The sequence below is a fragment of the Tinamus guttatus genome, unplaced genomic scaffold (assembly GCF_059628265.1).
Source record: "Tinamus guttatus ecotype Peru unplaced genomic scaffold, ASM5962826v1 Tinamus_guttatus_pri_ptg000076l, whole genome shotgun sequence".
In the NCBI taxonomy this organism is placed as follows: Eukaryota; Metazoa; Chordata; class Aves; order Tinamiformes; family Tinamidae; genus Tinamus; species Tinamus guttatus.
Genome location: NW_028288610.1, coordinates 122135 through 245975, shown reverse-complemented (window position 1 = coordinate 245975; position 123841 = coordinate 122135). Strand labels below are relative to the sequence as shown.

Below are 123841 nucleotides of genomic sequence, written 5' to 3'. Positions count from 1 at the left end.
AACAACAGCAAATGTGTGTATAATTTAATTTCTCAAATATTGTGTAGAGTGGAACACACACACACACACAAAAAAAAAAAAAAAAAAAAAAGCTTTGGAGAAATGTAATCACAATTTGTAATGTAGACCACTGATGGAAGACTTTGCATCTTCCCCTTCTTTTATCATGTTTATCAACCATGACGTAGACCCTGAAATCTGTCTATGCACTAGTAAGGTGCACGTGGGCCCACCATCCAGGCAGATCTTGATTTAACCTCGTCCTCACAGCTCTCTGGATCGCCCTGGTCACAGAATACTAGGCAGAGGATTTAAATCTCCTTGTTTGCATAAATGAAATCAGCCAAAAAAAAAGAGTTGTGTTCATGACCCATCTGTAGTACTGAAAAAGCTCTATGATGATTACAGTCAATTATTCTCTTGCAGAGCTAAGATCAAAATCACAGCTCAGCCAAAATTATACACTCCTGAAAACAGCTACAGAACAGACAGAAAAGCTCCCCTCATGTTTCTGCCACTTTTATACTGTTGCGCTTTGCAGTTCATCAGCTCATGGGTCTCTCCCAACATGTGGATGCTTCTCAGGCCACAGGGAAGTCTCCTGAGGTTTGTCATATGGCACTCTGTCAGCCAAGAATGGCGAACACGGATCCATATGGTCTGTTCAGCAGTGGTCTCTGATGTAAAGCCACAGGTCTTCGACACAGGCTCCACTTCAGTCAGATGAGGAGTGAATGAGCAAGTGCTGATTAACTGAAGTTCAACTTCTATCTTTGATAAATGCAGACATTCATGGTTCATTCACTTCTGTCAGCGCCTCGGCAGTGAAACTGCAGAAACAGGATCAACTTAATTCCCAGAAACTAACAAGAAGTAATTCTTCCTGGAGTATCAAATTCAGTGCTACAATTCAGATGAAAGCATCTTTCTAGAGCATTGAAGAAAAAAAAAAAAAAACCTCATGTGAACATGCAATTATTGTTCTTAGTTCTATACATAACAGCCAGGCAAAAGTTAAAATTGAAAGGCCTAACTAAAACAATCACAGAAAAGTAGGTTTAAAAGACATCACTGATCACTGTCAGGATCAGTTGAACCTATAACATTCTGCTGCATGTCTTTTTTTCCAAATTACTGCTTTAAAAAGTTCTTGTGTATGTAGTTAAATTGGTATTAGATACTGATAGTAAATGCTCCCTAATATCTAGCCAAAGCCTGCCTTACTGAAGTGCCTTGCTGCACTTTTGTTTTCTCCACGTGGATTATGGAACACTATTCCCTCTTGGCAGCTCTTTATTTAGTGATGACTGTCAGATCCTTTGTGCATAACAAATATTCTGAAAAAAAAAAAAAGGAAAAAAAAGAGTGCACTATTCAACAATCTTATTACTTTGTTTTAGTAATCTTATAAAATGATCCCCATGTTAAGGTTTTAATTTCAGGAATTATGTCCTGAATCAAGTCCAGTGAAGAAAAAAATATTACAAGTGGGCTATGAGAAGCATTGGCCCATACCACTACCATTCATAACCATAATCCAAGGCCGTGACATCTGATAGAGATGAGTAAACACCTTTTAAGGGTTATGAGACTGTTTAAACTTTAGCATTTAACTTATCATTCAGGCTGCTGCAACAAGGCCACCTTCAGTGCACTGCTGCCAGAAACCACAGCTACCCACGAACGTGGGTAGATAACGCACCAGCAGCAGAGCCTCAAGTGACTGCAGAGCAGACTTTCTGTCACTCAGTTTTCAGCCACATCTATTACATATTTAGAGGCACTACACAAGCACACTCAGAAGCACAGAATTTAACTGGTCCTGTAGTTTAGAAGTGTTAACAAGGAGACCAGAGGAGTACACTGTAGATGGAGAATGCAGAAGGTTAGGAAGAAAGAAATACAGAGCTCACCCTTACTGGTGACATGCACATTAGCCAGGCTCACCCAAGGCCAGGGGGTTGTTGCAGCCAGGAAGTACTATTGGAATTTGGAAAAGCGCAGAATTCAGGATTTACCTATTCAAAATGTCTCATGTTAAAAGTAACATTCAAAACCTAGAAAACGCAACCTGTAGTGAAATTCTGACAAGTTGCCGATTTTACCAAACGTATTAATTACGCTGTTTTCCTGGCACCCAGAATCCTATTCCCACTCTTCAGCGTAAGTGGGAACCTGCTACAGAAGCCACATGGCTGCAACAGTCCATGCTCCATCATACTTATTTTCAGCAGCCTGACTTATTAACATGCACCAGGGGCCAACACAAAAGAAGCATGCAGAACACCCCAACTGTCCCTCAGCAGTCTCTGCACTACAACAATAATTTCCTGTAAACGCAGCCATGAAGCAGCAGCCACTGCCTAACAACGTCAGAAGCACAGATGTGTTTACATGGAAACAGCCAGTGCTCAGTACACCCAGAGTTCGTAACCCGACTAGGCCCCTGGGGACGTAACCTGGAGCTGACCCAGGGAGCAGTGTATACATTTAACATAACCGTCAGCTTTATTAGTACGTCATGGTAGGCTCCCTCCGCTGAGCAACCTGCACCGGTCAGCCCTGCAGAGCAAAGGCTGCCATCCCAATAGCGTAGAGCAACAGCGCTACCAACGGCCTCAACGGCCTCAACGGCCCCAACGGCCCTACCCCCGCGCACACCGCGACGAGGGGCTCTAGAAACTGCTGGAACCGCCCGCGGCGCTGCTCGCCGCCCCGCCCGCGGCTGCATCTGGCCAATCAGGGCGCCGCCGGGGCTCACGCGGGGCGCCGTTGCCGTGGCAACACCGCGGCACCGCCCCGCACCCATGTTGGGGCTACCGCGCGCGCGCCGCCGCCGCGCCGCTTCCCAACCGTCGCCTCGTGACGCAACGAGGACGGTGCCTCACGTGGATTGGTGGAGAGGCGAGAGGGCGGGGCGGCCGCGGCTGTGCTGCGCGCCATTGGCTAACCCGCCCACCAATGAGCACGACCTTGGCCGATTCAAACGGAGCGGGGCGCGGCGGAGTCGTTAGTCTGCACTGCCGCCCGGGAGTGAGCGAGGGGAGCGTGTGCTCAGCCGTTACTGCGCCCAGCCGTTACTGCGCCGCGACCGCTGCCTCGCACCATGGCTCACAAGCAAATCTACTACTCGGACAAGTACTTCGACGAGCAGTACGAGTACCGGTACGCGGTGGCTCCCGACCGGGAACGCTGGGGGCGGCTGGCGGGGATCGCGGCCGTGGGGCCGTAGGAGCGGATGCCGCTGTCGGCCGCCTCCGAGGGCGACAACGTCAGCTCTGGTCGGGGAGCGCCTAAAGAGGAGAGGGCGGCCAGGGCGAGGCCCGCTGGGCACCGCGGCGGGGTTGTGACTGGGGCGGTGGCCGCGTGGCGGCGGCTCCGGTGGCGGCGCGATCGCTCCTGGGGCCCGGGCGTTCAGAGGCGCCTGTGGAGCTGCATGTAGCACCTTCCAATGCCTCACTACCTGATGCTGTTCAGACTCTGTATCTTGGGATTACTTGAAATTGTTGCTATCAAACAGCTTTTGCTCATCTCAGTGTGTAGAAATGCAGTGTCAGTTAATCAATTGACTTTTAACAGGTTTTGTGTCTCTCCTTAGCAGGCAGATCATGCTTTTAAGTGCAGTTAATGTTCTGTGCTTTCTAACCACCATCACCTTAATCTTCTAGGATGGAAAACACACTAGTGACTGCAAAATACTAACAGGAGCGATCTTATCAATCGCTCTAAAAGTGCAAAGTTCATAAACCTCAAATCACCCTAGCAGCCAAGGGCATGTGTACCTCTGTAAAAGCAGGGCAATTATGGTATGCAAGGGAATGACTTCCACTTCAGGAAGTAGGAAGGTGGAATGTTTTGCAGGCAGTCAATTTCCTGATGCAAGCCGATTAAATTTATTGGTAGTACTTACCAGCACGCAAAGCTAGGGAGGATGCTGATATTCATAACTGAACTTGCTAAACTATCTTTCAGTAGAGTTATGTACAGGCTTTGAGTTATGTAATGTGAGAATAACTACTAAACTTCTACAGACATGTGATGCTGCCAAGAGAACTTTCAAAGCAAGTACCAAAAACCCATCTGATGTCTGAAGAGGAATGGAGACGACTTGGTGTTCAGCAAAGCCTTGGCTGGGTTCACTATATGATACATGAACCAGGTGAGCACAGATGAACAAAGGAGGCTAAAATAGCAACTGCTTGCCTAGAACTGAATGTTGGAGTGTATAACTGCTTTTGCACCAAATCCATTTGAAACTTCCTAGGAGATGTTTACATTCCTCTTTATCTGCTTGCTATTTCAACTGCTTGGGAAAGCAGCAGCTTTTAGACTAAACTTTCCTCTCTCACTCCCAGAACTGGTCAGTAAAAATAGTGGCCATTTCTGGGTACCTATCGTCTCATACAAAATGTGCTAGATATGATTTTCCTACATCTGATTATAAGCATAGCTTGTATTGATTTCCATTAATATCTTGGTGATGGCCTCAAACTTTATACAGCTGCATATTTTTATCACAAAACAGTAGGTTTTCACATCAACAAGACCCTGTTGGATGCTCTCCTAGACGAGTTCCCATGTGAATACTGGGAAAAGTCTCCAGCATAGTTGGAGCTCTACAGGGCAGCTAAAAGCTACACTAAAGTCAGAGTCTTTCAATTAATGGGGTTTGAAACTCTAAAACATAGGGTTACTATAGGGTATTAAAAAGTCATTCAAGATAACATTGAAACAGACAATGTGAGCTGCCTATGTTAACATAACTAAAATAGGTTTTGTAGGTGCTTCATAGCAAGAATGTATCCAATCAGGCCATTATCATTAGCTTGTTATGGCAATAAAGCCCATTAAAGAGTTTAGTATGCAGAGCCAGAATTAGTACACGACCTCTGTGTCTTTCCCGCCCCTTCTGTCTTCCTACTGTAAATACCTCAAATTTAGGGGACTGCCAAGTTGAGTATAAAAGTTTTGTTTAAGATTACTGGAAAGTGGTTCTTGAACATGGGGACCTGTCTTATTTCTTACTCTGTTTTGTGTCTGACTGTAAGCTACAGTTGTTGTTCAAGCTCTTTTGAATGGATGTCCTTGCTATCAGGACTTAGGAACAGACTAATGCTTGCTCAATTTTGTTTCCACAGAGCCACACATTCTTCTTTTCAGAAGACCTCTTCCAAAGGATGAGCAAAAAGAGTGACCTTCTAGAAATCTTCTTCTAAATCTTCTTCTGGAACTTTATGTATATGACTGTATATATGTTGGTAGTATTCAGTGAATACTTGAAAATGTACAAAACATACATCCAATACCTGTGCATGAGCTGTATTATTCACAGCAACAAAGCTCAGTCAAATGCAATTCCAAGTAGGCTGCTATGGTGTTCAAAGATTAATGAAAATTTCTTTACTGTTAATGTATGTGCCTATTTGACTTTTGATTTTTTTTTCCTCAGTTTATTAAAGTTTACCTGTTGCATGTTCTGAATAGATGATCACTTTTTCTGTGTGTTCAGTAACTCTTACACTGAGCTTTTCTGCTAAACAGTGTAGTGTGTTCAGATCAATGAGTCACTCTTTCAGTAATAGGCAGGAAGAAATAAACTATTTTAATGTTGTATCTTACCTGAGTGTCTGAAATTTCATTAACTGGACAAAATGAGTATCATCTCTCATAATGCTGGAGGGGATAGGTGCTCACCTCAGAACTTGGGGGGGGGGTGGGGAGAGGAGTTATCTTGTTTCTTAACAAGAACTGTTTTGCTCCATGCTTCTGGGTTTCTGACCCTCACCTGAACTGAAAGCAGCTTCTACACCTGCTTCCAGCTAATACAACACTTGTGGTAACAATATATTTGAATAAGTGGTGGCATGCTGCTTAGGGGGAGACAATACTCAGATGTAGCCTCTGGGGCTACCCCATAGCCCCAGGGGTGACTACCCTGTACGCACCCCGTAGCCCCAGGGGTGACTACCCTGTACGCACCCCGTAGCCCTCCGGTGCGTCAACCGGCCTGCGCTGGGGCTCGGCGCACGGCGCCGTTACCGGCTGCAGGCGGGTGAAGCCGCCGGCTCCCCGCGGGCCCCGCCCCTTCCCCCGGGGCTCCGTCCGGCCCCGCCTCCCCGCGCGCTGCCCGTGACGTCGCGGCGCTGGGGGCGGCGGCGCGGCCGACATGTCGGAGCGGCGCGCGGCGCGCGGCGGCGGCGGCAGCGAGGTAGGGCCGGCCGCGGCTCCCGCCCTCCGCGCGGGGGGCACCCGCGCCCGCGCGGCCCCCACAGCCCCTCGGCGCCCCCGCGCGCTGCGCCCGGGCCCTCTCCCGCCGCGGCGGTGCCCCGCGCTGCCAGACGGCCTCGAGTGCCCCAAGTGCGGGTCCCAAAATGGGCAAAAACTGCCCTGTAGCGCAGCAGCGCCGCTGAAACGTGGTAAAAATGCTGTAAAATGTAAAAATGGGTCGCTGTGTGTGCTGGGCTTAGCGAATGGTGCAGCCTGTGCATCTTGAGAATCCTTTCGATGGCCCCTCTTAGAAGGCTACTCGTTTCGAGCTGATGGTAGTTCAGAACAAGCGGGAAAGGAGTGTGAATAGATCTGTGGTGCATCAGAAGTGTTACAAGGGGGCCTAATTTAATGTGCGTTTCACGCAGGCTCACAAACTGGTCTGCACAAAGCCTTTCTGAATGCTTCCAGGACTTGGTCTTACAGCACTGTTAGCTGCACGTTTCTGTTTATGCTGTTATGGTATAAAATGACAACTGTTGTTCTGGAGGTCCCTGCCGGCTGCGTCAGGCAGGCTCCTGCAGCTATCGTGACAGGGCTCTGTGGTGTTTCATGTTGAAGGTGGGCAATGAGGAGAACACTTTTCCAGAGCAGTCAAATTTTCCCTTTTCCTCCATATCATTTCTGTGAACTCTGTCTAGTTCTGCATGTTTTGTTAGAAGAACTAACCCTTTCCCAAGCCCGCTAGGGTGAGTATTTTTCACTTACAACGCTGACCTCGAGACACACGTAGCCGAACTGAAGCGCTCGTGTTTCCTAGGGCATGAGGCTGTCGGCAGAGGTCCAGCCGTTTGTGCCCAAGCGCGCCCCGGTGCCGTGGCCAGAGCCCTCCGCCGCCTGCGTCCTTCCCGGCTACCTCACGACGTGCTACCCTTTCGTTCAGGAGCCGCCCGTGGATAAGTATGGGGACCTTCGCGCTCCCGTTTCGGGGGGTGTTTTCATCTTTCCAGTGTCTCACGTTGAATGTGCGGTTGAAGCTGTGATATGTTAATGTTCTGGTGGTAGAAGCGCTCATGCGGGATTTTGGTGTTTTTTGCGTTTCTGCTTTTCGAGCCTCCATCTGGTCCCTGCTGGTCCTCTTGCTTACAGGGGCCTGGGCTGTTACTCAGCATTAAAGCAAGTAAGGGAAAGTGGTATTGTTGTTCAACAGCCGATCTGGCCATTTGGATTTGGGAGGGAGTTAAGTTCCGTCCTTGGATGACAAAACAGTTATGACAACGCTGTGGTAAATACGGCTGTGTTTTTAAAAGGAAGAGTGAGATTCCGCCAAAAAAGTTCCTCTTACTGTAAAGCATTTAAATAACGTGTGGGCTTTTTTTCTACATCTCCTTCCCCTCTTATTCCCAAGCCTCCTCGCCACAACAGGAATTTCATTAACTGTCTTGAGGGGCCTAAATCTTTTTCTTATGAGGTCTAGAAAGAGGCCTTCAGCATAGATTTATAAACATATTGTAAACTCTGCAGCAATCTAGAAATAAAGTATACATAACAGGATAAGCAGTAACTAAGTTTTGTAAGAACCTTGACATGTTCCATAGTTCTGTGGAACACTAAACAATGGATTCATTTTGCAATTACAGCAAAGTTATTGCAGTGTCCTTAGAAATTCAGTTAGAGCCTTAGAGAACATAGTTGTCATAATCTTTCTTAGTACCTCAACCATTTTATGCAACAGGGATTTTCAGTATTTTCAACTCGTTTTGCTTTGTAGTTTAAATTTGTCAGTGAGGCGAGTATGGCCAGATCTACGGTATTCTTTAGCATGGAAAAAATAAAATCCAGCTGACAGCACCAGTATTGCCTTGCTGGGGTTGAACCATGGTTATCATTTTAGCTCAGACGTGTTATATTTCTTTTATAAAAATTAGTTGCGACTTTTTCAAGTTCAGAGGTTTCCTTGTTTGTTAATCAGTTTTGGACCTCAGTGTACGCTTTCTGCAGAAAGCATAGAAGAAATTTGGAAGAGAACTTTTGAGTTTTTACTTTTAAAGAAAAAGGCAGGCTGCAGACATGCTGTATTTTCATAAACTGTGATGGCCAAGTGCAGCTCTGCTTTTGGCAGTTTTATAATTCTGTATGGTATTTCAGCCTTGTACCTTGTAGTGTGCTGTCCTCTTACTTTGATACTGAGGCATTTTAAGGCAGGTTTTATTACTACTTAGTATTTCTGTTTTTTTCCAGTCAAATATGTAATGCATGTACGTCATTGCATGTGCCTTTGGTTTGTTTCGCAAGAAGAAGGCTACCAAAATAAGTAGAATGTCCGTATTCCTGCACAGAAAGGGGGCTTGTCAATGTAATGCAGAAGTGTTTATCTATACAACGACTAATGTATATGAAGGTTTGTCCCGTGGCTTCTCATGTCTTTCCTTGTGTCACTCACATAGCAGAGTCCTGGCAGATCCTAAGCTCAGTGAATACTCCAGCTGCTCTTACACGCCTGATGTTGTTTCAAATGTGTATCCAGCAGCAAGCTCACAATATCATTCCAATAATTCAGCATACTATAACAATTCTGGAAGCATCAGTGAATCTACTGAACAAACATATCCGATCAGGCCAGAAAGTAGAAATGTTTCAAAGGTAAGCAAATATACTATTTCAAAAAAATAAAATTAAGACATTCTTATTTTAAGTCAGTAGTTCTAAATGTTGTGTTCATTTTTGAAGTGAATATTCACTTTCTGTTCTTGCAGTAAAAAAGTAACATTTAACAAGGGTGGTAGTATTAATACGTTCAACTGCAGATCTCAGCAAAGTTTTTGGAATTCTATAATTTGAGCAATTACGGTTTTTCACGCAGGATATTTGGAAAATGAAGAACTGGTATTTTCTTTCTCAGAGTAGAATAGAGATAAAAAAAATGAACATGTATTTGTGACTGCACTTTACCTCATTCAGGGCCTTTTTCAGACCCTGTGCCAACCCCAGTAAGCTGAGTTAGAGAGACCCAATGGCTGTAATCAGCTAAGCATCTGATTAGTGATACAGGTCATCATATGGACAAATACCTGAGGAGAGAATGTAAAGAGGATGGCCAAACTCTTCCCAGGGGTGGCCGGTGACAGGACAAGGGGTAATGGGTACAAATTGAAGCACAGGAAGTTCCATCTCCACATGAGGAAGAACTTCTTTCCTGTGAGGGTGACAGAGCCCTGGAACAGGCTGCCCAGAGAGGTTGTGGAGTCTCCTTCTCTGGAGATCTTCAAACCTGCCTGGATGCCACCCTGTGCCACGTGCTCTGGGTGTCCCTGATGGAGCAGGGGGGTTGGACTAGGTGATCTCCAGAGGTCCCTTCCAACCTCAGCCAGACTGTGATTCTGTGATTCTCTGGTCTGGTGTGATTTTAAGTGTGTGCCCATTTCAGGATAACTAACTGTCTCTTCTGTTTTTCATTAGTTATTGATGGTTGTAGTGTACTGATTGTTTATGGTGTATTAACTTAAAGTTCAAACTCCAGGTGCAGTTAGTTAACTGTAACTCGAGTTATACTAGGGCAATTTTGATGGTTTGACAAAGCACAAATAAAATCAACTAAATATGTCACAAGTATTTGCAGCAGAGGAGGTCTAAAGAGGGTGAGAAAAAATCAGTCAAGAAAAGGCATGATGGAGATGGCTCCTCTGGCAGAATTGTGAACAAGACATCTTTCCAGACCTCTGCATGCAGCAGATATCCCTTGAAACCAGGTACAAATGTGTTGTTTGGTTGCAAATATAGAGAGCAGATGCAAAATTGATTGTGCTATAGCCTCCATTTTGTGACCATGTTCCTCAATATGTAATAGTTAAGGAGAAGTCTCTTTCTGACTGATAACAAAGAATATAATAACCAACACCTGATATTGCAATTTCTGTGGATTCAGTGTTGTTTATGCATCTTATTTGTAATAGCTATGTTTTCTTTTTTGTCTTTTTTCGTAGGAAGGCAGAATAGCCATAGTTCTTATGTTACTGTGGTTATGTAGTGGGGTGCTGTAAGACATGCAATAGAATTGATCACAGACAAGTTGTGTTGCTTTGACTTTCTGTACTTTATTCAGACAGGTTCAGTAGAGCTACAAACAGGAAGATAACACAAACTCCAAAGTCGGAGAGTCTTCCTGAATCTGCCTTTGAAGCTCCTGTTTTGGATTTCTCCAAATCACAGTGTTTGGGAAGCAGTGAAGTGGATGTACAGTGTAGAAATGTGTCAGTTTATTCAGCAGAAAATAACACGATGTGCCTTAGTCAACCACTGAAAATGCAGACGTCTCCTTTGTTCAACACAGAGGTTAGCTGATGTTTTCATGGTATGAAGCTCATAAAGACAAAACTTGTATAAAGTTCAAGAAGTTATTTATGTGTTCTCTGTGGTAATTTAATGCCTGTTTAAGCATCTCATGAGGAAGCTTCCTATCCCAAGGTATTACATTTCTTTCTGCTGATGGTGGTGCCAGTGCTTTCCATTCCTTCTTTTTCTCACTGTTCTGTCCCTGACTACACTGGCGGTAGATAGCAGAAAGCCCTATGCTGTTAAGAGTATAGACAGGTACTGCTGAGGCTTAGACTTCCAGTTTGCCTGTACAGAGCACATATATTCCTCGAGGTTTCTTGAGGGCTTTTTGATGTGTATTCCTTGTGGAAGTAATATGTAAACAGCCATTTATCCAACAATCTTAACAGAATCAAAAAAAAAAAAGATTTTTGTGTCTGTGATATTGATCTTAATTGCTGTTTGCTAGAGGATAAAGGATGAAAGTAAGAAAGTGAGTTTCTGAAAGAGGGGAGGGGATGCAGTTAAGACATACTAAGCCTAGCTTAATTCTTCTTGTTGATTTCCTTGTTTCCCTAGTTGTTACTAAGTACAGTACTAATCCGTTCAGCAGCATGTCAGCTGTATCAGAGCTTTCAAATATGTTTAAAGATAACATATTTTTTCCAGTCTTGCCATTCAGTGGAAATGTTGGTGATGGAAAAAAGTACCTTTTTGCTGACACTGCCATTCTCCTTTTCATTGCTAGTTTGAATTTGATGATGGACTTGTTTTTAATGTTTTCAAAAAGTTAAAGCTTTCTTGTTTGTTCTTAGATTTGTAGTTTGAGTGCTGCTGTGAAATATAAGCAGGCATCATCTCGCTTGTATAGCAGTAAGCAGTCATCTACTTGCATTTTAGAATGTTACAGGGTCCAAATAGTCCCAGTAAGCAGAACAACAACAGCAAAAAGGGTTATAAAATTCCCTACACCTCGGTCTGTATATGGATTTTTTTATGAATATGTATTTCAGTCAACTTAGGGCACTGCTTATATTCCTATTTTTTTATGATATATAACCATCTGTTTTATAGGAAGATATTCCTGTGGAAAGCAAAGCTCCATCAAAAATTTTATATGAAACAGTAGCCAGCTTAGTCCCGTCTTCATTTGATGGTAGAGGTAAGTACAACAGACATAAATTATTTCCCTGTATTTGAACTATTTGTCTGTTATTAATTTGGAAAAATAAAAGTTTTGGGAGAGCTGTTGATGAATAACAAAAGAATTAAGGAATAAGCTCGTTACAGAAAAAAATAAAATAGAAAACAGCCCCAACCCTTATTTGGGGTCCTTTTACCAAATCAAGCTGAGTGTAACTCTTTCTTTGCAATACCAGGGCAATGTGAATAGGTTTTATAATTCAAAACATTTTAAAATTTTTTAATATAACTTTTTTTTTGAAATGCTAACAGATAATGATGAAAAGAATTCAAATGAGCAGTTATATAAATTTAGTCTTCAAGAGCAATGGCAAAATATATTGGAAACAAGTATTGGAATAAATTCAAATTTTCTTGTATTTTCATTAATATGCAAGTTGATCATGTGCTATGCAGTGTGCACCATTTTAATTCGACCAATTTTAAGTAATACAAAGCTTCATCAGTTTCTTTCAAATGAGATAGTCCCTTATGGCTCACTCTTACTTGTAGATTTCATTAACAAATCAGAACTTTGATTGTCCTATTTTTCTCAGTGGTCTAATTGGTGCTCAAGGGCTAATGCTGCTGCAGTTGCCTCCTGCATTGATTATGAGGAGAGAGGGTAATGCCTATTGATTTACTGAAAGTCGGTTGAGTCTTTTTCAGATTTTTTTCAGGAATAAGCAAGGTAAGTATTTGGTCATTCTGGGTAGATTTGCTTTAAATAGCTGAAGGTTTGGTAGGTATGTGTTTTTATTCTGTGGCATGTTATTTTTATCAAGATTGTTAAAAAGAGAAGATTGCAATGGAGTACTGTGATATTCCATGTATGTGCTGAAATGTCCTGCTTGTTTTTGCTTACCTGAGTTGTGGCTGTGAGGATGTAGAGGTGTTTGCTTGTTTTTTTTTTTGTTTTTAATAGCCACAAAAATATCAAGTAGCTAGTTTTGAGTAAATATTTAAATGTAATTGAGTTACCCAAGTCCAAAATTGTGTGAATTGTCAGCAAGACTCATCCTGGAGCCATCAAATGCGTTATGCACTGAAGCTATCTACATGCCAGTCCATGTACTTTTGTGCATGCACCGAACTGCACCAGTCTGGACAGTTCAGTGTTTATCTTCCCTCCGACTGCTATAAGGATTCAAAAATGACAGGCTGATCTGCTTAAGTACATTGAAAAGCCTACTAATTATAAGATTTTTTTTTCCAGAAGTTTTGATGTCATCTGGTATTTTTTCCCCCAAGTGCAGTCCTCCTGAGTTCTTATTTCATAAAATAAAATAGCTGCAGTGTTTGTTTTCTCAGTAAGGTTTCTCTCATTCTTAGGGAACTTAGATTTTGCTCAGTATTTGTTGTGTGCTAAGAATATTTACAAGTATTCATTAAAAATACCAACATGTCTGAATGGTAGTGTGAATAAAGCTCTTGCACACTAAAGCACATATGAAAACATCTAAGCTTATATTCTAAAAAAAAGTCTGGAGAAATTAAACGTGCCAGTAAGCATCTTATTTCACTCCTTGCGAGGAAAGAACATGGCTCTCTACTATCCTTGATGGTACTTTATTCATTTCTTACTGATCCTTTGCTTCTGAATCTCTGAGAAGTATTTTTTTTGACATCTTTGGATATGACTTTTTATGCAACAGCACTTCCTCAAACATCTGCAGATGGTTCTGCTCAGCCGCATGTGTCTTGGGCCATGGTTCTTTCCCAGCCCCCGAAGAAAATTGTATCGTCACCAGCATCTGAAGGTCTTTCCAGAAGCAAAGGGAAGCAGGATAGTCAGGCAAAGGTACTTGAGAATTGTCTACTCTAAACTCATTTCTGCTACTGTGTAATGGTGTCTCTTGACATGATTTATTACCATTTTTGCTAGATTCCATATGCTCTGTACGCAGAGCCCACCTCCATGGTAGCTTTTAAGAACTATCTAAAATTACCTTGTATACATTAGAACTTTGTGTAGTGAAAAAGAGTAACAAGACAATGCAGCTGCAGCAACACTAACTTTCAAAATGGGTGATTCGAATATATTATGTTTAAGCTGGACTTTTTTTTCAAATTTTTTCAAATTTTCAGAACCAGACAGGAAACATGGAAATGTACTCTTATTATGGGAAATCCTAATAGTGTAGATGTGCTCTGATAACTGTGCAGTCTTCTTCAGTTCAAGGGTTCTTGCATTAGCCGTGAATTTATGATAGATCTTGAATTCTCCTTTCTACTTAGTGTCCTAGCATAAGTTAACTAAGATAGGCTTTAGTTGTGTGAGTTGGGTCACTTGTGTTTAGTTTGAATTTGCTTTTACTTTTATTTTCATATTGAAATAAATAAATTTATGCTGTCACTCCTTATGATCTTTTGTCTACAGTCAGAAACCAGAAATGATGCTAGTGAAACTGAGCCTGAAGAAGGATCAGAAAAGAAGAAAAAAAAGAAGAAAAAGAAAAAGAAACCTAAATCATCGCCTGAAGTAGAAAAACCTCAAACTGAAACTGCTGCAGTGCAGGAACCACCAAGGATTGAGGTACAGTAGAAAGGTGGTGGCGATTGTGATTGTATTTATTATTCTTTCAGGCACAGCATATGAAACGGAAGGCCAAATGTTTACCCAACTTTCTGCATATTCAAACTCAATTCTTTTTGTAGAGGGGCTGTTCCAGTTAAGATGTGTTATCAGAACTTTGTCAGAATTTAGAGGTAAAGAAGAGACAATCCTTTTGATTTACCAAGGACTCAGTGAGCAGACAGGAGATCAGTAGGGGCACATGGAAATCAACAGACAGAAAAGACTCGAGAACAAATTTGGAGTGATTTATCTTAAGTGTCTGGATGTTAACAGTTTCTGAAAAAAAGTAATTTTGTGTTCTGGGTACCACACTGATGCCATGGTTTTAAAAAATGTGGTGCTAATAAGCTTTAAATGTGGCAGGAGTTTTATGAAGTGTAGTTGTTACTGATTGTTTTCATCTCTGATTGGAGCATTTTAGTCACTATTTGCAGGGTTTTTTTCTACTCAATTTAGTCACAGTATGTGTACTAGCATTTTGATACTTCTGTGTATCAGTATCCTGAATGCTTTAGAGTCTCCCACACTGGAGAATTGCTGTGTGGTCTGTGGTTAGGTCTCCTGGTCTCTCATAACCTGTGATAACTGGCTGGGTGGACGATGGGGGAGCCGTGGATGTTGTCTGCCTTGATCTCAGCAAGGCTACTGACACCGTCTCCCAAAATATCCTCGTGGGGAAGCTGAGGAAGAGAGGATTGGTAAGCAGACAGCAAGGTGCATTGAGAACTGGCTGAAAGGTTGTGGCCAGTGGTGCAAAGTCTGGTTGGAGGCCTATAGCTAGCAGTGTCTCCTGGGGTTGATGCTTGGTCCAGTTCTGTTCAAGTTACTCATCAGGGGCCTGAGTGGAGGGGCAGGGTGCACCCCCAGCAAGTCTGGTGACGATGCAAAGCTGCATGTGGTGTCTCCTTCCTTGGCAGGATACTCAAAAGATGTCTGGATGCGATCCTGTGCCCAAGGTTGTGTCCTCTGCTATGTGCAGAACTTTACCAGAGCAATAAGTTATATTGCTTGCTAGTTTTTTTAAAAACCTCGATTTATAGAACCTGCTACAGAGCGTGAAGTGATGTATGTGAGGCAGGATAATCCTGACTGTATGTACGCAGTGACAGCTCTGAACTAGATATTTGCCTTCAGGAAAGAGGTTCTGAAGTTGCTATTGATAATTAGGTCAGTATTGATAGCACTGATCAGACGGGCAGACAGTGTTAGGAATTACTAGAAAAGTAGAAAAGAAAGTGGGAGATATTACGACCCGATAAAAATCTGGGACGTGCCTGATCTAACTGAAGTGTGGGTTCTGTTTTCTTGTCTGTTCCCCACTCCTTGAAATTATGTATGTATGGATACACTGAAAAAGACAGAGGGAATGTTCCAGGAATGATCAAAGGTGTGAAACACTTTCAGTATCAGGAAAGGCTGAATAAACCAGGGCTTGGCATTCTGTAAAATAGATGACTAAGAATCAGAAGTGACAAGAAAGTAAAAGTAAGTTATTTTTCTTGTAAACTTGTTTGATGTCCTCTGGTTGTTCCAGGTAATGAGAACAAATAAAAGGAGGTGTTTTATCACACTAAGTGCTAGATAGAATCATAGAATCACAGAATCATAGAATGCTTAGGGTTGGAAGGGACCTCTAGAGATCATCTAGTCCAACCCCCCTGCACACGCAGGGACACCTAGAGCACGTGGCACAGGACTGCGTCCAAGCGGGTTTGGAAGATCTCCAGAGAAGGAGATTCCACAAGCTCTCTGGGCAGCCTGTTCCAGTGCTCCATCTTACTTTTTGTTGCAAATAATGGAAATTTATGTGAATTCGAAAAGTGATTGAGCAAGTTGATTTTTTTTTCCCCTGAGTGCTTTTTACATGTAGGTAGTACCTCTGGTTCAAGAAGTCCCTAAGGTGGAAGGGTATGTTTGTAAATTAATTTTTCCTTTCTTGAATTTTTCTTTTGGTAGACTTAAAAGCTTCTTTCCAAAGCAGGATATTGAGCTAAGATATGACTGCTCTGATGTTGTCTGCTTTTATAGGGGACTTGATTAGTGCAGCGTAATTAAGTGCAGATTTTGGGCTCCACAAGAAGCGTTGGTATGTTCCGTGGTATTGTATCACAGCTAAGAAGCACAGGGAGAAACACTCAAGAACCCTGAGGGCTAAACAGAACTGCTTGCTGAGGTGGCGAGCTGCCACCAGGTGGCCAGTGCGCAGCAAGCTCCTGTGCGTCTGGTTTAGCAAATCCATCATTTGGGCAGTGTCTCCACTGTGAGCAGAATTGACTCATATATCCAAGTGTACAGAGTCGCTTGACTGAGTATATGAAAATACTGTGGAATACAGAGAACTCCATAACTGAGTTACGACCCTTTTGCCTGCTCTTTGGTTCTTCACTGCTCCCATGTTTAAGGCAAGATTGCGCAGCTGGAGACTATTCTGCAGAAACAGGGGAAGTGGTTTACAGGGCTTTTAAATGGTCTGAAAAACACTCCTTTAGGAGCCATATAAGTCTAGTTATTTGCATTAGCTGACAGCAGTAACAAGCTGCTGTTGGAAGCATTTTTCAGTAACTCTTTCACCCCTGAATCAGATGCTGCTGCTGACTCATAGGTGCCTCAATCCCTGTAGACCTGATTACAGTTGATGGCAGACTCAGCTTCATTAATTTTTGTTGTATAAAACAAGATAAGTGTTTGACAAAGAGCAGGGAGCAAAACATTTAAACATAGGAAACCTCAGTTTTAGAGACTTGAACTTGCTAGTGCTTATAGAAAGTATCTTTTGTTTATTTAGGATGCTGAAGAATTTCCTGATCTAGCAGCTGCTTCTGATAGGAAAAACAGAGTGGGATCTCAGATGTCATCATTTTCTCCTGCTGTTAGAAAGCAGTCTGAAGTAAGTAATTTTAGAGTTTTATTTGAATATTCATTGCAAGTTTTAAATGAAACTAAAAAGTGGAATTCATCTGGCTAATGTCGGTGCTGGTGGTGTGGGACTGTGCCCATGCCAGTCACCATAGGTACTCAGTGGACAGTGAGGAGCTAGGCAGGGTGGTCTTTTCCCACCCCATCCCGAAGGAGGTGCTGGTTTGGTCTGTGAGCTGCCTCCTGAGCTCTGAACAGCTGACTCATATGTAGGCTCCTGCGCTGTTGGCACCTGAAGTTAGGTGAAATGAAGTCTTTTTCTGTGGTTTGTCTTCCTACAGGTAATGTTTTGGTTTAATTTTGCATTTCATAATTACATTGTGTATATAATTATGTTTCCACGGTATCTGAACAGTGTAACATTTCAATGTCAAAATGTACAAGACCTTGAATCTGACACTGAATCATTGAATCCATCCCAAATGCAAGCTGTTACATTAAAACTAACCTAAAGCTGTGCATGTTTAAACAGAGGGGAAAAAAAAAACTCCACCGAAGAGTTATCCAAGAGAATCCAAGCTTTTTTCTTTGTTCTTTTTTTTTTTTCTCATATGAATGTTATTTTTCACTGTGAGCATTAGTGGTTTAAAAATAATTAAAAAAAAAAGTGCCCTTGCTTTGTTTGGAGCAATAAATTGCATTGGCGGGGAGGAATGAGCAGGAAAAGATAAACTGATTGCTCAAACCAGCTTTTCTATAAAAGAAAGTGTAGGGCAGACCTGCACTTTTTAGCTTTGTAAGCTTCTTGAAATGTACATCTATCATACAGACCTGCTATCATTAAGACACACCGTTCTGCAATAAATATTTGAAGAGCAAGCTGCTTGCTGTTTGTTTGTTTGTTTGTTTTTTCCACCGCAGTATGAGGAAAGGAAGAAAAACCTGAGTTCACTAATCAGTACAGTGCTCAGTAAGCAGATGTATTTGTAGAAGAATCTTGTTTCTCACTATTTCAGATCTAAATCGTAGCTTTACACCCCCTTTACTGTAAATAGCCTGACTAATTATGTCTGAATTCAGATGTGTCTTTTCTTTCTCGTTTTATGTATGTCTTTAAATATTTTCTCTTCCTTCTTGTCCCTGAATTTCAAAGGGTGATCTTCCTGAAGAGTCCTGTGATAGTCGTTCTTCCAAGCTGGATGGAATACCCAGAGTTGATGGAATATCTGGGAAGCAAACTACATCTGTTGCATTAGAAAAAAAGAAAATGCAGGTAAACTAAATTCGTGTTTAAAAAGAAGTTGGCAACCCAGAATAGCAAAGGACACTAACGTATTTAAATGTAAGACTTAAGTCTGGCTGTATGCCTACTTTGTCACAAAATAGGACAAATTCCTAAAATTCCTCTCCACAAAGTGACAAATTCCTCTTGTTTGTGAGCACTCAGTGGTAGTAACTGTTAGGTCCCAATTTCAGCATTGCTGTTTTCGAGAAAGAATATTAGCTTTCCATTAATATATGCATGTTTCAGGTATCAGGAATTATTGTTTCATCTGTCTTACCTGACCATGATGTAAGTCCCAACTGATTGTCTTTAGAGTTGGCAATCACTTAAGTGGCCACTAGGTTGGCTCTCATTTAGATAAGAAGTTCCGCTTAGCTTGGGGGAAAGGAGGAAGAAATGGAGCAACACTGAGGTTGCTCATAAGGGAGAGGTGAGTATGTAGTTCCATGTGGATGACTAGGTGGTTGCACAGCACTGATGCAAGGTGAGGTCCTGGGCTCAGGAGGAAGTCACATCCCTTAACTGCATTGTGACAGAAGCTGCAAGAAAGCTGCAGGGCTTCTAAGAGTACAACGTCTGTGAGTCATTTCCTTAGCACATTCTGCTGTAGTAGGTTACCCCTTCTTAGTCTTTGTGAGACTGCATTTCTAATAACATGAATGTTCTTGTCTTAACTCCTAGCCTGAAATTTGACACCATTATAATCTGAATCATTGAATGCGATACCAAGCATGAGAAACTTACTTTAACCTTTCCTTCAAAGCAAACAGGGAGGTTACTATTAGTTTTACCAGGAGGTGGTGCTTAAATGAAGATCTAATGACCTCTCTTTTTAAAAAGACACGAAAGCAAATACGTATGTATCACAATCATGTGCCCTGGAAGATTTACAGAGTCCCCAAGATTCTTCTGTAGTTTTAACACAACTCTGCAATTCTATTAAGACTTCTTTACTTTTTCCAAGATAAGTGGCAGCTGGGTCAGAGTAAGAGCCTGACATGAAGCAGCTGTTTTTAAGAAAGACTTGACATTCTTATGCTTTTTCCCAGTAGCCATTTTTTTCCCAAAAGCAATTCAAATAATTTGTTGCTGTTTTTTTTATTATTTGCATTAAATTTAAGTATATATAAATATCAAAATACTTTTATTTTAATTAAGTTGAAAATAGAATAAATTCTTAACAAAGATACTAAGAATATATTATATATCTTGTGAAATAGTCTTTTACATTCTGAAATTGAGGATGTTCCTAATATGTACTGAACTTGTTAGGAAGCAAGCAAGAGCAGTGGTAAGAAGAGTCAAGTTCCTGTGCAGTTGGACTTGGGTGGCATGTTGGCAGTCTTGGAGCAGAAACAGCAAACGGGGAAGTCAAAACAGTCTTCTAAACCTGTGGTGCTTTCAGGTATTGGCTATGTTTAAATCTCCTTTCTTACTAAAAGCATTGCTTTTAAGTGTTCAAACCTTACCTCTAGCCCAGTTTCTTACATGGGATGATCTCTGAATACGCAGCATGAAGCCTGGTTAACATGATAGAGAAGAAAACCAAGTTTAAAAAAGGCATGAAGAACTGAAGGATAGAAAGTTCTTCAGCACAATGACTCCTCTCTTAAATTTGAGAGGTGACTGAAAGTTAACCCACGAGGAAAACATGTATGGTTTTAGAGGTTTTCAACATGTGTTAAATGAATGTGCTTCTGCTGCAGTGTGAACCTGCAAAAAAAGGATCTGTTTTTACCCGGATCATTTCCGTGATTTAGATTGTGCAGTCTAGCGAATAGTTGTGCTAGCAAAACTGAAAATCTCATTTTGCTGTGTCAGTAACAAATATCTTTTTAAGTTCCCGTTTGCTGAAGGCCCCTACAGCTGTAACTTCAGACAAAAAGCACCTTTGCAGACACGGGGGTTACAGGAGACACAGCCCAAACCGGAAGATGAATTCTGTGGTGGCTGAAAGCACTGAAACAACTGCAGTTTGACAAAATTCCAGTTTATTTTTTTGGTGGATTGGATCTGTCAAACTTTGTGCAAATAGCTTGAGCAAATATCTTGAGTAAGTAGCTCGAGTGTCTTTTGTATTAGAATTCAAAACTTAGTCTTGGCTGTGTTGGTAGAATCCATTTTCGAAATGAAACATGATATTTGCTAGATTTTAATAACAAAACTTTACTTCCTATTTTGGTAGTCTGGAAAAAAGCTAATCACAGAAACATTCAATACACAATCTTTAGTTTAATAGTTGTCTGAGTTTTTAAGGAAAAAGCAGAAAATACTGAGCATCAGTGAGACTTGCCTTGGCTGAAGGAATTTGTAAGATGCTTTTTTTCTTATCATTCTTTTTTTTCTGCAAATAAAAAAAAATGCATTTTTTTTTAAATTGGAGTCAGTCAAGTTTAGAGCTGCAGAGGTGCCAGCATCCAGTATTTAAAATTATGCAGTGCATATATTGGCAAAATGACTGGGGAATAGAAGTTTATGGGTCAAAATATCTGGTTTCTAATATTAAGTTGCTCAAATCTGGAAGTGCTGGACAAGAGGAATTGATGTGTCATGTTGACATCCTGGAATTGTAAGGTAGTTGTTATCTCAGCTTTATATTTTATAATATTCAGTGCACACATTAAAATCCATGTATACCTAAATGTAAGTTTGGCTTATGAAATGACATTGTGCTGACCTGCATATTCAGAAAGGTAAAAAAGTGGACTGGAAAGGTAAGGAATGTGACTGCAGATGAAGTTACTTCCTTCCACCTAGCACTTCATTTAGTAAATAATGTATGGATAGAACAGCAGCTTAGAGCACTAGTTATATGAATTGAGATTGAATTTTGGAAAGCATCAGTCATGCATGGTGACATAAACTGTAGAAGCCATCAAGTTCAGGAACACAAGAGCTGTGTGAATTTGAAGTGAACAAGTGATATACATAGTGAGAGAAATGCAGGGTGCTTAAGAGATATATACTTCTGTATGGCTTCAGATCCAGTTCAGTTATGATTCTTCTCTTTAGCAACCTGTGGTCATATCCTTCATGACAGCTGTGGCAGTGCTCTCAATATATTTCTTTCAGTGAACTAAAATAGAACTAAGTTGCACTGTAGCAGTTTTAAGAAGTAGCCTGTTTCTACCACACGTGTTATTGGAGGATCAACATATAAATACTTCAGAAGCACTAAGTGAAGATGGCTTAAGACAAACTGCCAGGGCACTTGCGTGTTTTCTGGGGGGATGAGTCAGTCTTGTTCCTCTCTTACGTCATCCTGTTCAATTAATTGCTGATGTAACTTCACTTACGTTGCAGGTAGCAGACCTTTGACAAAGAGCACCCTCTTGAAAGCTTAATTCTTATAGAGAGTGAGATGAAAATGGATCCTGGTTGTTAGGATGTCAGATAAGGGCTTGGAAGTTCCAAGTTCAGTGTCTTGGCCAGTCATTAAAGCTTCAGTGTCTTAAGCCCTGTGTAAAATGCAAGTAAAATAGATCTAACTTCTAAGAACTTTGTTGATAAGCAAATAAGATTTAGCAAGAGCTTTACACTGCTCATTACTCATCTGCAAATGATGTCACCCAACTTTAAGGAAATGAAACAAATGGTAGGAGTTAATGTTTCAGATTATTTGTAGCAATTAAGTCAAAAATCTCTAGTGCTGGAACTCAGTGTGTATCTCAACACGGAGCAGAATCTGATTGTAGTAGAGGAAATGGCACTAATAGATGCAGTGGAAAATGGAGATTCCTGAATGTTTACCACAGTGCACAAGGCTACTTCTGCCAAGGTACACTACAAAGTGTTTTGCCAGATACTGCTTTTGATATTGAGGGGTAGAGCTCATGATTCCTGTAGTATGCTACTGGTAGAGGCACTAATTCGTCATGAACTTGGAAGGGAACAAAGATTATCTTCAATAAAGAATTCTATTTAATGGTACAGGATTGCTTATGAACACTCTAAGCACAACACAAAACTACGGTGTTTATACTTGTCCTAACTCAGTTATTGAACTTAAACTCCAGTTTTGGTTTAGGTGTGTTACAGTTGTCTCATGCAGATTTTCTTTTGTTTCAGTTGGTGGTGCCATACCACTGCTTTCTAAAGAACCTGCTGCAGCAACAAAAAATCACCGATCAAACCAAGGAAAGATGCCTCATAACCCTTTGGATTCCAGCGCCCCTTTGGTAAAGAAGGGAAAGCAGAGGGAAGTCCCTAAAGCAAAGAGGCCAACCGCTCTTAAAAAGGTGCTCCTGTTTTTACCAGACCTAGCATAAAAAGGCTAATGTAATTTTAGTAATCTTCTCTGAGTCTGTCTGTACCTGTTAGTATCAGGATCTCCATCTTGACTTTCACTTGTCTATAAATTCAACTTCAGCTTGTTTAAAAAAAAATAGAAGGAAGAGGAGGAGTCTTACCCAAAGGCTTAACAATTCTGCTCAGTATGTATTTGCTCACTTAAGTCACTTGGCAGCTCCAGGACAGCCAATACAAAAGTGTGTTCAAATTGTTGGTATAGGGGGACAGCCAAAGAAACCTGCTTAGGTTTGGATGAGATGTGCTTGTTTGCAGGGCTTGGGAGAATGGAAAAAGGGAGGTAGTACGTAATGTATCTGTGCTCTTCCAAGCCAGAACGTCAGCTGATTCTCCAGCAACTAATGTTAGATGAACCTGAAGGTTTCTCTGATCTCTACCTCCTTGCCTATTCATGCTTCTTCCTGTCACGTCTTCTATGCAGAGGATTTTGAGGTACCATTGATTTCATATCTAGCAGTTTTCTTTCCCTAGTGGTAACACTCCATCACTAGATCAGTTTGGGTCTAGAATTACTCTTACAAACCTAGCGAAGGTGATTTAATGGTCATTCTGTGCTGAATTTGAGGATTGAGCAACATAAACTGTAACAAATTCTGAGGGTTTGTGCATTTTGTCTATTCTATCTTCACGCCGTGAATTCTGCAAAGTAAGTTTGAGAAAGGAAAGGTATATAACATCTGTATTCCTCGCAGCTTATGAAGCTTATTTTTGTTTTGTGTTCTTTGGTAAATGCAGATGGGCAAATTTACCTTTGTGGTTATATTCTGTGGTGTGGTGCCTTGCAAGGTTTGGGCAGATGAGCTGAACCAGCAGCTGTGTACGCCGTAAGAGCTTCTTAGCCAGTTAAAAAGGCAGAGAAGGAAGATGGCTTTCGAGAGATTGATAATTACTTTACCTACACTATCATTCTGGTCCAGCAAATGTCCTACTCTCCTTCCTTCTGCTATAAAGATTAACTCTCTTTTGTATTTTTTTTCCTTTTCTTCAATCGATTCAGTGCAGACTGAGGCTGGCTTTTGTACAAGGGAGTAAGTGGGAAAGAGTAAAGCCTTAGTTAAGCAAACTGTAATGTATGTGATAAAGGACTGTGCCTACTTATATATGTACCTATGTGCTTGAGTACTTGGCTGATCTGCTACAAATTGGCAGTCTGAAGAGGAAGGGTAAAGAGAGAAACCCTTTCATCTGCTTCTCTGCACTAAAGCAGTTTTTTGCTTTAACATTATCTTGGCTCCTGTAGTTGAAGGCTAGAAAAGATCTTCTCCCTCTGGGCACTGGTAGTCAGGAAATTTTTTTTTTGATGTATTTCTAGGGAATGTACTGTCTCTGGGATGATATTTTAAGGAACTGTGATTTGTGATTAAATTACAAAAATAAATTGTAAACTTTGAATGACAGTGCAAAAATTTCATTATGTATGGTCTGTATGTAAGTGCCTGGAGAGAGAAATTGCTTTGTTCTCAGTGTGACATTGAATTGATTTTTTTTTTTTTAGATTATTTTAAAAGAAAGGGAACAGCGAAAACAGCAGCACCTGTTAGAACAGACAGCAGTGCCAAAAGATGGAGATAAGATTTGTCAGACTGCAGAAAATACTACTGAAGATGAAACACTTCCACAGGATAGCCAAACAGGTACTTTTTGAAGAGAAAGCTATAATACAGTGGGAGTGAGCAATGAGCTGCCTTCTAAAATGTAGACCAAAATACTGCTAAATGTAAACTGGAACTTTAGAATTTTCCAAGATACAGTGTGGGCTTATTGGGAGTCTAGAACACATCAAAGCCAATATTCTGTGGATTTTCTCAGTATTATTCCCAAGTTTTCTGTCATTTAATTGAGATATCTTTTACTTACCCATGGTAGCTGTTCCTGCCACGCAAGTTGCTGTGGCTCAGAATGACGCTGGAGGGTGTCTGGAGGGTCCAGGAATCAAGGATTCTACAGAAAGCTCTACAGCTTCAAAACAGCTGAACTCCAATCTTCCAAAAATCCACAGTAGGAGATTTAGAGAGTAAGTTTTGATTTTTACTGCTCTCTCTTTTTCTGCAGTGCCACAAGATAACGAAGTTGCCTTCCAACTTAGTTGGATTCTGTGCAACTTAAGCTTCTAAATTCTGGTTCCTGTTTTTCTGTAAATTGGCACATGGAAGTAGAGGTTAAATCTAGTTATGTTGTTGTAATGCTTCCTTACTTACAAATACGAGTTCTTTGAAGACAAGACATTTCTTAGAGGCTATAGAAGGAAAAGGAGCTTCTCTTCATGTGTAAATACCTGGTGTTAAGTAAATGGAAGCTCAGTATAAAATTCAAGACAAAAGACTAGAAAACTGTAATTATCTTAGTGTATTCTTTGGTTCTAACCTGCCAAGCCATATGACAAAATTGCAAAGAATGAGACTAATCAGATGAAATTTTCATGCTACGGCTAGGCAGAGAAATAAAAGGAAGATTTATGAGTTACTTTGTACAAACACTTAAATTTCTAAAAACAGAACTAACGTACACGTATTTTCCTATAAAAAGAAAAACATATTCACTGCTATGTTTGAAGAGGTCAGAGATCCTGCATAGCAGTCCTGACATTTCATAACAGTTATTTGTTTAAGCAATGCTTTAACTTTTTGATTTTCCTCCTGCAAAGACACCACTGACCTTTTCTGCAGTTCATGTTCACAGTAAATGCTTTGATATAGCCATTCTTTTCTCGCTATGTGTTAGCTCTAATTTAACTTTTAATTGCATTAAACATTACTTAATTTGCATCTGTGCAACAGTATTTTGCTAAAGGCCCTGTTTGGATTAAGTAGGTACTGGGGGACTCAACCCTGGCTTTTGTAGATTGTAAAATATTCATCAAAGTTTAGAATATCGCATATCCTTAGATTAGTCTTCAGTAGTTTTCAGTATTTTAGTAGATTTGTCTCTGAGACTTAATGAAACAAATTTCAAATAGTTAATAAGGCACTCCTGAAAGTGAAGTGAAATTCTGAAATATTTGCTTCTCCTTTATATCCTGGGTGGATGTTGGACTTTGTCTTCACAACCTAATGTGAATTTACTACTTTGACACATGTCTGGTGATTTTGTGCAGTTGAGTTACCTTTTAATTTGTACTGAACAACTGATTTGTGTAGAAGATACACTTGGGGAAAAGTTAATTTGGAACCCGAATGTTTCCCAAGAAATGGTAAGATAACGGATCTGTTTTTTATCCTTTCTTTATGAAAACCACGAGGTGTGGTCTCACGCTCGCAGGTAAGTGACATGTAACAGAAGAGAAAAAATACAAATCTGTGAAGGGAGAATTGATTCAGATTTGCCATCTTTATTGCAAGTAGCTGTGTATTTATAGAAACGATGTCTTGGTTTGTTTGCCTTACTTTGATTTGAATAGATCAGGAATGTCCCCAGAAAACTGCTTGAATATTAAAAAAAGGTGGGGGGGAAGTGGAGGGAAGGGTTGTGCATGGGGGGAGATTAGGATGTGGTTATGGGAGGGAGAGGAGAGGGTTAATATGAGCCATGTATTATAAGTAACAAACCTTTCTGCAATTTCTCTGTCACTGAAAAAATTTGAATTTCCATTTTCTTGTACATAGCAAGTATGTTTGGAGTGGGAATAGAGGCAAAATATATATATATATATTTGTAATTTCAGAGTTTTTAACATTTAATTGATTTTTTTTCTCACAGTTATTGCAGCCAGGTACTTAGTAAAGAGGTTGATAGCTGTGTGACGGATCTCTTGAAAGAACTGGTTCGTTTCCAAGATCGCTTGTATCAGAAAGACCCAGTAAAGGCCAAGATAAAACGCCGGCTTGTGATGGGGCTCAGAGAAGTTTTGAAATACTTGCGGCTGAAAAAGCTGAAGTGTGTCATCATCTCTCCTAACTGTGAAAAGATTCAGTCAAAGGGTAATGCTTGCTTAATGTCACCTGGGTTTGCTTAGTAGAAGCAATGTAAACGAGCAGACGGTAACACTGCGGCAGCACCCTTGTTACCGGAGGGCCTTATCCGGAGCAGCCTGTGGAACCCAGCCCTGTGGAGGGCCCTTCCCTCTCGTGTGGGGAGCTGTTGGGAGTGGGGCTCCATGCCCCCTGCCCCGCAGCGCGGCTGCGCAGCCGCCGGTGCTGGCACCGCGGGGAGGACACGGCGGCTGCCAGGGGCATCGCCAGCCGCTTCGGGGAGGACGTAGGTCTGGCAATAGGTGATCGCTGATATTTTGTTTACAGTTGGCTTTAGTAACTCTTGTCAGTGCTTTCTGCTAACTTTTAAGTAATTTCTTAGCATGCAGGACTATTTTATACCAGACTTGTTTCTCTGCCTAGGTTTGCAATGCTCTGACAGTGAACAGTGTTAAAATTTACAACAGTAAATCCTGTTGTCTCTTACGTAGATATGAACAAAATATGGAGTAGTATTCTCTTTTAGAAAAGGAGATTGTCAGATCTTTTTCTGAGCTCCGTGTATTTGTTTTTATAAATCTTAAAAATGGCCTCACAAATCTTTCAGGGCCCTTGTAATCTCATTTTTGTAGTCTTTTGAGAGTACTGCCTTGCAGTTGTGATCAGCTTGATAGTGTGTGTCTGTCTTTTTGCTCATTTTGTGGTCTGCTCCAGGTGGGCTGGATGAGACTCTGCACAACATCATCGACTGTGCCTGTGAACAAAACATCCCCTTTGTCTTCGCGCTGAACCGCAAGGCCCTGGGCCGCTGCGTGAATAAAGCAGTGCCTGTGAGCGTGGTGGGGATTTTCAGCTATGATGGGGCTCAGGTGGGTTGCAGACATGTATGTTCATGTTTTCCTTCAGCTTTACTTTATACTGGTTGAAAAGAATACTGTTTAAATTATGACCTTGCGTTTGGGTTGTTTTGCTTTAGCACACAAGCTGTAGAATGCACATCATGAGCTTGTAAAAAAACTTGGTTCAAAATGTGCAGTTGCTCAGTACTGTTCAAATAAGCAGTTTGGCCTCCTCTTCCTGGCTCAGTCTCCATCTAGAGCTCTTTCCTGAAATTTTCCGTCAAAGAGAAGTGGTGTTTTTGTAAATGCTTAGTTTGTTTTTAATATCTATAAATACTTGCCTCGTGTGGAGTTCTAGCATTCTGGTAGCCCATGGATGCTAAGGCCAAAGTGAATAAGGAAGATAATTTTAAAGATCACCCTCTTCTGGTTAGCTGATTACCTGTTTGAATGAAACTTCAGGATAATGAGCTCATCTTGAAAAGGGATGTACTAATTAGAAAACTGTTTCAAATGTAGCAGCACACACTTGCGTGAACAAAGCTACCTGAGTTGTAAAATTTTCTCATTTTCTCATTTATGATGCTGCAGCAACATATCCCGAGGCACATTTTCCTTTCACTCTTATTTAAAAACATGCTTTGGGTTTCAGTTACATCATTTACCATGAGGCTTTCTCTGTTGCTCACTTGTATCCGTAAATGTAAATGCTCTGCATAAGGAATAGATTTTCATGGTGATGTTAAAACTTACTCTATGATTGGATTTCAACTAGTGTTTTACATCTCTATAGGACCATTTTCACAGAATGGTACAGCTGACCACAGAGGCCAGGAAAGCCTATAAAGATATGGTAGCAGCTTTAGAGGAAGAAGCTGAAGGACTAAGTGAAAAAGCCTCCAGCATCTCAACCACTGAGTATGGAAAAAACGGCTCATCAGAAACCAGTAAAGCATCTCCCAGAGAATCTGATGAGGATGTTCCAAATTATAGTGAGTATTTACTGACTTACTTTTGTTTCAATTTTTATTTCACATCCAAGTTCTCTTCTAATGCACCATTTTCGCTGAAACAAATGGCACTTGGCATGTATGTAGTTAGTAAAGGAAGAACTCTACTTTTCTGTGATTTTGTTTGCTTATTTTCTTCCTAATTTTATACATCTGTGGTCAGCTCTTTGCCAAGAAACTCTTAAGAGAAAATTGTTTTCTCAAATCCCCTGATGGCAAGTGCCACACACTGCTTTTCCTGAGGAGGCTTCAGAGCAACTCCTCATTATTTCCTTAAAAAAAAAAAAAAAAATCTAAGTATTCTTCTAGAACTACACATTTGAGCATTATGTTGGAGTTAAGTTTTGTACTGAAGCTTGTTTGAAATGCATCTTCCTGTCCAAAAGTGTTCATGTTATGTAAGGGCTTTGCACTTTCAGGAGCACATACTTCCAAGTGCTGCTAATGCAGTCACCAAACAGGTATCACCGATACTGGACAACTTAATTTTTTTGGAAGTTTTGGAATATTTTTAGTTTTTGAAAGACAGCTCCTCCATCAAAAAGTTCCTTGAGTAGGAGGCCTTGCTTGACAAGGAAGTTGGACCAAAGGACCTCATTGGTTACCCATTCTCAGTCTAATGTTGCACGTGATTGATAGGTCTTTCTATCTGTGTCAACTTTCCTCAGCACTTACTTTGAGGAGGAAGTAGAGAATCAGTGTGACTTTTCATTTTAAGTTTTTCCTTGGATATTATGTTGTAACTTTTTTTTTTCATTCTAATATTCTGTAGTTAAAATCTGGAAAAAAAAGCTTGAAGAAGAGTATAACCCATACGCCCTGGAATTGGAAAAGAGTGCAACCACTGACGTGCTGGCATTGAATTCAGAAGAGCAGCAGTAAATCCAGATTCAGTTCTGTGTGGATTTAAAATTTTCCAATAGACTTGTAAATACTGAAATATCTAAAATTAAAGATCCAGGTAGGAAGAGGGCATCGCAAATTAAGATAAATTAAGAAATGCCTGAAGCAAGTCAGCTAACAAGTTAACTGTTCTGGCCTTTGAGCAAAACGCACACTGGAGTACGTGAGGCACTGACTTACTCTTTTGGATTTCTGAGTACTTGGCTGATTACAATAGCCAAGCCAGTATACAATTACTATAACAGTAAGCAAACTGTCTTCACCCAGACCCACTTGAACTCGCGTTGTCGCTTGTCATGGTTTAATGGACTTATTTAGCATTGATTTGTTAGTGGTACCAAACGCCAAAAGAACTTGCTAGAAAGATGGTTTTGGAGGGGGAGAGAAAGAGTCTAAGAGCCAGAAGTTTGGGTCGTCTTAGGTGTTGTTTTGTTTTTTATTTTCAAGTCTATTTTTAAGAACTTACTTAAACTAGTATTTTTTTGGGGGGCGTCAAGGCAGGCAGCCTGGCTTCAGTGCCACATTGTCTTCCCGGAGGGAGGAGATGCACTTCGGGCATCTTGGCTGAAGTCTGCAAGGAGACCAGTGAGGGTGTTTCGGCTCTCTGATGCTGTTAGGACAGGTTTACCCTAGGTCTTGCTTTGAAGTTAGAGGGTGTAGAAGGTCAGGGAACGGGCCAGCCGCCTCTCTCTGCCTCTCCTTTGCTCCAGTTTGGGGTTCTGCCACTGTAGAAATGGAAGAGCTTTGAACCAACCTTGATTTGCACCTAAAACAGGAAAAACTGTTATCCTGCGCCGGACAGAAGCTTTGTAGAGCTAACTGAGCACGTAGCGGCGCGCGAGCCTGACGGGGCATTCCCGATGCAAGTGCAGAGAGGAGAGAGCAGAGGATGGGCCTAGAGACTCCCCTTGTGCCATGGAGGGCATGGATGGGGCCGTCGATGCCAGGTGCTACAGGCAGCATCTCTGAGGGGGTTTCTAAGTGCGAGCCTTGCTGCACTTACTTACCAACTGTGCTGCAGAGAGCAGCGGTCCTGCCCAGCTAGAGGTGAGCTATATAAGTATATTATATATATAAAGTATAAATAATTTCAAAGTGCAAACAATTTTGTAGACTGTAAGATGTATAAATAATCTGCTATAATATATTGATTATATAAAGTTTGGTCAAAGTGTGATTCTTTGTGTCTTAAGTAAGTAAGTGAACTCTTCTGTGGGGGTAGTTAATGGAAATATGAAGTGTCAGCTTTGGGGAAGAATATCTTTAAAGAAAGTGAACCGGCATTGGGCTGAAAGGTGCAGTGGTGCACAAGTTGCAATGGTGTTTTGGTGTTAGTTTTACCTAATCTTAAATGAAAATTGAGGGTTAAAGATCTCAGTGATGAAGGATGTTGTTGGATGGCAGGAGATATCCTCAGCCCCAAGGTAGGCTGCTGTTTGTTAACGCTCTTGCCTCTCTCACGGATATTTAAAGTTGCTAAAATACTTTTCCCAGTCCTCGCACGGAACCATGGAGCGGCTGCTGGCGGCATGTGCACATCCTGGTGTTTGCTGTGTTTTCTGTACAGCTTTTGTCCCGTCCTCGAGGAGCATTCAGAGTGACTCCAGACTATGGCTTCCTCAAAATCCTTGCCCCTTTCTAAGGAGAAGGTGAAGAAACTCCCTAAGAAATTCGCCATATGGGGTCACCGCCATGTTGCTATGTTTACTAATTCTGCTAAACATCACTTTTTTTCACAAAGACTTCAGCAGCGTTAGCGTATGATCTCCTACTGAACTTGTCTTGCACAGATTAAGAACGTGTGATGAAGCCCTACTGCCAAAACTGATTGGCCCACACCTGTGTTCAAAGAAATGAGGATTAGAAAAAAAGCCTGTGATCTGTTTAATTACAGGTGTAAAAAGCTTTGCTTTAGCCTTTGCCTTCTTTCCTGTTATGACAGGCTTTTCTCGTAAAAATTACACTGCTCCAGACCCAAGTACTGGAGGGCCTCGGCTGCCTCAGGCAGTAAGAGAAATTGGCCTGTTTGCTGGAAAAGCTAATGGGTATAAAACAGTGTGATCTCGCAAATTTTGCCACCCCAAGTAGTAGCACCACTTTTTTTTTTTCCTTCTTCATAGTGGTTCCCTGCCTCTGCTAGATTAGCACATACAAACTTTTGGCAGTCAATAACCACATATACCTCTGCAAAGTAAAGCTAAAGTCTGGCAACCAACTTCTACACTACTTGCCCTCCTTGCAGTGAGGAGGCAGCCTGGGGCTGTGCTCATTTAAAATCCCAAAATCTCTCATCTCAGCAAATAGGGGTCTTACCTTCTCATTCAGCAGCAAAAATACAAACTTAAATCTGTTCAAAATTAGTTGAATAGTGGAAGAGAGACAGTTAAAAAGACTAAAACTGGCCCTTAGTTATAAAAGATGTCAGAAGCAAAACTAAAATGAAAAATAGCTCCCTTTGGTCCTTCATGTCAGAAGTTCATACCAGCATTTATTTGTGATGGATAAATAAAAAAATAGGGAAATGGTTCTTGTATAAAAATTTTCACCCTGCATGCATGACAACAAGATGGTCTCATTGAAAATAAATGGGTCACTGAGAAAAGTCTCAAAATTAAGGTTTAGGAGGGAGGGAAGTTTTTTTTTTTTTTTTTTTTTTTTTTAAGTGCGAACAACCTAATTTAAATCTTACTAGTTTGGGATTAACCTGGAAATAAGCCTGAAACTTCCCATATTACCCATGGCGCACTCTGTAGTGATTCTTAGGTGGAACACACATCATCTTGCTTACAGGTTTTTGAAGAACACCTGAGAAGATAGAGAAAAACTTGCCTCAAACTTTTATTTATTGGTTGCAGAAAGACAAAGCTGAACAGCATTGCAGTGGATCAAAGTAGGTCCCCACATTTACAGTCTGCAGTTGTTCACTTAAAACTAAGTGAACTTCACACAATTTTAGACTTAAAGTTCATTGAACATACAAGTGTTTAAAGCCACCACCATATCCGAAATTTTGAAGAATAATTTACAATAACTAAACCATCTGCTTTAACTTGAGTACTTTGTAAGCTACCCATATTTTGTGAATTAGTCAGAATTTATTTATTTGGTACAGAAACTTCTGTGACCAAAGGTATTGGAGCAGCTAAGTTAAGTCTTCAGTGAACATGCTGACACCAGAAAGGATTGCGCTTTAAAACATCGAGAACAGGGTGTAAGGGTAAACAAAATAAATGGGACTGTGAAAGTGCCTTTAAATAAATGCAATCCAAGTCTGTCTTACTGGTCTCTAATTTGTATGCCAAGACCATCAAGCCCCAAGAGAACTGCTTTGCTTAATGGACCCAAAACAAGCCGTGGACCATATTGCACTGGTTGAGCGGCACAGGGCCGCTCTGCTCTTCAATCCGCTGCAGGGACAGGTAACCAGGGCCGGCTCCAGCACGGGACGGGCCTCTCCCCTCTAGCAAGTAAGTTATCGAGTGGTTCACTGAGGAAATTGCACCTTGGTTTCTGCACGATTCAGCACATTCTCCTGAATATCAACCCCCGTGCCAGCACTAGCACTCGCAAATACCTCTTCAAATGAAATATTAACTAACATCTTGCATACGGTTCTTATCCCAGCCTGCTCATTCCTTTGTCCATTAAGGGGTGTTTTTCTTGTTGCAGCTCTCCTGAAGGAGAAAAAGTTTAGATCAAAGTGTTAGCACTGGTTTAAAATAAGACAGGTTTTGAAAGTTGTCTATACTATCTGTTCCACCTGCAACAAGTACTTGTTATATCCAAACTACATGGCTATAAAAAGTAGTTTCTGTTTCAGCTGTTGGAAAAAATCACAGAAAGCAACATACAGATTTGTGTTTTAAGAAAGGTCAGTTGTGATGGACAATACCAGCGATGAAGGCTGACAGTCTCTGCAGACCAGTTAAGGTCTTACAGATGCAGTCGAATGAGTCTACTGTGTTCAGCACTGAGGGCCTTGCCCTTTTCGGCAGAGTGACTTCCTTCTAACTGATGGAGCTCTTGGTAATAGGACAGGAGGAGGAGGAAGCTGACAAGGATGCAGCAGTAACACGGAAAATAAATGAAATAGGTCTCACTATTCCATCCAGAATTACAACATGCACAGGAACACACATCACTTCATTTTACAAATGCTTTCAGTTGCAGAAATGCCATAGACTATTACAAAATCAGACTGTAGTCAGCTATGTAGAAAGTAACTAGCCATTAATTCTTACCCATGTCTTCTTCCAGTTTTGCATCATCTTGTCATGTTCACTGATGGCAGTTCTCCAGTTATGAAATTCTTTGGTCCATCCATCCTGGCCCGCACTATCTGAAAACGTTAAGCAGGGTGATTACATAACTAGGTAATAATCCAGTAATTTGATCTACTCAGTTGCAGTAATACAGAGGGTAGGGCTTGAAGGAGCAAAAGCCACCATCTCACCCTCTCTTCCCAAGTTATTTAGAAATAACCTCTGTTCAAACAGTTGTCTCTCTTTTCCCCTCTGCAGAAGGCTTAAAACATCCAGAGCAAACAGCTTTGGTGCTTTTAATCAGTGTGTCAATGCCTAGAAGATACGGGCTGCTATTTAGAAGAGCTAAATCCCCCTAGAAGCACAGGAACGTTGTAGCTGGACCCTACCAGGGCTGGAGAGGGGAATGACTTGATGTTTCTGATCATGTTGACAAAGTTTTAGTTCCAATACAGCTTTTCCAACCAGTTTTTCTTGCAGTGGTGGCATACACAGATTTAATAAATATTTTCTATTTATCCTTCAAGACACTAATGACACTAGTATCATCTTGTCCAATGACATCTTTTGGACCGCACTGAAAGCAGCCCACTGTTTACGTTTGCAATAGTTTGAATTAGATGCTCTTTATTCTGCATCTGAGGCCAATTTTAAAGCGACTGGAATGCTTGCAAGAAACTTGCAAAAGAGCTTCCCTTGTTGCTCTCCATGAAGAAAAGCTGGGATGAGCTGCTCTTGAAAAATTCACATTTGATAACAATTACAATAATCAGTTCTTCCCCGTGCTCCCCTAGAAAATACATTATCACATTAGTCCTTCTCTGCTCTTTTTAAAGACTACATCTACCCTTCTCCAGGTCTAAGTTCTCACACACAAGTTGCAAATAGCACAGAAGTTACTTGGGTCAGTTCTGGATGCCTAAAGATAACTTGACTTCCTGCCCATTACTATCAACATGAAGAGCTAAGAACAGACCCTGCCTGGTAGAGGTTTTCTTTTTTAAAACAGATCAGGAGATTTTTTTTTTTTTTTAAATAGAGGTAAGGATGCAGAGATGTCTCTTTAGTATTTGACTTCCTTGATATTAAAGAAATTTTCTTTGTTACCCGCTAGAGTTCTTGCAGATATTTATTCTTTTATAATCCTCCTCAATACTCGCCTGACTTTCACTGTGTGTCTGTTACTTACTTTGAGGTGGAAAAAAGGCCTTGTGATTTACCTCCGAGGCACTTAGTCCCCTAATTTTCTGCAAGACTTCTGAAACATGGAGTGGATACCATTTAATTTCTAGGTCCTATCTGCTAATTTGCAGGTTAGTTCTTTGGGAAAGGGAAAAAAAAAAAAAGAAAAAAGGGGGCGGAATTTTTGTATTTTTGTGCGTGTGAAAGCTCCACGTTACCATGGCGGGGAGCCGGGGCTGTCCTACCTGCGTCCTGCACCGTGATGAGCACCCGGGACGTGGCGCTGCCCGCGCGGGACACGACGGAGCACTCGTAGGCCGTGCTCTGCGCCACCGAGTCCGTCAGCCAGCCCAGGAGGTGGCGGCGGCCGCCGGGCAGCGCCAGGGCCTGCTCCGCCGCGGCGCCCATGGGCCGGCCGCGCCGGCGCCACTCGAGCCGCGAGTCGCCGGGACCTGCAAGAGCGGGAGTCAGCGCGGGCCCTGCGCCAGGCAGGCCCGGGGAGGGGAGGAAGGGCCCGGGTGGCGCTCGCCTGGGCCGGTGCCTTCCGTTGTGGCTTCCTGAACTAAAAGGAAGGGTGCCCAAAGCGGGGGAGTGTCTGGGCCGGCCCAGGATGGGTCTCAGCCGCAAAGAGGATAGACCAGGTAAGGAGATGAGCCCTCTCCGCCCCTGTGATAACCGGCCTCACCCAGTGCCCGCTCAAGTCAGGGAACAGGTTTGGGACCATCCGAGACAGCAGACTGAGGGACGGGAGGGGAGAAAGGTCAGGAACTCCGTGCATGGAAGATGCTGGAAGCAATGAAAACAGCAAAGCTGGCAAAGGCGCGGGGCCATCAGTCACAGCCGTCGGGCAAGATGGGGCTTGGGCAGAGGTTGGATGAGCAACAAAGAGCAGCGTAATCTTACAGCCTGGCTGCCATTACTCATCGTACCTGGGAGGGCAGAATTTGAGTAAACCAGAGATTGACAGTAGCCCAGAGGACAGAACAGCTGTTCCCAGAAAATGAGCAAGCTCGGCCAAAGTGTATTTGGCAACATCAGAGCCTTCTCATTTAAAAGAAAAGCGCCTGTGCCAAAGCGAGAACCCTGCAGTAACACTGGCTTTTGAAACGTGCCTTTACTCCCTTGGGGCTCATGATCCAGGCTAGACTTAGCAAGAGAAGATGTAAAATTCAGGGGTGAGTGAAAATAAAGGGTTTTTGTGACATGGCCTGAGGGCACAGATAGCTTTCTACAGAAACTAGCTTTAGCTAGGAGTACTTTTCACTGCAAATTGATGTGGCTTTTCTTTTTTTTCTTTTTTTTTTTTTTTTAATCCAAGAAAACCTTTTACTTTATTCTAGGTCTGTATCCTGAAGACTACAGGTGTGCTAGATTATCCTGCAAGCAGGCAAAAATAAAAAAAACAGTAAAAACCCCACATTTTTAGAAATACTGACAGGGCTCTGACAGAAGTGGGGAGGGTGAGTGTATGCTAAACACATCCAGCCTAGCAGGCAGCCACTTTTAAAAATCAATTCGATGGGTGAATGTACTGTTATCGACAGTATGTAGGTCACATGTGGCTAAAAACATGGGAAACCTGGAACCATAAACAAATTATTTCAGGACAGTAAGGCCGAAGCTGGTTTTGGACAAGTGGAATTAACAACAAATAAATATTAGCAAAGTTCCCCCACAGCCTTAAATCTTGAATTAAGAGTTAAATTGAATTTAAAAAATAGGTTTTGAAAAGCTAAAATGTTATGCTTGGGTGTTACCCTGGGCTAGAGCTTTTAAGAGATGCAACATGAGGCACTGTGTTACTGCAGCAGGGAAACCAAGCGATAGGGCCGCCGAGGTCAAGCTGTCATCTAGATGGGAAACAACAACTGACCTGAGCAAGATGAAGATGAGCAAGAGGAGGGGATGATGCGTCAGAGGGCTCAGGATGGGTGTCAAGGAGAATTAGCAGTCTGGTATTGCAAGGCTAAAAGCCAAGCGCCCGGCTAAGGCCAGCAGCTCACAGGATTTATCAGCAGTGCGTCAGGTCCTAACGCATGAGCCTAGAGCTACTTCTTGCCCAAAAAAGCAGGGTCTTGAATAACCTTATTTTTGCACCAGGCAGCAAAAGGCAGGAGACCTCCCCCAAATTACTCCAAGCGTTTCCTGCTCCGCTCCTGCAGCGTTTAGAGCCCCAGGGGCGCCCGAAAGCCCCGTGCCGCGTCCGCAGAAACTGAGGCCCCTTCCGCAGACCTGGCTTCGTCCCAGGTCTGAAGTGGGACAAATGCAAAATGAAACACGCAGAGAAGTATTTTTCAGAGATTAAGAAGAACGTGTTGTGCCCTTGTTGCAGTTGCCGTAGCACAAACGAAATGCATGCCTAATGAAAACCTTCAGATACGAATTTCAAAAACACACGGTCTACTTACTTTGCCATCCTTCTTAAGAATGCTTGGAAAAATTTTTAAAAAGCAAACTCGTTAATACGTAATATTCAAGCAAAGAATTAAACAGCTAGACAGTCTAGATAGGTAATTAGCTACATTTAAACAACCATGGGAGATATCTCAAATGTTATACTTTGAAGCCATCTCTCCAATATTAGTAAATAATTACTAGCAATCTATTTTAACACTTGAACTGCTTTAAAAGGAGGAAAGTTTGGTTTTTTTTTAAACATATGAAATTAAAATCCTTTGCTGCACCTTCAGAACTACCCATTTTCTCAGTGTAAGGCCTTAAGTTCCAGTATTTGTGAAAATGGTTGTTATTTTTGCAGATGTTTACATTTTCTGTACCGCTGGTGTCAGCGCTTGGGAGTCAAATGTTTCTGCCCCTGCAGCTCCGCAGGCCACACAGGCTCTCTCCGAGTCAGCCAGGTTTGCAAAAAATATCCGTTTAAAACCCACATGGATTTTCCCCTCAAGATCTTCCAAAGGAACAAGTCCAGCAGACAGAGGTAGTGGTAAAAACTTAACCACTGCAGCTGCTTGTAAAGCATTTTTTTTTTACCCAGAGTCTAACTTCAGTCACTGAAGTATTGGTGTAAATCTCCAGTTTTAAGGAAGGTGAGGAAAAAGAGAAAAACGGCGCAAATGAGTTGAAACTGCAGCATAAAGCTAGACTCAGAAGAGCAGGCTTCCCAGAAGGCTCTGGAATACTAATTTAAAGGCAAGAGATCATGGATTAAGTAGAGCTGCTCACCGACATAATAAGGCTGGGGGAGGAGGGAAAATGCTGGGCGATCCATTTCCCCCTGCCAAACACCCAAGCGCTGGGAGCCGCCTGCTGCTTTCCGAGCCAGCTCTGGGAGCTGTGGAGGAAACGCTCCGGAGGGGCCGGCGTGCAGGCTGGGCCGTAACCGGGAGCCTTTCCGTGTAGTCAGACAGCTCCCGACGTCAGGGGTAACCTGGAAATGCGGCCGTCCTCACCCTTAGTCAGGGAAGGACCTCGAGGCGGACGGAGGCGAGCTGGGAATAACCCAGCACGAGCTGGAGCAAAGCCAAACCTCCCGGTGCTCCCCCAGCTCAGAAACAAGGCAAAGCCCAGGCAGGGTGACCGACCGAGGGGAATCCCACAGAGAAATTAGAGCAGGGTGACAAACAGCCTTTGCCACCGACTCCCGTAATCTACACACAGCAGTACCACCAGAGATGATCGTAAGTGACAGTTTAAGTTTGGAAATGACTCTCCCTTATTCCACGACAGGCATAAGAAAACCCTCCCAAAGTTGACAGCAAGCAGCAGATTAAAAAAAGAAAAAAGGAACAGAAAACTTAATCTTAAAAAAATGAGTGACATCTGGGTTTAATGCTCAATATTTAGCTTGCAGCTTTGGCTTTCACTGAACGCTGCACTAACCGCCCCAGATTTCAGAATATCAGGATGATACGGGCAGCTCTCATCCACAACAGGGATTAAGTTTTAAAAACACGCTATAATCTGAGCGCGGAAAGATTATTTTGAACCAGCGATCGCAGGGAGCCCCGAGGAGGTTGGGCCCCCGCGGCCGTCGGCGCGGCCGGGCCCCGTCTCCCCGCGAGCTGCTGCCGGCGGCGGCGGCAGGAAGGGGCCCCTGAACCAACATCCTCCTGCACAGGCACCCAGGGGCCTTCCGACACCTCCAAGGGCCTTGCGCTTCTGCCTATGGCCCAGCTAACCGGGTCACCCCTTTCCAATTCAAGTGCACTCGACATGCAAGATGTTGAAGCAGCTCTGGGAAGCTGGTTTTGCTGAAATGGTTTTTTAAAAAAAAAGGGATATCTAATTTCAGCTGCCATCAGAGTGAGGGATTAATTCCTGTAAACCTGCCAAAGGTATGTGGAGAAAAAGAAGGGCGAAGATAGTCGCTGTAGTCCGAGGCCCAACACGCTGGTTTGGGAACAGGGATAGCCAAGTTCTTCTTGAGAAAAGAAGGTGGACACCGACACTCTATTCCAGGAATTTCAACACCAACCCAAATCTATCAGATTCCTTACTAGGTAGGATTGGGAAATCCAACCTCTCCATCATGACAAGGGTTTAGGAGTTAATACCAGCCTTGAGCTGAGATGTTACAGAATCCAAGTTCTGTGTTAGGCAAGGAGAAAAACAGTTTAAATATTAATGATGAATTACGCAAGAATAGCTAAGCAAGGAGGTAAAATAAAACTTTGTCAGCAAACAGCATATAGAGCAAATTGAACCTCTCCTGAAATTCTTCAGAAAAGCTGTGCTGGGAAACCTTTTAGAAACCATATTTGGCCGAATGCGAAGCAAACCTCACATTTTCTTCAGAGCTGGTCATACCTGAGAAGCGGTTTTGCAGAATCCATGGCAGCTTTTCCTTGCACAGGTCTCCCAGTCCCCAACACCCCTTGCCCTGGAAGGGCACTCCAGGGCTGCCAGTCACACACATACATTTAGCTCGTGCATTAAATGCAGGTGGTCCATAAGGTGGGCCTTTCTTTCTTTTTTTTTTTTTTGGAATCAGTCTGTCTCTGCAAAAAGCCTTTGAAGCACCTAGTTCCAGAACTAAACAACTAATCTAAAACTGCTGCTTCTCACGGGTATTCCATTTCTGCCTTTTTAACCAAAAGGGAACGTACCTGTTGTTTTCCTCTCTCTTGGCAGACCTTTTGGATAGATCATTTGGTCAAAAAGGTAAAGGATACTGATTACAAAATCTTAGCATCTTCCAAAAATTTTAGATGTTCGAAGACTATCAATTGCCTTAATTTACACGCAGTCCTCTGCCTCCTCCTCAGAGTGGTTGACATAATTTAACAATACACAAGAACACTTACAAAATTCACTAGTATTTCGGTAATATGGGATAGGTTACAGCATGAAAGTAATTTGAAATGTCTGAAGCTTTAAGCACATTATAATGGTAATAACTATTTCCAGGCTACAATTACTGTTTCTCACCAGACTGATTTCCTCGTTTGGGGGAGAGATTTTAATGACTCTTGCTAATTTAGAAATGCATTAAAAAAGAAGAAAAGTCTCGCAAAAGAAGCTTTCCCAGCTTTCGCACATTATTTTTCATTGCACAAGAAAAAAACACAAAAGTATGAATTCAGGCAGCCTGGCAGTACTGCAGAAGAAAACATTCCCTCAGTTTTTCTCTGCTGATGTGAATCTTTTGAAGTGGAGCTAGTAATACACTCCTGGCTTTACTTCACCCTCTACTTTATGGGCCCATCTTAATCCCGACGGGTCTTGGACTGATGCTATCTTACTTTTTTTTTTTTTTCTCTCTCTCTTTCTTAATACATGTTTTCTTTCCAGGATTAGTACAAACTTACTTTAAAGTAATTGTCCTTACACATTTTTCTTAACTTGACTGTTGCCTTAACACATAAAAGCACGGAGCAAAATGGATCCTTGCAGGATTTTTAGTTTAGTGGCTGTGTGTTTTCTATTTCAGAACTGTCTGAGATATTCAATTGATCTTCCAAGGCTTAAGAGGTGATTTAAGTTCTTTTCTGTTAAGCATTAAGGGAACAATCTCAATTTTTTAAGCTATCATATATATGGACTTTACATAATTTGCAAAGGGGGTGACATCACAGACCGACATGAAGGGAGTGTTTTTATCATACCAAAGTGCCTCCAAGTGCTGCAGCGAGCACAGAATCACCACAGGATGCAGTGCAAAGCCACAGTATGCAAAATGGCAAATTTAACAGTTAGTTATTATCAGATTACTGCAGCCACAGATGCTGAAAGCGAATCGTGGGCAGACAGCGTAAGACGGCCGCGGTTTGGGGACAGGCTAACGCACAAAGCAGGATAGGGAGCTGGTTAACAAGGCACAAATTTAGCATTCCCGCATGAGGATAAGGATAAACCAGGAGCGGATTAATAAGCAACTCTACGGATTAGAGTCAGCAGCACAGCTTCAGAAAAGCATACCATGCTAATCTCAAAATGTGCGACGCAGAAATTAACAAAACAGTTCAGGAAGTTTTGAAGCGTTTATGTAGCGGACTGATCGTTCTTCCCCTGGGAGAGACCAGGCCTCACCTCCCTAGGCTGCCCGCTGTATCCAACTCAGCTGCTGCTCGGGACATTCCGGAGCGGGGAAGGGGCCAAGGTCCCGGCCTGGGAGCCCCTTCCCAAGGGGAAGCCTCCGGGCTCTGGGGTGGATCCCGGGTGCTCGGGAAGGGGAACGTGGCCGTGGGGACCTGCTCTGCGTCGCTGCTCGGCGCCGTCGGGACCGGTGGCGCCTGGGGCGGCCTTGGGCACGGGCTGTGGGGGCATCGCTGCCCAGATGTTTTGTCTCGTTTTCCCACCTGCAGCAGCCCCTCCGGGCGCCACGTCCCGCGTTTCCCCCGCTCCCCTCCATCGTGCCTTGCAGCTGCACTCCAAGCTCTGCTTGACAGAGAAATATCAGCAAATCGCTCGTGATTTTCATGCCAGAGAGCCATGGAACTTTTCCCACGCTGACGTGGGAAGCTTTCTTGCATTATGCCCTGCCTTTAAAACAGCATAACCACAGGGAACAGCCACTGTACATGGACACTATCAAGGACCCATCTCAGTACCTCCAAGAAATAATAACCCCTTTGAAGTATATTGCTGTGTTTGCAGAACGTTTATTTTCATTCCCAGGGTTATTTTAATGGGAATGAAAATTTAAGGAGCCACGATGGAAAACGTCCAGCCTCAGACAAGCTGAAGAGAGAGGTCAGGAGTGCTGAGATCAGGGAACAAACAGAGCCCAAAGCTGCAGGCCAGACTCACAAAAATAAAGCAAAACACTGCTCGCTGTTTCTCGTTACCTATAAACCCATTTATACCGTTGCTCAGCACAATGTCCTAGTACAAAACTTGTCTGTGAAATTAAGGTCAAGGATATACTTGTAATCTGCAGTTGTGTTTGTGGGGGGTCAAAGTGACACATTTGAGCAGAACCCATTCTACTAAAAAAAGCCTGTTTCTGCTGTGTCTATATTGAATGGAGCACAGCAGAGATAAATTACAAAGCAGTTCTGCACATCATCAGCTCCCTGCCTCTCCCCCTGCACCAGATGGTGAAGGAGTCTGTTCCATTTATTTGGAGCCTGCCTCAAATGTCTTTGTAGCGCTTAAAAATTCTGTAACGCAGAAAAAGTCACATTAAAGAAAGCATATAGGAAACTTACGATCTTTGCGGATGTGTGAAAACATAAGACTTTTCAGGGCAACAAGAGAAAAACTGATCGGTTAACAAATTGCTCCTCAGAAATCTTTCTTTTCAGGAAGGGCAGCAAAGGTGATTTTCTGAAAAGCGACCCTCTCTTCTCCAGAAAAACTAACAGAACGTGACGAGTGCCTGCGTCCACTTTGACCTCATGCTGCTGTTGAAATGAGCCATCAGAAGGTTGTGAAGTGTTACCCCTGCTCGGGCGAACGTTCAGGTTAAAACACGTGCACCAAATGAGAGGGCAGTAAGAACCAATTCCTGCCATGCTTCCAAACAGCTTGAAGCAGACTTTCATGATTTAGAAAAAGCAGAAACTCCGTCATCCTCATTATAGTGATTTAGAAACCTGATCAACAAAATACCTTTTTTTTTCTTTTTTTTTTTTTCCAGCAGATCATGCAGCAATCTATATGTTTGCATTAGAGAAGGGGTAACCTTGCTTAAACCACATCCTCCAATCAGAAGGCCAAACATGACACTGAACTGCCATTCTCACTTTATTCTTCTGTCCCTTGCAAACACATTTTGAGCTGTAATCATCACTGCTGGGGGAAATGAAGCTCCATTAGAGCTATGTTTACATAGGGGAATATCAACAATCTGTGAAGGAATGTGAATAAACCCAAATAGAGAGCTTCTTCGTCAAAGAGTCTGCTCATCCTCCAGGAATATATTTAAACCTCTCCACAGACACTCCCAGGATGATGCAGATCCTTCTGTGTGGCATGCCACACTCTATTTTATTCATCAACTGAACAAAAATGGCAATCCTGCGTAAGAGGAATAATGTGATGTATCACATGTCTCATTTCCTAAAGAGAATCCGACAGTCTGGTGATTCACTGATTTTTGACAGAATGTGGAGACCCTTTCCAGCCCCCACACGGGGGGGCACCGGGACCTGCCCGCGTTGCTGCCGCGCTGACCTTCACTCCGGCTCTGGCAACAGCTCCTCGCGCTGCCCTCCCTCCCTCCGCGCAGGGAACCCGCGGGGTCTTCAGAACACACGTGGTTTCCTCTGTCTAAGTTTACTGCCAAGCAACTGCAATTACTGACAATTTTTAAGCAGCAGCAAGTGGGAAAAAAAGTGTTAAAACCAACATAAACAGATATCAAATACAGAGACAATACTGGGTTAAAAGAGAGTAATTTAAAAATAACTTCCTGATCTGTAGCATGATTATCAGACTATTTAAGTATCTTGGGCTCCATGAGTTACATTGTTATTCCCATTTTTCTCATGCTGGAAATACTAAGTTTAAGTGTGCTGTCTATAGGAGCAGTGAAGAAATTCCTGTTAGAAAATGTGATCCCATCATCGTTGTTTTTAGTGATAGGAATATAAATGATACCTTTGTGAGGACACATGCTAATGAAAACTCAAGAAGTTCTATTCCATGTAACATTTTAAGAACCATATACATATTAGTAAAAAGAAATGCTCCTTTCTAAAATAATCTATACTAAACAATTTCAAACTTACCCTCTTATTTCAAGCAATAAAGTTACATCTCAAGACCAGTTAATATCCATTAAAACTCATTCAGTTTAATTAGACAATTACTGTCCAAGCAAAAGTCAAAAGCAGATGTTGAATTTCCATTGAAAAAAGTTAGCTTTGACCTTTGATTATTGTTTGTCTCAGATAATATTTGCTTCAAAAATTAAAGTTATTACTACTGTAAGGATTCCACCTTTTAAAATAATATTAATAATAAAAAGAAACAAATGACTATGTGTAGGAAAATAAACGAAATACAAAGCCGGCAGAAGCCGGATCGGGTAGACGTGCCCCAAGGCACTCTCGATGCAGGCACGGAAAGGAGCCGCTGAAGCCAACGGGTGCCAACGTGCTCCAGCTGCGCAACCCGCAGCACTCCCTGTGGCACCCAGCTGAGGAAAGCTGAAGCGCTGACCACCGCCACCACCACCACGGCGACGTCCCGAACCCGGCCCCAACGGGACGCCTGATACACCCAAGGCGCTCGCAGGCCCCCGGCGCCGCCGCGACGACGTGCGGCCTCACGCGGCCACCTCACCTCGCCTCACGCGCCTCGCCTCGAGCGGCCGCCTCGCCTCGCCTCACCTCGCCTCGCGCGGCCGCCTGGCGCTTACCTGTGGCTTGGCAGAAGAGGTGAAAGGCTCCGTGGACACTAACATGCTGTGCCTGGTCACTTAGGAAAGGTGGCAACAACATGACCTTTAGAGGGTCTGTGCCAGGCCAAACGTCAGGCTGGGCACTGGTGGGTGAAGGAGGAGAGTCACTTCCCACACAGGACAAAAAGGAGGTACCAGTAGGAGGGAAAGGTATAGGAGATGAGGCTGTGTGACAGAAGAGGACAGGAGAGAGAGAAAAAAAAAAGAGGGTACTAAGGAAAAAGGTTGCCAGAAACACATCACACACTGAAGAAATAATGCCAAAACACAAATGAATTTTAGAAGGGTAGCACAAGGAAATGGCCCTAGACTGCCAGAAAAGAACCCCTTCCTCCTTCACCCACACTCCTTTCTCCATCCTTCCAGTCCCTGCCAGGGATACACAACCCATGCAGTTAGAGCTGAAAAGAGAACCTATTTCAAGTGCACTACTAAAAAGAGAATCTATTTCAAACGAAGTACAAAAGTTCCCCCGTCCCCCACAGCACCCCTTAAAGAAAACCCCAAGAAACTTCAGCATTAACAAGATGGAAAGTAGTTCCACCATGTCAAATTTCATAAAAGCCAAGATATAATACAATTTATTTTAATATTTATTCTGTCATTTTATATGTACACAATTAAAAATAGAAAAATAAAACCAAACTGAATCTTATAAAATATAAACTGTTCACACTAAGACAGTCAAAGTTATGGTTGCATGAAAGTTCAACATAAAAAAGCAGCCCAGGCATACTGCTATTTACTGTTAGAACATACTCTACTTCTAGCAATATTTACAGAGAAGACGCAGCGAGAGGAACAATTCTTCAGGACTGTACCGCACAAAATGCTTTTACAGACAAACAGTGCTGCTGTGAACCAGGCTACAACAAATGCACATTTTCACTTCTGCAGGCATGATTCACATGAACAGTTCAAGTGACTGATTGTTTGAGCAGCTCCAGTTTCAGACTCCAGTTGCATAGGAGATCGGTGGGTGCCATCCGGAAAGGGTGACGTTGCAAAGATTTGTCACAAAAAGAAGTTGTGTTATTTCTGAATCTGAAAAAATAAAATCAACTGCAATGTTTTCTTATCAGGCTGTATCCGAACAGTCCATTCTGGCAAGTTGCTAACTGAATTATCACAGCGACTTCTTCTCAATTCCTGCTTTGCTTCCACAGCGCAAAACTCTCTCTGTGTCATGGCAATGTGACAGCTGCTTGCCTGTACCATTTCATTAAAAAACTGAACAGAAAGAAAACCAAAATATCCAGTTCTGTATAGAAGACAGAATGTGATTATGTCCAGCTTGCTGATTATGGAAAAAAAAAATCCTATATCTATATTTTCTTATATCCCCAACTTATTCCAGCCCAAGTATTTTGAACTGGTATTATTGTTGTACCTAAATTTCTAACAAGTATCAGAGAAAAGAGCCTTTAAACAAGATTATCCCTGAGTCTTACATAATCAAGCCAAAACTATCCCCTTTCATTTTAAAATCTAGAAGGTACTTCAAAAGCAGTTAAGAAAAACTTTAGCAACTTTAACTAAAAGAGACCTAGGGTGCCAACCCACAAACTAAAAATAACCACTAAAGAAAAGAAAATAAAATGTCCCAATCTGGACAAAAGTCTATAATTTACCAATCTGATAAACTAAACTTAATTTCCAATTTGGAATTAAAATGAAACTTGATTTCTTTTCTTTTTTTTTTTCTTAATGGCAGCTAAAATACGTGCAGACTGAAGTGCTTTTTAAAACCAACCACGTTAGAAAGTCATTTTCACTCAGTGGAAGAACGGGGTCAAAGAATGAGTAACTACTCGCCAGAGCGAAGCACTCTGGGGAAAAAACATCTTGGGGCCTTTTGGTGGGGGATCTGAAACTGGCCATTTAAAAATAAAATTAAAAAATAAGAGAGAAAAGGAAAGAAAAAAAAAGGCGTACGATACAAGATGCTGTTATCTGCAGACAAAAGCACTGCTGCTCTAATCCGGTGAGATCTGCAAGGAAGTCGGCGTGCTGGGCAGCGCGCGCACCAACACCGCTCCGCGCGTCGGCCGCGCGCGGGGGCCGCGGCCGGCTCTGCCGCGGCGCCCTCAGTCGCCCTCGGCGTCCGAGTCGGCGTACTTCAGCTCGCACTTGACATCGAAGGGCCTGTCCTTGGCTTCCCGCGGGACCGGCGGCTCTCCCGGCTGCACCTGGCCGTTCCCGCAGTCCGGCTCGGTCTCGTAGCCCGTGTCGTGGGCCGGCTTCGGCTGCTCCCCGTTCTGCTGGCTGGCGCTGCCCTGCTCCACCAGGGTTTCTTTCACGCTTTGCTCACAGTCAGAAAAGTCTGACTTGTTTTTTTTCTTACCAAGCAACAAAACAGAGCGGAATTTCAAGCACTGGCCTGGCAAATACCCTTTGTAACAGTTGTAGGACAGGAGACACAAGAAAAGAATGAAAAAGAACAAGAAGAGGAACATTAAAAGGAAGTTATCGTTTGACTTTAGGAACATTGTCTTTTCTGGGACCGCATCAGGAATGGCATTGAAGATCTCTGTGTTGGAGGCTGCACTTGTGAGGACAGGGCCAATTGGCTTTGTTATGATCCTTGCTGTTGTCACTGGCATGATCTGGGTGGTCGAGGTCTGAGCAGTAGACCCTGGGGATGGCACAGCCGACACTTTTGGTACATCGCTATTACCTTTTGTTGTCGCAGCTGCCACAGTTGGGCCTGCTGTAGTATGATGGATTTTTTTCAGTTCCAAAACATGCTTAGCCAGCACTTGAGAAAACTTCTTATTCTTCACTTTTTCTTCTGACAAACACTGATAAACACCACTGTCTCCTTCTGATAAATTGAAGATGAGCAATGCTTTTTCCAGCAGACGGTATTTGGGGCTCTCCACTTTCAGTACGTCATCCTTGAACTTCCAAACTACCTGTGCCAGATTGGACTTTTGAGAACATTTGAGTTCTGCTGTGCTCCCGTGCTTGAATGTATGCTGTAGAGAATTCTCTCTTACTTTATCTGGAACATCAAAATAAATTTGCAGAGTATCAGCAATGATTTTTGCTTGCACTAATCTGTATAGTTTCATGAGACTGCGCTACTCATGACAGAAACATAAAGGTTACAGCATTACAATTACCACACGAGAACAAGAAAACAGCATGCAAGAACCTGAGTGAAATCCTAGACATCATAATGAAATGTCAAAAGAGACTAAGAGACAGGATAGCCCAAAGCTTAAAACAGCTTCTACTTGCAGAGAAATAGGATGAGACCTTGTTGATCCACAACTGAGTTATGCATGAGCTGAGTCACTGTTTGAAACAAGATGCTGAACCTGGAATGAGTTTACACCCAATTAGGGCATTTTAAGTAGATTGGTAACTATAAACTACCCAAATGGAAACTGAATAAAGTGTGGTTACTCAGGACACCACTCTTAACTCAAACTCTCTTCTAAAAATGTCAGCACACCCAGAAAACAGGATGGTAACTCAGAGTAACTAACAAACACAACAAACTCCTACGGTAACATATGCAATGCTCGGATTAACAGTACACAGTAAAGCAAACTCTTAAAATCTTTGTTTACTGCAATACAAACCTCCCGTAACGTTACTACTCTTTTAAGACCTCCTTGATCTGCTAAGCAGTAATATGTGCTACAGAAAAAAAAAAAAAAATGACCTGCAATTACTTGCCTTAAAACACTGGAGAGCACTTCAGCTGCTCTGTATGATGTTCTTAACCCCCCCGCGCCCTCCACTTCATCATAAAAACAGCTCTTCTCAGCATTATTTCATCTGATCCAACAACAACAATCAAGCACTTACCAAGGCTAAGCGCAGAATCCCCAGTGATACATCACAAACACACAGGCCTCTGAACCAGAAATACCTACGGTAAATATCGCTTCCTTTCTCAAGCTGCTATTGCGCTGCCCCAGTTCACTTAGGAAGTTTGTGCACCACACACTTCAATGTACATGAACACAGATGCTATGTGAGCTGGAAAGACGCTCAAACACCAAAAAGCAGGATCTCATACACAGAAAAATATAACACATATCAAGACAAACACAGAAATCCAATCTAATTAAAACAGAACCCTTTTTCACTACTCCACTAAGATATGGGAAATGGCCTTTTAAAGGCTGTATCTTACCAGAACAAGAGGAAGCATCTCCACCTATGTTCTGAATCCAATTCCTGTTTTAAAGAAAAAAAAAGAGCATTACAACTTCAAGGCTTGCTTCCTACATCTCTCCCACTCTCCTACACTAAAGGAGGCTTATATCACCTAAATAGTGCAAACAGACAGTTCTGAAAGATGTTAATTAATGGATAAGAGAAAGTGTGTTTTTGAAAACATTCAGTTAAAAAGATCCTAGTTATAAGTAAGGAACGAGGTTGACACAATATTGCAAAAATAAAATCCTTTTAAGAAGTTCAACAGGAAGTGAACATCTACAGTGCCCATGTGAAGTTTTAAATTCTACTTGTAGGGTAACCAAGTGCTGCCTTTACCTTTCAATGTCTCCTTCTTTAAGGATATCCACACAGGAACCTTCAAGGGGTTTCCAAGCACAGTAGGGATCCCTTGCTAAAACACAGTCCACACAAGTGGTGTATTTATCGCAGAATGCCACAGGAGACTGAACCACACCAGAATTTGAGCCAGCATAGAGGTATCTTTTGCCCTAAAGATTAAAAAAAAAAAAAAAAAAAAAAAAGCTAATCACCTTCTGTAAGTTAAATTCATCAAACAATTAAAATGATTAAAAGTAAATAGATGCAAAAGATACAGCTGTATGTTTGTAAAAGATGGTACTTGAGGGAAATGGTCATTTGCTTTGATAAGACTTTATTTGAGAAGGAAACAGATCTTGAAAATTGTTGGTGATACAAAAAAAGACAAAAAGAAGACAAAATTGAAATAACTATCCTCTACAAGAAAGGAAAATAAACAGCTAAATATGGCTTTCTTATGTTTTTCCAAAAGTACCAAATGCATTGACAATCTCTGTACAAAGTGAGATCTGTGTGTGTTGACACTTCCGGAAAGGGAAGGCTTTCCATATTACAACTGTTCCCCTACTCCCAAAGCTGCCCTACTGCCTTCGGCTCTTCCAGTTGCATCTCCACTGCTCCATCCCTTTCAGCTTGCTGAGATCGGGATGAATCTGCCTGTTTTCTACCAAAGAACACCTAGTACGCTGGCACAATGCTTAGCAAAAGGGGAGGATAAATGGAATGACCTATAGACAACTGGAGATCCATTTACAAACAAATCCAACTCTATGCCCTCTGGAAAAGACCAGACTCTGGTCTGGTCTGAGCATCCTTGCCATCAACAGTAGCCAGCGGCATATTTCATTCATCTGTTTTAGAGTTTGTAGAAACCAACAGCTCAGAGTGAACTCTAAATTTATTCTTTATAATGCAAAGCCTCAGAGAAGACCCCCCACACTACAACCCCAAACGCCACAGACCTAGTCTCCAGCATTTTGAGAGGCTGTGTGTACAAAGCTGAAAAGCATATCCCACTTTGGCAGTGGACTGATTTTATCCTGAGTAGAATACTGAGTGAACATATCAGTATTCTCCAGCAATTGGCACAGCAAGTCTGATCCATCTCTAAGTGGCTTTTCCTGGGCTGCAGCCATACAGATCTCAGCATGTAGAAATATCCACTCTGTGGTTGTCTTGACTCTTTGGCAAGATGAACATGGTCACAAGATGATGGGCAGATATCCCCCTCCCCCGAAAAAAAAAAAAAAAAAAAACTTTGCTAGTAAAAAGCAAAATTCTTAAAACACATCACATTCAAGGTATGGACTTTCAGTCCTGAACATTGAAGAACACTTTCAGGAAAATAACTAACAGTGTTTCAGGACTAAATTTATGTTTTGGAGCTCACTATCAACTTTCCTTGAAGAGATATAGAGATACTGACAACAAGAACTCAGAGCAGTCTTTTTCCTGAATGCTTTGACCACCGGCAAGTCTGCTTAAAAGCAAACTAACCAGCAGAGTGTTCTGAGTCTCAGTAGACTCCTTAAGTCAGTTTACAAGAACAAGCACAAGTCAAGGTGGGTCCCTCAAACCCACTGCAGCATGCAGAAGACTCTCAAGGAACTCCAGAGTACAGCAAGATGCAACTAGATCACAAAAGAAAATGCTGGCACTGCTGGAAGATGTGCTATGAAAGAGAACCAGCTTTCAGCGACATACATTCAAATGCAGTCTTTGATCTCACCATGTAACTTAGGGTACCTTTAACTACCTCAGAAAGCTCAGTCAAAGTTTCCTCTGATGCCCAGTGAGCCCTCCAGCTCTCTAGGCTCTGTCAGCTGACACACGTGCTGACAGGGGGAACGCTGTGCATGACGTTGTGCATGGGTTCCAGCATCTCTGTGTAGGACCAAGCTACTACGTCCAGGAAGTACAGAGAAGACCAGGAGAGCCGAGGAGACAATTTCAAAAACAAATCTCTTGGTCAAACCCAAGTCACCAGTATTGACTACAGGCTCATCTGACTACTGCCTTTGAGACAAGGGCAAGTTACGGGGAGAGTTCAGAGACTACAGAAAGATTCTTCCTCCAGAGGGCTGTTGTGCTGGTGAATAGTTCTGCTATGGGATGACACTAAACATTTACAAACACCAATTTTGTGAAGGACTTCAGTAGTAACTACCTGTTGTTGCTTACTGGATGTCCAAGGAAAGAATGCTTTTACATCCTCTCAAGGCAGGAAGCAGAAATAACCCCAGCTTAGATGGTACCACAATAACATGACATTCATGTTTCTGGCATCCGAGCTCAACCTCCATGTACCTCGTCCCCAAACAGGACTCGAGATTTTTTGAGAGTATACTAGATAGCTTTGCTTCAGTAATAGGTGCCGGTTGCTCCACCAACAAGTTGGTTTTTACTTGCTCAAGACACAACATTACTGGTCCACAGTGCTTTGCAGGGCATACTGTTATGCTTAAACCCTAAGCTTTGAAAGCTCTTTCTCTGTAAAAAGGTGCATGTTCTTTATGTGTCCTTATGCTCTGTTCACATTAGCCTCTTTTAGAGGACTATACTTGATTAAGCTAAAACTTGGCACTTGGTTCAGAGATTAAAAAAAAAAAAAAAATCAGTGCTGTCATTTCTGTGCTAGTCTCAGCTACCAGGTATGGACTGAAATTGTTAGATGTCTGTTTAGTATGAGGCTGTAACACCTATCCCTTCCAAAAAAATAACAGGACCATAATTAAACCAGTATATGAAGAACTACATCTTTTACCCATAATTAAGAGACTGACCCTTAAAAGAACTTATTGGAAGTGTTATCTATTATTATTTTCTATCACAGATGCTGAAACCTCCAGTCAAATCAAATCATTGGAAGCCTTCTTTTCAGATGAAGGAGTACTGAAAGTATTTACAAACATATATAGCCATAATAAGAGATTATCAAGTCAGCATTCACCATCCTTTTCCTTACAGGTAAGAGGGATAAATCCCTTGCCCTTTATGTCCTTGTATGCAAGTTTGAAAATAAGCCAAAGTACTATCATTTAAAAGACAAAATCAGAAAAAGACCCTACGGATGTTGAATGCACAACATATATATCTGCTTAGAGTAGTATCTATGTAATTAAAGGAAATCAAAGTAACTTTGGAGAAAAAGACAGAACCAAGAAATACTGTAAAAGAAGACTAGAAGAAATAACCCAAATAACTTGGTAAGTAAGCAAAGACATCTGCTGTGTGTTGAATTTAAATCATATTTGTGGTAAAGTTACTCCCTTGGGAGAATATTAGTATGTTTGCATTTTTTTTTCATTAAACAAATTCAAATACAACGAAGATAAGAACTATCCTATCTTTCAAGTATAGTAAACTTACCTTCAGAATTTCAGCCATACAGTGCTTGAAAATTGCATTATATATACACCAATGCACACACACACACACACAAATAATACACATTTAACTGAAATGTCTGAACATGGAAGTCTGCACTACCCTGTTGATTCACCTGTCAAAAGCGTATTCCATCTTCACGATATTCTGCTTTATTTTGAACGTGAGTGCTACTGAGATACAAGAGCATAAAGCTCTTTTTGGTAAAGTTGATCACATCAGCAAAGTTTGTTAAACATCACAAAAATAAATGTTGCTTTTGAGATACCTTGGCAGTATTCCTAAATCTTTAACTTCAAAACAATTATTGATCCCTAGGTATTCACTGAAGGTCAGTATCACTACCAGGTACCTCAAAATAAATGCAAAAAATAAAAACAATAAAATCATTTTTTTTCCTCAAGAAGCCAAGAAGTTTCAACAACTGAGGGGAGTGATGCTGAAAACCATTGTTCACGGCAGAATTATCACGAGTATTTAGGAACCTAAAGGTCTGAATAAGTAGGAGCAGAAGGCTAACTAGCACTCAAAGTACACACACTGATTATCTTCCCACTGTCACAAAATCACCCTGGGATTAAACCCAGTAACTGTTTAATAATGCAGAACAACCACTGAGCTTAGAGCCTGCAGCAAAGCAAGTATTTTCCGGTTGGAGCTGCAGTTGGAATTCCAGCTGGAAAGTAGAGTGTAATGAGAAATCCCAGCTGGCACATAATACCACCGTTGACACTAATTTGCCCACTCTCACAATAAAGCTACCCCACAAGAACCCATCATATAAGCAATTGAACTCAATCAATTTTACTATTTGAGACAATAAGTCTTTCTGCTAGATATACAGCTGTCTTCTTAGGTTAATTTCCTCAGAAAAATAGACTCTTCCACTACATTCCTTCAGATTTTTCTTCATGGATATGTAACGACCACAAGGGGTCAGGATTTTTACGCTACCCCATCATGGTACCTTTAAACACATCATGGCTTTTAGCTCCTGTACTAGAGATTGAAGGAAAGCCCAGCACACTGCTTGCCCCATCTTGCCCATATTAAGAGTTCCAGAAGCTTACCACTTACCTACTACATTAAATATAGTTAAATATAAATTCTTAAAGTCTTGCGGAAGTGCAAAAAGAGACACAAGCTTATGGTGCTTACTTTTTTTGAAGAAAGCAAGAGAGTTTGGACTGGCTCAAAGTTTGGGAAAAGCTGTGTTTCTTCTATGATATGCATTCCATTTTCACAGCTGATAGCTTTGTGCAGGGCTCCTTGATCTGAAATTACAAGCCAACACATTTCGCAAAGAGTCTTACAACAGAAAGACAAAAAAAAATTGCACACTTGCTGTAATTTGTCTCAATATTCTCCCTGATGTTTAACAAAAGACTTCACACAGTTCTGTGCCAAAGGCAACCATTACATAAAAAGGAAATGAGCAAAAATACTGTTTCAGGACAGCAAATGATCTATATTCACTTATTTTTTTTCACTGTAGTTTTTGCAGTTCTTTGGTTCTCTTTCTTGAAGTAGTTCTTCAAACATGCCAGATTCTTCACCTACTTGCCTCTCACTTTTAGCTCTCTCACCTCTAAAAACAACATATCAGCTGAGGTAAAATGACTGCAAATACGGGAATTTCTGATTCCTCTCACAGCACACTTTATCCTAAATAATCCATGTATTTTCATTAAAACAAAGCATTTGAAAAACTCACCTGTACCAATGAACATGACATCATATATGGTACCATTGAGTGCTCTGACTCGGTCTACTACAATCTGGGTGTACTTGACATCTCGTTTTACTAGTCGGGGTCTATCTCCTATTGGGGTCACTGAATCATCCATTAGAGGGTGATCTTTAACAAACTGCAGTGTTTTGTCTGGTAAATTCAGAGAACTTGTGTAGCTCGATGCCCCGGCTTTGTTGCTTATACACTGACAAAAAAAAAAAAAAAAAAAAAAAAAAAAAAAAAAAAAAAAAAAAACAGATTATACCCCTTGCTTGTACACAACACAGGTTAACAGCAGGAACAGATATTTTCTTCTGTGCATTGGTTTGCCATTAAGCACACCCTTACATACTCTAATTTTACTCTGTCAGGAACATACTCATTTTTGTAACTTCTTAAGTATTAGTGCAAAGTAATAGTCTCTGAGCTTAGGACTATACTTCTGCTTGGGACCAAAACGTATTTTAGGAAAAATCTCCTTTCCAGACTCCCATGCTTCTTAGCTATCTTTAACTGTCATCTTCCTCAGAAACTGCAACAAAGTGACTGCAGAAAGAGAAGAAAGTTTAAAAAAAACAGAGAAAAAGTTTGGAAATGGTCTAGGATGGTGGACAAAGGAAAGCACTACATTGGATAAACCTGCTGAAACTAAGAAGTTAGCGCGGGAATAGCTGCACTTGTGCTCTGCTGGTCTCTGGTGATACCAAACATGCACAAACATTTATTTCATCACTAGAAAATTAGTAATGACATAATGAGAACATGAAAACCGCACATAAAAAATTCCAAACAAACAAAAAACCTTTAAATAATTCTCAAATAGAAACTTTAGGACAAACCATGTGAAGCAATTTTCTCAGAGTCTTTACAACAGAAGCATCTAGATCAGGGCAAACTAACACTACTAAAGTTACTAACAACCATAATTTGTAAATTATCTGTATTTTTTCCTAGTTTCTTCACTCTTGCATGTAACAAGCCATCAGATCCACGGTTATAGGAACTTACCGCCCCGGGTCGAGGACTAGGGATCTCCCCGTTGTAGCGCACCCACTTTGTATGAGACTGTTCTACTGTGGCACTCTGCATATATTTTCCTTTTGAGAAAACGTCTTCCACAGTAGATAGATTGTATGCACACACTGCTGATAGACCCACGTTATTCCTAAAAACAGAAAAAGAGGAGGAGAGGAGGAGAGAGGAAAAGGCGAGAAAAAAAAAGGAGGAAAAGGCGAGAAAAAAAAAGGAGGAAAAGGCGAGAAAAAAAAAGGAGGAAAAGGCGAGAAAAAAAAAGGAGGAAAAGGCGAGAAAAAAAAAGGAGGAAAAGGCGAGAAAAAAAAAGGAGGAAAAGGCGAGAAAAAAAAAGGAGGAAAAAGAAGAAAAGAGAAAGGAAAAAGGAATATCAATACCAGAGTATTTTTTTTCTTGTTGCGGCAACCAAGATGAAAGCACTCATCCTGGAAAGACTGTGTCGCACTTACAGTTGTGGGGTAAAAACTCCATAAATCACTGGTTCCTTCAGACTTGGGGACTTCAGAATAAAAACATCATTGATAATATTGAAGATTAAATTTTTATCAGGTATGGTACAAATCAATCTGGCCTTGAGAAAGGAAGTCCATTTTTTCTGCAAAGTCCTTAATCCACCTTGGTCCCTCTTTCGAGGAAAAAAAAGAAAAAGAAAAAGAAAAAGGATGCATTGTGGGAACAGAGGGATTAGAATTTTTTTTTTTCATTCAAGAACCACCGGTACTCAGCACAGAACTATGGAAACTCTGATATTCTCTCATGAGTAATCTATGGCAACATTCAAGAAATATTAACATATTCATAGGCATAAAAGTATAAGGAAAACAAAGGAAAAGTGCTTTAAAAAAATTACATTGTGGTTTGTCTCAACACACGGGGATAGGATGAGACATAAGGCTTACACAGCAACTGCACCTTCAAAATGCCTGGTTAATTGAACATTCATCAAAAAGCATGTTGGTTACAGCAGTTAAAATAAGCATGGAGGCACTTGTCCCTGAAAGGGGCAAGCCACACTGTATGCAATTAGCTTGCACCGTTTCATCAGAAGAAACACATGACTGCCTACTCCCTTAACCAGTTACCCTCTTTATTAAGAATTTGCCAGGTCAAGGCTTAAAAAAAAAAAAAAAAAAAAAAAAAAAGACAGACTTATTGACTAAAAGCTGTTTCAAAGTATTTGATTGTCAAGCGACAACTTCGTTACTTCTTTTCAAAAGCATACATTTCAACAACAACAATAAAAAATCTGTTTCCTGTTTGTTATTGGATAGCAATCCAAAACCCAAAATATTTAGGAAAATCTGCAAAATTTCAAGAGAGAACTACATATAAATGCCTCTAGTCTTGCAATCTGCCATTACCTTCTGTTTTAAATGGGCAGTAGCAATGAAACACTTTCATATTCTACAATATTCCCATTTTAAAGCATGGGCAAGCTGCTGGCGGGCAGAAGGCCATATTAATAAGCTGCATGTAAACCTGCCTACAGCTGCTTACTTAATGGAAATCTCAAGGGCACTAACTTGTTATTGATGTTTTGACTTTCATGTTTAAATACAAAACAGCTAAATCAAAATAAAACATTTCAACCTCATCAAAATGAAATAACTAGATAGGCTTCCTGATGAAAAAAATGAGGAAATTGATTCATTCCAGGTCAAAGGTTTTTGCTAAATCAGTGTTTTCTACTAGAAAAAGACCTTTCGTATGAAGATTTTTAACCAGTGCTGCTGAGTGTGTACTTGACTTGGCCTTATATATTGAGGTTTAAGCATTAAGCGCAACAGAGTCGTGGAAGTCCCATCTGCTACACTGTGGTCAAGAACTAGTTGTGTCTACAGTGGAATGCAGGTTTGTTTGTCTGCAGCTACCTCGAAATGGTTTATCCTATCTCCAGTGAAAATCTTTTTTTTCTTCTTTTCCCAGGGGTTTGTACTTAAACTTAGAATAGCAAAATAATAAAATATAAAAAGAGATACATTTCTTTATTTTTACATTATTATTTCTAATTTTTACTTTACTAATGAGATTTACTGAAAACACAGCACTTAACAAGCACTGAAACAAGTGTTGGTCCCACATTGCAAACTAGACTTTGAGTTATGAAGAACTAATTAAAACTCCTGATTTGCTAAAAATAAGTTTGATCATTTCCACTTAAATTGCACAAAAAAAGTCCACAGTAATTAGAGTTTTTTACTCTTAAAAATCTATTTAAGTTAGTACAGGAAAAAGAACTATGTCCCACCTTACACACTCTAGCTATTCTTGGAATCATCAGTTTTCCAACAAACTCATACTCCACAGACACCTCAGTGAAGAAGAAATATATCTTGTCATCTTCTCCATCTGTGCCATTCTGATCAGCTCTAATCACATCAGCAAACACAAAATTGGGCTCTGCAGATACAAATTGAGAGAAGAATTTTCTGTTAAATATGACCCTTCAAATCTAATTCCCTCTGAGATTGTTTAGGAGCCCTCTTTGCCCCATATCTCTTCTTACACTTAACAGCTCTCCATTTGGTGACCTGCCTACAGTTTGTTGTTAGGCCCACCAGCATCCCTTCTAAAAACCAGAAATACTGGAGAGAAAAAACTATGTAAAACATTTGCATTGAAACACTAACTGACTTAGGCATCTGAGAGATCTCTAAGATTTGATATCTCGTTACTTCATACTTTTCAGCCCACACTCAAGAGTGATTTTCTGACAGGTATTAATAGTTATCCTCCCTTGCCTGCCTCTTCCCTCCCTAGCCAAAAAACAAGACGTTCCCTAGACAAAACAGAAGCTTAGAGAGGGGAAACAGCATACTCTGGTTCATCATCTTTGATGACAGAATTAGCTGAGACCTGTAAGCAACAACTCACCAGGCTTGGCCAGCCAGCAACACCTGCAAATCCAATGGATAAGTCAACCCTCTTACAGAGTCTACGTAGCCATGGGGAAAAAATAAGATCCCCAAAAGCACTAACTACGCTTCCAAATCCTACTGGCTTTCAAATACACATAATCATATCCTTGTCATCAAGCCCTAATATGTAAAATCAGAGCACAAATAAAAATTAAGATGTAATTCATTTTTTCTCTTGCAAGATTCCCTAAAGTAGGCTTGGTGCCACTCCCTTAAAATCTGTGCTATTAACTAGAACACTAGAAGCAATGAAAGTAAATATATTACAAAACTCAGTATGCTGTAGCTTTTGGCAATAATGTAGCATCTGAAGCAGGCCAGCTTCATGCTTTTTGTCCTTTTTGGTAGAAAACTTTTGTGCCTTCACGAAACTCATGAAATCTGAAATTCAGGAACTAAAAAAAAAATCACCAACCATGTTCAGTTAAAATCAAAAATATATGTCACACAAAAGACATTCTCCTCTTTATTCCAAGCTATATTGTAAAACAGTTAAGATGAACAAGTGAATGCAAGACAAACTGCAGTGCTACCATAAAATCAGAGCCTGTATGTCTCTGTTTTTTTTTTCCTCCTGTGGCACAGTGGAAACAAGTCCTGAATTTTCAAAATGAAATCTCTTGGATGCACTCAGAGGTCAGCATATGCCTGTACAACAAAAAAAACATTACCTTTGAGGTATTAAGCAATCACCCCTTACTTCCGATAAGGAACTTAAATTATTTGTCTGCTGCTGTAACTCTGAAGAAGGAAACGTGATTTGTTTTGGCCTGTTCTCACACCCACTTACCATTAAGCCAAGGTATTGCATATTCTGTTCGCAAAGGACTCTGATGAGAGTTTCGTGAAATAATAGGTTCACTTCCCAAGAAATTGTAAGAAGTCCCAGAATAAAGCTCCTCATCTTCAACACAAAAACAAATATTTTAGACCGTCTTATGCACTGAATACCAAAGAAGTACATAAATATTTCAAGAGAATATGTTAGCTCAAACTTCCCATAAGAAAAGATAAACAAGGACTTCCTTTGAATTGCCTCAGACATACTTCTATGTTTATATCTCTGCTGACCATTTTTAAAGCTAATACTTGGTTTATTATTGCTGTAACACAAACAAGTAACAGAGGCATCACTGTTCATGTGGTATTTCAACATTTAATACATAAATGTGCGGTTTATGTAGGAAAATGCAAATTACCCAAAGAAGTTTTGGAACAAAATTATTTTGCCTCCTCCTCTATGCCAGCAATAATGAAACTAAATTTTTCAAGAATTGAGAGGACAATGCAATGCGTGCGTGTTCTTTTTCATTTCCTGTTTTGTGTTACTTTAAACTCATCTTTTATGATCTTACTACACCATGATACAGATAAAAAATCTGATTTTGCTGATCAGAACCAAATCTAGCATCTTGAGAGGGTCTGGTTAGCACCGGAGGAAAAAGACCAAGTGGTTTTATATAATGACTAGCTATGCCAAACTGAACTTACCAACCATAACAGATGTGTAGCTTTGAGCAGGATCAAATGGACATCTACCTTTACCATCTTCATTTCTACCTCCAAGCTCAAATGAAATTAAATTCTGCAAAAAAGTTAGATTGAAAACCAGGAAGCAATATATATTTTTTTAAAGCTTTGCACATCAGGTGACTGAATACTTGAAAAGCCAGTACTAAAAAACAGACAGTTTAATCAACTGTCAACATCAAATACATGTTTTCCAAACTGTAAAAGGCATATGCATTTTCAGAGAATCTTTTGAACTCCAACAGAAAGAAAAAATATGATCCTATGACTTTGGAGAGCAAGAGCAAGCACAGAACAGAGGCAAAAAGACAAACTGAGATAGAGAGGGGCAGCTTAAGTGATAACACCCAGAAAGCCCAACAACAGGAAATGCAGAGGAGTCATTTGCTGAACAGGAAAACCAGACAATTATTAAATTAGATGGCACAAAATAGGAGAGTTTTAGAAATCAAGACAGCATTCTGAAGTAGATTTAGCAATTTGTAGAAAGACATTATATTTGCAAAATGAGACATAATCCAACCACGTTTTAAATAGCAACAGAGTAGTTTAGCTACTACCTTACAAATCCCTTAAAGATTGATAGAATAAGGATCAGCAAGATGACTGAGAACTATAGCAACAAAACTGTGGAAATGATCATGTGTTACTGCATGTTAAGAGTCACCATAGGCTAAGGACAATGAATTCTGGCAATGCAGCAGATAGGTGATGGCATATAGACTTACGGAGGGGGGAGACAAGAAAGAATAAAGAAATAAAAATTAGAGGATTTCTGAACTCCAGAATCATGCAAGATGCACGTTATGCAGAATGCTAACAGTCAGGAAACGTGAGTTTTGATTTTGAGCCAAGATTTCATTCTGAAGTATTTAGCATTACGGAGCCATGGCATAGCCAGCAGCCAAGACAAGACAAGCAGAGACAGGAATCTGAAAAATTTCAGGGAAAGTCAGAAGTGGACAGAAGTCACAAAGAATGTCATTCCAGTTCTAGAAACTATCTTTCAGCTAATGTAGAATAAACAGAGTGTTATGAAATCTAAGAAAAAAAGTTAAGCCAGGTGAATCAATAATTCATTAAAAGCTTTGAAAAGGGAACACTACAATGTATTTCCATTTTCTACCATTACAGAGAGACAGCATCATAAATGCTTCAAAGGCTATGGCACTAAAATTGCAATAGTCTGTGGGAGCAGAGATTAACTCTTTGTTTACCTGAGCCACTTTTAAAGTTAATATTGGACCAAAACACAAGTACATTCTTACCAGATAATCACAGGTTGGCTGAAATGCATTAGTTCCACACACATAGAGGAAAGTCTCATTCAGCTGTTGCAAGACACGCACGTAATTACGACACTCTGTCTGCAATAGAGGATGGAGAAAGGACCAGTCTGATAAACTACAACTTCCACATTCCAACACAAATAACCAACTGAAGTTGTATTATCCACTCTGCTGCTCCTCATGCTACAGAGTTATTTCCAAAGCTTGAGAGATGTAAGGATGAATGACACCATCATCTGAGATGCAGACACCAGAGATGCAGTTGCATGCAGTCCTGCTGCTTCTAACTTCATCACTGCTTCAGTAGACCTACCAGGGTAGCAAATCTGAACACCAGCATACTTGGAGAATAAGCCCCAAATTGCTACTTGGAAGCAAAAAGGTCAAAGACTAATCAAATTCATGAGAACAATCAGCTGAAGATGCATTAAGTTTTAGACTTTGCCACTTCTTGCAAGCCTCCAGGAAGCACTGGACTACCACTACTACTTGACTACTACTTAAGAGAAGGACCTCAAAGACTATGAATTCTCAGTAAAATGTTGTCATTTATATCTGTTTTTTCAGTCCTTTACATCAACTGTTCTTTCAACCCATAAAACACATTAATCACCTTGGCTTTGAAGCCGAACAAGAAGTTTGAGCAAAGCCTTGAATATTAAAAAGCCATAAATATCCAGTATAATAATCAAGGAGGAAAGAAAAAAAAAATCAAAACACCTACTTAAAGAGGATAACCCAGAATCATCAGCCCTCTAACTCCTGCTGGCACACGGCCAGATACCATCACTCCGTCACTGCAGTTCCAAACCTACTTAGGTGAGCTTAAACTTTGTCCTTATTCTCTGTTCTTATGAGCTAAAACCATGTAGTTGCTTGACTGGGTCAGATATGGCAGAAAATTAAAAAAAGTCAATTTTTCTCTCAGATTTTAGTTCCCTGAGCAGCTGCATCCCTGCTTAGGCTGGCACTAGACAGAGTGGTGGATACCAGAGGGGGAGAAGACTACCCATTTCAATGCAAGTAGTGGTGGTAGCAGCAGCTTAACATCTTCATGTTTGCAAAACTACCACACTATGCAAAACACATCACAGACGCAGCATAAAAACTACTAGTAAAAGATTATAAGGACAGTGGGAAAAAAATGGCTTGATTTAAGTGTGATTCAGTAAAACCAAATCACAGAAAACCAGTGCTTTCTACTGAAGTGTGTTTGTGTGCACGCATGTGCACATTTGTGCAAAATCCTCATCTCCTGTAGGACCCTCTTTGAACCTTCTGTTTAGTAACCATGGCTGAAGGTAGAGCACAAGCAATAGGCTAAGACTGCATTAAGAAGATTTAGGCAGAAAGGAAATGGCCCGTAAATGCTCACCACATCTTGCTTTAGTCAAATAAGCGGCCATGGTGGTTTGTAGGCCGAAAGAAAACAGTCTGTTGAGGCAAGGAGAGGGCAGCACCTTGAGGGAAGGTGGGCACAGTCGCTCCATCTCCAGAAGCCCGCTAGCCAGGACCTCTGCTACCCCGGGCATATGTAAGCAGCACGCACGGCGTAGTGATGCCAAATCCCACTACAGCACGCAGCAGGACTGCTTTTATTACCTGCGGTGCTTGCAACCTCCTGTTTTCAAACCTGCAGCCAATCTTGCTCAGGAAGCCTTCACTTCACATCGTTATGAGTGTACTGTCTGGAGCTACGCGAAGCGAGGCAGAGCCACGCAGAGCCAAAAACTTTAAGCAAGTATGTCCTTTACAGGAGGGCTGAGGGAAGCCAGGGCCGATCCCCCTGCACTGCCTGGTTGGGAGAGATTCCCCCAGGGCTGGATAACCACTGCAGTGGCCAAACCAGCACCCAGCCCCTGCTGGGAGCAGGCTGCAGAGCACCGCAGTAAGGACAGGAATCCATCAATGGTGTCAAATAAACACTGGAGGCCAAACACGTTGGCCTAGAAAAGCCTACACCATAGAGCAAATTACGGGCTGTTTTGTAAAATCCAGTGTTGGGGAGGATTTATTTTAATAACAAAGCTGTATTGCTACCAACTATGGCAGTGCCAGTAATTTAAGTTTATTAGCTTAACTGAAAGAGTTGAACTGTCAATCTTAAAAATAAGGGTTTTTGTTAAGGATTTTGTTTGTTTGTTTTTAAATACAGATTCACCCAAAACATTGAACTAGAAAATAAAAGCAAACAAAAAAAGGCATGCAACAGCTTTGAAAGCTCAGCTTAAAGAACTGTAGTGTTAATCTGAATTCCGAATTTCCAACAGTTAGAACTTTCCTTCTAACACCATTTCTCTTAAAAGGAGGTGTATAGTATCAGTTTCAAAGTTCAATGAACATACCTGTTCTGATTTGCCCTTGACAGCACATTTCATCCTTTTATCTTCAGTGACCTCCCAGGGAAACTAAATGAAAAACAAGCAAAAAAAAGGCAAATTCAAAGCACTTATAATTTAATTATGACATTTCAGTCCTTTCTCATGCAATTATCTATCCCAGAACAGATAATTTGGTGAAGACTATCTGCTGCAAATGCAAGTAATTCTGCAGACATCTTTCAAAGATTCAAAAACCTTTCCCCATTCTGGGGAGGCCACATTTCCACATCCATGTACACTAGGGGAGCTCTGAATCTTCTAGGGTTCATCATCATGATTCCCCTCAATTTGCTAATAAGTTCTTATATGACCATATAACTTAGGGAAACGTAACTGAAACTTTTTAAAGTAACTTCTCAATTTTAATACATATATATATGCACAAACACATGCACACACAGGCGTGCCTTCCCAAAACATTTTGCGGGGGATTCTATGTTGAGCCTGCGTGCACTGGTAAGGCAGGGAGAAAGAGAAGCTCAGGGAGGACCCAAAGCAATGTAACTTGTTAGCAGACTTCTGCACGGACTTAACTTCCTCGAGAAGCCAGTGCCAGCACAAGCAGAGTGCTCCTGGCAGCTGAGCCAGCTGTGAACAAGCTGGATCAGACCTCTCCACACCGCAGCTTGCTGTGCAGACACATCTAGAGACACAGAACAGAAGACCTAAAGGACAGGGCTCTCGGCACATTTAATGCCCATCTGAAGCCGCCACCGCCAGGCTCTAGGGACAGGAGCTCTCCACTTCTGAGTATAGCTCCAACTTTGCTTCCATTTCAAATCATATTTCTTTCCAGTTTAGATTAATGGAAGAAGGCCCAGTAATAAAAATTTGTGCAAGAACCACCATACCGGATTACACCAAAGGTCCTTTCAATCTGGCATCCTTTCCTCAAAAGAAAATACTTTGGAAGACCTATATTAACTTGTTTCTTTCCTAATTTGTCATTTCTTCCTCTTATTTGATGACATGTTATACAAACTGTCTATTAGAAATAACACACAACTAGCAAAAACCCGCAGAGTATCTTCTCTGTTAAAGATTCAATATCTGAAGTATTAGAAAATGAAGTAAATTTTGGATTTTTTTTTCTTTTTAAAACAGAGCACAGTGTATTGAAATGTTTACTGACCTCATGCAGCTTTTCAGCAATATTCATTGAGTTTAATGCAAAGATCACTTCTCTGGCTCCTACGTACAGGACATCTTTGTCTTCACTTAGCAATAAGGTTGAATAGTTTGACACTTCTGGTTTATGAAAATGTATTAGTTGGACCTCTGTTGAAATGAAAGGAAAAGGGCACCATGTGAAGAAACACAATTGCTTCAGGTCAAGTTTATGGGTCGTTTTTCTAAGCTTTCTAACATTCATTTGATAACTTGAAAGCAGCAAATCTTAGTCCCGACAATCCACAGGAGAGATGAGACGTCTCTCAGGAGCTGATTCAGCAGCAACAGCACCCGCCATCGTCTGCACCAAAACCCTCACTCCCACCTGCCAGTTCAATTGAAAATGCCTAAACATTTCCTCCTGTGGTCATAACTCAACTCTCCCTTCCTTTTTTATCTTTGTTTCTGGCCCATTAATTCATTTTTTCCCCCTTACCCTCCCATTTTACACTTCACATCCACTACCATCTCTTTACTCACCTTCCCCTTCTACACGCACACCTACCGTGCAAAATTTTGAAAAGTTACTACATTCCTTGCACATTCCTCAATATCATAAAAATTCCTTTACCTCACCAAAGAATATTGAATTTATAACCATATTAGAAAGAAGACCAAGAGAAGCAAAAAGGTTCCCTTTCAAGTATGTGAATAAGCTCATTTTGAAGTGGAGATTGGAGGTAAAATGAACAGGGGTAAAAACAACTAACATAAAGGAAAACCAAGTTGAAAAGAAAGCAGACAAGGGGAACAGGGAGACATGGGAAAAAGTAACAGTGGAATGAGAAAGTGTGCAAGCTGGAACAGAATGGCTTGGTGAAAGACGATACAAATTGATTAATACACAGCTTTATTTTTTTTTCTGCATGTACTATCAGTGTAGAAGAACTACTGAAGTTGAGGGAGACATTTTTAAAGATATAAGCACAAAATAATCTATTATCACTTCCAGTTTTAGTAATCAGTATTGCACATTTGCAACTAGGAGACTTTGGGAACATTTATTTTAAAGCAGATTTTTCATTTAGAAGTCTTACTTGGCAGGAAACTTTCCACCAAAAGGATGAACATGTACAATTTCACACGTTCATTCCTCCACTCATCTAAACCATACTTACAAAGTAGGCTTCTCGTGTTTAAATGAAAAAAATCTTTAGCTGACAGAGACTGTCAGAAATAACTGGCATTTATTTTCAATCCTGCTATTTGGAGTAGCCTGAATTTAGGTCAGTAGTGAATTCTATAACTAGTAGTACTGCCACTAAACAGTAACTTGCCAAATTTTAACTAATATATTACACAGGACCATCAAGAAGTCTCAGTAGTAACTACAAGCCTTGGTTAGACCATCTTTACAGAGAGGCGAGGGGGGGGAAAGAGTACATCAGCACCTCATTAATTGATATAACAATAATCAGGAAAAACGTGTTTTAGAGCTGTCTCATGAACCAGCCTATTGTTACTGCATTCCTGAACCCCATCTATCTCTTTCTACAGCTGGGCTTTTCAGAGTTTAACATTTTCCCTTAGCTGTTTCTTCATAGTCCATATTTGCTGTCTGTCACAGCACACCTGGGTAAGCAGTGACTGCTAATTCCTATGAGTGGCTAGAGGAAGGGAAAAAGACAAAACCTTTAAGAACTAAAAACAAGCAAATATATGCCACGAGGATAAAAACAGAGAAAAAAAAAAAAAGGAAAAGGGAGAGAAAAAAGGCAAAAGAGAAAGACACACTCATGAACAGGAGCAAGCAGCTACAGTTCTTGATCTAGACCTCTGTTCTGACCCAGGCTAGGATTTCTAACAGGATCTCAAGGGAATATGTAATAGTGTTCATTCCAAGGGAATGTGTGATCCTCTTACAGAAGTTATGGATACTTTCTGAAAAAAGAAGGTTATGAAAAAGTTATGAATAATTGCTGAAAAATCAAATACAGAAAATATTCTGTTAGAAAAAAAGGAAAAAAAAGAGGAAGAAAGGCTAGATTGTTTCAACATGTAGGCGTAGTTGGAAGATGGTCAAATGCTTATCCTTCCTCCACTTGGTATTAGAGTCACTATACTTGCACCTCATTCTTAAAAAAAAAAAAAGTCACAAATAATTATTGGCTAGAGAAACACATTATGCTATGAATGTGAAAACAATGCAATTAAAAGAAAGTACATAAGTTCACTTCCGTTTCACTTTCAAGGTCCTCCGGCTGAGAAAGTTCAATTTGAAATTCCTCCTTTAACAAAATGTCTTTCCAGAACTAATTTGAAATACCTCCAGTTGCAACTAAGTGCCCAAGTCACTTTTCAGTATTCTAATTCTAGTCCCAAGCACTTCAGGAGCTGAGCAAGCCCAGCCACAACTGTGTGAAACTTCCCAAGCAGGCTGGGAGTGCACGTAGATGCAGCATGCTTTGATCCACACAGACACCCAGGCTGATGCACCAGACACTATGAGGGTTCCTCTTCTTACCTCTGTGTTCCCAAGTGATCCGTGGTACTGGACCAAAAGCCACCGCCACTTCCAGCAGCAGCCCCCACACCGCACATATGATGCTCAGAGCCATGTTAAGTGTCCTTGCTGTCTGATAATCCTCAGATAACCACACCTGCCTCTTCAGCCTCTTCAGCAGAAGAAACCCTAGTTCCAAGGACTACTAGAAACCAGGCATTTCAGGGCTGTTGAGCAGTGCAGCAAGGCGGGCTGGACAACCTCCTGAGTATGCGCTTTGAGCAGATCACTTCAAGGGAACACACATTTTCCAGGATGCTGAATACAGAGGCTGCCCACACTTTCCACACACTGAAGAGTTGCTGAGAAACACCACTGAGAACATTCTTCTGTTTTGTTGCAGAAATAAATGAAACTGTGGAGAGAGGAAAAGAACAAGAAGTGGAAGAGAAAGCAGGCAGAGCATTCCCAAAACCAGCATGTTGTGTTATCTTGAAATACTTCTGCAGCTGTCGGCATAGTTTCATTTAGACAAAAAGTACATTAATTGGTGGAGATATGACTCTTAAAAAGATGTCATATGTTATGCGATAAACGTGCAATTACTAAAAGCAATTATTTTTATCTAGAATGCATAGCATAAATATTCTGAATTATCACTTGTGTTTGCTACATAAAATCCTACTTTAATTGGCATCTTTCCTTACTTTTAATAGTAAAAACTCACAGCGCTGTGAAACATCCAAACTGGGATAACAAAATCACGAAGCTTACATTCAGAGTGCTAAGGACATCAGAAATAATACTCTTAAATGCAGCACTAATTTTAAATATCAGTGATAAAAATCTACTCCATCTCTCATTCTTGAAATCTCAGTAACAGAAATCTATTTTTTTAGCAAAGTTTTTTTACGCTACTAATGCTCTTAGGTTGGGGATGGAGGGGAATGAAAAACGGTAACAAAACAAAGAGCTAGCACATTATGTACAGAAACGAGGTGAGAAGATGCTTAAATACTTCTTTTTGGGCCATCTTACAGAGTCTCCAATAATCACTCCTAGGTGACTGCAAGTAGTCTGGCAAGTATTTGCATTGAGCAAGGACTGTTCAGAGGAGACTGCATCCATTAACCATGAGATTACTGCAACACGATGGATATGTGGGGACCTCCATAGGGCTGTACGCTCAAGGGAGGAGCAAAAAGCAACATGCCCTTCAAAGCAAAGCTCCAAATGCACCACATTACACTGTGCTATGACCTGAGAAACCAGTAAGATGCTGCTACTAAACCTGTCACAAGCCAAGACAACCAGAAAACCTAGAGGATCTTAAGCAAAGAAAGAATGTAAAATCCTAAACAAACAAACAAAAAACACTTCAGAGGAAGAGGAACTAAGGAGCAGAGAAATAAACTCTCAACAGCAGCTGCAGCAAGAACTTGCAGTATGAGAAGCACAACACCGGTAGCTTCTCTGGGAGGAAGAGGTCTGGGGGTTTCAGGTGCAGAGGTGAGGAGCCGCTGGGCTCTGCAGAGACCACAGCTATTCACAGGCACAACCACAGCAGGGAAATGACTGCATACAGGATGGACAAATATATCGTAAGCCATTATACTTCCTTCAGTTTAATATTACAAGCAAGGTTAAAAAATATATATATACTTTTTTCCCCCCTAAATAGGATCTCTACACAACAAGAAGCTTGCTTAAGGTGAACATGGGATTAATATACATATATACACACACACACACACACACATATATATATAAAGCGCTGGTATCCACTTTGGGTCAGATTTGATTTTTCTAATGGACCATGTAAGCCATTTTGGCTTTTAAGGCATCATATTTTTAGGAAATCTACTATGCCTGTTTTTCTGTCTCACATCTTTCCTGCTTATAGTTATACATAAGCAATTCCATGTTTTGCTCTCCTCGTTCATCAGAGCTGCAAAGTATCCCATTCACAGACATCCTGATGCAAGCAGTTTTGCAAACAAATATTTAGAGAGCGAATAAGAGTCCTAGGATTAAGGAAAAAGCAGGTTAGCAATTTTAACTGACACATAATGGAAAACCACTTCTTTGAAAAATGTTTTTGGTGAATATTTCTGCATATTATTAGTGCCTTTTTAATCACACAATCCATGAATTACTGAAGACACTCTTTGCAGACCTTCACAGAGCAAACAGCTCTCCCTTAAGTCCTTCCTTTTTATAAAAACAAAATGTTAAAACAAATTACACAGTGCCAGTCCCCAAAATAAGCAATCATCTGTGTAAAATATTATATAGGAGAGGTATTCCAGAGAAAATTTCTGTATGTCCTGTGAGTTTTCTGGGCCTTAAAAATAAAACATAATGACCAAACCCATGTCCTCATGATTGAAAATCTTAAGCATCCTCGTTGCCATGGTTATGCTCTTGGGCTAACTGTCCTTCCTCAGAAAACAGAAAATGAGAACAAAATCTGAAACAAACTACATTATCTTTCAAAGGAGAAGAAAAAAAAAGCCCAGCTGGGTCAGTTACCGCTTATTTTCCTGTGTTGCTGGAGAATTTCTCTGGCTACAGAAATTCGAAATCTGCCACTTCATTCTCATCGTTCAGCTTTGCAAGATAGCTCCCTTTTCTATTACAAAGTTTTACTTTTTTGTTGTTGTTGCTGACAGGGAGAAAGTCTGCACATTTAAAAAGGGGGAGGGATAGATCACAGCGAATGTTAAGTACCAAATCATGCAAGATCCACTAAGTTCTCAAATCCTATTAGTTTGAGAAGAGATGAAAACGTACTCAGGATCTTCTCTGATTTAGCCTTCAATTTAATTACTCTCCTCTCCCTGTGCTGAAAATTATCTGGAATAACTCCTTCACTCATCTCCTCTGAGAAGTCAACCATAATCTAATATGAACCTGTTTTTATATAATACATGGGGAAGAGAAAGAGCAAGAAAAATAACAACGGCCTAATTTCCAAATTAGCTCAGCTCCATCAGTGTTCACTTGCTTTGATTAGATCTGAGTACTTTGCATTTTTTGAAAAGTTAGGTCTCCTAAGGTTTTAGGTTTTACTCCTAAAATCAAGCCAATTTGCTTTTTTTTTTTTTTTTAAAAAAAAAGAACACTTAAGAAATAACATAGAAAAACTGAATGCTTAGTTACATTATTAAATCTAATTAACCTGACAACTGTTTTCCATAAAATTGATAAAAACCAGTAGTAGTTTTCTGACTTAGGCAGACTGAAGCTTTTTCACGTTTTGATGTATAAAAACATAATCAAAAACATTGACATCAATGTATTTTAATGAATTGGGGCAGAACAATGCATACACTGCTTACATGATGCTTATATCGATGGTACACAAACACAGAATAAAAAAAAGTAACAGACCTCTGGTCAGTCTTGCAGAACACAGCTGGAATTTCAGAGCTGTGAAGATTCCTGTTGACAGCAATAATTTTAGTTCACGGGCAGATGGGGAAATTAAAATGAGATGAGGCGTAAGTTTCTGCTGTCTCAAAGGAGCTAAAAATCAAATTGTTACATAAAGAAAATACTCAGGTTGCCTAAGCTCTATGAGGGAACAGCCGATGTAAAATTAACACAAATAACAAGAGCAGGGAGTTGGATGGAAGATGCTGATTTCTGCTGAGATGGAAAACCATCTGCCCCAGCATCATCTGCTTAGGTCTGCATCATCTGAGTACTTGGCAGATTTGCTGCCCTGGACTGATGCCTCATACCAAAACACGAGCAACGGAAGAGCTAACAACCTTGGAGAACCAACAATGGGAAGATGACAGTTATCCTTCCCCCATCCTCTATGGTGCAAGGGCAAGCAGGCACGGAGAGATATTTGGGGGTAGAATGTGTCGTATTTTGCAGATGCCAGTTCAGCAAATCTTATCAATTAATTTTATTAATTCTTAATAAATAATTCTGCCATCAAATACTCTGAGGTCTAGGTCCTCTCCCTTTACTCAACATGATAAAACTGCATTCGGGCTTAGTCTCTGTATACACAAAGGTTATCCAAGCAATCCAAGCAAACAAAATTCTGGAACTCCAAAGTTAGGAAATGCCCAGTTTCGCAACCCTAATGTCGAAACCTTTCTTTTTCTTTTCTTTTTTTTTTAAGGAGATACTTACTTTCCTTGTGGAACTTCTGAATTCTGGTAAATCGGTGTTTATCTTTGCTAAGAAGCCTTTACCTAATCTGCAAAAATCCTACACTTGAAAAGCAAAAAGTCACCATATGAGAATTCACAGGCATAGCGACAGTGCTCAGTGTTAGAGCTGGGACCTCAGTGATAACTCAGAGGGTTATCACTTTTACTAGTAGAATAGCTGCTCTCTGACAGACCTAAATCCTCCTGGTCTAATCCTGCCATGTTGTCTGACTCCCAGCGCTGTAGGCATCCCTGTCATCTTCCTCTCATTCACAACACGCTTTAGTCTTCTCCTTAGGTTTTCTTTTCCTGCAATCCAAGCTGGTTCTGTGATGGTGTTTTCATATTACTTCAAAAGATAGTATTTGAGGTCAATGCTATGCTCATGATATTCTAGAAGTTGTTGCTTCCTACAGCGAGGTGGCATATGTTACACAACAGTAGCAAGGATGGCTACCCATATTGAGAAACTTCTGATACTCCACAGGTGACGCATTCACACCGCATAATGTTCCACCTGCCCTATAGGAATAATAGGGAGAACGGGGGGAACAACACGGAAGAGCTCTGATGAGATCTGTGACACAAGTGATCACCTTCTTCCAGACTAGCAGGCACCTCTTGACATGTCTACATCTCCCTGCGTTTTCCATTAGATTACTTTTGTACCACTCAAGTGCTGAGGCAAAACAAATGGAGGCTGCACCTCAACACAACTGTTTAACTGCTCCCCTTCAGCCATGAGTGCAGAATTGCTGAAGGTTTTCCAGAAAACTTTCCACAGCATTTTTAAATAATATATTTTAATTATGTGTTTGTAGAAATGTTAAGTTACTCTGATCATGGATATGAAGGCCGATAGGTACAAACTGGCAATTTTTTCAAGTGAATTGCTTTATCTGCTGGGAAAGGGTGAGGGGGTTGAATTATTCATCTGTCAGAGGGCGTTAAGTTGTAAGCTTTCCTGAAATAACTTTCTTCAAAGGGCTCCCAAAACTTTCACAGTCTATACAGACCTCATCTTGTTCATTTCAAAAACAAAAGAGCAAATAAGGAATTCCCACTGTGTGATTTTTCTCAAACCTATTTTTTTCCCAATTTGCTCAAGGTTTTTGTTTCCAAAAATAGAATTTGCAGCAAAAGTGAGCAATGTTTACATTTTAAGTCATCAAAATTACATCATAAGAAACATACAATTTACCTTAGACAACACAGCTTTATTTACATAACTTGTTTGTTTTAGACTCATGAGGACAAGCAGGAAATATCCTTTGTTTTAATTCTCATCCTTTCACAACCTCAAAGCCTGCCCTTTTTAGACTTTCTCATGAAAAACATGATTTTTATTCAAACTACTTTTTTTTTTCCTCCCTCCCTTTCAGACTCCTTAGTACAAGTGAACTCATTTTTTTTTTTGCTGAGGTAAATTAAAATCTCCAATCAGCAGCGTAATAGCTTTTAACAACTGTTTAATACCAACGTACAGCATGGGATTGTTTATATTTGAGACTATATTTTGAAGTTGCCAAGTGTTTAAAAGTTAGATGAAGCTTTTAAAACATAATTTCATGCAACTTTCACCTTCACTAATGAGTTTGCTAAAAGCTGTGTGCTAGTAATAGAAAAGACGAAAAATTCTGAGTAAAATTAAATTCAGTTGTAAATTCTGCCTAAAATTTTTAGACTGAAACCTTCTGTGAAGACAGAAACTGAACAGTTTTCCTGATCCTGCACTTTAAATATACCATTAAGTAGTACAATTAAGTAAGCATATAGTACATTTATAAGTAAAATAAATATCTTTCTCATAAATGTTTTGAGAAATACTTTGAAGCAAAATAAAAGTCAAGCTTACCATTAAATCTGCACCTTATTTACATTTTTCCACATGAATTAAGGTCTTAGTCTTCTTGCTCTATTGTACAATGGACTTATCTGCTTCATCAACAAGCACACATCTAGCTCAGCTACTGAGAATGCAATAGCAGGGAAATAAAAAGTCCTACTGCACATTACCTGTCACTTCTTGGAACCTCCCACTCACTTCCGAAATTGGGGAACCGTCAGAAATCCTCCTTTTCTGCAAAAAGATAATAAATGGAGCTTGACATACATTACCACACAAACCTGAAGCGCAGTTTTGATATGGAAATTTTAAGAAATCTTCCCACGGAGCTTGGCTTTTATTTCCCAGAGCCTCAGTGCAGTGATTGCTTCTGACAGAAACCAGAGGCCATGCATTTGTATCAAATGAATCAAGATTTTGATGTTGCACTTAATACGAAAATCTATTAAGTAATCCTGATAAAAAGCATTCACACCAGTCTTTTTCAAATATCGTTTCTTCCCCTCTTCATTTTTTCCCTCAAATTTCATTTCTTCCCTCTCCCAAGCTAGCTTGTAACTACTCAGTGCAGAATTATTTAGTGCTTGTGTTACAGTAGCAGTAGTAGTTCTGGTAATAAGTTATGACTCTTTATGCTCTTGGTACTGAACAGGCAGCATTCATGAAGTTTAGACACTGGCCAATTCCATAAGTTTACTAAATCTATATAAAGTAATTCCAAAATTCTCTAAGCAACTGAATAGTTGTACTATGCATAAGCCTAGAACAAGAATGTCTGGATACTTATGATAAATATGTAAATAAGCTAGGTTTTATCTTTGTTACAATCAATATATATGATCGAAAAAAAATGATGGGTCATGCTAAAACAACTACAACAGGGCAGACAAGGCATTTATTGTAACACCATTTTAGGTCATATACTTTTAATAATGCAGACTTACAACATTGTTATATCAGCTTATATTTAGCATGAAATACTTTCTAAGGCTTACCCAGTTCTTCTGTCCACAAGATTTTGGGGGGTTAAAGACAGAGGAATCTCTACAACTTTTCCACAGAACTTTCTGGACTTGATACCCACATGGAAATCTGCTGTGAGTATATATTATTACACACTGGATATTTTTCACAAGCACTGGAAGGACGTAAGCTGTTTATTTTTGCTGAAGAAACAATTGTCTGCCTTTCATTTTGCTTGAGAAAACAAAGCAGGCAAACAGTGATTCATTCTGCAAATAAGAAGCTCTCCATAGACTAGCTTAAACCGGAGCATCTCTATGGCAGTAGCTACTTAATATTTAAGTGGAAAGTTAAAATCCCCAAGTATATTACTACTCGACACAATAGGCCAGTGCTTGCTACTATGATATTATTAACTGAAATTATCTGATCCCAGATTGCTTCTTTACAGATGACAGCTTACAGAGTAAATACCCATTTAAAGATCCAGTGTAATGGCAGATACATTAAAAAAAAAGAAAAGAAAATCTCATTCACTTCCACTGGGAGATGGCTTCTAACAGCCTGGATTGTATAAGCACTTTAATTATAAGAAAGCACTTGCACTAAATGAACACGGCAGATGTCAAACTGCTCAAGCAACCTGACAGCAACCTCTGCTGCAAATCAACTGGCCCGCAGATTTCAGGGGCTCTTAAACCCGGCCTGTGGCGGTGTTTTCCTTAGCCCAGGACACCAGGGCTAGATAGAGTCAGTCAGATTAGAGATGTGCCGTAGCGCAAAGTATATGAAAACCTTCCACCACCGAAAAATTCAACTGCAGAAAGGCATAGCAAGAATTTCCAAGACAAAACGCAGAGATGCCGCAGCCATCCTCAAAAACTTGCCTCCTCAGAGCGCTTCGCCGGTCCTTGGGACCTCCTTTGCGGGGGGCGACCACACCACCAGCACCGCCATCTGCTGCCGGAGGCACCGGCCGAGCGGGGCCTGCGCGCGGGCGGGCGCCCGGAGGCGACGGCCGGTGCCCAGCGCCCAGCGCGGGCGGCCACGTCCCCCCGGCCACGGGGCACGTACGCAGTCCTCCCGGCCACGAGGCCCATACACAGTCCCCCCGGCCACGGGGCACATACACACCGCGGCCTTGGGCAAGGCCGCAGCGCCACCGCGCATGGGAGGGAGCCAGGCCAGCAGGAGGCCGGCGCCCACAGGCGCCGTGAGGCCCTCTTGGGCCTACACCTGCCAGGGGACCCTTCCAAACGGGCACAGCAAGAGCTCCCCCAGAACCTTCCGTGCCACCGGGGCTGGAGAGAGGAAAAATCCTGCTTCGGCGTAAACCTCGGGAAGAAAAGCTGTTTCTTCTGGGAATAGCTACTTGAGATTCAGCAGTGGTGGCGGGGGGGAAGCCAGTGAAAGGAAGGTACGCCAGGAAAGGCTCATTATTTTGACAACTATGACTAAGTCCTCAAAGATTAAAGAAAACACCTACTGGATTATAAATGAAAGACAGCCTGGAATATATTATGTAGAATAACATGATAGTCACCTTAAGGAAACTTTACATAAAAGAGCAGCAGTCTTCTTATATATGTATGCATACATATTTATTTATTTTAGAATTTTCTTCTAATCTGTCCAAATCCACAACACACTAACCTATTACAAGTACCTCTGACTGTCAGGGAGAACTTGCATTAAAACAACAACTATATTACTTCCTTCTTTGTAACAAATGTCAACTGAAGCATTTCTGTAACTCCTTATTTAAGCATGTACTTCTGCAAGTAAATCTTACAGATTCTGAATAGGTAAAAATTAAGATGGGAAAAAAGAAATACAGAAAAAAAGCTATAGAAAAAAAGCTAGCTCACAAGCGCATTTAAAACGCACCAAAAATTCAGTGGATCACGGGGTGAGAGAGGCAGATTTTAAGTTTCAAAATGTCAGTGTTTTTATAACATCATTCACCCATGTTACCAAAATACAATTTCCAGCTCATAGATGCATTTGCTACTTAGACTGGTCAGCCACAACCTGTGTGGGGGCTAGTTTTCTTAGAAATGCTATTTTAAACACACATACAGAAATCATGGGTTAAGCATAAAAATAACTATGAATAACTAAACCCACGTAACAAGCTTCACTGCCTACATGCATCCCCCTACATTATGGGAACAGTAGGTCTAGTTTTTGAGTTCTATCAGAAAGCAGTTTATGAAAAGGTAGCTGTCGGTTACAACATTTAAGAATTGTAATAGTTATTATCAACACTTTATTTTAGTAATGGGGAATCTGACATTTCAAAATAATTGTTGGTTGCTGCATCAATTTCTGTAGTTCTGGCCCTTTCATGGGAGCGGTCACCTTGATGATACCTACTCACCACTTGCGCAAGAAGAGATCGCGGGAGGCAAGAAGAAAAAGCTCATGAGTAACAAGCACACTACAAGATTTGTTCCCTTTTCATAAATACGTTTTACTTCCTAAACACACTTTATTTCAAACAATCATTTCCTGGCCTAACCACCCACCACTTTTTCAAAAGATCACACAAAGGGAGAGGTACATTTGCCTTGCACTCTTCCCACTTCATATCAATTTTAAGTAGCAGAAGAGCCCTCTGATAGTGCACACTTTGTACCAGCAGAGCAAAACACCTTGAACCTCAAGCAATTATTTTAATTTTGCCCAAATGAGACTGGGATCTTCAGCTTTCAGTTCCCTGGTCGCCCTGACACTTCTCAAACCTTACAAGGGTCCTCAATGATGCTGCCGTGGAGAGATGCTACCATCCTATGAATCCCTCCAGGATCTGAGTAACAAACTATTAGTAAGGAAGTTGGCTGAGCTATTATTGCTATCTGAAAATGAGATTCTTTTACTTTAAGGATATTAACAGAAAGTGTATTTAAGCAACCCAACTTCCACGCCACAAGGCTGGAATATTTGTTGTGTGGATCCTTGTTGACATTTTTTCCTCTTTTCCCACAATTATAATAAAAATAGTTATCTGTGTTGATATTTATAATAACAGTTTAATTAAAAAACAGTTTCTCAATCAATTTCCAGTAAAAATGGCACCAGAAATACAGCTAGAGCAAACGAGCACTAGAGAAAAGAAAGGAAGACCCTCCTCTGCAAAAAAGAAGTAGCAAATACCAGCACTTTGCCTGCAGGGTCAACTTTTTAAACCATCCTTTTACAGACATGGAGGATTTATGAGCACTTACAATAGGGAAGCAAATGCTCTTTCAGGTGCGATATGAGAATATTTTAAGTGGTCAATAAATAAGGAACTCCTGAAAGAAAAGAGATCATCTGGAGCACCCCACATTCAACACATTTTTACATCAATAAAGTCAATGCAAAAGAGACAGTCAGTCTGATCTCTTCATGTATGAACCATCCCTTACTAATCTATAAGGTTTCCTTCTTCCTTTGTCAGCAAAAGAAAAAAAAAAAAGAAGAAAAAAAAAGAAATCCAGAGAATGTTTTGCTGGTGCTAAAACTTGAACAAGGAGAAACAGAAGAGTCACCAATGCTTACTTTAAGAATTTAGAACAACAACTTTAAGAACTTTAATTCTTACTTTACTTTTACAGTGAAGGAAGATCAGAAAGTTTGAACACTGTCTTGAGTTTTGGTTAATGTTATTTCAGAGTGAACAAATGTTCAGAGAGCGAGCAAGCTCCATTATGAAAATAACAGAGGAGGAGAGGGGAGAATGGAAAGTAAGTCTGCTCTACAATGCCTGTATCACAGACACATGTGATCCAAAAGACCATCAGCCGTCAATTACATGGAAACACTTCATACTATTAAAAAGGGAAGTGAATGTGTGTCATATATTTCCCCATGGACTCTGGCAATACAGCAACCCAGAAAAGCTGAGAATACAGGAACCCAGAAAAGCTAAAAATCAACTTACAGTAATGTACCATCTAATTTTTAATAGCTTTGATCACCTTTACTCCCTTTCCAAATATTTATTGTTCCACCATCACTTTTGATTCCTCTGACTCTTTACACACCATGCACTTACCATTGTTTATAGGCAGCAGTTTAATGAGATTCACTTCAAGAAACTCATCTGAACGTCAAGATTGCAAAACACCCAGGTGTTACCCCACAGTGGTTCCACATTTAACAATTTTTCAACTCCCTCTAGACCCTTTTCCCCCTATCTTGCCTTGACATACGTGTGGATATCTTCCAAAACGGAAGAGAATGAGAAGGCATGGAAGTCATTCTATAATGCCTAAACAACACAGCATTTTATCATCCTGATGAGGTAGAAAAACCCCTATCCTTCAGAGAAAGGAGCAAGGCTTGCAGTACAGGATAGCAAATTCTGCCAGCGATTGACAGCAATTGATCAGATTCTAAAATTTCTTGGCTCACTAAAGGAAGCAAACACACAAGCCACCTAATCCACAGAACAGAAGGTTTTCAGTACCAGAACAGCCTAAGCCATTATGCTTGTTCAAAACATCCTCCCAATAACCTTATACATACCCATACCCACTGCAAACAGCATGTGTCACCCAGGAGAAGCTACATCGAACAGGCAAAAAGGCAGGCAGAGCTCTTAAAACATGTCCGAAAACTGAATCACTGCCTTGTTTTTCTTGAAAGTGAATTAGTAGTAGGTGGAGAAGGAAGAAGAGGAGGAGTAATTTTATCTCAGCACACAAGATAAACATGGGATTTCGCCAACCAGCACGGCAAAGTTTTTTTAGAGCTTACTAAATAAAAGGTTTGGTACTTCCCAGGATGTACCTGTCTGTCCTGAGGAAAGGATTCTGTGATTAAAAAACAGGCAATTTCCAGTAGTCACTTGCCGTGGTTGTATAAGGCTGCAACAACTTCCCTGGGGGAGCTGTGCTAGGTTACCAATAGCGGGAACTTGGTTCAAGTTATTCAAAAAAGAGGAGAAATAAAGAAACAAACAAAGAAAAAAAACATAACAAACTTATTGTGTTGGGCTATATGAAATTCAGAAGTTGAACCTTGCAGCAGTATTTCTATGAAAAGTATGATTAAAGCTCACAGGTGGAATTTACCCCATTTTTGTCAAAGCAAAACAAAAGCTTTCATGTCCACAAAACCAAAAAGCTATAAAAGAGGATTTCCTTGAGCTTTACAAGTTATGTAAGGGCATCTCCAGCTTATGAAGAGAGGTAAAATTTATGGTGCTTCTGGATATTCCTAGCTCATTGATCATGTATTACTTCTCATGATAGCGTGTGCACACACTTTTAAAACTATTTTCCTCTCCACCATGTCTGCCTGCACAAAGTCCTATATCTAATGTCATTAGCCTGGTCAGCATGAGACAATACGGTGTTAAAAAGATGCTTGTTTTTAAGGACAGACCATAGGATTTCTGAAAACTCGTGCGATCCTCAATTGCAGTCACATTTCATTTGATGCAAAAGAACTGGGACATTTGACAGGCAAGTGAATAATCTGAATTTTCAGCTTTAGATGTGAACAGGCCACTGCAGCAGTCCCCAGTGATGTTTCACCTGCTGCTCCGTTCAGCCGCTCCTGCACGCTGCTAACTCTGCTGCTGACATGAGTCAGGCCGGCCAAACAAGAAACGCCGTCCAATGTTTTTTCTGCATCAGGCATGAACATACACTGAAGGAAGTAAGGCAAATCCCTCCTTTGACAGGGCAGCTCTGTTTTGTTAAATTAATTTCTGTTTGCGCCATGACTACAGAAAGAGCCATATTCAAGGGCTGTCAACTGGCACCAGTGTGAGTGTAAGCCGGTGTCCCCACGCAAAGCACCTTTTGCTCAGTGAGCTCCCTTTTCTGCCACTAGTGTCAATGCTCTCCTTGGCACAGGAGCAGTGGTGGGTTTGTGAGAGATACCCTCCAAGGAGCTTCAAGTGCTGTTCCTCATCAACCCACCACAGGACTGCAGTTGCACAGGGAACTCGTCCCCTTAAAGCCACTGGAGTTCATGAGTTTGCTTCCACTGAGTACTGATCTGAAAAATTAAGAAAGGAAAACTGATAATAACTGTTAATTTCCCATTAGCCTGTTTATCCCCACAGTAACAGAATATATAAAAATGTTTCTTTTTTTTTCTTTCTTTCTTTTTTTTTTTTTTAAACGTTCCCTACCAATCTTTTGTCTCTGGTCCTTGGAGGTTTCAATATTATCTTCAGATACAGGATCAACAGCCTCAAGCAGCAGCACAATTTCTTCTGCGTTGACATCACCCTGAATAGATAGCACAGCTTCTCATATTCATCTTACCCCACAGTCATTGCTCTTTTGCTCTTCTTCCTGCAATATTCTGCTTTTAGGTTTTTCATTACTTCAGTACTTAGTAATAGAACAGACAGTTTTAAAACCTTCACTGGCTCCCCAAAACTGTCTATAGGTACAGCCTGTCACCTGCTTCTCTATCCACATTCTCATCCGCTTATTCTTATCCACATTTAAGCTTTGTATGTCCCAGATAGCAACTGCAGACCAATACGAAATTACGCGAATGTCCTAGTTTTAGGCTACACACTATAAAATTCAGAAAGGTGGCAAGGTGCGTGGCTTAAAACACCATGTCCTGCTTCCAAGGCAGGGCTGGAGCAAACGAGGATGACTGCTCTTCCTCCTTAGGCTGTGAGGAGCTCCAGCTAGAGCTCCAGGCAGCTGTCCAGCTGATCGAAGCGAGAAACCAGGCACTGAGAGAAGCATTCCTGCCTATCCACGGCCGTGGGTCCCTCACCCATCCCCTGCTCCCATCAGTCCAGGCTTGCGCCGCTGCACAAGCGTGGGGAGCAGCAGCCCACGGCGTCCCCGTAGGTGCAAACCAGTTCTGGGTAGGTTAGCGCAAATCCACCCACTGCACCCCTTGCAGCAGGAGTGCTATCTCAAATCAGATTAAATGCACGCAGAAGAGCAGCTTTAGGAGACAGCATGTCTGAGCCTTCCTTGGAAAAAGTGGAGTGGAAAGCGCTTCACCTGCCCTAAGCCCTCCCATCTCACCTCGGAGCTCAAAGGAGAAACAGCGAGCAGGAGCTCGGGGCTCCCAGCCCGCAAAGGGAGCACGAGGGTTTGGGCGGCGCGGAGCCCCGTCCCGGCGCGGCGCTGCGTGCTGGAGGGAAAACACGCAGAAAACTACCCGGGGGGCAGGGCTACGTCTCCAAATGTAAACACTGCCCTTTTCCTGGTGCCGCATCGTTATAAAACGGCTCGCTTTATTCTGTCGAGTATGAGTAACAAGGCACAATTCCCTCTCGTCAGCTAAACTCCATCTACTAGAGCATTACTTTTAGCTTTGCTTGCATGTTGGAGATTTTCTGCCTGCTCTGGCAAGCACTGGTAGACAGTGGGGCAACTGCATGTCCCAGCTGGCCCCACACCAATCAGGACAGACGAGGTTTAGGGGCAGAATTCAAAGTTCACACTACACTGCAAAGGTCATTGTGAAAACCTGAGATCCTCACAGGAGATTAGTCCCCGATAGCAGTCTGCAACCCACATTTCTTTGGCAGGCACCAGAATGCGGTAAAAGAGCTTTAGGGAAATCGTCGTCTCACAACAAAAATCACCCACAGCCAAGAGCTTCAGTGATAAGCACTTTAAATGTCTGGGGTTTTGCTAGCCTTAAGGTAACATTAGCTGGGAGAAAAGTTCCGTATTTTTCATGCTAAAACCTCTGCAGTAATACTGGGCCTTTTTGGGGCACTGGGCACAAAACCAAACTTGCTCCTGAAAGACACTGAGAGGGAAAAAGCTGCTAGCGACAGCATGGAGACAGATGTACCTAATTATGATTAGAGAGCGACAGCGTAATTATCTAATCTTAACTACACTTTAAAATAACTGGCTAGGGACTCTGCACATTTCCACAGGATACATGAGGCCATGATACACACCAGCAACTACAACTTAATGATGCAGAATAGAAACTTGTTAAACAGAGGTACCCTACTGCAGGATTTGGTTAGCAACAATTCAGTTAGAAATGACTCAGTCTCAGTTTGAACAACTAAATTTGGCTTTGGGAGAACTCATAAAAATACTGTCACTTACCATGTTTTACAACATCCACTCTATTCAGTTGTAACGCATCAATCAAACCTGTGCCTACCTCCACATAAGCCTTGTGTCGACATTAGCCACGCAAAGGTCACTTTGACCTTTAACTAATAACTAGGTAGCAATTTGTACCCAAATCACCTTCTCCTGGAGGTTCAAAAAACCCAGGTGCAGATCTTTCAGTATAAACACCTCAGATTTCACATCAAATTATATGCGAGCATGTCAGCAACAGGATTAATAGGAGCTTTGCTCACAGAACATTCTCATGAGCATTACTGGGATTTTAACTCCTGCCAAGCCTAAAATCAGCTTTTTCTTATGCCAAATGAAATACAGCGCAGAGTGCCATTATTACACTTGATGATTAACTTTTAAGGATCTGTTTGTGCCATCATTAAGGACATTATGAAAAGGAAGACAGACATGAGAGTTGTACAGTACAGAGACTCTGTCTCAAAGGTTTTTTTGACAGAACAGGTAATTACCACAAGTTTCTAACCTTTGAATGCAAAAAAGGAAAATAGCTTTTTAATACTACAAAACTCAGAAATGTGAAATGATATCAAAGCATGAATGAAAGACGAGACAAAAATGCCTGTGCTTTCTTAAAGGTTTACCGCTCTGCAATGAAATAGAAAGTCTTTTTTCTTCTATAGGCGAAACTGACCTCAAAATGCAACTGTAATGATCCGTATCTTACCTCAAATTAAAGGACCACCCCTTCCCCAAAGCCCTCACAACTTTCAAGTTTCAAATGTCAAGATGGAAAAATTAGGTTATGTTCAGTCATATGCAAAATTGAATCACTGTCTAGACGGATTTGCCAGAGAATTCAGTGGCAATTAACTTTCTGCAAGTGTGAAAACAGATACTTTAGAGGTACTCGTTAGCTGTTTCTGTGTAACCTTTTATAGAGTTCTGTTTTCAACAGCTACAAGAACCACACCATCAAAAGATATAAAAAGAAAAGGAAAACGTCCTGCATACAGCTAGACGGTTTTCTACTGCACATCCCTCAGAACACCCAGAAATAGAGGAAAAAAAAAACTCAAGAATTTACTGCAACTGTATATACAATCATAATTCTGCATTTAAAAATACGCTTCTAAAGTGTCCTAACTACATCAAACAACAAACCCTAGGCTCCTTGCACTTTGTAAAGTAAATGGACCCTTCATAGCAAAATTGTCATTCTGCATTAACTCAAATTAGCTACAGCTTTCAGCTGTACAGATTATTTGTTCAATTTCATCATTTTTTTCTAGAATAAGGGCAGATTTCCAGATGAAAGCAAGTCAGTCATTCTTACTAAATAGTACCTTCCTTTTTGCTTTCTCTCCCTCCTTCCTCCAAGCAACATTTTTCTCTAACTGGAATTACTAACTTTATACTGCATCAAGAGTACAAAACATCAAAAGAAAACATTGGCTGAATGCATGAGCTTTAAGTAGGTCATCTTACTTACTTATGAACAGTTGAACTTTGCACATCAGCCCCTTTTTCAGCAAACTGTTCATTACAGCCTTATAAAAGTCTTTAATTTTTTTTTAATTGAAAAACACTAATCCTCATATTTCATAGAGGAGGGGAAGACCCCACAGAGAACTGAAGCCTCCTACACAATGACCTGCTTTCTTCAACCCAGTAGCTTTTGCAGATCCCTCAAAAGCCATCTGTGATACCAATGAGCACACAGAGCACAAGCTCAACAGCACCATTCCAGACTGACAATCATTCACCAGTTGGTTCACTAATGGCCTTCCACTGTTGGCTGTTCTTGCTACCATTTTTGTGCTCTGTTCTGTTGATGCTCTTTGCTTATTAAGATTTTAATACAGTGAGCTTAATTTAAGCTTCCTTGTTCTTGAAGACCACAGATGTATTTCTGCTTCACAAAGATGACTACCAATGTTACAGAGCCATCTTGCAGAGATACACAGGACACTGCATTACAGCTGGCGTAGAAGTCCAGACCCAGGAATCCGGAACCTGTAGAAATCCAGAACCCAGAAATCTGACGGCAAAGTCGGCTGATTCTGCAGCCTCCAGGCTCAACGTGGGCCGCTTCCTACTGACCCTAAAACTTGAAATATTCCCTTTGATGAAGCCCAAATCAAACCACTAATCCTGCTAACGAGCTATAGTTACCAAGCATCTACGCTCAAACAGCTCTTGTGCCTTTTTCATATGGAGGTGTCGCACATTCTACTGGTAGCTCTTCTGAGCAGTGGCACTTTAAAACTATCAAAATATATTGAAGTTTTTTAAACGCGAACACGCTTTGAAAGACTGGTGGCGCATCCAGTGTCTAAGTGACAGCCAGCGGTCACGCAATTGCACGGCAGCTGACCCGATGCCCGGCACTTCTAGCAAAGCACTGTCACTCCGCAAGCTGTCTCTGATTATAGGAGCTGACATCACTCTTCAGAGGGAATAAAGTCCCTGCGTACACATTTGTTGTTAGCTTGAAAGGAGGCCTTTAGCTGTTAATGTTTATAAATACTGCTTTAAATTAAGCTTCTTCAAAATAATGATGTGGTAGAGGACAGCTAACCAATCTGGTTCATTCTATCACTGCTTCAAAATGAGATGCTTTGCCTTGTTGATGTTTTTCACCACATCACTACACATGGAACCAAAGCTTTCCTATTTCCTAATGTCTCTCAGGATACAGAGACAGGTTGCTTCACTTACCCTACACTACAGGCCTTTTTTGCAGGATTTCCTACATGAGTCCTTGCTGCCTCATATCAGCGAGGTTTCACAGAACACCTCACTAGGGAAGTCAGGGCATTTCTAAGTAAGCATGCCCCAAACACGATGGGGGCAGACCCTGGTGAAGACAAACTGCTGGCTAACAACTTCGTCAGACACTCTGAGTCACAGGTCTTTACATCCCAGATCAAAAAATTCTCAAAAGCTTTTCTTTCCTAAAGCTTTAGGCACGTTTCTCATAGACAAACAATAGGATTAGCCTTCCCTTTCCCCTTCCCACGCCCAGTGAAGTTGTCAGTTCCCACGAATCCGCTTTGGAAGCCCAGGAGAAGCCCACCATGCCCACGGAAGCAGCCCCTCATCAGACAGCACGGTCAGCTCTTGCAGTACGTGACAGCTCCGGGGCACAGGCAGGCTCTGGAAGCCAGAGTTTGATGATGAAGGCAAGAAAATTGTTGCACTAACAGAACACAAGAGTAATCAAAAACTTTACATACCAGGAAGGCTTAAAGGCTCGAGCAGCTCTGGGAGAAAGCAGGTGAGAGCACTATGGAGAACTGCAGCTCAGCAATATGGATACTCCTGTTGCCTGTAAAAAAGTTTGCACTTTTCAGTGAAAGGAAATAAAGAGAGCTGGAGTTACCAAAAAACTACACAGTTTGCCCCACTTCTAGCTTAGAACATCTCAAAACTTTAGTAATTTGCCAAATATTTTTTGAAAATATTTGCATACTGCTCTCCAGTATTACAGGAAACACAATCTGAGATAGAAAGTTCGCAGAAGGATGAAAGCAATTCTAACAAATACTCTTTCCCTGGCTCTTTAGCAGTCTCGCTCCGTAATAAAAAGAAAAGGGTACAACCTGCTAAGCTCTCTCAAATATTCACCATCATCCTCGAGGCCTTCTCGAGCTGCCCCACACTGGCACTCGCTCCTCAACCACCACAGATCTCTCAGCTGCACAAAACCCCACAGAACACCCCCCCACACCTGCTACAGGGCTTTGACGCTGTATTTCCAGCGCTTACTAACAAGGTTAGAAAACACTGCCAGTGTCAGAGATCGTAGCCTTATGCACAGGAATACAGGGGTGCTGGAAGGACTGCCCATTCTCACAGCCTCATCGTACTTGCACAGCTTATATCCAGAAATCAAGCCGAGTGACACTGTACTGCGTATAAAATACCCCAGCAGCAGCACAACCAGGTTCTGCTGCCACTGTACAAGAGTGGTTATCACGGGGGATGGCCGCTTCCCTCCCCACGGGTCTCCATAACATCCCCTAGCACAGGAGCGGCCGCGGTGCCGGTCCCTGCTCCGCGCGCAGCCCCGCACGGCGAGGGCTCCCGGAGCGGCCGCCGCGGAGCCTCCCTGCCCATCCCGGGCAGCACCGGGGCACAGAGCCAGCCCCGACGCTCAGCCTGCACAGCGGCTGCTGCCCGGCTCCCAAGTGTGAAAACATCTCCCTTTGCTGCCTCAACAGCAACTAACTCGCTGCCGACGGGCAGCGTTTCCACTCCGCTCCACAGGGGCCCTGCAACGCATGAACAGAATGAGAAGTTATGGTCCATACAGGCACAAGAGAATCAGTTCAGCCTCCAAGTGACTGTATTTGCCATGTTTCCATGTTTCTTCACAGGGAGAAGTGTTGAGGGACTGCCATGCTTTCACCTGCTTCCTTCGCTGCAGGCTCCTAGGCAGATGCTGTTTCTGCCTGTGAAGATCCTAATGCTGATGTGACTGTTGGATGTCCGGAATCAGCGCTGACGGGATTGTGGCATGTGTGCATGTGTGTTTTCCTTTCTTCCCTCCTCTTAAAGATTTTATATTTGGCAAAAAGCTAAACCGAGCAAGTGAAAAAAAATAATTATTTCTCTCAGTTTAAACAACCAAAAAAACCCTACTCCCGATTTGCAACATGGCAATCGTTTCTGCATTCATAGGAAAAAAAGGCAGTCAGAATAAGCTGAGTGAATTTATTTAACGATAACCACATTAAGCTGTTCATCTCTGTGGCAAAACGCCCTCGACTTTATAGCTAACATTTCACTATGTGAATGGGTAGAAACATTTGCTCACATAAGCTGGTTAAATGTGATTCAGCCCAGATGTCTGAGTGGCTTAACAGTCTTTGTTATGAGATGTTTGCAAAACATCAAAAAAGAATAACAGACAGAGACACACGACAGAGTGGACGTGCTGGGGCTGGAGTAGAACAAGGCTATTTTTGGCAACATGTATCACTAAAACCCGTCTACGTGCTACGTAACTGCACAGCACAACCTCTGCGTTCAGTTCTTCAACGACAGGGTAGGAATGGGGCAAAACCTGGGTCCTAGAGAGAGCTGCTCACTGGCCTCCTTCCTCTCTGCCCTTCGCCAGACTGTTGCTCTCACCATGAAGACGAAGGAGGAGCAGAGAAATGAGCTATGAAAAACCCTCCCAAACCAACCCTGTGTATGTAGGAAAAGATACACCTCTCAGCAAGAGCAGGAGAGCTTCCTCCTAAAGCCCTGATACAGACCTGCTGACTTGACATTACAGCAGGACAGCTGATAAAGTTGTGCTATTTAATCGGGGCCAAAATGTTATCATCTATTGTGCATCCATTCCCCCAGTTCTCATGAAACACTAATTTTGCCCAGCTGTTCTTAGTCATGGAGAGCACACACAACAGAAAATATTTTAACAGTAGGTGTTATAGATACAGAAATCCTATCAGAAGAAGAAGGGTTGAGAGTAATGGAGGGAAAGCCCCCAAACAAGGCCAGTAGCATTTCAGTAATTCATCCTTCAAAATCCTTCAAGGTCATTTTCTTCTCTTGTTGTGGGATATATTGATTCTAATTAAACACAAAGTTTCCTGCAGCAACAGTAGTTAATGAGATGTCTGGTTCAAAACCCTTTTGTAACATGTGCACAGACCATGGATTTACCCTTTAAAAAACAACTTGGGGAAAAAAAGGGATTTGCTCCACCACATACATTTATATTTCTGCACACATACACGGGCATACTTCTGCAAACTGTTCTGCAACTGCTGCCGTACATAAATCTTCCCCGAAACATGATGTTCTCTGACAGCAATCCCCTCTCGAGTGTCACTGGCCCAGACAACCTGCCAGAAGCATCATACCCAAACACAGAGTTAGAACCAGCTATGTAGCTTGACCAGAACCCACATCTTCCCCAGGAGGGGAGCATATACCAACACATACCAACAGCAAAGCCTTGGCACAGGAGTCCAGACCTACCAGCAGCTCCAGTGGGTCTTGCTGATAAAAAGGCCCGATACCTAATTTGTGATGAAGGAGCATTTCATAGTCGGAAGGATCAAAAAGCAATGCCAAGAAACTGCCGCTATAGCAGGAAACCCTCCTTCCTGCTACTAGGCCTATTGCCTCTGACGGGAACCCACACATACAGATATATGTGTGCGTGTGTGTGTGTGTGTATATATATATATGTATATATATAAATCAAAATCATAAGCTGGAAATAAAGGCACACAATTCTGAAAAGTACTGAACGGATAAAACACATCTCCAGATCCCATCTGCAGAAACACAATCTAGCTTCAAACTGCCTGCCTGAAATTCATACACATCTTTACGGCCTAATACACATTTTTTCTGTTTTCAGCAGCGTATTCACTCAAAAAAGGAGACAGGGTAACTTGAGAGTATTGCCTGAACCAAACCTCAGAGTTTAGGTTTTTAATTTCCGATGGGGGCGGGTGGAGGAAATTGAACATACAAGGGCTGGTTAAAGCTCAGATCGCAGCTAAGCACAAAAATGTTCACGGTGCTGATCTTAGCTTGATCGACCACACAAGAACCCTGAACTCCTGAGCGACCAAACTCACTGAAACACTCCTACCAGCTGAATCTGGGGGAGTATTCCAAAGGAGGAAAGCCATTCGCAAGTCATTTATAAGTACATCGAGCTATAAATACAGCTTTCTTCCACATCTTGAAGCAAAAAAAAAGCACACACACACACAAAGCACAAAATTTCCTGGAAAAGAACAAATAGATCATCTGCCTTGCACTGAGCAGAGAAAATAAAGCTACTATGATACTCCGAGAGCTTATTTCCCCACCTTCTGCCCCCTCAGCTCAAGATTTACAACACAACGGGAATTTCTTTTTTTGGCCTAATATTTACCTTCAGCCTGTACAGCAGGCTCCACTCATTTCCACCTCACATTTTGTGAAGGTATCTGGATTGCTTATTTCACATGAAATTGCTACATCCTTGGAGTTTTGTTGCCTGCCACATCCTTGGAACGGTAGAGTTAAACAAGTTTGCTCTGGCCAATTTTCTTCCCAAAGCAGCCACCGCTCTGCTTGTTCTGAAAGGGAATTTAACCAAGCCACCCGCTCACCGTTCTGCACATTGTAAAAACACCCTCTATTCTTGCTCTTCTCTTTTACAAGTCAAACCCCTAGAGTGCCAAGCCTGCGATCTTTTCATACAGCAAAACAAGACACAGAAGGAAACAAAACTGCAAATGCTGTGCCCATACATATGTGAAGACACTTCAGTATATGTATTTATATCTATATTGTTGACCATATTTTTGGCAATATTTATGTTTTTATAGAGAGGAGATAAAACGGTAAATTGCAACATGTCTGTGAAAATGATCTCGCACTTCTCTTTGTAGTATTTATGTATCCCCTTTGGTATTTAATAAGCAAGTCCAATTAAGGAAGCTAGTTATCTCATTTACAGTTCAAATTGCCTTAGTGCAATATAGTGTCATATAAGCCTAACGTAGAAGTTAAAAATATGTATTTAGTTTTCAAAAAGGCCTATCCAACAAGCGGATCCAAAATTAAGACAACGGTAGCAGTGGGTTACCGTATGGCCCAACTCGAATATATCTCTGGTGGCCAATTAAGCTGTTAGGGCTTCAACAGGGAGGAAGAATCCCTGCCCCGTGTCACCTGCTGTACAAGCTACACCGGGCGCCCCAGGACAGGCTGATTCACGATTCCGGCAACAGGCCCCCGCACGGATTTGTCACAGAAGCAGCACAGGACAGACAGCACCAGCATGAATCTGCTATTAAAGACCCATGGAGAGGGCGGCGGGGGCGCGCACCGCTGCGCTGCCTCTGCAGCGCCAGAGCAGAAAGCCCAGGTTTCGACCTCGCGCTTGAAGACATTGCAAACGGCTCTCCTGCCCAAAGCCAAGCCTCTTGCAATATAGAGAGACAAAACCCAACACACACGTATCTCAAACCACCTTATTTCCCGGGTGCCCTCCGTAACAAAGGCCTTGTTTTGCACTCGCAAGAGCGCGCCTCCCACGCGCGTTTGGACCTTCCGCACACGCGGGCTGTCCTTTCTGCGTTTAGCAGCAGGGGCACTGCAGCGATTTGAGCCATTTCACACCCACCGCCCGGAGCCCCCAGAAGCAGGCGGGTGGCTACCGAGATGGCTGCAACTGACCCACCTGGAAAAGCGTCTGGTCCTCGGGGAAAGGTCCCACACCAGCCCAAGGCTACCGAACGGGCCTTGTTAACCCGGCGCCCAACTTCTGTGAGATGCCAGCTGCGCTCCTCCAGCTGCATTTCTGCCTTCTGCAGATCTTACATGACGGAAAGGGGAGGTTCGTGGAAACCAAAGCAGGAGACGCCGACGGGGTGCCACGGGTGTCGAATGACACACAGCATTCCCTATCCGAGGGAGCAAGCCACCTCGTAACTCAGAGGAAAATGGTGCGTTTGCTACATCCACTGCTTTAACACAAACACAAAATTCTCCACCTCCGTGCTGCCTTCTGCTATTAATATGACAAAAAGAAACACTGCTTTCCCCCCACCTCCTTTTTAAACTGGGGTCCTAACTAAAAGGATCACAGCATGCACCCACACTGCTACTTGTGTTAACACTTGCGAGGCTCGAGGCAGCTTGGAAGGTATCATGCTGGGATGTGTAAAGGCAAATTAAGGAAAACCATATTTTCCAGGCTTGAATCACATCTGTGCATGTAACGTATTTTTTTTCCCTTATTGTCTCGTGCCTGACCAGTATTATCAAGGATTAAAGAGGTCATAAATTAACAAGCAACTGTTTGAAGTTTGCTCATAAGGAAAATCTGAAAGCTCACTCATGTGGAGCACGGAGGGCTGGGGAGTAATAGAATTTGAAAAAATATGAGGAGAACACTAACGAAGATACAGAGACTTGTGAACAGCAGGGATGAGCACTCCAACTCAGTGAGGAGGGACTGAAGGTCACTGCCATATAGACAAGAAAAACAAAACCCACAGATTTCGCATAACCCCTGGGCTGATACTGCCTGGAATGACACTTCAGCAGCAGAAACCAGGCCAAGAAACCCATATGCCAATATGCGAGATCAAAAAGCGTGTATGTGCACACTTGTCTTCCCTTGCTTTCCAAGATAAAGGAAAGCAATAAATTTAAATTTTATGTTAACTCAAGACACTCATTCAGCTGAAAATCAAGGAGATTGCTTGTTTGAAAGGAAATGGGGGATGTGACATACTTTTCTTTCAGCCAGATCAACTTCTGAATTTAGTTCACTGTAGAGTCAAACATGCTTTACTCCCAGAACAAGGGAGAAGGTAAGAATTAATTTAATCCCAGCTTTTCAAGAAGAGGAGGAAGAAAAAAATACATTCTGTCTGTAAAATATACCATCCAGAGCTGCAGCTTTAGAAAATTTTAAGGATTTGACTGAAATTCTGTCAACTTGAGAAATCTGACTAGAGGCTTCCAGACCAGTTGCTGCCATGGACAAAAAACATCGGTAGTTATTTAATGTGTTCTACAGATGTTAGCATTTCTACTGATCCATATGATGCCTTAACTTGCACTTGAAAGAGTCTATCTTTCGATTTTCTACTATGCAATCTTTCTCGAGTATTTGCACCAGAGATTTGCATAAAGCGAGCCTCTTCGGGTTACAGCACGAGGCCGTAACCACTTCCCAGAGATTGCTGGCTAAGCAAGGGTGAAAGCACAGCCAAACATTAGCTTTCTTCATTTGAACTCTATTTCAGCTTGCATTTAAGTTCAGTGTAGTGAAGGAGAGAAGTATATATACAAAGGCTGGAAAACACATGCTCCAAGAGCCATGCATTGATATTAAGGAGCAGGTAAATACAAGTGCCAACAACTATGCTTCCATGACATGAATCCCATAGGTGAGAGTATTTTAAAACAGCAAGAGCAAGAAGACAGCCACCTGATCGAAGAGCATTGACCACATGCAGCTAAGGACTTGTGATCTACAGCAGTGCACCAATACATAGCAAAGCCAGTAACAGATGTAGCAAAAAGCACGAAGCAGACAATCTGGCGTTCAGAACAGCAAGACCTACACAAATTGCATCACCTTCGCTCTCTTCCCATCATAGGTTTTGCTTCAGCCCCCTAAGTGAGCAGCACAGATTGCTGCTGCCTGTCTCTGCAGCAAGGCCCGACCCTCCCTGCACCATTCCCACCACAGCCCAACAGGAGCTTCTCCCAAAGGACTGCAACATCCCAGGGAGGCAGCCCTCCTGCAGACCTCATCGTGTGTGTCTGGGGAAAGGGCCACGTTCATTTACAGTGGTAACAGCAGAAACCAAAAAACAGACCCCGGAAGAGAGGGCAGCTCAGGAGCAGCCCGCCTTCTCGTTTGCTTCCAGCTCCGCCAACCTCAGAGCTGCTAACAGACATTTGGATGCTGTACGATGGAGGTAAGCCCCTGCACCACGAGCTCAGCAAACACAGCTTCTGCCACAACTTGGGTCTTTCAAGGAAAGCATAAATAACCCCTGTTTGCTCATTTCAGCTTACTCGGCACACGTTGAGGACGGAGGGCGCGCGGTGAAGGGCTGTCACAACAGCAAACCCACTGGGGTGGCGCACGCAGGAGCTACCTGCACCACACGAGCCACAGCCCTCGGCCCCGCGCCGCTCACAGCGGCCAGCAAAGAGCCTGGCAGCAAAATCAGAGACAAGGTTCCTTGCAGGGATGGTCTGGAAAAAAACGTTTAATGGACTATTCTCACCTGGTGCTTTCCAAATTAGAATAACTTTCTCATCAGAAAATCCTAAATGCTGGGGAAAGCAGCAGTGAAATGAGCAACTGACAGCTGCCCTCTCCAGCTCAGCAAACACCACTGGACTCGCACAGACACATAGCACAGCCACAACCTCTGCTGCAGACAGAAACTGCCGCTTCCCACCAAAATACAGCTAGGGAGCATACAACAAAAACCTTCACACACGGGCATTTTATTATCTTTTACCTTTACTCTTCACGCTTTTCACCCTAGAGTTGTGAATATGTGGCATTCTGCCTTAGAAGAAGTTTGTGTCTAAGGGAGGGTGGCACCCACATCTCCCCAACTCACTGGAAATGAAGTCTGATAACGCAAGAGGGGAGCATCAGAGCAGCTGAATCAAGATTCACTAATATTGGCATGAGCCAAAACAGCAGGTTTCTGCAACCCCGGTTCACAGACGAGTCTGAAGGGATTCTAACGGCAGAGAACTGAATCTTCCTCTCCGCTGGTGCAGGAGAGGGCAGCGAGGCTGCGAGCACCGCTCAGATTAACTGTCACGACGGCCCCTTCGCTAATTAAAGCTGATGCTTCTTCGCCCGTCAGGCAACGGCACATTCAATCATGGTAACATAATAAAACCATTGTTGGTCTATATACAGCTACAGAACAAAACAGGACGGTCGCATAATCAACAAGAAAAAAAGAAAAAACAAAATAAAATGCCTCTATTGTACTTAGTCCCTGAACAGCACCCCCGCCATAAACCATGCCAGCCACTAAGTTAAACATAACACCACTTTGCTATTATCTTTGGTAGAAAAGTTGGCAACTAAAGCCTCTTCCAAGAAGTGAATATGGCATTATGACATTAAGATATGGTGTTTATGAAATGAATACCTCAAATTACACTGTCATTTCTTCCAAAATATTTACAGCATTTATTTTTTAATTAAAAAAAAACCAAAAAAACAGAAAATACTAACCGAGAAGCCTTACAAAAAGGAACTTAAGGGTGATTTTGAACTTGTGGTAGTGTTTCATGTATATATATATATATATATATATATATATGTATATATATACACACACACACACACATATATATGTATTTAAAAATAAAATCCTTTCACATTCATAGTGAAATGTGTCTTTAGACTTTGTGTCTGAATTAACTGCACTAACTACAAATAATAAACACATGCGGCATAACAGGAGGCCCAGTTCAAAAGAGCAAAATAAATACCTTCCATCCCAATTTTCCTGAAAAGAACAAAAAGATGAAAAAGAAATAAGATTCAAAGCCACAAAGAAAAATCAAAGAAGAAAAACCCCTGAAGCAAGAGAAATAACAGGGTAGGAAAAAAAAATGCCTTTAATAGTAGTGATTTACTCTATCTGCAGCCTGCTACTGTCAGGTTATGCAATAAGCCCAGTTGATTCAGGAATTCCTGTAGGAAGAACATGTTTTTCAGTCAGCAATATGGATTTGGCTTGGCTGGTGTCAAGTGTCTCTAAGTGATAATCTCTAGAGAATGACAGACAAAGTCTTTAATAGTAGTGGCCTGAGGTTGAAGGAGGAGTGCCTTCAAAATAAACTAAAAGGAAGGAAAAAAGTAGGTTAAGTTATAATTCTCCCAAGTACCAGCAAAACCTGTGTGTGCTTGTGTGTAACTGTGTAAGTTGTAGTGCACACACACACTCCTAAGTCCCTGCTTTCAAATCTCACCAGTGATAAAAACGTATAAAGATTTATGATGCTGGAGCACAAAGACAGGTAACACAACGATGAACTAGAGGGGAGAAAACACCTAGAGTAAAGAAACAAAACCACAGAGAGCTAACAATTAATACATATAAGGGTCTTGCAGGAAGGAGGACGCAGATGAAAGCACACACAGCTACAAAGCCAAAGGCAGTCCCTGGAAATCAGTTTGCCCTCCTAGAAAACAGAGACTGTTGAACCTTTGCACAAAGCAGTTACAGTGGAAAACTCTTCTTAGAAAAATGAAAAAAAATCCCAGCTTACAGCTTGTTGCAGATGTAGAAGCCATCACCAATTTTCTGTTAAAAGTCATGTGCTTTATTAGTAGTCTGAAATTGCCTGCCTTAAGCTACCTAATAACGGGGTTTAAGCACCTTATGCTAAAGGACCAGCTACGTTTTTCCTCACCCAAATTCACTTACCACACGTGCACGTTGCCATTTCTTTGTCACGTTACATAGGTAAAGCTTCTTGAATTTCTACACCCCCCACATCCATTCTAAGGATGTTTTCCAGTACTTAACTTTCCAGTCTGAGCAAACATCCAGTACGCTTCCACATGCAAACAAACCAATGCATGAAGCCATAACCAAGCTTCCCGCTGGGCTTCGGTAATCCGGCTTGCATTGCAACCGCCACAAATTGGAAAAAGGACCAGAGGGAGCTTGCCACGGCTCACCTATTGCAAAGCCTTCAGCACAAGCGCTTTTCAGGGGCTTTCAGACGTTTCTTTGAGATGTTCACCAACGGCTGTCCTCGATGTGGTCTTCCCAGCTGCAGCGGGATCAGAGGCAGCGCTTGGACAGCAGCCCCCGCTGCCGGGGCCTGCGGCAGGTCACCCTGCGCGGAGCTCCGGGCGCACACGAGGTGCCTGTTCCCCTGCACGCGGCCCCAAGCCCAAACCCAAACCCAACCCGATCGTGAGGCGGCGACAGCTCCTGCGGAGACCCGGGGGATCCCCACACCGGCCCGTTCCCCTGTCAGGGAAGCAGTTTTGGCAGCTCCAGAAGCACCACAAGGCAGGAGAAGCCACCGTGGTTACCAGCAAGCATCTACTTTCACAAGGCACAGATACTTCTTGTTCAGAACACCAGGGTACAGCTAGGGCTTTCTCTCTTTCCTTTTATTTTAACCACTTTCGACTGCTGTTTCCACACAGTGAGACCTTTTATAAGTGATGCAAGTCCAGCCAGACCAGCACAAAAACAGAGCTCCTGCAGTGGGAACTAAAGATATACAAATCTCTCTGTACATATATATGTATTTATATATATTGCATGTGTATACACACACACGCATTTTAGAACACCTCTGCATCCTGTTTCTGGCCTGGATCGCAGAGCTTCATATTGGAAAGGAGCTGGAACTAAAGCAGCAGAACTCCTGCTGCCAAGTGCAGCCATGGGATCAGCTCCCGAGACAATCAACAACAGATTTTTCCAGTGACACAACTTGGGCCAGCACACAACGCCTGGCACAGCCCCTGACAGTTGTTTCTGAGCCATCTTATGAATACACGTATTCCTCCAAGAGGCTGAGTCCAATTTTCCTGCTACTAAAATCAAACAAAAACCCCTTCATGCCCTTTTCCCCTTCAGCTAAACCATACACACAACTTTCAGAGAGGAAAGACAGAAAATAGGACTGTTAAAATTAAAGCTTTGACTCACTTCCTTAATTCTCTTTCATTCATTACAAGCTAGCAAAGCTGAAATAACCTGAATTAACAATAAACTGAATTCACCTTCTTTAGGCTCGCACCCTCTGCTCAGGTGACCTGCAAACCACCACCTGAACAAGAGTCGAACAAAACACCGGGATAGACGCAGCCAGTCGGGAAGAAGATGGGGCAGAGCAGCACTGAGGGCGCCAGCGTCCCCCATCCCACGCGATCCCGGCCGGGGCCGCACGAGCCGGGACACAAGGGCCTTGTTCGGGGCCGGCGAGGACGCCAGCGAGGCAGCAGAAAGGGCATTTTGTTTTCAACCAGTTGTCTTGCTGGTTCGATGGGCTTTTTTTCTTTTTTTTTCCCCCGGGCTTTAAGATATAAATAACATAATTGCAATGCGGTAGTTAAATGCAACACGGAATCAAAGACTTCATGATGGGAAAGGAATTAAAAGGTCACAGCTACCGCATCTATTACAGAAGACTCCTAAACAACACAGGTAGCCATGCTTAGCTAAAAGCAGGTTGCAGAACTCCATGATTTCAGGGAAAAGTTAAGCCACACTAAAAAGGAAAGATAAGAAATAAAAAAACATGTTACAAGTAAGCCCAGCAGAGAGCAAAGGTGTGAAGAAGTGGGTGAACCAATTCAAGTGTGGAAATAACCTGCAGCAGTCTGCACAGACAGCCCAATACTCCCACATTATGCACAAGAAATCCTCAGTTAGACGCAGCGTTTGCTAAAAGTAACAGAGCACAAACTTTTACAGCTGATTCTGTTACCACTTCATAGCAAATACAAATCAACTAAGAAAGCATCTTATTTATTAACCAGCTTTTGGATGCCATTAAGTAAAGATGCTGAGTTTTAGTTTTTATAGAGGCACCCAAGCCGTAATCCAAAATTCTTCATCAGAAATACAGAAGTAGGTATTAACAGAGCTGTAGTAAAAGTTCCCCCTTTCCCATGGTGGAAAAAAACCAAACACTTCATAAAAAGCAGGTTTAGGTGGTGACTCCTTCCCTATTAAATATTAGCCCAAATGAGGACTATGCCAAGCAAATCATTCATTTCTTCATTTCAGCTATGTATGCACTTCACCAGAACAATTTGACATAAATCATTTCCAATATCACAGTGTGAGCAAAAAGTTAGCAGTACAAAGTTACATGTATTAGACATGTAGAGCCCCCCAGTGCTGCTTTTAATGATTAACAACCTTCTTCCCAAAGCAATTCCATTACAATCAGCTTCTTGCAGAAGGCCTGGAACTGAGAAGAGAGAAGAAGGGCAGGAGAAGCAGCAGGGAGCTAGATGACAAAGCTCAAAGTGTTCATGGCAGAAAATACTATGAGTTAAAAACCATAAAATTCAATAGGCCATTGCTGCAGGGGTGCCAAAAGGAGCTTTGGTAGTAATGTATCTTTCTTTACTGTGAACCAGAAAAGATAAAAATCCCAAACTTCATCCCGTTCTGGTTTCACAGCAGAATATACAACTGTTTTGTCCTACTCCAGCAGCTATTAACAAAACAAAGTATTACAAAATGAAGTATTACAAAGAATACACGCACCGAGGCTTCCCGCTATCCCAGACGAGGGCCCAAGCACAGCACTGTTAGGATGTGAGCTCCATGGAAGCTGCATGCAACTGTACACATCCATGGAGGTCAGGGCAGAGAGCCTAAAGGCTGCAAAGGTCAGTTCCCACTGGACGTACTTCACTATGTCAGACTCCATGTACCTCAGAGAAAAACAAGGTCGGGACTGAGAAGTTAGAGGAAGAACGAAATCACCAAACACAAAAAGAACAAACAACTTCACAGCCAGTTCCAAGAAAACTAAACCCGTGCTCTTGCCACGGCCTCCCGATGATGCCGATTTGAAGAGCGTATCCCCACGACTAAATACCCCAACCATAAGGGACTCTGAGAAGCACTTCTGTTTCGGGAAGAGCCCGGCTCGGAGCCTCTGGGGCTCCTCCAAGCCCTTCCCAGACCCGCCACCCTGCAGCCACCCAGGAGGGCCACGTCCTCCCCGGTCACCGGAGGCGGGAACGCCTCAGCCCCGAGCTGCAGCACTCGCTGCCAGGGACAGCATCCATGAAATCACATTCCAGACCAAGCACCGGATTTATCTCCCTGGCATAACTTTCCCATAAACACTTCCTTCCTCCCTAGCAACACTAGACTTCTGATCTTTTCACTTATTTTTCAAGGGAACGGGAGCTGGCTTATTTTATAATTGGAGGTAGTTTACTCTGCAATAAATGAGCAGGTAATAGATAAATGTATAAGCACATGATGCCTATCAGAAGATTTTTTTAAAAAAAAAAAAAAAGGCAAGAAAAAAACCTCACGGCAGTCCACTACAAGCCTGTATCAAACTTCTTCCAAATGTGACCTTGGAACAATGCAATTCTTAACAGAGGGACACTGTTGTACAGAGAGGCATACAACGCAACACTGATGTAGAAACCAGAATCCCTGCAAAACAGACCTTGAAATTTCTCTCTCAGAAAAAGGGAAAAAGGAGGTCTAACGCCATCAAATTACTGAAAAAAATGAGGATGACACACAAGCTTAGCAGCTATCATCTACTATTAATAATTAAAGACATAATATGAGACAGTTTTGTTATTTTTAGAAGTGCTGCCTTAGTTCAATGTTAAACCACACAATTTATATGAACCTTAGAAAGTATCCTAACAATGTTGAACATATTAACTGACCAATTAGTTTGACACAAGGGTCAACTCTCTTTTCCAAACGCACACAAAGACTATATGTGGACCGCACTTACTAACTTACCTTTTAAATCTCCAAGTTTTTCAGCCAGACATAAACTTTTTTTCTTTCAACTACTCTAAAAACACCCATTTCAAGCTTAGGAGAAAGCCAACCAACCTACACTCTCCTTGTCCACAAACGTGAACACTGTACACCCTCAAAGGAAAAAGGTCCCTTGACATAACAAGGGAAAATATATTAAGGCCTGAAATACACAAACCATTTCTTTTGTGTGTGTGTGTGAATGCACCTGATTCCTGATGTAGCTGTAAAGGAAGCTCTCTATATACAGCATGGACAAGAGGCTGACACAGCTCACATTTTGTTTTCCAAAAATCTAAAATGCAAAGTTCAAACTCCAAAGGAAACATGCAGTTTCACTGCTCTATATAAAAATACCTTTTGCAGAGAAAAATCACAGATCAGATCAGTCCTCACAAGTTCTAACATCTTCCCCCATACCCAAACCCGATCCCACAGATTAAAGACACCATTTGAACTACAACCAGACTAAAGAATACAGACCCGGCCAATTAAAAGTTTAAAATGTTAGATAAACACAGATTCAATGTGATTAGGCGCACTGCATTCTCCAGGCAGTCTTCAGCAAATATATTCAAGACTCATCATGTCTACAGCATCCTTTCCTTTGGGAGAAAGGATCAGAGGAAGCAGTACACCACTCTGTCCACATGATGCGAGCGTCTGATACAGAAAGGTTTCCGTATGTCCAAAAATACAAACCTCAAAACAAGTAGTAAATTAGGAGTCCACTTTTAAACAGTTATGGTTTCTAAGGTATTATTCTTAGAATTATTCTGCTCTTCAAAAGCAACAAGGCTCCCACTATGGCTACCTGTAGGTGCTTATGTAGTATATGCTTTCATAAGCAGCATAGCAATGTACAGAAAGTTAACAAATTTTCAAATTCAGACTATAACTTTTGCTTTCAGCCTCTTACCTCATAATTAGTTTGGCATTAAATCCATTGGCCCAACAAAGTTTGTGTTGGTTGTCACATAAAGAACTGCTAAAGCAAGACAGCTCAGTAACACGACACTGCCGCCTGCAAAGTCATTACCAAGTGACAAATCCCCACTAAAATCAGCAACTTGCTCCACATAATTAAAATACAGCTTCAACGCAGCATATTAAATTCTGGAGAAACTACTTAAGCAACAGAATGTGAGCTATTAAAAACACCACCTGCCAACAATAACACAAATACGAAACAAACAAACAACGCTCCAATCTACTAGTAGAAAAGTGGTCAATCAAAATGAGTTATTCAGTGCTGTAAGAGTATTGGAAAACTTACTCCCCAAACCTGTCAATTTTACACCACCTTTGCTCAACTTATGTTTGCATAATTTATGCTCAACTTATGCTCCCTGTTTTAGGAGAAAGGTCCACGACTAAATGAACACTACCTGCAGAACAAAATGCCACCTACCGAGAGCACACACGATGGAGAAAATCAGGGCTCAAGCAAACAACATCAACTGCTAACCTGCAATTAAAGCAGAAGGAAAACAAAATAAACTCAGTCTAGTTCAAGAAACTGCTGTCCAGAGACATTACGGTGCTGGATGTTGTTATTAAATGGAGTTGAAAAGGAATTCAAGGAGTAGAGAAAACACTGAGCTATGAAGGAGAGACGTCAGCATCGAAAGGACACCGTGCAACAGGTCTCCTACGCTGAGCCCTTTGCAATTCCATCCTACAAGTCAGGGGGAGGAAAGGGGGAAGAGAAAAAGATAACCTGACAGCCTGTCATCACGGAGATTTTAATCTCATGCTTCGGGGAGAGGCGTGGAATTAAAAATAATTTTCTTCAGTGACTGCCAAGGACTACGACCTACAACTCTACACCATCTAGCAGCTGAAAGCAAGCCAATATTTAGGAAATATTTTCTATCAGCTGAAAGAAACTGTCACTACAGTCAAGTCAGATTCCCCGCTAATTTGCTGACGCCCGTTTTAATGCCCTGGCTACCCACCGTGCGATTCGCGCTGCAGTTTTGCCGATGCCCTTGCTGGCAAAACCAGCCCTGGCGGTTTCTGCCTCTGCGGGGCCACACGATGGGGAAGGGCCAAGGAGGCCGCTCGCAACGCGGCTCCGAACCCGCGCCGCTCCGCAGGGACGCTCCAACGGCAACGGGAGGGAGCGGGAGAGGGCAGGAACGCGTCTGAGCGGGATCTGGTGGCTGTGCCCAGTGAAGTAGCACAGGCCTTCCAGAGGATGACTCAGACCATTTGAACTGTGTAAAACACACCGCCACTATTGCCCTTCAAATCAGCCGAAAGAGCAACGGCTGACTCGGAAACTGAATGTCTGCATATGCACTCGCAGCAGGACAGCACGCGCTGCATCTCTGTGGCAGAGCACCACGTGTCATCAGAGCGCAGAAAAGGCTGACTCCAATCCTGCCTCAGATCCACCAAGCAAGACGGACCCACAGGCAGGAAGCGTGTTGGGAAGCGCCACGCCATCCTGCCAGCACGGGCTCCGGCTCCAGGGCCCGTGCCCGCCCCAAGCTGTGCCTGCTCCGCGGCAGGTCCGGAGCCCCGCTCCAAGGCCCGCGCCCGCCCCAAGCCGTGCCTGCTCCGCGGCGGGTCGGAGCACACAGCGGCCTCCACGCCTGCCTCAGCCCCGACCGCAGCACGGACCGGCACCGGCACCGCCGGCCTCCGCGCAGGGCCCTGCAGCTCTGCCGGGCCGGCTCGCGCAGGGGCCCAGGGCTCGGTTTCCTCTGACGCTGGAGGCCATCCCGAGGCACGAGCCGCGCGGGAGCGGGGATCTCACCCGGCTTCCGCTGGGGCCTCCTGCCTTGGGCACGGTATTGACAGCAATTACATCGCTGTGAAACACCCCGTGCCTTTTCTCATGGGTGTTCATAGATGTACGGCCAGCCTGTAAGAAAAGCTACCCTGAGGCGGAGAGCATACCTTTGGCTATAATTAAGGCAAAATGACTGGGTTTTTATTGGCAGCTCAGAATCCATCAAAATACTGGAGCAACCTTCAAAAATGTCTGCTGTGTTTACACTCCGGACTGTCTGGATGCACAATACTAATAAGATGAAGGACTAACAAAAGACTTAAAAGCTAAGAGCTTTGGACACCATCTCGTTTGGACACCAACCTCAGCACAGCATATGGATGTCAAACCAGGACCGTGAAATGCCTGAGAAAATAAAAATACTGAGAGATCCCATATCCATATCTCAATTTGTAATTATCTCTCTCTGAAATATGCACACAGGATTTTTTTTTCTTTTCTTTTTAAATCAAGTTTCAAATTTGTGGACCAGATCCAAAGGGCTTGTTTCTATGCATTCCTGAGGGAGAAAGGGCTATAGAAAAGCCTTTTATTCCTGCATGTATTTCCCAGAAGGCCTAACTAATGCAAAGGGAAACGTATCAGGATTCTTCAATTGGGGGAGGGCAGGAAGGGATTAACGTGTTTCAGTGGCAGCGGTGTGCAGGCAGGCGAGCATCTCTCTGCAAGCAATTAAACGCACTTTTGTAAGCCCAGTGAGGAGACCGCTTAAAACGTCCTTCTCAGCCTAGGCGGGCAAACATCAAGGTAAACTGCACCCAAAAGCAGGGCGTATTTCACAAAGAGCTGTTTTTTGAAAGGTGACACTTAAGATTGCATATGTACATCTCATGAGTATCACCACTTAAACCCGTCAGCATCAGAAAGCTATGAAAAACACAGCAGTGACCGTCTTCACAGCCAGTCAGCAGCACCTGCACCAACAGCTTTGGGCAGCTGATGGCCACGGCGCCCTCCTCCCACCCTGGCCATACACAGTCACTTTTCTGCTAAGCTGCCAAGCAAAGGCGGCCCCTGGTTCAGCCGGACGCTGCAACAGACTGCAGGACACTGCAACTCTTCTTCTTCTATTCCAGTTTGCTCCTCTGCTTCAAAGGCCACAAGCCGCAGCGTATTCTAGTCTTCTGCATATTGACTTCCAAACGAATATACACTCTTCAGCTCTCTTCTCTGCAAGTTTATTGGCTTTTCAGCCTTGATTCTTTTAACGCTTGTATATCAAAACACCTTTTCTGCAGTAAATATCCCAATGCTTGAGGTAAAAGCACTTCCATTAGGAACGTCTTCCCCATGACCCTACATCACTCCTATTACTAAAGCAAATCTCACGAAAAGCTGAATAAACAGTTATTGTTCCAACATGAGGACCTTGGCCATTGAATTTACCTTATGGCCAAGGCCTATCCACAGGCGATGACACCGAGCAGCGTCAGCGCTACCTTGTGTCCCCAGGGACCCCGCCGCAGCCGCCACCACCGCATCCTGCTGCCCCGAGCTCCAAGGGAGCCACCGCTGCCCGCTGCACAACCAGGGTGCAGGAGGGGATGCATCCCTCCCCTGCAGCCCGAGGAGGGTTTCCACGGAATCCCAGGTGGTTGAGGTTGGAAGGGACCTCTAGAGATCATCTAGTCCAACCTCACTGCTCCAGCAGGGTCACCTAGAGCACGTGGCACACGGTGGCATCCAGGCAGGTTTGGAAGATCTCCAGAGAAGGAGACTCCACAACCTCTCTGGGCAGCCTGTTCCAGGGCTCTGTCACCCTCACAGGAAAGTTCTTCCTCACATGGAGATGGAACCTCTTGTGCTTCAATTTGCACCTGTTACCCCTTGTCCTGCCACTGGCCACTGCCAAAAAGGATTTGGCCCCATCTTTGCTGTACATAAAGGGGCGCAGGACGCTCAGAAAACAGGCCATGCTTGCTGAAGGGAACCCTGCTTTTTATTTCCACCAGGATGCGAGGCAGCAGACCACAGGGCTCCAGCCCATATGCTACTCTACGCTTACCAACATACAATTAAAGGGAACAAGAAGCTTAATTTGAGTTTTGCTGCACTTGCTGGTTCAGAAATTCCTACTCCACCTGTACTTAAACACTGTTTTCATCTTTAATATAGTACGCAGCTAATATAGGTCCCTGATCACGCTAAGTAAAAATAAACTCCTTCCCATGGTTATTAGGCATTAATATTAGTTACAGTGCAAAGAGCCTAGGTTATTTTAACTAGGCCATTCAATGACATGATCACCCTTCAGACCCATGGAGAAGGTTGAAAGCAGCAAAATTATTTGTTTACTTAAAACCAAATAATCAGAATGATTTTCCTAGGGTTGTGCTTTAAGATGGCAAGTTATTTAGAGTTATATTTAAAACATTTAGTAAGCCAACAGAAAAACAACCAAGCTTCACTTATTACTAATTCTGCCCAGACATCAAGCCTTTCCTTTGAAACGAAAGGATCACAGGAGATCCTGAGATCCCCTTTTACAATTCTGTAAGACTTTCAACTTTGCAATGCCGTTTTCTAGAACAGTCGCAACACAAGTGATGGACATTTGCACAGAATATACAGATCAATGACTTTAATAGTAGACTGCTTCCTGAAGGCGGAAAAAAAACCACTTACTGCAGTACAGACAGACAGAATTTATCAGCACACACATCGTAGAAGACGGTGCTATTGAACAACACCATGTTCATTTAATAAAGTTCTAAAAAGATCCAGTGGCCAGAAGAGAAACAAGGCTGGAACTGAGCAGATTTTAAAGGTGAAGAGGGACTAATCAATGCAAATAAGATGCCATTTGGCATCTGCAACCTCTAGAAATGTAAAACAGGGAGGGATTCTTCTTCTAAGAGGGGAAAAATGGATGAGCACAAATTCCTGCGCTGATACAGAATTTCATCCAGTAATTCCAAAATCCATGTTAAATCCATGTTACATAAGGGTTAAAGTAACATCCTTATTTTAGCATGCTTTTCTCCAGTGGCAGGGTTAGTTTTTCCGTGTTTTTTCCAGGGTTATGTTTCCAACTGGGACTACTACGTTTTCGCCACGCAGCATCACAAGTTGCCGTCTCCAGCATGAGAGGAGGCACAAAGGCTTCCAGCTTCTGCAAAACTATCCCTACACAATTCAGCTGGTTTCCAAGAGGCTTTCTCAACCGTCTAAATTTTCATTTTCTGCAGAACATTGCTAAGATGCATAAAACTACAGGACCCAGAAGCAATGAAAGTTGTAGCTGAGCTGCAACAGTAGTATGCAAGTCCCTCCTATATCACCCTTATTTAGGGCAGCAACCCACTCAATTTCCTACCTCTGCAAATACTACTGCTTCTCCAAGTGCTACTATGCTAAAAGGAAAAGCCTCACAGTCCTACACGGCACTCAGAAGGCCTCACACACATATCTGTGAAATATCACAGCAAAGATCACAGCAGCCATCTGGATGCTTCTATTTAAATACATCTCTCTACAAAAAAAGTTTCACCATTGCAGCACAGATTTTTCTCACTATTGCTCTGCCGAAGTTGGAAGCCAAACTCAGTATCAGTGCACACGTGCTCTGCAAGGATAATGTCTGGGCCTTATAGATCACCAGTAGGCAGCTCTACTCAGACATAACCCAATATTTTTTTTGAAAAAAAAAATCTTAATTTCTACTTGGGTACACATGCAGCTTAGAAACCTCAATCTAGATTTAAAAGACTTCTTCACTCTTGTAAATCTGCTTTTATTCACCACAAATCGTTTCAGCACAGGTTCTCCACAGCAGTCCTCAAGCCTTGCATGGCATAATTGTAAATGTTCTCTCTGCATATCTTTACATAATTAGAGACACTTAAAGGTAATGCAAAAGAAATGTCTTGGTACACATTTATTTCATGTGTTATACTTTCACTGTGTTATGCTATTTACGTTTCAATTTCTAGATAAACTCTAGCACACTGCAGGTGTAATTTATAAACAGCAATTATAACACAATATAAATTACAGCCTAAGCAAGCTGAAGTAGACTGACATAACATAAACTCAAAGTAATGCAAAGGAAACTCCCCAAACTACACATAATTAAGAGCCTTCATGAGAAAACCCAGTTGGAGAAAAACCTCATTGTAGGTCCGGAAAGCAATATATTGTAAAAACAAATTAATGGGAAGGGAATTTCAGCCTCAAGACACTACATGTTCTGCATGCAAGCCAGACCTCAAAAAACTTTCACTTAAAACTTCAGGCAGGATCTGAAGCTGTCTGGGACGATCTGGAGTACACGGCATTTTCGCCTACAGCAGCCTCCTGTTTTTGAGGCACTTTGGTGTTTCTGAAGTGTGGTCGGTGGAAGGCAGGAGACCGGCAGGCAGTGGCGTGCCCTGGCACAGCACAGGGCGCCCACCCCCACCTCCCCATGAGCGACCTGTGCAGGCAGCAGCAGGGCTTTTCTGTCACTCCTTCCCCGCGCTGCTCAGGCAATTCCCAGAAGCAGAGTCGAGGGAGCACTCGGGACCACGAATCTGGTGCCCAGTGTGAGGGTACTCTCAATGGAGAGCTAAACACCCTCCCGAGGAGGCTGGAAAAACGCCCGTCTCCGAGGGCACGCAGCAATCCTTGTAGGATGCAACGGGTTAATCCCATACCAGCAAGAAAGCCGTAGGAAACCTCTTCAGTTTGCACGGAGCTCCAGCGGCCTCCCTTAGAGTCCTGTTTCTGCCGAGCACAAATGCGAAGCAAAAAGGAAGATCCTGTAAGACATGCAAGATCCCAAGGCTTGTAACTAGAAGCTTCTCAAGGCCAAGGAACAGGCACAACTTGTTATTTATTTCCTCTCCAAGTTCCCTGCGTGTCCTCAGCCTAAGAGCTGAGCTTTGAGCAAAAAGGGCCCTTCAGGATGCTATCCTCCACCAGCTTTCCAGACAAGAAAATTTATATTTACATGATTAATGTAATTACTGTAATTGCCTATAATCATACATATTAGTATATATTATATGTTATGCTCTGTAATATATATTAATAGAGTACAAGTAATATAATTACTTATATTTATTAAAAAAGATTTAGAAAAGTACAAATATTTTTAACTGACTGATGTTTTTCAAGTTTAAAGGAGGATTTAATATAAAAGGAGAAGACTTGACATGCATGAAAGTCAGGTTACACACTCATTTTCCACTGGCCCTTTAGGCAAATAAATGTATCTAACTTCGCTGTGCTTTTTGAACTTTTTCCTTGTAGTTGAGCATTTATACGGCGTATTAATGTTGTCCATGCAACTTAACTTCATAATTACAATGTTATCTCCTAAAGTTCTGCAAGAAACAAACTTCTTCATTGTGCATTTGTTTATGCTGCAACTTTCCCAGAGGGCTGAACAAAATGTACCACTGCAGCCATGAAACTCTCCTCCAGCCTCCTGCTTGTTTGCGTCCCTGGAAGCGAATGCAAGGGGGTGACTTTGTTATTTTTACAAGCCATTTTACGTGTGAAAGCCAGCACGCACCACTGGCTCCCGCGCTGGCAAGCTGTGCTTTACACCCCCCATCTGGTCCTCATTCACACTACTGGAGCAAAGCAGGACTAATCTCAAACATTTGTTTTTTTGTTTTGGTTTGTTTTTTTTAAAGACATCATTAGTTTCACAGCAGTTTTTGTGAACATTACTTTATACTGATGAAGGCAAAACAGCAACAGCAAAAACAACAATAGCTACTTTGTTTAGGCAACAAAACAATACCAAACTGTCTCAACTGTTTGTGAAATGCTAAAATTGTTACGTTTCACTGTCCTGTGATAAGTAGTTAGTGAACAAAGAACAGTCATAAAACTAATCTTAGATATTTTCCTCCTTTGGGTTAGCCTCTCTCCTAACAGATGTCAATTATTTTACTTAAAATCTGACAATTGTAGGAATAGCTGATAAAAACACCAGCAGAAAGGGTCCCTTCACTGCACAAGAACAGTTAAGCTCTTGACAAAGCAATAAGAAAGCAAATCTAAATACTGCCCACTGCAAATTTGCAAATACGCTCCTGAGCTTTTCTCCCTGCCCTTACTACCAGTCATGTCAGCTTTACTCCTTGACACCCTGGACAACCTATCAAGCCTCTTAATGAACCTTCTCCAAGGGACCCTGAGGAAATTCTTTTTTCACCAGACAGGAAGGCTGGTGCAGAGTGGGAAGGGGGGCCTGGTATGGAGAAGCCCGTCCTGAGAAGACGAGGAGGCCCAGAGGGGCTGATGCAGACACAGCACCCACAAGGGCAGCAGGGGACCGCCGAGCCACCCCACAACGCTGCCTTTGCCTTCAGTTTTCATGGCCTACGAAGCCCAGGGGAAAGCTGGGCTTTCACCTTAAAGTGCAGGAACAAAAACAAGGGCCAGACACTTTCTATAGAGATGTATTAATACGGCAGGTCCTAGAAAGAGAGAATTATCCAAGACACTGGTCACATGGCGTCTGATTAGATTTAGGGAATTGGAAAAGCAGACACAGCCACAGATCCAGACAGGAAGCAGGGAATACAGCACCAACCGCAAAACAAGACACCACAGACAGGCTCTCCAGTACAGAAGCTATCACCTTACCATTCCTAAAAATTATGCCATACGTCAATTTTCAGACATTACCCAGGAGGAAAATAAATAAGTATTACATAAATCTCTCACCAAGGGATAGGAAACAGCCACCCACGCCACGCTGGGCTGCGACGCAGGGAACCTCATGTGGGTGAGCGTGGGCCTACCAGCCGCCTCCTGCTGCGTCTCTTCTCTTTCCTTTCCACTTAACAAAAAAAAAAAAAAAAAAGGGGTGACAGTGTCTGGGCAGACATCACTCTCCTGTCAGCACATCTCCTGTCCTGTCACTGACCCGTGACAACAATTTATGCAATCAGGACATTTCTCAGAGAAGTCTTCTTGTCAACAAACGCGAATTCCCTCAAGAGTACGTCTCTCTGTCTGCAGCATGGTCTCATTTATTACTCACTGATCTGGTTCATTAAGAAAATCTTCCTCGGCCTACGTGCGCAGGGTTTTGTTTTTCTATATTTTGGTCTACTACCTGCTAGTGAACCTAGAATAGATATACGCAGATATAGATCTTCAGTAGAAGGAAAAAGTCATTTTAAGACATCAAGTGTCAGATACCACCACATCTCCAGCTGTCACAAAACAACCCAAAATGGAGAAAAAGGGAAAAAAAAAAAAAAAAAAAGACACCCTCATTTCTTGCTTTCACCTCTTTCCACTATGTAACTAGCAGACAGACAGACATCAAGGTGATGAAACACACACACCAATGCATTAAAAAAAAAGTATCAAAATACTTACAGATTCCCTTCCCATTTTGCTTCTTCTGCTTCTTATTAGACAAAGCATCATTGCTAGTAATGTGAAATAGTATCCTTTCAATATTTCATAATGGCACATTATAAGGAAAAGAATTTTTAGGAAAGAAAGATTACTTTGATGTCTTCTACAGAGAATATTTATTTTTTTCTTTGCCTTTTATTACAGAATTATTTGCAAAGAGTATCCTATTGATTTTTAAATTTTTTGAGGGAAAAAATTATTTCTTTAAGTGAGTTCCAGTGTCATTCTGATAATAAAGGTGTGCTCTAATCAAAAAAGAGAAAAAACAACAAAGTCCGTGCTAGTTATGTAACATCTCTCATCAGTTTAAAAAGCATGATTTAACAACAAATTATAAAAATCTAATAATACATTACATAGCAAAACCACAATTAATATCTCCCCCCACAATTTACTCTTCTAATATTAGAATGGCTATTTTTTGGAAAAGCAAAACACTACTGACGTCAAGTGTCAGTGACATACACTAGCACAGCTCACTGTGCAAACTAAATATAGGTCATTTGAGTTTGGTGTCTTTGAAATGAAGTCCAAGACTCACACTACAACCTTGTACACGAGCAGGGTAAACAGCACAACAGCACATTCACTACAATTTACACAACACATGCATCAAAGCATATGTTTATTATTTATTTATTTTGTTAGTCCTTCCTATTTAAATTCTCTGGCAGTGGAAACGACACAGTATTTACACACCAACTTCCTGAGCATCCTATCACAACGCTGAAGAATCTGCTGAAGCTTCTCTGTCCACACCCAGGTTTACCTGAATCCTCTCAAACTACAACCAGGAGCTCAAGACTGCTACAGAAATTAAGAAAGCCAGAGAGAGAAAGGGATCTCTCTCCAACACACACATATAAAACCAAGAAAATTTAGTCTTCATAGAGGTTATATGATTCACAGTCAAATGAAGAAATCTCAATCTGTTGAGTAATTCTAATATTTTTACTCTAAGTTAACACAAATATGAAAGGATGTCTATGATGTTAATGAAATCAGTCAGTCAGGAGTGACAATACCACATAGCCTCTTTCATTTGAAGCCTAAATTACAGCATTTTAAAAGCTGAGGCAATTATTTTGTTCTGCTACTATATAATTCCCTATTGTGACAACTAATTTAATTGATAAAGAACCTTTAAATGAGCTTTCAACTTAAGTAGACTTACAAAATAACTGGAAAATTAATTTCTTACCTGCAACCCAAGCTGCATGGCTGTTCCCACAGCTCTTTCACAAAGACTGTAGCAAAAGGCTGCCTTGAGCAGCAGGCTGCAGCCTGAATTTTGTTATCGAGTAATGAGTCTGCCACAAGGAAGAATGACAGCACGGCAGCAGCCTGCTGCATATAAATCCCTGTGCTGCTTAAAACCAGATTTTCGATCGATATTCAGAAAATAAAAATGAAATAAAAACCCAATACTATCCAAAAAGGGCAACAAGATAAGAGGCACCTGGTGCCGGTTCTAGCTAACCGTACGACAGGCCGCAAACGAACAGGGAGCTGTTTTACACGTAGGTGGGTGCGGAAACCAGCGCCCCGGCAGAGAGCACGGGCACCGCAGCCCCGCGGGGCGCCGGGCCCAGCGCCTCGCCCGGGAGGGCCCGCGCGGCAGCGAGGCGAGCGCGGCACTGAGGCGAGCGCGGCACTGAGGGGAGCGCGGCCCCGCGCGACGGCCCCGCGCGACGGCCCCGCGCGACGGCCCGCTCCTCCCCAGGGCTGTGCTCCTCCGGAACCTCTCTTCTCCTCACGGAGCCATCAGCAGCCGGACGGCGAAGGATGGAGGCGCTTCCACCTTCTCCCTGAGGGACGCGACGTCGCCACGAGGCCGAGCGCTCCTCCCTCCACCAACGCGGCCTCCTGCCCCAGCGAGGGACCCGTATTCCAACAGGGCCCCCCGCGGCAGACACAAAGACACAAACCCCACAGCATTTCAACCACTGCACCAGCTGCCTGCTGGGGCTCAGCTTACCAACACCACCGATGGTCGATCTGCCCGCCCGCGCACAAACCCGGGGAAAATCCATTTGTAGAAAACAGCCCACATTGCATCGTTACACATACACAGGCAAGCAATAGTCAATCGTGTCACCTTTGGATTTTCACCACAGTGTGAATATGGCAATAAGCAAAAAACAATTCTGCGAGTTCTTATACCTTGAGACAAGGCAGGATAACAAGATGACTACAGCATATTTACAAAACTGGGGGAAAAACTGCAACAAAAAAGATCCAAATAGCTCTGCTGAAATATTTCAGAAAACAAATCTAAATCTATGTTTCTTAGCAAATAGGAGAGGGAAAAATAATTACAAGGCTACGCTAGTAACTGCAATATACTTGTGGCTAGGAAATATGGAATATCCAAGAAAGGAAATACGTGAATCAAAGTAACAGAATTTTAAGTTCCATCAAAGCAATCCCACATGCCCTTCTTTCATTCTGGGACAATCTGTCAGCACCTGAAAACTGCACAGGTCAGTTTCTTGCTAAGCCAGTCGCCTTCTTTTACCCACCTTGCACACTTGCTGATGAAGAAAACCGAAACCTCACCCTCCTCCATCCTCATTCTAGAGCAGCTACTAAGCCCATCGTCTGCAATAGCATCTGACAGCCTCAAACCCCACTACTGTTTGCCTTTATCCATTCCACAGAGATTTTTGTCTTTACAGGCCCGTTTCTTGCCTGCGACCTGCTCTTGATTTCTGACACTTCAGGCCTCGCAGATCAGGCCTGGGCCAGAAGCCAGCCCTGCTGGCTACATTCCCTGCCTTACTCAGCCTCTTGGTTTTTGTAGCTCCTTTAACAAGCATACAGTTGGCTTGTCTCCCCAGATATTTGATGTCCACACTCACAGAAACACAGTCAGAAAGGCATATTTAAACGATCTGATGTAATTAAACCATACGGCTCATCTTTAACCTCTTACTCCTGTAAATTCTGCTCTCAGGATCACTTTCCTGCTGTTTCACATTATGCTGTGAAATTCCCTCTCTCCTTCCCCCCCAAAAAAGGGGGGGGGTTACCTCTACCGGGAGTGTTTATAGAACACTTAACATGCTGCTACCGGAATACAACAGCAGCAGTGCAGTAAAGACATCCATTACACTTGTTTCCGATGGCTTCAGGTTTTTGCAGGAAATGGAAATTATTAATTGAGAAAATGACAAACACTGTTTTTTCCCAAGCCTGCTTCTTCTCTCCATACCAAGGGAGCTGATTTTGTAATGTTGGACAAATGCAAGCTTTTTCTTGCTGTGATTAAATTTACAGGACTTCCATTTGATAGCATCTTCCTTTTCCTCCTCCACAGCCTGTCAGGAAGATCCAGTTAAAACTCAGCTTTGTCTTCTCTGCTGCGTGAACATTTTTAAAAGATCACATTTTCATTATCTACTGGAGCTTGAATTGCCCTTAGTCCATCCCATGTCACAGTGACACAGAAACCTTTAAACCTCTTCATATAAACTTTGAAAAAACAGGTTAAAGTGTAATCAGTTTTAAACCAGGGTGGGGATTTTGAAAGGCTTTGAAAGATCGTAAATAAAGTGTTTTGCATTTTTGAGGAATGCAAAACAAATGTAAGAAGTGAAAAAGCAGAGGGTAGCAGTCTAAATAGATGTAGGAACGATGAAGGGGAAGTGTTACTGAAAAACACGACATTTTTAACAGTTTCTTGTTCACACTGGAATACGTCCTTGATTAATCAAGGCACTCCTGCACAATGCACACGTCTGTGCAACCCCTCCACGCGCTAAGATAGCTGTTGCCCAACACGCATTAAGAATCACAAACATGTTTTCGATTCTGCAGATGGTCAAAACTTTAAAGCTTTGTTACTCATCTTCTCACTTCAACCACAGTATTTTTCCCCCTTTACTGATTTCTCAGCTAGACTCGTGTTACGCGTGACCCTCACAGATGGAAAAACTTGAGTAGCGGAATTGTTAATCAGGTTGTTCTGTCCTCCTGCCAAACAGCTAAGTAGAGAATTACAGTCAAAGTCCATAATTATTCCAAAACCTCCATAGCCAATACTCAGCTGCGTTAATGAACTGCAATATTCACCTACCACAAACTCCAAGCCCGAAACAAGCACAGATACTTTACTCCAGCAAGCAGTCCATAGGCTGGCATCAAAGCTAGCAAGAGTCTTAGCAGAAGGTTGCATTACGCTGCATGTTTTGGAAAACAGCACAGCACTTACCCTCCCACTCCCCGCCTCTGCCCAAAACCTCATCATTCACTGCAGCAAAAGAAATCCAAGGTTTTGAAAGATTGTTGTACAAACATTAGGAATTACGATAAGGCCTAAAAAGACAAACACTAAGCTCCAAATACGCTGGTGCTGGACATAGTATGCTCATGGTATCGCTCAGTCCTTCTGCTGAACCCTTTTGAATGTGTCCCAGTGCTAGCACGAATTTTCCAGACCCATCTCCCTGAACCCACATGGTTATCTGTGCCTCATAATTCACACAAGGAAAAGACAGCTACATACACATTTGTTATATATTACAGAATTAGAAATTTGAGTCAGTCATACAGACACACTTTTTACACAATTCTTCTGTCTTTGTGTTAGAAATACTGCACATATCACCTCATTAAAATAACAAAAATATCCACTTTGCTCTAACCATACAGATGTCTGAAAAGTCTATATTAAAATTTAGATTAAAACAGGCTTTAATTTTTAATAAAGCCTGAATTCTAAATCCGAGGTAATGTATTCACCTTTAAAAATCAAAGTATCAACTTTTTCTTTAATTAACTATTTTGAAATAAAGGAAATGAAACATACTCATTTAAACTTGAGTAACTTGCTGCTTTTCTCTTTGAACTAAAAGCAACCGAATCATCCATTTTCATTACAGTCTCAGCCTTCCCATTCTTATACCCAAGACAAAGCAGGAAACAATAATGTTGTTTTCAGTACAAATACTAGTTCACACCTAACATTGTTCTTGTTCACAACAGCGCAAACAGTTCCATCAATGTGTTTTCCTAAAAAACTATACTTTTATACTTTTTGAGATTTGCCCAACAGCTCAAAACCTTCCATGCTTTTATCCCTGCATGACGAAATCCAGCAACGTAATTTCTTTTTCTGGCTTCCTGTAAGAATATTAATGCATGCCACTATTAGAAAATCGCCCAGTATGGCCTAAAACTGCCTATGACCTTACTGTCAATATTTAACTAACTTTAAATATAACTGAAGGTTCTTTGGTCTGAGCGGAAGGGAACATTCACAGATGGCAATGGGTAAAGAGCCAAAGTAATACAGTATTGCCCAGATGATTAAATTCTAGAGCCAAAGTAATTGAGTATTGCCCGGATGATTAAATACAGCATCTCAGTATCAAAACCACATTTGTAATTCTGCAGTGTATGAAGTCAGACTCAGGATTTGAACATCTTCATCAAATATACACAGTCAAAACAGATTTCAACTCTGCAAGAAGGGTCTCCAAAGGCTGACTGAAACCCTTTGATCACACATGAAGAGCTTTTGAAGCCAATGCCATAATCACAACCCTACGCAGACATCTAAGAAAATAAAACGTTTCTGATGCTACCAGCTGTAACTCAAGTACGATGCTGAAAACCAACATTTAGCGTTTTGCAAGGTCACAGACAGACTAGAGAAATATTTTAAAAGAGCATTAAAAAGAAAACATGGAAATTTTGAACAAGGGCTACAATACTCTCTCCTGTGTACGTACCTATTACTGTTGAGCTTAAACCAAACACACTGCAGGATCGATCACCAAGACCTCCCTAAAGTTGTGATCTGCACAAGTTCAGAGCTGCTGCAGCGCCTTCCCAGCTGGGCTTGTGTATTCAGATCATGAGAGCTTCAAAGGGTCTGAAGCAGGGCACATTTCAAGATCCTTCATCTGTGGACAACTCAGTTTCCCATCTCCAGCTGCCTTTGAAACATTTCTAGTGGTAATATTTATTTGGAGCTTGCTCATTGCTGCTCTCCCAGTGATCAAACAGTTTATGGAGACAAATCCTCACAAAGCTTCCACACAGACGTACCAACATGACCAGCTGGAATTTTTAATCTTGTTAAACAAGTTTTCAGGCTCACGAAACACTGTTTAATACATTAGTTGTGGAAGATACTACAAAATAGCTAACAAAACAGTTCACTATAGAACTGAACACCAAAGAAAAAAAAAAAACACATGCCATAGTACGGATTTCCCTCACTGCTGCTGTTGGGAGTAGTAGTAGTGTGACTTTTAGCATCTCACTAGTGCTTCATGCGTGTAACTGGATACACTTCTGGAATCTGTTTTACATAGGTGGTTGGGAAATTTGACCTAATGGTTATTTCAGCCTTCAAATGCAATTGTTTAACTGTGGCTAAAAATAAAAGGTGTCACAGTAACACCTCATCCCTCAGCAACTGAAACAAGCAGCTCCACTGAGCAGAAACCCTTATCTTTAAGGGTCTCGGAGCGATCCAGTTCGCAGACTGGGACCAGCCTGACCAATCTCTGGGACACATCCTCGCCTGGCATGGACACAAGCGCTCTGTTAAGGGGCATGGGGGACAAACGCCAAGCGGGGGCAGCACCGGCCCCCCGAGGCCGTGACGGGCGAGCGGCGCTCGCAGAGCCCGCGCGAGGCGCCACACGCGCCCCAGGGCGCTCCCCTAAGCAAACCCTCCCCGCACGGCGCTCCCCGGGCCGGCCACGCGCCGACCCGCCGCGCGTGCTCCGTGCACTCGGCATCACGACGCCCTTGGAGGCTACGAGCCGGCGCTGCTCAAGTCTGAAGAGATGAAGCCAAGGCACAACGCCCGAGGGGCAGCGCTTGCCCCAAACGCCAGAAACAGCAGCTTTCCCGGAGAATTTAAGCTCGCCACCCGCTGGCAGGAGTCCTGCCCCCAAACACAGCCCAGAGGGAGCACCATCATTCACGGGATGATGGTGCCCCAAAGTCTGTGCAGCCCTCCGGTCCCTTCCCTTGCAGCACGCAAACCGCAACCACGCTCCTTTCATTACAAAGCTCCTCCACCTATGCATCCCCAAAAGGGAAATAAATAACATGAAGGACTAATCAAGGACTTTCACAAAAAGCTACCTTAGTTGCAGAATGGTTGATGGTAGGGAAAAAAGCATAAATAAGGGACTATTTTAAAGGTAGAAAATGAAAGGCAGGATAAGGAAGGCAGAAAAAAAAAATCCTCTGAGGTACATCACCTTTTAAATTTCTGTAACAGAAAAACACCCTTTAATATCCTGCATAAGCAAAGATCCAAAATGCAATTTAAGAATACATAAAATCAAACTTTCTGCACTGGTATAAAAACTGCAAAACACAGACAGGCCCTTGGGTTGTTTCTTGATATGGGACACCATGCAGTTGCATAGCATCCTTATTACTTAAGGGTAAGACAGGACTGTATAGACCTCCTCCACTCCGACTGTTCAGGTGGAGACTGAATTCTGCCTCACAGTGATGGTGGAGAACAGAGATGCTATCCTAGAAAGTTTTTTTTTTTTCTCCCTCACACACACTCCTGACATCAGGATGCTTTCTATACTTTCCCATCATCCAAATGCTCATTCACATACTAAACAGGCAATTCGCCACCAGAAAGCATATTGTTCCCATCTAACATGAGCAGGCAGAGCTATTATCTTGTATTTCAACAGCTAGTGAAAATTAACCTCAACAACAAAATTGCACGGATGAACAACATCAATGGAAGTTCCATCTCCATATGAGGAAGAATTTATTTCCTGTGAGGGTGACAGAGCCCTGGAACAGGCTGCCCAGAGAGGTTGTGGAGTCTCCTTCTCTGGAGATCTTCCAAACCCGCTTGGACGCAGTCCTGTGCCACGTGCTCTAGGTGACCCTGCGTGTGCAGGGGGGTTGGACTAGATGATCTCTAGAGGTCCCTTCCAACCTCAACCATTCTGTGATTCTGTGAATGTCCATAGGCAGCATGAATGTCCATAGGCAGCAAGTTACCATGAACTTTCCAGTTTCTTTTGAGTAGCGTTCAGTAACTTTGTACAATAACCAACCAGGTCTTTCAGCAATTAGAACCATCCCTTAATATTGCCTGGGTAAAAACAGCAACACGAAAGCCCCTTATGGTCCCAAAAGAACCAGCACATGAAGCCATTAATAAAAAGCACAGTGCCCATCCTTAGGAAGTTGGATGAGACAAAACATTTGTAGTAGTCAAATCTTTTGGCAGCCTTCACCTCCTCCTCACCATTTAATCAACCAAATAGCAGCTATTACGCATCATAGCCTTGTCTTCTGAAAAGTAAAATGCTGAAGAAACACAGCTTGCAACCCTACAAAAAACACTCTTTACAACTGTGAAGTTCAATCTAAGGCAGTCATACCATTTTTACCCTCCCCTCTTTCAACCCCTAACCAAACTTTAGCCAGCCAAAGTACAGAAGAAATTTCAGTCCCTTTCACAGCTCCCACTGCCCTAGTCTTGACACTAAACACAACTTTAAATAGCATATCCATGAAATCTACTATTACTTCCATTCCCCAGTATTTCCTCCATTTCCCAGGAATGATTTGAAAATGGTGATGTGTGACAAAAAGTAGTAATAAAAAAGAAAGAAAATGCACAAAAAAAAGTTCTCCCCCAAATTCCGCTGCTTTCCAGAGATGAGAAATTCCAGAAAGCATATCATGCAGCACCCAAGCATTACACTTGAGGATACATGACCTGAACGGAGAGCATTTCCTTCAAAGCACTGCTATGTGGCCATCATGGCACGAAGTAAACACTACAAAACATGTATGTGGGGGAGAGGAGGCATGGAAGGGAAGATACACGAAGCATAAACATGCCCTTCTACACAGTTCAAGTCAGCAACAGGGCTCGGTTTCTGCAGAAACAGCTAGCCTTCCCACGAGCTTTAGACTTTTGTGTTATCAGCCACTTCACAGCTCAAGAGGCTGTAATTTAGGGTGTATATGATGTTGCTGTTAAGTTCTCTTCAGCCCAGAAATGGCTATTTTCTTTAAAGCCCTCTATCAGAGGGACAACCTCCTTGCATAAATTGCCTGCAAGTATAATTTTGGGGTAAAATACACTAACGTAAATAAGTAACAACTGAACTGGTAAGGTTATGCCAGTGCAGCTATGATCAAAGTCAGATTGCTATCTCCAGAACACTGCATTTGCCCTGAAATGTCATCTCGAAGCCTACCAAATGGGGAAGGGACAGCTGTGTTCCATATAAACCTCCACACTCTAAGGAATGCAAATAAGGGATATTGTTAAAATGAAAGACCTAGTTAAAGCTTTACATTTGTAATGTTTAAAAGGTTTTCCCCTCTTTTTTGTATCTTTAATCAAAGGTTATAAATGTTTAAATGATGGCAGTTGCCATGGAAATACGCAGGCCGAGATCTCTCTGTGGGAACCTCAAAGCTTCCTTTGCCACGGAGCTCTGTGTAATGACAGGGTCACATTCACACCTTTGACTCCCCAAGCCCATTTAGTGCACAGAAATTACCACAGCTGATTCCATTCGCCTTCCATAGGAAGCATTAACTACTGCTGCTCAACCCATTTTCTGCTGCACTCTCTCCTTCCCCCCATACACTCCCAAATCCATTTCAGTGCTATCTTTTATACAACGGCAAATTGACCCTAAGTGCATCCAATATTCTGTGCAAACACTACACAGAAATCTGAGAGGGCAAGTGCTACGAGATGCTTCATCTGACCAAAAGCACTGTTTCCAAACCTATTAATTTCTTGTTCCGAAGCAATTGAAATAAATTTGCATCCTAGCCTACATGATAAAATCATAGTTAGGGAAAAAAAAAAAAAGGCAGAAGCAGACACGCGGCTGCAGGAACTAAACTCTCATAAAAGCCAACAATTAAATTAAAGAACAGAAGACAGGCTCCGAATAATGGTTACTTTTTCCCCTAGTGACCACCAGCGCTAAGGCAGGAAAAAAAAAAAAAAAAAAAGATAAGTTTTTTAAAATCTCAGTGGAATTCCTGAATATCAGCATGTATCATTTGATGCACAATCAATCTATACACATGGGAGGCCTATTTCAGGGCGAATGCAAGCAGAGACCTCAAAAAAATCAATTTTAGATAGGCAAATTCAATCATCTGAACATATCAGCATTCCCGTATCATGAAAAAAATACTTCTTTTAACTTTGGATATATATGCATTTAATACACATAACCATACAAAAACATCCACTGCATATAGCCTCTGCCATTGCATGAAGAAATTCCTCAGACATACAAAATATTCAAGATTTAAAATCTTGAAGGCATTTGGGGTTACTTTACCTGTTTGTATATTTGAAAACAAACAATTTCTCTGGCATCTATCCCTCCTGACAACAACTAAGCCAGTACTTTAAACAATGCAGCATGCTGTAAATACATACATATGTTTTTAATTACTGGATTCTTTTTGGAGATACAATTTCATCATTAGGAAAGCTCTCAAGTCTGCAAAAAGACTTATCTCATGTATTTATTACACAGTCCCTTCAAAACTAATTCCCATGCATGAGAAATCAAATACCATTATGCATCTCAGTCTCCTTACAGATGATCAAGATGACCTCTTGGAGCAATATATGAATTTCACTAGCACTTAGAGTAAAAACTGAATAGTAAATTCAGTTCAATATGGCCATGTACTTAAACTCACAAATGTATTTTTTTAATCAGTTACTTCAAGAGATATAGCCATTCTCTCAAGTAAGAGAGACACAGACTTTAGCAGAAAAACAAAACTAATGTAATTCTTCCCAAAAGCAAAAGACAAGGTGCTTTTCAGCGGTTCTGCATTTTTGTTTGATGATTCTATCAGAGGCATTTATCTTCTTCGCTCCTGCAGTTCTGGTGTGAGAAAGATGACCAGTTTTCTGGCAAATGGATCCTTCAGGTAGGAAGCTTTGCAGACCAAAATGGAAGGGAAGCTGCGTGTGCATACATATGCCTTTAGTAATTGGTAAATCTTTCGTAATTGATATGTGAAAACTGGGATGTGTAATTTTTTTGGGGGGGGTCTTCATTTTGATTTACACATTGTGTTAGAGAAAAAGAAAAGAGCACGGCAGCAGAAAAAATAAACAAACAAGCAAACAAAAAGGGGCCAATTCTGTGGGCGCCACAGACGCTGCTTTCCCCAGCCCCTGCGTGCAGGATGGCGAACCACGGGGAGGGCCACGGCCAGGCACGCCAGGGAGCTCCGCAGGGTTGGCCGGTTCTCACACCTGAAGGAAAGCAAACGCTGGCATTTCCCGCGCCTTGCCCCGCTCCACGCTGCTTGGCAGGAGCTCTGTCACCACCGCAGCCTTTCTTGGTGCCCAAGCGCGGCACCCGCTCGCGAGGCCGGGGACACCGACCGCCTCCGCGCGCCGCAGCCGGCTCCTGCCGTGCCCAAACTAAACACAGCGTCACACACGGAAAGGTCTCCCGGCCCACGGTAACACATCTGGAAAGTCAGAATTACAGAGACGGCTAGGAAATTCCAAGATGGGGCTTTTCAGGGAAGAGTAATAAATACTTTGGTGGATCAGGTGGAAAAAAAAGGCACAAAAGTCTATCCTTCCCAACTCTATCAATCATATCAAAAAACTTGCCCAATTTTAGCAATTGGCCCAACAGAAGGCATTAACTCTCTCCAGAAACTTTGCCTTGCTTCGATTATTCCAGCTACAAAAAGCTAAATGTCTATCACCATTTAGAACAATAAAAAAGGCTCGGGAGTACAGCAATCTGTCACAGTAAGCCATTTCTGCAAAACCTGCAACAGTTCAGATGAGCGAGTGCAATGCCCTGTCTGCCTTCTCGGGGTATTTCAGGCATGCTAACAACTGAAATATAGAAAAAAAAATAGCATCTGAAAGTTCACACATTACAGGATGAGGCAAGAGCACACAGAAGGATACTCTTAAAACATTATAACTATTCACATTCTTATCAGTGCAGATTAGCAAGTAACTAGAATTCCAGAGAACCAACCCATGCTACCCACCTCTATACGATGGTCTCAAACACCCACAAGACAAAGCAGGGTTATTCTTCCTAGAATCACAAGAGATAACTTGAAAACTGCTTAATTATAATAAGGCATTTTACACAGATAAACTGCCAAATTCAACATGCCCCTGTGCAGAATTATTTTTTGCCAGGCGATGTTGGAACCAGCCAGCTCCTTCTGAAGTATTCAGACTTGAGCGTACAAACGCAGCAAATCTAAGCAAAGCTAAACACAACCTCGGAACCTGATTTATGATATAAATTCATCACACACTTAAAAGAAGTCTGTATTCTTCCATTCTCCCAACACGTAGTATATTTAGAATGAGCAAGAGCTCAAACATAAATCCAAGACCTTTCACAACTCCAGATTTCTCTCCTACATTCTGCTCCGGTTTTCTGCTCACAAACAACTACAGAACATTATCTCTTTCAGTAGAAAAAAAGATTTAAAAAAGAATAGCATACACTTTCCTATGCACAGCTTTATATGTAAAGTGACAAAATTCATAGAGAATCACTTGTTTATGGAAAGGCAATTGAACATATACATATAAAATGCCATCACTTGAGGGAAGAAGAATGCCCACTTTATATATAGGGAGGGGGAAAAACGCAGGAGAAAGACAGTTAAAGCCTGCCCTTGAACACCCCTCTCAAACAAAACATCACCTGTAAACGTGTTTTATCCACTTTCACCCCCTTCCTCCCTCTCGGGCTCTGGGCAATCCAAGCAAGCGCACGTAGACCCAGCAGGCCAAGCCCACGAGCACCACGAGCTCTGCTGGTGGACCAGCTCAGCAACCAAAAGGGTTAAGGAGACCAGGGTTTCCAGCAGGCTCATTCCATATTAATCCTACCGTGCTCTTTCATGAAACTGACCCGGCAGTGCGCGCACCCACTCGGCGTGCCCAACACTGCATGTCAACACACACATGAAGCTCCTCGTAACACACAACCGCCCCTTCTCCAGCCAAGCCCATGCCACGTTACGGTGCCAAAGCACTCGTAGGAGAGGGTGAGAAAGTGAAACGCAACCTGCAGATCCTGCTTATCCTTGCAATGAGGCCAACAGGTACTAATTTTGCTGCACAATGTTCAATCCTCTTTGGCTTGGCTCATATTTAGGCTAATACTAATTTTCTAAGAGGATTACTGTGGAAAATGCCTACATGATAACAAGTTCACTGCTGCACACAGACAGAAAGGGAAAAAGAAATGTGTGGAAGAGAGGGAAATAGTATAGCAATAATACCCACTTTTCTGTAAGAAACTTGTTCCAACTTGAAACACCTGTTCCAACTTGCTACATGGGTTTCACTTAGGCTTTTTTATTGTCCTTACAGAAGTCTTTTATCTGACTATATCTATAGTCCAAATGTTTGGGTTTTTTTCCTCTTCAGGTAGCATGAGAGCACATTCTTCAAGCAGAGAAGTCTGCTGCTTTGTGCTTTAACACATTTACTCTCCAAAGTTTCACAATCACTGCACTGTATACAAACAATACGCATGGCCTCTCATTAAGTATATATTCTTTATTACGTTGCTACAACTTGACTGTTCTCCCTCCAGCCGCTCATTAAAAATGCTTTCCTTATTAAAAACAAACTCCGTTTTTATTCACACCATTTTCAGAAACCTGTTCACATTGTCTGAAGCTACTGCAGTAGAGCTGGACACAGGCTGGGGAGAGAAGGGGGAGACAAAGAGGAGTCCGGACACTTGAGGCAAATAAGAACAGAGTGAAACTGCCTCCTAGATAAGCCACAATAATACACCTATTCAGACAACTAAACAACCTTGTGCATAATTAAAGTTATCTGCATACATAAAAGATACCAGTGGGTTTTTTTGTTTGTTTGTTTTTTCCTCTCCAGAACACAATTCAATGCTAGACCCTATTCTGCTTATTCATAACAGCACAACTGGTAGCTTCTCCATCAAGGAGGGTGGTGGTGGTGGTAGGTAAAGAGGACAGCCTGAAATATTAGGTCCTACTTCTGGTTTGTAACTACCTGGTCGTGTGAAAATAAGTCATCTTAATTCTTCCCTTTCTCCAACTCACCCGGAAAAGACGAGGAAACACCATTAAGGGAGGGCAAACAACTGAAACAGCTTCCAAGCAGCCGAGCCCCGTAACTCCCGACTGCAGCTACACCAATGCACAGGAGGACACAAACACCCGCATCGGGAGCCGAGCATCCTTCTGGCGTTCACGGGCTCCTCCTCGCCTGCAAACGAGACACGAGCTACGCGAAAAACAAACTCCGCAGCCGTTTCACCCGCCTAAAACTCAAGGCCCAGCTAAAGCATGAGGGACCTTCTGCTATTTTTGGTGCACTTCATCTGCGTACTCGGACACTTCACAGGGCTAGGCAAGGTCAGGCGAGGGAGGCCTTATGGATGGTTTTACCAGATGAGGAACAACAGGTTAGAAAGCAGGGAGGGAAAACTTCCAAAGAGGACAATCAAATAAAACGGCCATTAAGCAGTTGCCAGTGTCTTATTTATTATACAACCTCCCAATCAGGCACATCCTTCCCTAACCAGCT

General features: G+C 42.1%; 3 protein-coding genes, 1 long non-coding RNA gene and 1 pseudogene across 5 annotated transcripts; 2 read left to right on the top strand and 3 right to left on the bottom strand.

The window, feature by feature from the left end:
* The first annotated feature begins 3078 nt into the window (after positions 1-3078).
* On the top strand, positions 3079-5540 carry CKS2 (CDC28 protein kinase regulatory subunit 2). The gene is made up of 3 exons (XM_088519931.1): positions 3079-3165; positions 4032-4159; positions 5139-5540. Exons 1-3 carry the CDS (start codon positions 3107-3109, stop codon positions 5192-5194), a joined length of 243 nt encoding a protein of 80 aa, XP_088376057.1. The 5' UTR covers positions 3079-3106; the 3' UTR covers positions 5195-5540.
* A 1490-nt stretch (positions 5541-7030) lies between these two features.
* SECISBP2 (SECIS binding protein 2) lies at positions 7031-29374 on the top strand. The gene is made up of 17 exons (XM_088519939.1): positions 7031-7167; positions 8658-8850; positions 9827-9956; positions 10310-10539; positions 11596-11683; positions 13359-13504; positions 14084-14239; positions 17067-17168; positions 18291-18410; positions 19695-19827; positions 22491-22660; positions 24226-24364; positions 24597-24744; positions 26427-26647; positions 27353-27507; positions 28271-28469; positions 29260-29374. The coding sequence occupies exons 1-17, from the start codon at positions 7031-7033 to the stop codon at positions 29367-29369; spliced, it is 2577 nt and encodes an 858-aa protein (XP_088376065.1). The 3' UTR covers positions 29370-29374.
* Positions 29375-32957: 3583 nt separating this feature from the next.
* LOC148595685 (uncharacterized) lies at positions 32958-44902 on the bottom strand (annotated as a pseudogene). Its single transcript, XR_015913102.1, has 4 exons — positions 44601-44902; positions 35080-35286; positions 33632-33729; positions 32958-33064 (listed from the first exon to the last, which is right to left on the bottom strand). The product of XR_015913102.1 is annotated as an uncharacterized LOC148595685 (transcript).
* A 1827-nt stretch (positions 44903-46729) lies between these two features.
* On the bottom strand, positions 46730-67154 carry SEMA4D (semaphorin 4D). Its single transcript, XM_010227967.2, has 14 exons — positions 67061-67154; positions 64559-64704; positions 63391-63453; positions 61025-61123; positions 59718-59811; positions 59017-59130; positions 57557-57708; positions 55758-55933; positions 55285-55441; positions 54259-54481; positions 53703-53818; positions 49155-49327; positions 48793-48836; positions 46730-47646 (listed from the first exon to the last, which is right to left on the bottom strand). Exons 1-14 carry the CDS (start codon positions 67152-67154, stop codon positions 46730-46732), a joined length of 2568 nt encoding a protein of 855 aa, XP_010226269.2.
* Positions 67155-67326: 172 nt separating this feature from the next.
* Positions 67327-73297, bottom strand: LOC148595684 (uncharacterized). Its single transcript, XR_015913103.1, has 2 exons — positions 73228-73297; positions 67327-67454 (listed from the first exon to the last, which is right to left on the bottom strand). It is a non-coding gene; the product is annotated as an uncharacterized LOC148595684 (long non-coding RNA).
* Between the last annotated feature and the right edge of the window lie 50544 nt (positions 73298-123841).

Excerpts from the sequence above, each read along its gene's own strand:
- SECISBP2 (XM_088519939.1), top strand. The coding sequence starts at position 7,031 with ATGAGGCTGTCGGCAGAGGTCCAGCCGTTTGTGCCCAAGCGCGCCCCG. Across the intron at positions 8,851-9,826 it reads AAAGTAGAAATGTTTCAAAG|CAGAGGAGGTCTAAAGAGGG; the intron begins GTAAGCAAATAT and ends AAGTATTTGCAG. Across the intron at positions 24,745-26,426 it reads CACAGTAGGAGATTTAGAGA|TTATTGCAGCCAGGTACTTA; the intron begins GTAAGTTTTGAT and ends TTTTTCTCACAG.
- CKS2 (XM_088519931.1), top strand. The coding sequence starts at position 3,107 with ATGGCTCACAAGCAAATCTACTACTCGGACAAGTACTTCGACGAGCAG. Across the intron at positions 3,166-4,031 it reads GACGAGCAGTACGAGTACCG|ACATGTGATGCTGCCAAGAG; the intron begins GTACGCGGTGGC and ends AAACTTCTACAG. Across the intron at positions 4,160-5,138 it reads CTATATGATACATGAACCAG|AGCCACACATTCTTCTTTTC; the intron begins GTGAGCACAGAT and ends TTGTTTCCACAG.
- SEMA4D (XM_010227967.2), bottom strand. The coding sequence starts at position 67,154 with ATGGCTCTGAGCATCATATGTGCGGTGTGGGGGCTGCTGCTGGAAGTG. Across the intron at positions 59,131-59,717 it reads CTACACATCTGTTATGGTTG|ATGAGGAGCTTTATTCTGGG; the intron begins GTAAGTTCAGTT and ends TTTGTGTTGAAG. Across the intron at positions 57,709-59,016 it reads TGCAATACCTTGGCTTAATG|AGCCCAATTTTGTGTTTGCT; the intron begins GTAAGTGGGTGT and ends TTGTATCTGCAG.